This window comes from Borostomias antarcticus (genome assembly GCF_949987555.1).
Source record: "Borostomias antarcticus genome assembly, chromosome: 6".
NCBI lineage: Eukaryota > Metazoa > Chordata > Actinopteri > Stomiiformes > Stomiidae > Borostomias > Borostomias antarcticus.
In genome coordinates, this window is record NC_140239.1 from 22,640,161 (window position 1) to 22,780,116 (window position 139,956).

General features: G+C 47.7%; 8 protein-coding genes across 11 annotated transcripts; 4 read left to right on the forward strand and 4 right to left on the reverse strand.

Annotated features, from left to right (window-relative positions):
* Nucleotides 1-15,374: 15,374 nt before the first annotated feature.
* Nucleotides 15,375-23,951, forward strand: ywhaqa (tyrosine 3-monooxygenase/tryptophan 5-monooxygenase activation protein, theta polypeptide a). 2 transcript variants are annotated; one of them, XM_084439779.1, is made up of 6 exons: nt 15,375-15,486; nt 16,135-16,595; nt 21,133-21,256; nt 22,182-22,345; nt 22,428-22,523; nt 22,732-23,951. In XM_084439779.1, the coding sequence occupies exons 2-6, from the start codon at nt 16,302-16,304 to the stop codon at nt 22,789-22,791; spliced, it is 738 nt and encodes a 245-aa protein (XP_084295905.1). In that variant the 5' UTR covers nt 15,375-15,486; nt 16,135-16,301; the 3' UTR covers nt 22,792-23,951. The 2 variants fall into 2 exon arrangements, with proteins under 2 accessions (XP_084295905.1, XP_084295906.1); XM_084439780.1 differs by having other exon boundaries at nt 15,452-15,552.
* Nucleotides 23,952-24,787: 836 nt separating this feature from the next.
* Nucleotides 24,788-32,649, forward strand: adam17b (ADAM metallopeptidase domain 17b; the record flags this gene model as incomplete). The annotated part of the gene is made up of 18 exons (XM_084439447.1): nt 24,788-25,010; nt 25,323-25,455; nt 25,728-25,861; nt 26,003-26,091; nt 26,242-26,413; nt 28,081-28,211; nt 28,305-28,391; nt 28,480-28,590; nt 28,685-28,829; nt 28,920-29,023; nt 29,555-29,707; nt 29,943-30,142; nt 30,839-30,942; nt 31,170-31,304; nt 31,504-31,634; nt 31,713-31,880; nt 31,961-32,017; nt 32,104-32,649. The coding sequence occupies exons 1-18, from the start codon at nt 24,923-24,925 to the stop codon at nt 32,647-32,649; spliced, it is 2,688 nt and encodes an 895-aa protein (XP_084295573.1). The 5' UTR covers nt 24,788-24,922.
* Nucleotides 32,650-34,116: 1,467 nt separating this feature from the next.
* Nucleotides 34,117-41,262, reverse strand: cpsf3 (cleavage and polyadenylation specific factor 3). Its single transcript, XM_084439333.1, has 18 exons — nt 41,079-41,262; nt 40,647-40,710; nt 40,436-40,533; nt 40,202-40,330; nt 39,885-40,062; nt 39,525-39,614; nt 39,199-39,349; nt 38,844-39,019; nt 38,410-38,568; nt 37,990-38,136; nt 37,453-37,605; nt 37,111-37,219; nt 36,517-36,615; nt 36,251-36,345; nt 36,014-36,101; nt 35,833-35,899; nt 35,336-35,432; nt 34,117-35,141 (listed from the first exon to the last, which is right to left on the reverse strand). Exons 1-18 carry the CDS (start codon nt 41,147-41,149, stop codon nt 35,040-35,042), a joined length of 2,073 nt encoding a protein of 690 aa, XP_084295459.1. The 5' UTR covers nt 41,150-41,262; the 3' UTR covers nt 34,117-35,039.
* Nucleotides 41,263-42,062: 800 nt separating this feature from the next.
* On the reverse strand, nt 42,063-57,096 carry asap2b (ArfGAP with SH3 domain, ankyrin repeat and PH domain 2b; the record flags this gene model as incomplete). Its single annotated transcript, XM_084440069.1, has 25 exons — nt 57,030-57,096; nt 53,760-53,905; nt 53,447-53,521; nt 53,180-53,229; nt 52,194-52,323; nt 51,936-52,021; nt 51,734-51,809; nt 51,386-51,472; nt 50,405-50,508; nt 48,042-48,111; nt 46,977-47,064; nt 46,775-46,823; nt 46,494-46,663; nt 45,904-46,037; nt 45,489-45,583; nt 45,088-45,277; nt 44,915-45,000; nt 44,556-44,671; nt 44,405-44,472; nt 44,174-44,281; nt 43,776-44,034; nt 43,527-43,628; nt 43,039-43,226; nt 42,340-42,455; nt 42,063-42,111 (listed from the first exon to the last, which is right to left on the reverse strand). The coding sequence occupies exons 2-25, from the start codon at nt 53,868-53,870 to the stop codon at nt 42,063-42,065; spliced, it is 2,607 nt and encodes an 868-aa protein (XP_084296195.1). The 5' UTR covers nt 53,871-53,905; nt 57,030-57,096.
* Nucleotides 57,097-60,031: 2,935 nt separating this feature from the next.
* On the reverse strand, nt 60,032-63,363 carry e2f6 (E2F transcription factor 6). Its single transcript, XM_084440406.1, has 8 exons — nt 62,944-63,363; nt 62,784-62,842; nt 62,632-62,684; nt 62,065-62,251; nt 61,265-61,419; nt 61,013-61,125; nt 60,693-60,852; nt 60,032-60,492 (listed from the first exon to the last, which is right to left on the reverse strand). The coding sequence occupies exons 1-8, from the start codon at nt 63,277-63,279 to the stop codon at nt 60,455-60,457; spliced, it is 1,101 nt and encodes a 366-aa protein (XP_084296532.1). The 5' UTR covers nt 63,280-63,363; the 3' UTR covers nt 60,032-60,454.
* A 677-nt stretch (nt 63,364-64,040) lies between these two features.
* mboat2b (membrane bound O-acyltransferase domain containing 2b) lies at nt 64,041-92,856 on the forward strand. Its single transcript, XM_084439285.1, has 13 exons — nt 64,041-64,161; nt 79,226-79,371; nt 80,582-80,659; nt 84,085-84,180; nt 84,642-84,697; nt 86,045-86,099; nt 86,681-86,864; nt 89,133-89,325; nt 90,048-90,151; nt 90,262-90,326; nt 90,735-90,867; nt 91,931-92,082; nt 92,416-92,856. The coding sequence occupies exons 1-13, from the start codon at nt 64,075-64,077 to the stop codon at nt 92,585-92,587; spliced, it is 1,521 nt and encodes a 506-aa protein (XP_084295411.1). The 5' UTR covers nt 64,041-64,074; the 3' UTR covers nt 92,588-92,856.
* Nucleotides 92,857-97,505: 4,649 nt separating this feature from the next.
* Nucleotides 97,506-117,315, forward strand: kidins220b (kinase D-interacting substrate 220b; the record flags this gene model as incomplete). 3 transcript variants are annotated; one of them, XM_084440416.1, is made up of 28 exons in its annotated part: nt 97,506-97,601; nt 97,846-97,944; nt 98,266-98,364; nt 99,639-99,740; nt 99,832-99,930; nt 100,153-100,350; nt 100,493-100,591; nt 100,702-100,800; nt 100,928-101,026; nt 101,166-101,343; nt 101,544-101,708; nt 101,893-102,072; nt 102,408-102,573; nt 102,798-102,949; nt 103,253-103,542; nt 103,662-103,802; nt 103,995-104,232; nt 104,457-104,545; nt 110,721-110,865; nt 111,055-111,217; nt 111,933-112,111; nt 112,261-112,493; nt 113,048-113,173; nt 113,945-113,974; nt 115,069-115,206; nt 115,370-115,468; nt 115,647-115,883; nt 116,101-117,315. In XM_084440416.1, exons 1-28 carry the CDS (start codon nt 97,521-97,523, stop codon nt 117,313-117,315), a joined length of 5,139 nt encoding a protein of 1,712 aa, XP_084296542.1. In that variant the 5' UTR covers nt 97,506-97,520. The 3 variants fall into 3 exon arrangements, with proteins under 3 accessions (XP_084296542.1, XP_084296543.1, XP_084296544.1); XM_084440417.1 differs by having other exon boundaries at nt 98,266-98,361; XM_084440418.1 differs by lacking the exons at nt 113,048-113,173; nt 113,945-113,974.
* Nucleotides 117,316-119,631: 2,316 nt separating this feature from the next.
* id2b (inhibitor of DNA binding 2b) lies at nt 119,632-120,277 on the reverse strand (the record flags this gene model as incomplete). The annotated part of the gene is made up of 2 exons (XM_084440070.1): nt 119,632-119,691; nt 119,927-120,277. 2 exons carry the CDS (start codon nt 120,275-120,277, stop codon nt 119,632-119,634), a joined length of 411 nt encoding a protein of 136 aa, XP_084296196.1.
* Between the last annotated feature and the right edge of the window lie 19,679 nt (nt 120,278-139,956).

Here is a 139,956-nt window from a genome sequence, read left to right on the forward strand (position 1 = left end):
ACCTTGGTGAAGGTCATCACACATACACACTCACACAAACAAACACACACACACACACACACACACACACACACACACACGCACACACACACACACACACGCACACACACACACACACACACACAGTCTCTGCCTCTCAGTGGGCGTAGCTGTAGTGAGTGACGCACGAGAGGTGCATCCAGCACTGAGGAGAATCCTAACATGTTAGTGAACTACTCATACCCTGAATTATTCATCCAACACTCTTTACCAACGAACAGCACTACCCCACACCCGGTGTACTCTCTGGGCAGCTCAATACACACACACACACACACACACACACACACACACACACACACACACACACACACACACACACACACACACACACACACACACACACACAATGCCAAGGTGACAGATGAAAAGGAAATGTCATGTTTTGCATTGATCATTATTATTTCTTCCTCGAGGACAGAGCAGCAGCAGAGGAGGAGGATCGTGGCATCAGCCCCCTGTAGGTGGCACAGCCCTACAGACACGCTAATTGGCTGTAATTAGGGCAGATGATGAGCTGAGAGGCCTAATTTTAGCTTACCCATTTGATTAAGGACACCACACACACACGCAGGAGCACACACAACTTCGCACTTCGCATACACACACATACAATCACACGCGCGCGCGAGCACACACACATACACACACACACACATGCTGAAAGGCTCCAGAGCACAACCCTGATATGACAAGCATAGAGATTTACAACATTGTGTTTTCCTTGTACCTTCCCTTTCCTTTCTCTCTTCCTGTCTCTTCTCCGCTGTCCTCTGGCAAGGCAATATCATCTGATACACCCCCCCTTCTCTCTCTCTCTCTCTCTCTCTCTCTCTCTCTCTCTCTCTCTCTCTCAGCCTAATGGAGGAGAGCAGCTACAGGAGGTGTGGGAGCCGGTGCTGTTTCGGGACACGGCGCATGATGAAGTGTAGATGTGGGGTTCTGCGTGGTGACGGCGCAGCGAGTTCAGTTGAGGGATCTCAGAGTTCCCCGTTTCACCTAGACGTGTATTCTCTTATTACCTCTCTTGAATGGCTGCAGTCGATGAAGCAGCAGGAGCGACTAATGGCATTACTGCTGTAGCATGTTGACATTGAAGAGAAGGTTGAAGCTTGGTTGAACCCTTCGCTGTTCATGTCATTTTGAGGTAATGACAGAGAGGAAGACAGAGAAAGAGACATACAAGCAGACACATAGAGAGAGAGAGGGAGAGCCAGAGGGAGAGATTCCAGTGACACCTTGATGGATTTCCCCCATGCTAAAAAGAGGCCTTCTTGAAGACGAAATCTAATGGCATACATTATTGATGTTCTCCTTTCAAGCCCAGCCTATAGAAGCCAATCCTTAGAATCAATGTCAGTCCAGGCATGTGACACACACGGAATGGGAGGCCATCCTTTCTATTGAGTGTCCTCTTTCATGCTCCATACACACTCAGACCAAGAGCATGCCCACACACACACACACACAAACACACACGCACACACCTTCACCATGAAGAACAACATTATGCTACGCGGCGTCCAGTCAGAGAGTGGAGTTGTGTACTATCTTGTCATGGCTAAATCCTAATGCACTGAAGACGAAAAACCAAATTAGCCCATATCTAATTAGAGCGGTGTGTGTGTGTGTGTGTGTGTGTGTGTGTGTGTGCCTGTGTGTGTGTGTGTGTGTGTGTGTGTGTGTGTGTGTGTGTGTGTGTGTGTGTGTGTGTGTGTGTGAACGAGAGAGAGAAAGGGGAGGGGGACCATGCACTCCTCTAATGGGCTTTTAATTCATGCAGAGTGAATGTGCGAGCTGCAGCAGCAAAACGAATTACCATGATGACTTAGAAATAACAAGTTTCCCCTGCCACAACAAGCCCATCCAGAAGATGAGAAATGAGACTTAAACATTGTCCTCTCACGCACAGGGTCTGCATGGTGGACAAACTCTGCTGGACTCTCCCAACGCTCGCAAAAGTCATTTCAGAAGCAAACAGCTGAATACGGTGGGCTCCAATATTACTGGCACCACTGACAGGCAATGCACAAACAATCATTACAGAGAAACTTCAAAATACTACTGGACCCATTTTCATGAAACTCGGTGGAAGGGTGTTGCATGGTCCAATTTAGAACCCAATATATTTTGGAGTGGATCCGAATCACGGGTCGGGCCCAAGAGCTGCCCAAACACGGCCGGCCACTCACCTCCATTCATTTTTTAGACCAGTTTTACGTACGTTTAATTACGGTTACGTTTAATCTACCAAAATTAAACCAGTTATTCAATTCCACTTATTTAAGTTCATTTAAGTATTAAGGAACTATATTGAGCCATTACATCACTTATTGTTTCACTATGGTATAAAAAACATGCATGCAATATCCCTTTGTTATCCAACACCATGAATAAAACATATGAACTGGCAGTTCAAAAGAGACAGATGGTCAGAGACCTTCATAAATCTGGTAATGGCTATAAGAAGATCCAGAAACTATTGAAAACACCACTGAACACTGTTGGGGCAATTACTGAAAATTTCAAAAGATATGGAACTGTTGACAACCGCATGGGTAGAGGAAGTACCCCCAGGATACTGAGGAGGATGGCGAGAGAAGCAAAAAAATCCCCAAGAATCACTGTGAAAGAATTGCAGGCCTTGATGGCATCAAAAGCACCATCAGATGGCTCTTCCACAACCACAGGCTTTTTTAGAAGGGGTACCAGAAGATAGCCTTTTCTGACCACAAGACACAGAAGCAAGTGCTTGGAGTTTGCTAAACCTCATTTCAATTATCACTGGAAGAAGTTGCGCTGGTCAGATTAGACCAAAATTGAACTTTTTGGTCAGATACAGCATCGGCATGTTTGGCGTCGAAACAGAGATGCATACAAGGAGAGGCATGGTAAAATATGATGGTGGGTCAGTGATGTTTTGGGTCTGTTGTAATTCCAGAGGTCCAGGGGCATTGGTAAAGATTGATGACAAGGAATTACACCAAGTGGCTGACTTGGCTTGGCTGACAATTTGGTTGCCTCCGCCAGAAGGCTGGGACTTGGCCACAGGTGGACTTTCCAACAAGACAATGACCGAAAGCATACCTCAAGATCCACATAGAAATGGTTCTTCTGTGACAACAAAATCAATGTTCTGCAATGGCCATCTCAATTGCCAGACCTAAATCCAATAGAAAACCTGTGGGCTGAGTTGAAGAGGGCGGTTGATAAGCGCAACCCCAAGAATATGAAGGATCTTGAAAGGGCCTGCCTACAGGAATGATCCAAAATCTCCCCAAATGTGTTCCTTAACCTAGTCAAACATTACAGGAAAAGACTCCATGCTTTTATCCTTGCCAGAGGTGGTTGCACTAAGTACTAAATGAAGGGTGGCAATAATTATGAAACCTTGATTTTTAATTCAATATTAAATAATTGTTATGATTTTGGTTAGTTCCATTGAAAGATAAATAAAGTACAGTATTCCATACATGTTGGTATATTCAGTTTCTCTATAAGTATATTCTTTATTTTTTTTATTCATTGTTTGTGCATTGCCAGTCAGGGGTGCCAGTAATTTTGGAGCCCACTGTACATGGGTTTGATAGTGTTTCTGAGTCGAATGTTGTCTTATCTTGATTCGCAGTTGTGAACTGAGAAGTGTCGCACAGGTTTGGCGCCGTTTCTGAATGATGAGATGAGATAACAGGACTTTAATCAGATACCCAGCGTTATTTTACAGCTTAAAGCGTCTGCTAACCAGGGAAGGAGGGAGTGATAGATCGGGGGGGGGGTTCCATATCCTGCCTTCCCTCCTAGAATAGATCATTAACCACTGGTGCTGAGCTCGGGGCCTCTGTGCCTTCCTCTACGACACGTTTATTGTTTTGTCAAAAGTGTCAAAGTGTGAAATCCCTTCCATTCTATTCTGGTCCTTGGCTGATGCTAAAATACCAATTGGATTTTTCTTCCACCTGTCAGAGAGAGAAAGAGAGAGAGAGAGAGAGAGAGAGAGAGATTGAGAGATATTGTTACATTTTTCAGTCTAGCTGCTTCCTCCTCTCCAGCCTTGAGTGTCCTCCTATGACAAATTTCCACATTGTGGACAATAAAGGGAATCTATCTATCTATCTATCTATCTATCTATCTATCTATTTATCTATCTATCTATCTATCTATCTATCTATCTATCTATCTATCTATCTATCTATCTATCTATCTATCTATCTATCTCTCTCTCTCTCTCTCTCTCTCTCTCTCTCTCTCTCTCTCTCTCTCTCTCTCTCTATCTCTTTATCTATCTATCTATCTATCTATCTATCTATCTATCTATCTATCTATCTATCTATCTATCTATCTATCTATCTATCTATCTATCTATCTATCTATCTATCTAAGCCCAGATAACACAGCACAGGCATATAGGCTGCAATGACACTGAAGTTAATAAACAACCACTTCAGGGGTTAATTTTTAAAACACAGTTACCCTGAGAGATGGCAGAACAGAGGAGGCCTGATGAGGAGCCATTTTTACCCTTTACAAGGGTGTTTGAAGCTTTAAAAGTCACTGGCTTGGGAGCTCATCCCAGAACCTTCAGCTAGGCACAGTATAGCACAGTCCAGGAAGAGGTAAAGAGAAAGAAAGAGAGAGAGAGGGAGAGAGAGAGAGAGAGAGAGAGAGAGAGAGAGAGAGAGAGAGACAGATAATCCTGTTTAATTTTATGAGTAGTGCTACACTTGTTTCTGGTTTGGGTAGAATTCTTACATGAGGTTAGGATTCTTTTTTTGTGTGCAGCAGCTGTATTTCTGTTTCAGGAGGGAACTGAGCTTTGTGCATGGTAACCCTGCACAAGGAGGAAAGCTCGTCTTAGCTTTCCGCATAGAATGTGTTGGATTATAAGCAGACTGTCTGTAAGAGGGGCTCCTGTGTTATCGAGGACCAACACTCTACACGTGGCCTTCGCTGTCCATGCCCCCCCAATATTCACTCACTCACTCACTCACTCACTCACTCACTCACTCACTCACTCACTCACTCACTCACTCACTCACTCACTCACTCACTCACTCACTCACTCACTCACTCACCCAAAGTGTGAAAGGAAGTAGAAAGCGAAAAGGTTTTTTTCTGTGACCACTGGTGATGAATAATTGAGGAGTTTTTGTTGAGGCTGTAGTCAAGTCAGGCTCAGCCCAGTATCTACAGTGTCAAGCTGTCTGCACAGCACTCACTTGTGTCTCATGCCATGTAAGCACTTGGCACTAGGAAGAATCCCTTTGATGGCCAGCCTGTCAAGAGACTCAAATTGTGCTAAGGGAGGTCTCCTCAAAACACACAAGTGTTTTGTATAGTGAACAGTATAGTGGGACAGTATAGTGGGAGCTTGTTGTATGTTGGGACTTTAAATTTTCTTTGTGATTCTATTATATTTGAATTTACATTTGCAGTGATAAAGCTCCCTTTTAGCCTCTACTTACAGTAATACAGTGAATAAAAGGTGACACACACCCTTTTATTAGATTCAAGATTCCTTTTATTCGTCACATATAATGTACGGTGTACAATCACAGTGTACAGTTGCTGCCGGCTTCAAGATTATGCTACAGATCAACTCTAATTCTCAATTACAAATGAAGTGCATGGGTGAGCTATGTACATGCTATAGCTATAGTAAATAAAATCCCGGAGGTGTTAGACAGAGTCATTCAGGAGCCGGATGGCTTTTCCTGAGCCTCTCCGTGCTCGCTATGTGAGTGTGGTATCTCTTCCCTGACCGTAGCAGAGAGAACAGTCCATTTCCTGGGTGGGTCTTTCAGGATGCTGTTGGCCTTGGTCTTGCATCTTCTGGTGTAGATGTCCCCGAGGTAGAGGAGTGGCCTCCCCAAGGTACGTTCAGCTAACCATACCACTCTCACCTTGCGGTCCTGAGAGCTGCTATTCCCATACCAGGTGGTGATATTCCCAGTCAGGATGCTTTCGATCATGGATGAGTACAAGCCCCGTTCTGATCTGGTGGGACGCTCTGAATATCCTCAGTTGTCTGAGGTGGTACAGTCTCTGACGAGTTTTCCTCACTGTGTCTATGTGTGCTGCACATGTCAGGTCCTTGGTGATCTGGACGCCAAGGTACTTGAAGCTGTCCACTCTCTCTACAGGGGTCCCGTTGATGATTAGAGGGGTGTAGTTCCTCTCCTGCTTCCTCCCAAAGTCCACCACCATCTCCTTTGTCTTGCTGACGTTCAGCTGGAGATTGTTTTCCTGACAGCACTGGGTCAGGAGCCTCACCACCTCCAGGTAGGTTCTCATTAAAAGGTTCTCATTAAAAGGTCCATCCAAGAAAATGTCTTCAACTTACTCAAAGCTGCCTCCCATCCTTTCAATGATAAAAGAGTCCAGAACACAAGAGCTTTTTTGGCTCCCATTTTTTTCCCTTTATCAGATGCTGAATAGATGGCTGCCTCATCACAGGGAGCTGTGTCTTAAACCGTTGAAAGTTGCAACCTTGCATCAGAGGGCTGTGAGTGGCGACAAAGCCATGCCCCTCCCTCCCTTTCTTTCTTTCTTTCTTTCTTTCTTTCTTTCTTTCTTTCTTTCTTTCTTTCTTTCTTTCTTTCTTTCTCTCTCTCTCTCTCTCTCTCTCTCTCTCAGGGCTAAGAGGGCTGCTGGGCTGTGGCCAAACGCAGCCGAACAACACATCACCGAGCCTGCCGACGCTCTCACGGGACCCAATGAGATTAGCTCCACATTCACGCTCATCTGCGCACAAGTATTTGAGCATGTGTGTGTGTGTGTGTGTGTGTGTATGTGTTTTGAGTTTTCTTTGTGAGAGTTGAATTGAAAGATATTAAACATTGCTCTGGGCACCGACTCAACTGGCCAGATATGCTAGTTATTCATAAAGTGTCGCCTGCTGGTTTCGGTTTTGATGCTTGGGGACAGCGGTTATGTAACATTCTGTCATAGAACAGAGCTCTTTGAGTTGGTCTATGCTGCCTGGCAGGGGTAGAGGATGAAACTATTCCATTGTAGATATAAACTCTGACACCCCGCTGGTCAAATTGTCCCGTCACACACGCCTAGAGAAACTGCTGGAAAGCCACAACTAAGTAGAGTTCAGATATGATTTGTCTGTGAGAGGGCTAGCAAATAAATCACTACAGGATGATAATGTATTCCTCTTAGGAAAATGACAAAAGGGTAGAAAATGTGAGGATTGATATTGATATTGAAAATATATGACGCAGCCTTATACTCCAATTCCACAACAATTCCAAGAAGGTACAACGGTCAGTGGCCTTAATGGTGGCCATAAACATGGCTGCTGAAGGATAACTTATCTGATGGAAGGCCTCGGCCTTGGCTGTATTCTTCCTCTCACCCTGGGGTGACCCAGCCATTCAAGACCCACACCATGTCAACTCAGAAAGCTCTCAACTCCCTTCAGTCTTTGAGCAGGTATACATTTTCAGGCACGGAGTCAGACGCAGACACCATTCATCTTCCTTATAGCATTCCGCTACCAATGGCTCAGCCAGAATAATAATAATTACAGGACCTCAAACTCAAGAGGTCTTTAATCTGCCACATGGCAAGTGACACACACAATTACACACACGTGAGCAGCGACACAGCACACAACACACACACACACACACACACACATGCAACTTCAGGGGTCGCCGATGGAATTTGTGCTCTGCATTTTTCCCATCCAAGCTGTCCTCCTCCAGGGGCAGCCAGGAGCAGTGGGCAGCCTCGTCAGTGGCGCCCGGGGACCAAGTCCAAGTGCTCAGTCCAAGTCCTGGTCAGGGCCAGGATTGCAGAGCATCTGTTCTTCTGCATGTTTTTCATATTGGATTCTTGGGTGGAAACCCTTGCGAACACGGAAAGAACACCACACAGAAGTTTGCATGTATGATGTATCCAATCATACATCACCATCAGAATCATACACTGACCATGGCAGTAGCAATAAGGAGTTGTCTTAGATGGGAAGCATGGTATCTTTTGAGAAAAGTGACCATGCTTCCTACTCTCTAAACATGATTTGCGTTTGACAAACTACCTCTATTTACCCTGGGGAGGCTATCCTCTTTGATGAGCCTCACAGAGAGCTATGCATGGCCTTGGGTACAGCAGTGGAACCTAACAGCTATGTGCACAGCTGGGGAATTGGCAGTGAAGCCTAGTTTTTCTAAACAGTGCTGTCGGCTAATCTTACCCTGCGTGGTGACTCAGACAGTTCTCTTCCATTAGTCAGGCTTGCCATGTTTTATTCATGCACAGTCACTTGGAGGCATTGGTGTGGCACTAGGGAAGGTCTGAGCTAGTAGTATGGCTATGTCTCTGAGATCGTCACAGAGGGAAATATTTAACTGACAATAAATGGAATCGGCACATTGCACATTTATGGGGTAAGGGATGAGTCTCAGTGCTGAGGAGTCCGGAGTTTAATACAAAATGGCCGCTCTGATCACTCGCTTCAATCTGTTTGCACAGCGACAGGTCTTTCTCTTTGATACACAATGTCAGACTGATAAAGCTAATATATGTTGCCATCCGCAGTGTCTAGATTGAGCATCACCCCCCCCCCCCCGTCTGTCTGTCTGCATGCTCGCTGAGCGCCTCTCTGCCATCTCATCCCTGTCTCATTACTCTGCCGCAGTCTCATTCTGATTACCGAGATGCTAGATAGACACATTTCCATAAGACGTCAGACAAATTGTTTTGTGATTCATTTTTTCCCACACACCCTCCCTTTTGATTCCTTTTGATGTGGCTGTGTGATAACTGTGGTTATCATCTTAGTTTGCTAGCATGCAGGGCTCTTATTAAACTCAATTAACCACATGTCTGCTTTGAAAAATATATATCTCACATTACCACAGAAGTCATAAATCCATAGCTGTGTAGATGAACACTTCTGGAATATTCCAAGATAAATAAGTAATGCTCACACATCCAAGATGACACAGTTCTCTCTCTCTCTCTCTCTCTCTCTCTTAGTACACTCAAACACAGGTAATGTACCGTATGACACAATGATCCATCATATCTGCATATGTGGCTTCACTGGCCTCTCCCTCGAGTCTTGACTCACAGTCACATGTTGTGCTGTAACACTGAGGTGAAACAGAGGACAGTCTCAGTGGATACAGTCCTGTGTGCAGTAGATGACAGCATCTCTCAAAGAGGGGCACCTGGTGGTATATGTCTAAAAAGCCCCATTCAAACTGATATGCACCAATGATGATGATGATGGACACGAAGCCATCAGCAAATGGTTTCAGGTGTTTCTCCATGTGTTTCTCAGGAGGTAGAGCAGCCGTCTGGGGATCGGAAGGTCCCCGGTTCGATCCCAGCTCTCCGAAGTGTCCTTGAGCAAGACACTGAACCCCAGATTGCTCCAAATAGTACTTAGCACTGTCACCTCACAGCAAGGAGATCCTGAGCCTATCTGTGTGGAGTTTACATGTTCTCCCTGTGTTCGAAAGGGTTTCCTTCTAAGAACCCAATATGAAAAACATGCAGAATTAGACTTGATCCCCGTGCGCCACTGATGAGGCTGCCCACTGCTCCTTGCTGCCCCAGGAGGAGGACAGCTTGGATGGGAGAAATGCAGAGGATAAATTACACCAGCGACCTAAGTGTTTGTGTGTTGTGTTGCTGTGTGGCTATTAAAACAAACTTCCAAGGTCCAGTAATTATTATTAATCATTACCTTTCTTCCAAGGTCCAGTAATTATGTTGCTACTAGGGTTGCAAATTTCATTAATCGATAACTGTTAACCTTAACAAACGATAGTCGATTAATTGATAAGAACGTCCTGGGCTGGACTGCGATTTGCTCGCTTCATTTTTTTGTCTTCTTCAGCTGTATCGTTGAAATTTCCCAGCATCCCAATTAGCCTTCACTACAGTGAGACCTTAAATCATGATTACATTTCACATAACTCCCATTAATAACATTTGACAAAAAAAAGTTCTGTTCCATTAACAAGAAATTAATTGAGTAACCAAATCTTACTCGAGTAAATTCTTATCAGCAATTAATCGATAGTCGATTAACTGTTAACATCCTTAGTTGCTACCTCTCTGTCAAGCATTAGATAAAAAACCTTTTCTTCAGCTGACCTGGAATCAGGCTTTCCTCTACTCAGTCCATAAACACTAGAAGATATCAGATCTTGGACCAGGGCAATGACTAAGCCTGAGATAGGGCTGAGTGACATCTGCCAGCGTGGGGACAATGTGACACTTCCCCTGCAGCAGCGTGACTCAGCATTTTGACACACTACAGTAATCAGCGGTGTGAAATTGGTTATGCTGAAATGACATTAAATACCCTTAAGCTTGATTAGAACTTGCTCTCTCACAATTTCATTCCTGAAAAAAAGAAGAAAAGAATTGAATTCGAAATTGTTGGGAATCCGTTCCACCACCACTGAGCTCAGCATTAACAGAGCATTGAGGTCTTTGTGCATGCAAATGTGAGAGAAATTGCAACAGAATTAGAATAGAGATCAGAATGTCCGCTCCAAATGCAGAATGGGGCGTGTGATTGGCTCCTATCAAGTCGTTCCTATGATGCTCTCTCAAATGCAGTGTTGTAGAGGAGGAAGAGAGGCGCTCTTTGGCATGCCTGACGGACAGCTCTGCAAGGTGTAGCAGACAGGGAGTGTGTGTGTGAGGGGGGGGGGGGTTGCTGCGCAGACTGTGAGCAAGCCTGAGTAAGCGCTGTTTCCAGGCAGGTTTCAGGAGACGCCCAGAGACTTTTTTCCCATTCTTTTTGAAGGAGTGCATGTTATGTAATACTGCTTGGGGCTGGCAGCTCAGAAATGGTTATGAGCTAGCCTGTGTGATCTACATTGCTGGCAAGGAGTGTGTGTGTGTGTGTGTGTGTGTGTGTGTGTGTGTGTGTGTGTGTGTGTGTGTGTGTGTGTGTGTATGTGTGTGTGTGTGTGTGTGTGTGTGTGTGTGTGTGTGTGTGTGTGTGTGTGTGTGTGTGTGTGTGTGCCCACAACTGGGGAAGGGCCACTCCCTGGATACCACTGAACACACACGCACACACACACCTGACAAAGCAATGACTGTGTCCGTATTTCTGCTGGAAAGCAGAGGGTCGGCAGTGGCTGCTCTTATCTCCTGGCATAGTAAACTCTCTTCTGCTTTCAATTGCTGGACCCTACACACTCTCAGAGAGCTATATCTGCCTTTTATCTCTTCTCTTCTCTCTCTCTGTCTCCCTCTCCTCTCCCCTCCTCCGCCCTCATGAAGCCAGGGATGGTGCTGCATATCTCAAGAGTCTTACAGATAATGTCAACCTGGCTGTGGCTGTACATGACGGCACTGTGCCTCTGACACATGTACCTGTCATTCATTAGAACGGGTTTATCTCTAGGTAATCAGGTGGGTGAGGCTTTGACAAAGCAAATAAATGAAAGGTGGGACAGTCACCCAATAGACAGTGAAGGGTTCTTTTTCGTTCCCGGTGTGTTATGACTCATGCCTTGAACAAAAGGCCATTTCATTAGAGGATTGGCCTCTCACTCGGTTTCTATGAGGCTATGATGGTGTTTGGGAGCTACTGAAAAAGAATGTGAAATCTGAGTTCTCAGTCAGGAAAGTCCATAGAGACACAAAGGTGGATATTTATGTTCTTCTGCCTCTGGCAGTGGGGATGGGATGTCAGAGTAGTGGGACATTCCAGACCTGAATCTGATCTGTTACAGAGGGAAGCACACTGCCCATCTACCTATAAACGGTAGGGACCTCTGTCTGTCTGTCTGTCTGTCTGTCTGTCTGTCTGTCTGTCTGTCTGTCTGTCTGTCTGTCTGTCTGTCTGTCTGTCTGTCTGTCTGTCTGTCTGTCTGTCTGTCTGTCTGTCTGTCTGTCTCTCTGTCTGTCTGTCTGTCTGTCTGACTGACTGACTGACTGACTGACTGACAACCAAGGTGTGCCCTAGAATGCTCCCAGGAGATAGTTACAGATAACCTGCTGTTAGCATTGTAGCTTACTGTAGGAATAAATGTCAAATTACCTATTGAACAGAATATGGTTGATATACATTAGAACTGAATGTTGTAGTTGTTATGTTTGTCCTCCCACTGGATAACAAACAGGGTGTAGATTTATAGGGAAGATGGAAGCTAAGCTAGTTACTGTAGCTACAGAACTTGAGGATAGGGCTATGCTCCACTGTTAGCAATGCTACGGAGTCAAAGCAGTATACCACCATCATAGAACCGGGTGTAATGGCAGGGGCCTTTGTGAATTAATCATTTAGGAATTTGATTTAGTTAACTGTCGGGTATAATACGTAGGCCTACATTGTGGCACCAGCAATTAGAAGAGTTCTCATGACTGTCTGTGTCAAGTGTCTTAAAGAGGCCATGCCATCAAAAATGTATTTTCATGTAGGCTATGGGAAGCTGCATGGAAAAAAGTAATGTTAAGAATGCATGGTTACTATAGTACTAGATTCAATATATATATTTAAACAAGAGAGTATGTCTCAAGTGTCTTAAAGTTATGGGAAATGCCTAATTAATGTCTTTGATAACTATAAATGTAAATAAAATATGATATGAGGCATGTAACAATTATGCCTATGTCTATCTGAAGGGTATTTGATGACTATCATATACTGTATCTTAGTAAATGTTTTCCCTTGTTTTAGAGCCTTAATAAGATAGGATTATAAACCCCTCTTAAACATGACACAGGAAAAGCTTTTGGATTTAGCAGACCTACTGTACATAGCACTATTTCCTCTGTTGTTCTCCACACAGCACAAAACTGCCATATGCTCAGACTTGCCCTGCTGAAGTTCCCCTAACATGGTAATTATACAGCAGGATGAATGACAAGAGCTATCTCACCTTGCTTCAAAGGATTTGTGCACTATTACAGGGAAAATGTTTTAACAGTACGTGACTTCGGCTGATTGACTGAGTGAGTACATGAATATAAAAAAATAAGACAAAAATCGAATCTGCAAACTGGATTCAGATGCCAAATTCTGCTATTTCAAGCCTAAATGATTTGGAATTTCTGCAAAGAGAGTTCCTGGCACATCTACAATAGATCCCTTACTGTCAACAATATGTATTTAGTCATACAATATGTATACTTTATAGCATTTATTAAGTTGATTGATCGTTTTTTCCTTTGGGCTGCAGTGGAGTGGTATAATAATAATAATAATAATAATAATCCTACTACACTGTATCTATATAGTGCCTTTCCAGATGCTCAAAGCGTTACTACATCCTCATCCACAGCCAATACCCACCACCTGGGTGATGCTAAGCTGTCAGTAGGTGCTAAAGTAATCACCACTCATCAGCTACCAAAGCCCTCATCCCAACAGTGTCACTACATGACTGTTTCTAATGATGAAGGTAAATTCCATCTGGAATGATTGTTCCCTAACCATAGGGAGATGCACATTAATTTAGTCTAGTACAAAGCTTCCACTGGCTCTCTTCAATACTCAAATAATATGCAAATAAATTATAATACTGTATCATAAAACTGTTTTTTTTCCATTAATTTGTCAAATAAAAGCAGTAAGGATGTGAATTTCAGATATTGTGACAGCCCAGCCCAGCCCAGCCCAGTGAGATTTAATGCATTAGAGGATACAAAATGGAGAAGGGTCCTGAATAGCTCAGAGATCAGTATCACCTCTCACCAGAACCGAAATAAGATTAGCCACAACTCCGCCCAATGCACAGTGATTAAGCACCTGAAGAGCCCGCTTTTTAAAGCACACACACACAAACACACACACACACACACACACACACACACACACACACACACACACACACACACACAGACAGCTGTTCCCGGTATAATAATATCTGCTTTCACTCACCCCTTTTGATGGCAGAAACCTATCCCACCCCATGTTCACCTCTCATATAACCACTCTCAAGAGATCCACCTTGTCTCTAAAGTGGTCTCATGAAAAGAGAATTTCAGATCCCATGAAGTGAACTCTTAAGAGATTGTTTTATCCCATGAAGTGAACTCTTAAGAGATTGTTTTAAGAGATTGTTTTTTTTAAATTGTCATTCAGCATCAACATATGACATTTCTATTAAAGTAACATGTACTTCACAAGGATGCAATGCCCTTTCATGTGCAGAGCATGTATCTTGGTCATGGGGGATGGGGGGATTCCTACAGTATCTCTGTGTGGCTCAGGCAGGACTGGGGTTTTCCAGGTGGGGGAAGGGGGGGGGGTGAGGACTGGCGTGGCATCTCACAGGGAGAGTCGTGACTTGCCCCAGGCAGCGGAGGGAGGGTGTCTGTGAGTCTAGTTATCTACAGGCACCACAAGGATTGTATGTCTGCAGCTATTACAAGTAAATCAATACAATGACATAACAGCAAGGTCCCAAGGATCCAGATTTGTTTTTGTTCAGTACAAATCAATGAAATAGCTAAATTAATCATTTCCCACTGTGACCATAAGGCTACATTCACATGTTCTCAAAACCAGAATGAATGTGACATCACAAGAAATCACAGGATGTGATCCTCTTGTCTGTGCCAAGTGCAAACTGGGAAAACTGAACTGCAAAAGAAAGCCTGCATGTGCTCTGCTCCACATACCTGGAACAGTCTTCAAAAAGATTTGAATTGGTCTCTCTGCCTGCTTTTAAAGCTTTGATAAGTACAATAATAAATGATTCGGTTGATACGTGTCAATGTCTATTTTGACTGACAACTTTTAATGCTTCTATTTTGGTCAGGTCTCCCTTGTAAAAGAGATTGCTGATCTCAATGGGACTAACCGGGTAAAATAAGGGTTGTATAAAATAAAATAAGACCTCACAAAATGAGAAAAGCCATCACCACCATACTCTCAATTAAAAATTCTGCCAAGAAATGAAATGCAGTGTCCGAAATCCTGTCATCTCTGCCACACCCAGTGTGTGTGTGGGGGGGTGTGTGTGCATGTTCTGCATTTGTGGTGTGTGTGTGTGTGTGTGTGTGTGTGTGTGTGTGTGTGTGTGTGTGTGTGTGTGTGTGTGTGTGTGTGTGTGTGTGTGCGTGTGTGTGTGCATGTGCTGTGTTTGTGTCAAGGTGTGTGTGTGTGTGTGTGTGTGTGTGTGCGCGCGCGTGTGTGTGCGAGCGTGCCTGTGTGTGAGGGATGAGGAGAGAGGAGGGGTTAGATGGGTTAGATATCCATGGCAATGGTGACGTCCTCTCCCTTGCTCTAATCAGGGGAAACCCCGTGCCCGCCAAAGTCTGCCTTCTTTCCCCGCGCTATCGTTCTACTGGTTATCGTTTTGAGTGATAACTCTACGACGCTCTCAATACTGAGTTATCATTGGGCGAAGGCGATATTGGAAACGCCTTTCAGTCAGGGTTGGTTGAAGGCGTGCAGTTTTTCTTTCACCCAGAGCTGAGAGCTTACACGGAGTGGCAGCCCGGAACCACCTCAAGGTTGGAAAGGAAATTAACTGCTTCTTATTCAGCAAGATATATCTGATCAATGACACGTTTGGATGTGTAGGTGATGATATTGAAACTCAAGTTAGGATATGGCTATCCGTTTTGTTGAGAAATCGCTACGTTGTCCTCCTTTCATATGACTGCGCAGCACAACCACCAGCCAGCCAGCAAGAGGGCACGCCAGAGCGAAAGGGGCGTCTCACGGGGTATCCAAGCTAACATTAGCTTGCTAACGTCAATTTGTAGACTAGGCTGTACTAGTCGAAGTTCCCTAAATTGCCGGTTAACGTTAGCTACATACTATGGAAGCTAAATTAGTGTACCGCTACATTATTGTAGTGTGTGGTTTCACTGGCACGACGATAAGCAAATTCGCTTAAACGTTTGGAATTGTAGCTAGCTAACGTTAGAGCTGCCTGGAATTAATGTGGCTAACCTAGCAGGCTAGCTACGATCGGTGGTCAAGCATCATCGTCCTCTGCGGTTGGTTAGTGCTAGCTAGAGAACTGGACGACTTCAGAGCAGTGTTTTATTAGCCTAGGTGTTCAACCAGACGCTCTATAACGTTAGCGTTCTGTAGGTTTTATGACTGTCTCGCTATCTTACGATAACTAATTGTATTTTCCCTTCTTTTTCCAGGTGCTCTGCAAGGATTACGTTACCTAGCCAGTCACTATAACATTAGCTACATCTTCTTGCTCATACGATTAGTTTAACCCCAGGCTTGATTAACGTTACCGGTTGTCTCATTTCCCCCTTGGACTCGAGAGTAAATTGCGAGCAGAGTTTGAACACAACACATAGACATGGATAAAACGGAGCTGATTCAAAAAGCCAAGCTGGCCGAACAGGCAGAGCGTTACGACGACATGGCTTCATCCATGAAAGATGTAACTGAGCAGGGGGCAGAGCTGACCTGCGAGGAGAGGAACCTGCTGTCAGTCGCATACAAGAACGTTGTCGGAGCCCGGCGGTCAGCATGGAGGGTCATCTCCGCCATCGAGCAAAAGACAGAGGGCAGCGACAAAAAGCTTGAGATGGTCAAGGAGTACCGGGAGAAGGTGGAGTCGGAGCTGCGAGACATCTGTAACGATGTTCTGGTGAGTGTTTCGTCAAGGCTGCTCGAATGAGCTGCCCTTGACAATAGCAAGGCTTGCGGATGAGTTTTAATTTAGCCATTTCACCCTGTTTTCTTCCCGGAAAATAGCACGTAGACCACGAGGTGGTAAAATGAGACCATCTCTAGGCCTGGGGAAACAAATCGCAGAGGGGTACTTTGGGGTATAAAAAGTAACGTGATATTCCCAGTTACATGTTATTCTCATTCTTCCATGTTTTCAGTGAGGTGTTGTATTCACGTGATGGTGAGACGATGGGGATGCGGATGTATCCGAGATTGAAAATGTCCTCATCATTTGACTTCCATCATCTAAAGCAGCAACCATTAATTCGTTGTGACATTTTGACAAACAGTGTGGCTGACTGACAGTAAGGGCAGTACATTGTATCAACATGGTGAAGCAGTATGTCCCTCGATTCATGGACTTTGACATTGCAGTCACAGTCGCTGTGATGTCTGTCTGAAACTGCAGAAAGGCTGCACCAATTGATTCTCGGAGTAGTGGTGCAGTGGAATGACCTACCCTCTTCATTCACAGCCCAGAATCAATAGATCTGTTGCAGGCAGGAAGGCTGCACCTTTTTCCCCACCCGTTTGAAAAAAGATCCCTGAATACCTCATTAGGGATTATCAGTCTGTGTCAGTCAGAGAGAGTGATGGTCATCATGGCTAAGAAGCTGTTAACATTAGGGGCTTCGGCTCCAGATAGAAGGAGGTTGTTTAGCGTGAATCTGATTGGCTGCCTGCCGGGGTTTGAGATGCCCGGTTAAATGAGGCAGAACAGTTTGAACAGTTGGTTTTACTGTACCTCACCTAGACTGTACTGCTGCAGCTCTTTTGGACTTGTCTCAGTGCAAGTGACTGTTCTGATCCTGGTCTTTATTGGTGCATTGTACTAATTTGGCCATCCGCCATCTAACTTCATTCCCATTGGCTTTTATTTTTAAGTTCTCCCCCTTCCTCCTGCCACATTGTTGTGAATGAGATCGTTGGTAGATTAGTGGTGACAACTACGACTGTTCATTGGCAGCCTTGGGGGGTGGACCCTGTGGCCTTTGCTGTTCCCACCCACGTCTTGTCACACGGGGGCCTTGTGTTCGCTGGAAGTCCCCTATCTGGCCTGTTTACTCCTGCTGTCTTATCTTCTGTCACTATGTGAAAGTTTACCATTGCACCTGCAGGCTTTGATTGGGTGTGGCCATGGTGACGGCACCTGTCGTTTTGCTCAGATTGGGTACAGTGGCCCCCTAGTGTTCATTATAAACATCCACACATAACCAAGGTAGGTTATATGGGTGGGACGACCAAACTCATCACTGACTCTCAGTCTCTCCCCAGGCTGAACAACAGACTGGATACTGGAAGGTGTTAATCAGTAATGCTGCCTGTATGATACCCTGATGTGCTTTGTGGAAGCGTTGAGTGATACTGGTCTGGTGTCATTCACTGTGCTTGTGCTTACCCTACCGGCTTACTGCGTGACTCGGCGCGTGTTTAGGTTAACTGTATCCTCTATTGTCACCCTGTCCAGCGGCACAATAGCCCTGAGCGGAGGAAGTATGTGTGTATCGTCGCCACGCTATAAATAGGGCAGAGATATTAGTCCTGTTGGTGGATTAAGAGATGTTTGTGCAAAGCTTAGCTGCATTGTTCAACTTATACCCTCTGTGAACAGTGGGACGTCCTGAACATCAGGGCCCCATAGGAAAGGGGTTGGTGGAGCCATTAAAAACCCAGGCCATAGAATCTAATGCACATCCTCCACACTCTCGGAGAGGAAGAGTGCTGCTGAGTGGAAATGGACTACCTCATTACTTAAGCCCCATTTACTGCTGCTAACTCCTGCACACAGTGACAGTTGGTGTGTGTGTGTGTGTGGCGGGGGGGGGGGGGGTTCCCACTGGTTTCCTGTCAAAGGGTGAACTCGTATTTTCATTCACACAATGGCAAGAGGAAGAAGGACGAAGATAAGCAGAATATGCACGTGGGACTGGTATTAGGCACTGGTCTGTGTCCACATATTCAGTTTATCTATTACTTATTTATTTGTATCTGAGTAGTAAAAGAGAGAATAACTATACCAGTGGAAGCTCGTATCTGGAGCACCCTCCATTTAAAGCCGATCAACAGTAATCCAGATGGGGTCCATCTTATGGGGCCCCTTTGATCCGGCCTGTGTTGGGAGTGGCAGTCTGTGCATTTGTAACTGCCTAGCAAGTAAGGCAGGCACACATCTGTATAGCCGATGTGCCTATAGACTCCACCATGAGAGCTGCAGCCCTGACCCTGATGTTCATCCAGGACACAGCGTTGGCTCCCGCTGAGCGCGCTCTCAAGACAGCTGTGTGCTCTTAATTCCACACAGGCCATCTGGTAGACGCCTTGTCAGGTCCCCTTGGGACACTGCGCTCTCTTATTACATTCTCCAGTAAGGTACATGTGTTGGTGCATTGCATTTGTCACATTATCGGATGGTTGGGTTACCGAACATGATTTGTGCGGCCTACAGCAGGCCTTTGAGCCCATAGGAAAAGACAGGATACTGGCTTGCTATTTTCTCAAGCTGATCATTAATGATACCCTCAGATGCGTTGCCCAGCCTTTGGGGTCGCACACATGCAAACCCGTACTGTTGGTATGACCTCTGCCAAGGATGCACTAATGGCTCTCTAGCAGTGATGGTGTTAGTCTATTGTATGTGGCCCTGCATCCTGTCCTTCAGGTGCTTGGGGAGGTCAGTGGCTTGAGCTAGTGGTGCAGAGGGAGAGCCATATTGGCTGAACGCGGGGGGGGGGGGCTGGCTGGCGACAGGACAGCCCCGCCCCGCCCTGGTTCCCGCTCGCATCTGTCTTGTCGGTCTGTCTGAGCATGTGTGTGGTGAGGCGGCAGAAGGTGTACACATTCCTCCTCTCGCGCTCCACAAAGACTTCTGTCTACAGCAGGGGAAAACTGGCCAGGGACAAGACAAAACAGGCAGAGATACGAGAATGTAGCGAAATAAGTGAATGTGGAGTAACTCAATGAGTCCTAGGCTAGTGTGTTGGCTTGTAGAGCTGAGTAAGCAGGCCGTCTCATTTCTGAATGTGTGCTGTTCTATTTTAACCTTTTAAAATGCTCAGTTGGAGCTGAATGGCTGCAGTTTAGAGAGGCGGTGTATGTGTGTGTTTGGGTGTGCACTGTAGTCAAGAGTGCCTCTCTAAGGATGTTTGTGGTGATGTCTTGAAGAGGAAGCTGTGGTCAGCCCTGCCCTGTTCCTGGGTTAGCGGCACTGCTTTCTGAATATGCAGCTTACTCAGTCTAGTGGTGACATTCCCCATTGCACATTCCTACAGTTGTTGTGGTCTAGCTGTTGGTAGGCTGGCAGGTTTAGTTGTTAGTAGTAGCTAGTAGCTACTAATCTGGTATTAACTGCCTTTTGTGATTTTAACTGCTGCCGTAAGGCCCTCTCTTTGGTTGAGTTCCCTGCGGTTCAGCCCACGAGCCAGATTAAGCAGCAGTAATATCGTCACTCTCCTCGCCATGCTGACCTCACTGGAGGCAGGAAGGATGTTAACTGTGAGGCCCACGGCAGCAGCTACACGTGGCGTCTTTGCAGTGCAGTTGAGCAAGTGTCAGCGTGCTAACGCAGGAAGGCAGGAGTACACATTAGTTGTAGCGGCGTTCTGTGTATGTAATTTCCACCACAACCTGTTTATGTGGTGCGTCTGAGACCTGTTTGTGTGGTGCATCAATCTGAGACCGAGGAGTTTGAAACCAAGGTTATATGCTAGATTGTCTAGTGGTGGTTACATTTCACACTAGCCTTGTTACCGCTGTCTTAGATAGTGTCCTTGTCACAGCCAAAGTCTTTTGTTAAGCCTGTATTATTTGGAACCCCATTTTTGAAACCTTCTAAATAGGTCATCTTGCACCTCTGGCCACAAGGAAGGAGTCGATCACATTTATGGGTGGTGCATAATCCAGATTTTTAGGTCCCACCATTCCTCTACTAGCCTGACACTCACTTAATTGCCATTTCGTTTCACTTCATTATTCAGTCTGAACAAGCTTTAATTGCAGCCATTTTGGGCATTGCTAATGAGTCCTCAGCGATTAGTTCATCCCCTAACCAATCACAGCGTTTGACATCATTACATTACATTACATTACATTGCATTCAAAAGACGAGGATTGGCCTTGTTGAGATTCCAACCGAGAAATCACTCTGGACCAGAGCTTTTCCAGACCCTGTATCACGTTTTAGAAAATTAAACTGGGCATGCGATCCAGGGGCTTCAACCAGACTACTCCTCTCCCATTCTCTATTTTCCAAAAGTCATATTTTTTCATCTTTGCTTTCGGTGGTAATAAATAATATTTCCCTGCTGAACCTCTCCCTCTCTTTATCATAGTCTCATATGCTCCTTGTCATCAGAGGGGCTTGTGTTGTTGAACACCTTTATTTCTGTCTCTGTCCCTTTTGAAGCCTGCCTACAAATGAGACAGTCCCTAAGAATTCTCCCCGTTTTCTCCCACAGGGGCTTTTGAGCAAATACCTGGTTGACAATGCCCCCAACTCAGAGAGCAAAGTCTTCTATTTGAAGATGAAGGGAGACTACTACAGATATCTGGCCGAGGTTGCCTCCGGGGATGACAAGAAGGGTGAGTAAGCCTCTGCACTCCTCATGCTCCCAGAACACAAGACTTATACTAGCTTCTCTGTCCTCCCTTTAAAGTAAGCCAGGATGTCAGTAGGAGTGAGCCATCTTGTTTTCCACTGTGGTCCTCAAAGGCGTTTACCAATCGCCTACTCAAGTATGCATCAAACCATCTCAAGAAGCCCATGTTTTTTGGCTACAAGAGAATCTGTTGTATGTTTGTATGGGGCTACATCCAAACGTGCACACTTCAGGGAAGGCAAGGCTGTTGGTTTAATTCAGGCCAAGCGGGTTTGGGCTCTGAACATAGGGATGGGTGTAGGGATGGGTGTATGAATGATTTCTGCCCTGGGGTCCGACTCCCTCCTAGCCCCCCTCTGTCCCAGTGAGTCATCCCCCACTGCTGCCTGGCTGCCCGCCTGCTCTCCGTCTGTCTCCTGCTCCTCCTTCCTGCCCTCCCCCCAGTGTTGAACATAAGACAACTCACGATTAGTTCTGTAATGGTTTCCCCCGTACAGCCCGGGCCTCTGTCCACTGTAGAGGGGCTGAGTTGGGAGGAAGGGAGTATGTGTTCTTGGCACTACAAATAATAAGTTTCCCTTACTGGCCTCTCTGGTCCAGCCGGCAGTTATGTTGATTCATCAAGAAAGTGTCATGACCCTGTTGAGACTATATTCACAAAAGACATTACCTCATGTAGCACCCTGAATCCCTCCCGGAGGAGGTTGCAGTGGTCAGCACTGGTCAGCAGAGGGGGAGGACAGAGACCTGAATTGCCTTACTCTCTGAATCTCCACTTATACTGGGAGGCTACATGACATTACAATGTCTAGTCGCTAATCACTTGCGTCATCTCCATTTCGTTCCAGAGCCTTTGTAAATGTTGAAGTCGACTCTTGATCTAAATGTCTCAATTCGCCCCTCCACAGAAACGATAGCCAACTCTCAGAGCTCCTACCAGGAGGCGTTTGACATTAGCAAGAAGGAGATGCAGCCCACGCACCCCATCCGCCTGGGCCTGGCCCTCAACTTCTCTGTCTTCTTCTACGAGATCCTCAACTCCCCAGACAAAGCCTGTGCCCTGGCCAAGCAGGTGGATGTACACACACACCTCTACCTCTCTGTATTCTTCTCTGGGTTCATATGTGTAAATCAACCATTATGTGTGTTTGCAGGCCTTTGATGATGCCATCGCAGAGCTCGATACGCTGAGCGAAGACTCGTACAAAGACAGCACGCTCATCATGCAGCTGCTTAGAGACAACCTCACAGTGAGTAGTAGAGTACCCTGGGGCCTCACCCTGGGGCGTCCTTGGAATGACATGGGTGAAGTAGAGGCATCACATCCACACACCCACACTCACTCTACATTATTTATTCATGTTTAATATTAAACACACCATTTCCTTATTTGTTTTAAATTATAGAATTTGAGAAATTTGAGGAAATTGACTAAGATGATGTTTCTCTTCTCTCAAGCTATGGACCTCTGACAACGCAGCAGATGAGGCAGAGGCTGGAGAAGGAGGCGATAACTAGAGCACCCCCTGTCCGCCCCCTGTCCTTGACACAGAAAAAGAAAAAAAGACAGAAAAAAAAATCTTTTTACACATCTTCATTCCTTGTTGTTCCACTTGAAATTATTCTAGTAATGAAATCCCATTGTTGCCATGGAGCTGTGTGTGTGGAAATTCAAGTTGTTTTAGTTTTCACCGTTGGCTTTTGGTATGAAGAGAGAAAATTAATTTAAAGTATATCTCCATTCCTGAGTTTGCGTTCGTCCTGGCCTCCCTGATGTGCGGTTTCTGCTGTAGAAAGGTAGTACGAGCTTCACCTAACATCCAACTGTAAGACACGAGAGACTGATAATACAGGAAGTGTGTGCGTGTGTGTGCGTGTGTGTGCGTGCGTGTGTGTGCGTGTGCGCGCTTGCGTGTGTGTGGGCGCATGCATGTGTCTGCAGAAAGCATTTTGCAAGCAGCTAGGGCAGTGTCGGCATATGGTCGGGGAGAGAAAGACTTCACGCCAACCTTAATTTGACAGGAATACTGTTAGGCTTCCATTGTCTCGCTGTGTTGGTCCACCAGGATGTTTGCAAGGTGAATACATCTGTAAACCCATGGTGGATCCTGAAAGCCAACCTAGTGTAGTATTTTAACACTCCTGCCACTTGTTTAGAGCTGCGGGTGCCATGATTGTCAAGCTACGTAGCAAGACCACAAGCATCTCGGTAGAACAGAAGAATCAAGATCTGTCCTTGGTCTCCTGTTGCAAAGTCTCTCCCTGTGGAAGGTCACGGTACACCCCTCCCTATAGACTATAGTTGCGGTATGCTATTCACCTCAATGTGTTACTTAGTAGCATGTCTGACAAGAAAAACGGTGGCACTTTATAAAGACCAAAATAGAAAGATTTAAATTGACAAAAAAAAAGTACATGCATGCCCATTTTTACAATGTACACTGGAATGGGAAACAATATCGCATACACAAAGTCCCACTGTTTTGTTCAATACCTTTCGTTGCAGGTTTGTGCACATGTGAGAGGGTGTTTGGTTAGTTCAGTGATTGTCATTAGAGATTCGGACCACTATTGTGTTTTGCTAATCATTGATTGTAGTCCCCAAAGCCTTGTGAAAATGTTTAATGCCCTATGTAACAGCTATGTAACATGAATAAAAAATGACATTTTATAAACCACATTTTTGTGAGTCTTTTCATGGTCGCACTATTAGTGTGATTATACGAAATGGTTATGTAATAATTCTACTGGTACCAATACCCGTGTAAGATACTGAACACATTTCAGTGCAAATGAAAATGGGGCGTAAGTGACTCCATGTTCTGTAGTTGTAAGAATATCACAGTTCAGTTGCACCATAAAGCCCAGACATAATATTAATAGACCTGTTGAGACTGCTGAATATAGCAGGCTTTAAAACCATCACACCAGTAGCCTGCCTAATATTACCCACCACCTCAGTAACAGAATGTAGACAGTAGGCTACATGTTGCATAGAACCTCACTGTACAAGTCCTGACAGAAGAAGAGGGGGTTTATTGCTTAGGTTTGTAAACGGAGCGTATTGAAACGCCACAATTAATTGAATGGACATGTTTTGACGTTGAGATGAGACATCCAGCTTTAAAATAGAGATGCGCAGATGCCGCTCAGTTTGCAATCCCTTCACGAAAGCTTTATCATTCTTACGTAAGAGCTGATGACTACAAGGCCACACTTTTATCATGTTCCTCCGAACAGGCTAGGCTAACCCATGCAATTCCCAAACTACAAAATACCGAAGAGGATGAACGACAGCGACTTGCGCTGGAAATTTGAAGTATGATGATATGCCCTTTTTACAGTAGCCACACTTCCGTCATTTTACAGATTTTTTTCTACACTTTATACTAGCCTACTTCCGGATGTGCGCTCGCTCTCAACACGCTACATTGGTCGCTCATTACAGAAACACCAAATCAGTTTTAACTCGGCTACTATTCTACACGTTTTGTTACATTGACTCTATCGAATTTGTTACATTGTCGGCTATGTAAACTTTCACAAAAAGCAGTTGTCAAGAGGAGAAAATCGCCCAGAAGAATTAGAGAAAACTATCCAACCGAGGGATACCAGGTTTTTACAATTAAATTCAATAATAAATGTCGACATGAGACTACTCTCTTTATTTTTATTTTCTTTATTTTTAACTGACGGGGAAACAAAACCGCCTACCGATGCTGAAGACCGCGAACATGGTAAACTTGATTTCCGTTAAACTGCAGATTATGAATGACTCTTCAGTTAAAATACACTTACTGCAACATTCTCTACAGCTGCATAGCCTAGCTTCCGTTATTGTAGGCCATATCTATGGTGAGAATAAATAAAACAATTTCCTCAAAGTTAAATAACTAAATTCAGCTGTCATGTTTATAGTTATTTACTTGAACTGAGATCAAACCAGTAAAATCCTTATTGGACCAAAGGCTGGCCTTTTAAACTGGTGAAATACAGTAATTTAATAATAATGTTCCTAATGCCCCTCATGTGATTTCCATCTCTTACAGATGCCCTCAGGTCCATGCTGACAGAATTTGAAGTCTTGTCCCTTGCCAGTCTCCAGACCCACTCTGTCCGAAGGAGGGATATTCAGACACACACCCATGTGGAGAGACTGCTCAGCTTCACAGCCTTGCAGAGGTAGACCACCAACTCAGCTCAAAGACCTATCCACCATTTGGCAATGTAGGCTAGTGTTCCAGACCAGAATCAAGTACTGTTTGCTAATACTGTCAAATACTTTCCCATAAGTGCCAAATGAAACACAACTCAATTACTTTTGAACATTTTCATTGACCAATGTAATTCACCCAGATCAGAGTGTTATACAGTCTTTTCTACTATAGCTGCACTAATTGTTTTAATTCACATGAGCATTGTAGTTGATCTACAAATGTATTGTCTGTTTTCAGGCGTTTCAAGCTTTACCTGAGGACAAACACTGAGCTGTTTACAGAGGACTTCAGGGCTGTGTTTGTGGATGAGCATGGCAGAGAGGAGAGGTACGAGGTCAACAGACAGAACTTCTTCACAGGACACGTCATTGGTAAGACACTACAGGCTGGGCGAAAAAAACAAACAGAAAGTTGTAACTGGGCCTTTAATTGTCTTGTGCTGTATGCCTGCCTACTTATTATAGTCTGCTCTTCCTGTCACAGCAACACTAACCCATTTCTATCCTTCAAAGGAGAGGAGAACTCTCGAGTGCAGGCGCACATTGATGATAATGAATTCTCCGCTCACATCCTCACTGACGAGGCAGAGTACAACATAGAGGTATGTTGTGATTTCATCAAGCAAGAACCATGAGATATTGGTGTACTGACACAGAGAAAAATGTCTGTCCACTTGGCTTTCAAACAAAGCTTTTGTCCTCTCTCTCTCTCTCTTTCTCTCTGTCTGTCACCCCCCCATTCCTCTCCCCAGCCCTTGTGGAGGTTCACAGAGACGCCCCCTGATGGCCGTCTGCTGGTATACCGCTCTGAGGACATCAAGAACATCAGCCGGTTAGGCTCGCCCAAAGTCTGCGGCTATGTGAACACCGACTCCAATGACCTACTGCCCGAAAGCATGAGATCAGCCCTGCTGGAGGAGGAGGGTGGGGAGGGAGAGGGTGAGTCAGAAGCCCTTTTCACATATCTCTGGACAATGTGCGAATCGATCACATCCGCTCATTCTCCAGAGTTGCCCTTTCACACATGTACAGTAGCACACAACAGGAGATTGTCCATCTCAGAAGTGTGCTCACATACTGTAAATATTCCCTTTGGTTTAGGCGAGGGGTAGAGAGTGCAGGAGGCAGGACATGACGCAAATTATATATTTTAAAATTAGGTGAAATCAATGACAACTTATCTTCAAAAAGTTACATTTTCATTTCAAATATGTCTCACATTCTACTGTGGCTACCTTTCAACGGTAGCCGATGTGCTTAAAACTATAAACTGTATTCAAATAACTTCCTCAATATATATTGCAGCATAAATTTAACAACATCAAGGCATACGTAGTGTAGGTGTCTTCTTGGACACTGACGTATGTTTTCCGTTTCGTGCTTGTAACAGCTTGTTATTAAGAACAGAAAACAAGGAGAGACTGAAACATTTTGGTGCCATGGAGAGAGGCTGCGTTCGCTCCACTCGTGGCAGAACAGAGACTTTTTATAATGATGATGCAGACACCCTTGTTGGGCTGTTTGTTCAGTTAAATTCCTTTAACGCGGAATGATCAGGGAATTGGAATGAACCTTCTACAGCCCGGTATTTGATTGTAGGATTCAAGTCAAGCGCTAGGCTATCTCCCCTCTCTCTCCCCCTCCCTGCTCTGACCAGCCAGGCACACACGCACGCACGCACGCACGCACGCACGCACACACACACACACACACACACACACACACACACACACACACACACACACACACACACACACAACCCCTCTCTCCCTTGCTCCTGACATTCCCCTCTCCTTCTCTCCCTCACTCCTCCTCACCTACCACCAGACACATGCTCTATTGTTCACCCTACTTGTTCTGATTCTGATTCTGATTTTCGGCTGTTTGTATTCTTCCGGTGTCGGGCACAGGATAATCAATTCACCCACTCACTCTATGAACTATCTGGACAATGACCTGCCTATTCACGCAGAATGCATATGTGTTACAAGGGAGCTAGGTGGCTAGATTCTGGTGGAACTGATTAGGATTTTAGCGTTCTCTTCCCATAGAGAGCTCCTCTGTTCGATTTTTTTTGTAGGCACTGATCAGTGATTTGAGCAAATTGAATTGTTCATCATATGTCTTACTCGTGTTTGTGAAGTATCTATCCCAGTGCGTTTTTCTGATGTGGTCAGCAGGGTGATGGAAGCTCCGTTTCCCAAATGTAGAAACATTTCTATATCCTGTACCTGAGGACTGGCACACACCACAAATAGTGACTACCTCAACTAGTGAATAAAAGTTTTGAACCAGTGTTTGAATGTATACATTCAGTTAGTTCCACAAGGTCCTCTTACGGCAGGAGCTTGTGGTCTCATGCGTGTCTTATTTCCCTCAGTCAATTTGTTGGCCTTAACCGTCACACTCACAGCAATGTTTTAATTAATTATTCATGGAAGGTTAATTATGAGGCAGCTCTGATGGGAGAGATGTGATGATGACATAATTACAGAGGCTGTGGATGGGGGGGGGGGTTCTCTGTGTATTAACGCTTGTCTCCTCTCCTCCCTCCCTCCCTCCCCTCTCCTCGTCTCTCCTGTCATCCACAGAGCGTGTGGTCAGAGGGAAGCGCCAGGTCCACGACCACAAGAAGAACACGTGTCCCCTGCTCCTGGTGGCCGACCACCGCTTCTTCAAACACATGGGCCGCAGCGAGGAGAGCACCACCCTCAACTACCTGGTGGGGGCAGTGTTCGCAGCGTTGGACCTCTAACATAGCAACAGGGATCTCACTCTATTCATTTCCACCTCTGTCTCTCTGGGCTCGCCACAGATTGAGCTGATCGATCGCGTGGACGACATCTACAGGAACACGTCGTGGGACGAGGAGTTTAAAGGCTACGGTGTCCAGATCCAGCAGGTGAGCATGGCGAGACACCGCTTATATGTCGCAGATCATTGGCTATGGACGGGGGGTCACTCATCAGTCGCCAAACTATCCCATCCAGATCATCATAGAGAAGGGTCCCACCCCCGTGCCAGCTGGAGGCGCCCACTTCAACATGGCGGGGAGCCCAGTGGCGGGTGAGGATGTCTGGGAGGTCAAGACGCTTCTGGAGGTACAGTAAGCTATATGTCCCGTCGTCTTGAGTTTCAACCGACGACCGCATGACGCGGTTAAACCACACTGTTCTTCCTTTCTCACGTTCGCAGCAATTCAGCTTGGACATTGCCAACCATGCGTCCAACGTGTGCCTGGCTCACCTGTTCACCTACCAGGACTTTGAGGGGGGGACCCTGGGGCTGGCGTACGTGGCCCCCTCCAGACAGGGGATCCCTGGGGGGCTCTGCTCCGAGAGTAAGACCCTGTGAGAAACACTTTTTATCTCTGGAGTTTCCCATGATGCATTTCTGGTGACATTTGCCCCCCCCTCCCCTCAACCCCCAGAGTGCCCTCCGCCATCAACCGAGCATAGAGCCAACCAGCCAGCCATCTACCTCAACACCGGGTTAACCAGCACCATGAATTATGGGAAGACTATTCTGACCAAGGTACGTTGCGCAAACTAAAGGGAGCCGGAGAAATGTTTCTTTCAAACAATCATCCTTTCAAGCACCTGTTGGCATAGTTCTGTCTGTAATTTATGAACCAGGCTGCACTAATCTGACCTAGTCTAATCTGACCTAGTCTAATCTGACCTAGTCTTATCTGACCTAGTCTAATCTGACCTAGTCTAATCTGACCTAGTCTAATCTGACCTAGTTTTATCTGACCTAGTCTTGTCTGACCTAGTCTAATCTGACCTAGTCTTATCTGACCTAGTCTTGTCTGATCTAGTCTAATCTGACCTAGTCTTGTCTGATCTAGTCTAATCTGATCTAGTCTAATCTGACCTAGTCTTATCTGACCTAGTCTTGTCTGATCTAGTCTAATCTGACCTAGTCTTGTCTGATCTAGTCTAATCTGATCTAGTCTAATCTGACCTAGTCTTATCTGACCTAGTCTTGTCTGATCTAGTCTAATCTGACCTAGTCTTATCTGACCTAGTCTTGTCTGATCTAGTCTTACCGCGTGTCCCTCAGGAGGCAGACCTGGTGACCACCCACGAGCTGGGGCATAACTTCGGGGCGGAGCACGACCCCGACAACATCCCTAACTGCGCCCCCGGGGAGGACCAGGGAGGGAAATATGTCATGTACCCCATAGCCGTGAGCGGGGACCACGGCAACAACAAGGTACAGCCCTCCGCTCACCTCGCTATGTAGCGCCGCATGCTTTGACAGCACCTTACATACCGCCATTATATGCTACTGAAACGTAAGTAAACTATTACAATTGTGTCGGTGTCAACGACAACGTATTGTCCTCCTCCCTGACCTGTCTAATGTGAAGTGTGACAGCGACCGATCTCATTAATTAGCAGCATCTCTTTATTATAACGTTGCTGTTGTCGCGGTCCGTGTCCCCCAGCTGTTCTCCAACTGCAGCAAGATGTCCATAGTGAAGCGGTTGAGGGCCAAGGCGCCGGGCTGTTTCAGGGAGAAGAACAGCAACGTGTGTGGGAACTCGCGCGTGGAGCAGGGCGAGGAGTGTGACCCGGGGCTGCTGCACATCAACAGCGACCCCTGCTGCACCTCGGGCTGTAAGCTCCGCCCCACGGCCAAGTGCAGGTGGGTCTGGGGGCGGGGCTGACGGGATAGTCGCTGCGGGCTCCAGATATTGTGTGAGGATGCCGTGTTGTTTAAAAGGGGATAGTTTTTTTAAATCTCAAATATTATGTTGAATCGCTGCGCTCCGCATACTACATAATAGGAGTCTGTGGCACTGCTGGTGTTCTGAGGGCGTATCGACTGGTCAAAATTGAAAGAGTGACAGGTCATAGCAGCAAATGAGAGACGCTTACCCAGGTTAGATGGGCGGGGAATATCTATGGGTGGGAAAGCCTGAACGCGAAAGTCGTTACTGATTGGTTTCGCAGGGATTCCTGCGAAACCAATGAATTGCCAGGATTTTAGCACCAGATCTTTGCATGAAGTGTCCCAGACCCATAGAGAGATCTGCAGTGTGCAGTAACGTAGTTAGCGTAGCTTACGTAGCTTATCAGCGAAAGAACTCTCATGGGTCTGGCATTGAGACTAAAAAGAGGATGACTGAATGATGCTGTGGGACCACTACTTGGTTGACATTGCCTTATCATATTGACAAACTATCTCTCTCTCTGTCTCTCTCTCTGTCTGTCTGTCTGTCTCTTACTCCATGTCTGTCTGTCTCTCTATCTGTCTGTCTTTCTGTCTCTCTCTCCCTCTGTCTCTCTCTCCCTCTGTGTCTCTCTCTTTTCCTGTCTCTCTCCATGCCTCTGAGTGTAGTGACAGGAATGATGCGTGTTGTAAGGACTGTCAGTATGAGATCAAGGACAAGGTGTGCCAGGAGCCCATCAATGCCACCTGCAAGGGCAGGTCCTACTGTACAGGTGAGCCCTGCCAACAATGAAGAAGAACCTGAATGATAGAGAACCAATCTTACTCTAACCCATTTTTTCGACCGAGTGGGCCAGCTAACACTTGGGAGCTAACACCATAACAGAATAAGCCATACCTTAAACTAGCTTCCTTCATTATTGTGTGCCTTTTCAGACCAAAATGTCTGATTCCAGGTTCTCTATGTTGTTGTGTGTTGTCTGACGTTTTCCCTGACAAGGAGAGAGCAGTCACTGCCCAGTCCCGGAGAACGCAGCCAACAAGACGGTGTGCCTGGACAACGGCGAGTGTCGGGGCGGAGTGTGCATCCCCTTCTGCGAGGCCATCTTGGACCTGACTTCCTGCGCCTGCAACGGTAACCATCGCTCAGCCACCGCTCTTTGAGTGAACTGTTCCTTTAAATGCATAATTTCTGTCAGTGTCTGAGTGTATTACCACTTAGCCTGCACTTGGCAAGCTCAATAAAGGGAGATTTACATAACCTCAACATTGTGACATTTTTGTGTGTTATTTACTTTTCTTCTCCCGTGTCTCCGTGTTGCGTTCTTTTCCAGACACCAACTCGTCCTGTAAAGTGTGCTGTCGGAGTGCGAGAGGAGTGTGTGCTCCCTACCAAGACAACAAGGAGGACTTTGTCTATCTCCGCAAGGGCAAACCTTGCACCGTGGGCTTCTGTGATGGAGCAGTAAGTCCTATAGTTTCCCTACGTTATCCGGCTTCATGGTTGGATTCAGAAGTAACCAGGATGTGATGGTGTTTTCAGGGGAAGTGTATGAAGCAGGTGCAGGATGTGATCGAGAGGCTGTGGGATTTCATCGACAAGCTGGACATCAACACCTTTGGGAAGTTCCTGGCTGACAACATTGTGGGCTCAGTGGTGGTCTTCTCTCTGTTCTTCTGGGTGCCCCTCAGCATTCTGGTCCACTGTGTGGTAGGTGCCCATACATACTGCCTGACTAAAATGGTTGGTGAATTTGCTATTTATGTCTAACATCTCTTTGTGAATTTTAGGATAAGAAAATCGACAAGCAATATGAACAGACCACCAAATCTCTATTTTTCCCAAGTGTAAGTACTATATATTTTTTGACATTTTACCGTTGTCATGAGGGTATCTAACCTATCTCACTGACAGCCTGTCTGTGTGTCTCTAGAACGTAGAGTTACTGAGCAGCCTGGAGTCGGCCTCTGTGCGCATCTTCAAACCCCCTGCTCCCTCATCCATGCTTCGCTTCCCGGCCTTTGGCCCCCAGCAGACCAGCACTCCCCCAATCCTTGTCCAAGCCCCGCCCACCCATGCCCAAGCCCACGCCCAAGCCCACACCCAAGCCCACGCCCAAGCCCAAGCCCAAGCCCAAGCCCAAGCCCACACCCAAGCCCAAGCCCACACCCATGCCCAAGCCCACGACCAAGCCCACACCCACACCCAAGCTCCATCTCCCGCCACTGCTTTAGCCTCGGCCCCCAGCCCCAGCCAGGCCCCCCTGGACAGCCCCCGTATGGGCACCATCCAGGAGGACCCCAGCTTTGATTCCCACCTGGACGAGGAGGCCCTGGAGGACTTTCCCCTGCCGGGAGGCTCAGTGTCACGCTCCTTCGAGGACCTGACAGACCACCCCCTGGCCGCACGCAGTGACAAGGCCCTGTCCTTCAGACTGCAGAGACAAGCTCACCTCAACAGCAAGGAGACGGAGTGCTGAGAGAGACAGACTGAGAGAGGGAAAGAGAAAGGGAGCGAGAGGGAGGAGGGAGAGAGAAAAAGGATAGAGGAGAAGGAAGAGGAGGAGACTGTGTGAAGTGGAGGTTCACGCAGCACTGGAGAACAGACCACTGAGTTGGACAAGCTGGACTTGTGTAGGATACACTATGTGGGCTGACAGTTACATAATGCTTCATGTGGAGTTCAAGAGCTTTCGCTGCAAATGGGAGAAACTCCTACCTACAGGGTTGAGTAATCAGTAATAAGAGATCAGAGGTTTCTGAGCAGTTTGATATCAGGTTTTAGAAACACCTCCATTGCACACACAATCGTATCAAGAACATATCACCAGCACTATGTAATAGCAGCTTGGTTTAATAAGATTTTAATTTAAATATTTCAGCAATAACACCATCTGACCTGACTTAGTTGGTGACAACATGTTACCTCTGTGGACAGGGGACTAGCACCGTGTCTAACATGAATAAAAAGCACATACCTGGCTTCCTTGTTACAAGTTACAAAACTAGCATTGCGTTTACTCTAATTTTTGGAAGCCATACATGCAGTCAGTATTACAGCGACTCCATGTGCTGAATGTAACTGGGAGGTAATTTGGTCTCAATGCAATATTTCTTGTCTGGAAGCATTTTTGATACCATTTCTAGTCTTTATGACTTAATCATAATCAGAAGATTTTCTACTGTACCTGCTTTTAACAGTCTCACGCAATTAAGAAAATGCTGCAACTCATTCAAGCAGTCCTTTGACCCTACCGATAGTGCCTTATATATGTGTTGTAATAATGTTATTGTATTGATTCTATGATGTAATGTTACTCTCTGCTCTATTATCTGCCATATATTGTGATGTATAAAGTTTTGTGTTGGAACACGTTTGCCTTTGCCACTGTTTAGAGCTATGCAGGGCTCTGCCAGTGTTTGGACATCGTCATGCACTGTGATGTAATAACGTACTGTATTTAATACAGTGTATTGTGATGTATTGTGGTTTGCCGTACATTGTGATGTAATAATGTAGCCTACCCTAATGTGCACTCCCTTTACCTCAGCTGGCTATATTAACCCTAAAGCTCGTCAGGGTATATTGTACTCTATTCTAATGCATTGTCTGGTTGATCACTTGACTTCTCTTATTGCCTCATTTTGAATTTTGGTGATCTATATCTTCCAAGTTTTTCACTTCAGTGACTTACTTGTAAGATGCCTGGCAGTCTTTTTTGGGACGTTAGAATATAACCATCACCAGAACACTGTGTTGCTCTTATGTTTTATAAGCTTTTATGTTGTGTCAAAGAAATTTGTACCTGTGACATTGTTCTGTTTAATTAATTTGACTATTGTTGCATATCTGCATAGCTTTACCTCACTAGGAATACTTAAATAAATAAGCACACTGCGGAGACCTTTGTTACAAATTGATTTTTTAATCAATTAATTTTGCAGATATACAGTACAAAGGCTGCAAGTCCATACTTCAAAATAAATCAATGAACGATGATGATTCCTTTGGAATCAGTGACTTTACACAAACACAAAGATTCACTCTTGGTGGAAAAAGGCAGATAAAACTACAGGGGAAATAAACTGACTGATAAATGTTCTCACAGTCACTATTTGTAAAAGTTTAAACTAAAATAAGTACATATTTATCAAATTCATCCAAGTGCACATACCATAGACAGCAGTGGACCCCACTGTAACCGTGGTGTCCAAGGGACTGCTTTCTGACAGCCAGGCTGTCCCATCAGATTCTGTTCCTCAACACCCCTTAAGGTCCCAAAGCTTTCTGTTGGGCCAACATTGCACTTTAAAATGGTGCACCTACCTAATGGTTCACATACAGCGGTGGTATTCATAGAAAAATCCACTATGATGGGACAGAGTCACTACTATGTTCTGTATGTGTGATACGTCACGGCCATTTTAACTAGAAACAAGTAGGGACTAGGGACTAGGGACAAGGGTCACAAATTAGCCTTAGCTAGAAACCCTATATGCAAAACATCTGTTTCACGTTATTGTAACTTGTTACAATGTTTTCTGCATCGTCCCTGACAAATAAAGAAATAACACAAGAAAGAGAAACGGGCCAACTTCAGTCACAGGATCCGATAAGGTTATAGGTTCTGCCACGAGGTTTGTGGGGGCGTGGCTGTAGTAGCTGCTGCCTCAGAGGGCGAGAGCTCACTGCTGGGGGCTGTGCTGAGGGCGGCGGGGCGGTGGTCAGATGACCGGGTTGAGGGCGGTGGTGATCAGATGACTGGGTTGAGGGCGGTGGTGATCAGATGACTGGGTTGAGGGCGGTGGTGATCAGATGACTGGGTTGAGGGCGGTGGTGATCAGATGACTGGGTTGAGGGCGGTGGTGATCAGATGACTGGGTTGAGGGCGTCGTAGAGGCGCTGGACGGACAGCTCCACCATTTCCCTCAGCGTCTCGTCATCAGCGCTGCCCTCCTCATACTCCACTGTCTACACACACACACAATGGAAGGAACCGTTAAGAGTGGATCGATCACACACACAAGAGAGGGTGTGTGTCTGAGACATTCACAGACTATCAATAGTGAGGGACAGCATCTCTCTCTCTCTCTCACACACGCACGCACGCACGCACGCACACACACACACGCACACACACACACGCACACACACACACAACTCACTCTGGTCTCTGGGTTGATGTATGCCGTATTCCCATCCACGGTCAGTGTTGGGTTCTTCCTGTCCTTGAAGTCCACACAGTCCTCCCCAAACATGTCTCTGTTGACATGAACCACGGTCTGTTAGTACATCATTTAGAAAGCTAACCGAGTCGAAACTTTCAACTCAATCGTCGGTATGAACACCGCCCAGCCTTGCCTGAGGTAGCTGGCTATAGCGCTGTTTATGAGAGCAGGTCAGTTTGGACCCGGCGTGGGTGGAAGCGATACACACGAGCGCTGCAGAAACAACTGGGCCACATGCCGTTAAGACCCCCTACGCTGACCCCATACGCTGACCCCATACCCACTCAAACCGGGTAAAGACATACAGCGCCAGCACATAAGGACCTACCAGGACATCGACACAGACTCAGACACAGTTGCAGACATGGTAGTTGTAGGCAGTGGGCGTTACTGTTAGTTGTGTGAGCCTAGGGGGAATAAGAGGCGTTTCTTACTGCAGCATGATCTCCAGTCTCTGTAGGAAGACGTCCATGTCCACGCCTTCCGGCTTGGGCTCCATAACTGCAGTGGGGAACGAACGAGACCCAACGTCAAGACGGCACCGGGCTAAAGCGAAGAGATATTCTTCATTACAGAAACATTAAAGAGGCCGTGTTGGGTTGCGCCCCGACTGACGTTTCTGGGCCTTGGGGTTGGACTGGACCTCCAGGACCACGGTGGTGACGGCGTCGGCGTACATGTCGTTCAGAGGGTTGGCGACCCACTGCGGCGGTCCCGGCAGAGAGAAACGATTAGTCATCACGCTTCCGTCAGGATGTATGAAATGTGTTGCATGGATAAAAGACGTGCGCGCACACAATAACACGCATGCGCGCCGACGCCCGAGCGAACGCCGGACGGCCGGTTCCTCACCTCCAACACCACCATGCCGGGCTCGTGCACCAGTGTGATGTTCTTGAAGATCCTGACAGTGATTTTATCCACTCCCTCCACCTCCTCCACCTCTCCTACGGTGACAGGAAGGAGCAAGTCAGAGGAGCACGGAGAGCCCAGAAACATGCAGAAACAGGCATCGTCTCAGACTTGCTGCGTGGAACAGTTACTCCCCCCAGGGAAGACTGGGAACAGGGATAGTAGTCAACTGATGCAGGGTGGAGGAGGGGGGGGGGTGTACCCACCGGCCAGGCTGCGTAGTTGGCTGACCAGCAGGGAGATGGGTCCTGAGTACGGGATGGCCTGGGTCTGCTTCACCGTGCTCATGGCCAGCTCTGTGTAGTCTGGAGAGAGAGAGAGAGAGAGAGAGAGAGAGAGAGAGGGGGGGTGAGATAGAGAGAAAGGGAGCAGAAGAGAGAGAGACAGAGAAAGAGATTGAGACATCTAAGAATTGCAGATACAAATGCCTGGTTTCCTGGACACAGATTAGGTACTTGTTTTAGACTAATGTCAATGGAGATTCTTCATTGAACGGGACGATAGATTAGAATCTAATGTCTGGTAAACCAGCCATAAGAATCTCACACACTGGGGGCGCCCGGTAGCTCACGGGGTAAGGCGCGCACCATATGAAGGCTAGTCCTTTGCGCGGCGGACCCAGGTTCGATTCCCGGCTCGGGTCCTGTGCCGCATGTCCTCCCCTCTCTCTCTCCCACATTTCCTGTCTCTCTACACTGTCCTATAACATTAAAGCTGAAAAGCCCTAAAAAATATCTTAAAAAAAGAAGAATCACACACACACACACACACACACACACAGGGTGTACAGTGCCACTCACTGGACAGGTCAGAGGGGGTGAGGATGTGGTAGCTGAAGTTGCGTTTCACCAGGATCCCAGAGACCCGCTGTCCCTGAGCACACTTCTTATCAGCCAGGGAGCCCATCACCTAGAGCACAGGATGACCAGAGGTCAGCTAGTACACACACACGCACGCACACACACGCGCACGCACAGACACGCTCACAGGCATGCACACACACGCTCACAGGCATGCACATACAGTAAAGCCACACACATATTGCTCTATCACGTGCAGTATGAGGGGACTTCAATTGAATCAGAGAACCATTCCCCCAGTAGGTGACTAGCCCTAGAGCGCTGTTGTTGGGGCTCGCTCACCTTGGCCAGTTTCTCTCCCCTGAAGTTGAGCGTTACGGCCTCGGTGTTGCGGGGGTTGTGCACCTCGATGTGGACCTCGTCGTTGTCCTCGTACTCTCTGATCAGAGCTGCCTTCAGACGGGCCATCTCGTTCTGCTCACCGTGGACCAGGATCTGGAGAGACAAGAGGGATACACACACACACACACACACACACACAGACACACACACACACACACCTTAGGGCTGCTGCTTATACACTACTGCAGCCAATGGGACATTTGCTATTTAACACCCAACACTTCAGTGGTTCCAGGAATTCATTCATTCAACCTATCTATCTATCTATCTATCTATCTATCTATCTATCTATCTATCTATCTATCAACCTATCAATCTATCAACCTATCAATCTATCAACCTATCAATCTATCAACCTATCAATCTATCAACCTATCAATCTATCAACCTATCAATCTATCTATCTATCTATCTATCTATCTATCTATCTATCTATCTATCTATCTATCTATCATTTAGGTATTATCATATCTTTACCACATGAGGAGGCTTCAGAGCCCTGATGAACTCGCTGGTCTGCTGGTAGTCTGTATGGGCTGAGAAGGAGATGTAGTCCACGGACATCTTCAGCTGGAGCTTCTGACCCGACATGGTGGTGATCTCCTCAGGCTCAGACATGATGTGCTGGTGAGGAACACAGGCCCAGTCAGGAGGACACCAGGTTTGTAAGAGCTAGGTTGAACCCAAGCCACGTTCTATGGTGGTTGGATAACATAAAGCTAGTGTTCTTGCGATGACTTCAGACAGTTCAGAGAATCAGTCAGAACCCAGGCACATGGAAAACGAGGGAACAAGTGAACAAAATGAATGTCCCGCAACGACGAAGGGACGTCGCAATCGGTATGCTGCGTTGCTTTGGGCTTTTTTTTTTTTACGCGTGGTGGAAACCGCGCCCACCTTGGCGAGGGTGCCCTCCACACAGTAGCCGGCGATGATGACCCCGTTCCTCTTGTCGGTGCACCAGCTCTCAAACAGCTCCCTGGACAGGCCGCTCTGCATCATCCCCGGGGACGCCATCACCACGCTAGGCCCGATGTCGTCGAAGTGGTCCATGCTCTGGAGGGGGAGGGGCCCAACAGGATAAGCATTAGCTGAGGAGAGCCTAGGACTAATTCCAATATCACAAATGGGTGTCTGAGCTTGCGATCAAAGCTACAGAAACAGTGGAGGAATTGCCGTCTGTAATGGCAGGGAACTTCAAAAAGGCCATGGGACGACAGCCAGCACACTGCCGAATTTAAACTGCTGTACAGCTCTATACGGCTCATCGATACCACATCATATCTAAATCAATATTAGTCAGCCACGTTCATCTGAGCAGTGCGGCCTACCTTGAGGTTGCTGATGTGCTTGAAGACAAAGGGGTTGTTGACATTGATGGCCTTGCGGATCTTGTCGTTCATGGCGTTGACGTAGGTCTGGTACACGGCCATGCACTTCTTAGCCAGCGATGACGCGTAGTAGATGGGGATGTCGTGGAGCTCAGGGTGGTTCTGCCAGTACTCATCTGAAGTGCGCGCATACACAGTTATGAACGTACAGACACACACAATACACACACAATACACACACACACAGATTAGAGAGGTTCAATCGTGACTAAACTGGTGTTAAGGAGCATATACATCATGCGTTTCCCTGAGTAGTATGGCGGCGGAGGGAGGAAGAGTGGCGGGCCCATCTCACCCAGGATGAGCAGCAGCTCCTGGGCTCGGCCGAGGGCAAACACGGGGATGAGGCAGCGGCCCTCTCTGTTGACAATGTCGTGGATGGTGTTACAGAACCTGGCCTCCCGCTCCTCCCTCTTCTCGTGGATGTGTGTTCCGTACGTGGACTCCTGGCGACAGACGAGAGCACCAACAGCCGGCCGTGAATGATCGTATCAGAGGAAGTATGTGAGACGCGGCCTAGAGAGTCAGTGTGAGTGGGCGCCGTGTCACTGAGCGGCCCCCCTTTGTTGTGGCTAGGTGTCCGGTGTCTGCAGTGTGCTGCGTGTTTCCTATGGAGCTCACAGTGATGAGGATGTCAGGTTTGACACTGGGGATCTCTGCGGCCATCAGATGTCTGTCCTCCTGGCGAGAGAAGTCTCCTGTGTACAGCAGCTATGTGGAGACAGAGACAAGCAGCAAACCTGTTAGCGGATTTTATCTCTCAGGGGGTCATACACAGACCTGGTGTAGAGATGGAAAGCACACAGCTGCCACCTACTGGCCAGAATAAATAACACATTGAATTCTTCAATAACAGGCTCTCTTAACAGATTTTCTTTGTCAAATAATACACTCTTCACAAATGTCCTTTTTGTGACACTAAGCAAAGACAAATCACATGAAAGCAGCATTAGTCTGTACTTCTCAAAGCCCAGCACTCACCTTCACTCCGGCTATCTCTATCATAAACATGGCGGCGCCCAGGACGTGGCCAGCATGGTAGCACCAGAACTTGATTCCCGCCACCTCCTTCACCTCGTGGAAGTTGATGGTCTCGATCTTGTCCATGCTCTCTTCCAGGTCCGTCTCCGTGTACAGCATGTCATCTGCTGAGATGTTACTGGGAACAGAGGCGTGAAGACTCGATGAGGCCGCCAGGCTCGTGACAGCAGCACCATGCAATACTCTTGATGAGCGGCCATCTTTGCATTATACAGCCTCTACGAGACTTGGTGATGGTTTCCAAAAACATCACCTACCTGACTTTGACGTAGTCAGACAGCAGCCAGCGATAAATGGCTTTGGTGGCGTGAGTCATGAAGGTCCTTCCTTTGAAGCTGGTCTTCTGGAGGAACCAAGGCAGGGCGCCACAGTGGTCCAAGTGAAAACTGGGGAGATGATAAAATGGTGAGTTTGGAGCATTCAGTTTAAAAGTCCCGCCCTCGACCACTCTGATTGGCCAGGATCCACACACCAGGGGAAACGAAACTCACTGGCTGATGAGAAGCAAGTCGATCTCAGCAGGATCTATCAGATCAATGTAGGGAAGGGCGTCCATCCCCTCCAAACCTGGATGGATTCCACAGTCCAGCTGTAGAGAGTCATCAGGTTACTTGTAGGCTAACGTTACACCTCATTCATCCAACCTCAACCAATACAATGTTATATGCTTGATGATGACAGATAAAATAACTATTTCATTACCATGATTTTTCGTCCCTTGAACTCGAGAATGATGCATGAGCGTCCCACCTCCTGCCCAGCTCCACTGGGAGAAAAAGCCATAGGTCAACCACATTATTTTGATGATAATTGTTAGCTAGCCATGACTACCTGCTAGTTCTATTTGCACTGTTCTTTTAACCAACTAGCTAGGTGATCTGTAAAGTATATCTGTAAATATACAGTGGATAGCTAACGTTATTGTCTAGCTAGCCACATTGGGGCGCGTACTAACGTTATTTCTTTTACATTGATATACAAGTATAAAAGACGTAGCTAGTACGCGTATCACTGTGGGGCTATTAGCTGACTAACGCCAGTGCACATCTATGTAGCTAGAATAGGCTAAGATGTGCATCCACTTTGCTAGCTAGCTAACGTGCTACTAGCTATACCAACTACGTTACACCTTACAGAGGCTTGATGAGCAGCTGGTCGCTCTCCTCGGCTGGTACCGTCACATCAGCTTTACGCTTTGCAGCCATGTTTCTCTAAATAGAAACAAAGAAATGGAATAAATACGATTAACTAGCTACAATAGATCATCGTTATTGTCTCCAAAAGGTTGCCTTAAAACTCGCCGCGCACGCAACCGACACTTCCGGATCCGGTCCAGCGTTAAACAGTGTCCGTGATTTGGGCAACAACCAATGTTTGCATGGTTCCGCATGATTGTCTCAACCTGCTGTTCGTTTGACACTAGCCTATTAGAGACTGGTTTAAAACACATTTATCACTCCATAATCACAACACACATTAAGTATTATAAGTAGTTTCATATGTTTTAATGGCATTTATTGAAGGGTACATTTCTTTTGATATTCGTGGTTCAAATGTCACAGCTATATTAATATACATTAATTATACAGAGTTACCCTGCAACCCTTTTAGCCAGCATCATAATCATCAGCATAATTCGATATTCATAAAATACTTTCCTACCACGATGATCACATGTTCCTCAAACACGTCTCCTGAATTACACATCTTGAATTAAACATCTTGCTCCGTGGCTTGCTCTGTGGCTTGTTTTTAAACACAACAGTCAGTGTAAAAGTCTAAACTGATAGACAACTGATAGACAACTGATAGACTTGAGTGTCCAATTTAACCATATTCATTGGGTTTTAGTCCCAGTAGCACAAAAAAATACAGACATTCTTCAGCACTGTAGATGTTTCTGGCGGCAGGTCACCTTATCCTCCTCTTTGGCCAAGAATGGATGCATGAGTAATATCACATACTATACATATTCCACATTACTTTCACTTGCAGACATACAAAATGAGTATGTAGTACAGCCCAGAGCCATGACCATATCTAAAACTGAGGTTGAGAACCCATGATAGCTTTGGTCGCACTCTCTTTCGCCTCAGTCTGTGAACACGTGCACAAATGTCACCGGAAAGACTCCTTGTCTGGTTGGTTCCCCCTCAATATGTCCCACCTGGAACACACACAAGAAGACACAAGTCAGTAAAATGAAACCAAGGGGAAAACCTAGGATAGGGGACAGTATGCCTCTCTCTACACAGCTGTCATCTAATCTATGTCAGGTCAGATCAATGGTTTCCACTGAATAGGAGGAAGGAATGTTGCATTACTGGAGAGTTGGATTGGGGCCTGTGTTTCGGTGGCAGCTAACGTGCGTGTTTGAGGTGTGGTACCTACCCACCACTCCTGGTCCTCCGCTCCATCTACCACGATCACCTCCCCTTCTTTGAAGGTCAGCTCGTCTGGGTTGTCTGCTAAGCAGTTGTAGATGGCCTTCACCCTCTTGGGCCTCTGTTTCTGAGATATGGGTCAAAAATCAAAGCACCAGATACAAAAGGTTAACTGACGAATATCAACGAACCAATCTTGGATCAAATCATGGCATAGTATGACTGTAAAAGACTGTAGTGTTTGGATGAGATGAGAGCCTACAGGGTGGTTGGTGCGGGGCTTGGGAGCAGGGGGAGGCGTCAGACCAGGGGTTTGAGGAGATCCAGGTGAAGGCAAACTCTTGGCTGCTCAGAGAGGAAGAAAAGATAGTAAATGATGATATAAGTAGCACATTAAATATTATGCAATGATAGACATAATTCTGTGTGTGTGTGTGTGTGCGTGTGTGCGTGCGTGCGTGCGTGGTACCTGGTCTATCTACTGATCCAGTCCGAACAGGAGGCCTTTTCGGGATATTTTTATTTGACCTGAAACAAGGCAAGATGAGACATCAGATAAGCCTCTTCACCTATCCTCCAGTACTGAAGCGGACTTGTGGCATCTTAAGACACCTACGATGTCCCAGTTCTCTTGTCGGGTCTTACCCTGTGGGTGATGTGGGTGATGTGGGCCCTTTGGGTCCTTTGGATCTGGGAAGGTGGGCTGGTACCGGGGGTGGCTGGGTGGGTTTGAACGGGGGTGGGGGTGGGACTGCTGGTGCCGGGGGGATTGGGGCTGCAGAAGGTCCAGGTAATGTCGGAGGTAGCGGCGGTAGTGGCGCGGTTCTGCCCGACTGGCTCTTCGGTTCCATCAGACTGGTCCTCCTGTTGACAGGCGGGGGCGGGGCCTGGGGAAGCACTGTGGGGCCCAGTGGGAGGGATGTCAGCTCAAAGCCATACATCACTGGTTATAGTGGCAATAGTACAGACAGAGGAAAGGCAGGACTGTGCTAAATGCTAAATGATCTGTGCCACACTCTAGACCTGGAGATCAAAATACAATTTGAATTCATGAACAAAACAATTATCTGTGCTTGATTGATCTTGCTGGGCTCAATCTAACCAATGGGCTAGTCCCAAACATTCAAACCCCGCCCACCTGACACTCAAGGCAGACTCAAGCAAACACCCAGAAGTCTCAGAGGTGTTCTCTACTCACCATACATGGAGCTGTTTCTCTCTGGGGTGAGCGGGGTCGGGGGGTCGGAGGAGGACCGCTGTCTGCCCACCGGCTCCTTAGCGCCCTGCTTGTACTTAGGACCTGTATGGGCGGTGCACGCGGTCAAAGTCTCGCCATCCCAATGTTTAAAGCTACGGATCAGCGCCGCGGCGTACAGCGAGCGATGGCGGCGGAGAAACACACAGCGGCGTTTTTCCGCTGAGAGCGCCGGTCAGACGTATACCGCACCTTTGCTCGGGTTCCTGGGGGGCAGGGAGGGCGCGGGGAGGGGCGGCGCAGGCGACATGGCGACCCCAGGGAGCGGGGGGCCGAGGTCCAGGATGGTGCCGTAGGTCTCGTTGCTGAGCAGGCTGGGCGCCTGCGCCCTCTGTTTGTCCCTGGCCAGGTTGGCGGCGTCGCGGGCTATGGACGCCAGGTTGGGCTGCATGGGACCGGCGCCCGGCACGAAGCAGCTGACCGGACGCTCCTCTCGCCGCTGGGGGATGGGCTAGGGGCGGGACACACGCGGCCAGACGGTCAACAGTAGACAGTGTAGGCTCATGGATAGGACGGTGGGATCCCATGAATGCATGAGTGGGTGTGACGGCTGGAGGTGGACTAGCTCAGGTTCAGGTCAGTCAGCTCACCTTGTCCTCCATCTCGTCCTCGCTCTCGTCCAGGTCATCGTGCCGGAGCCGCCACTCGTACTCCACGTGCACGTGGACATTAAACTTCCCCGTCTGAGCCTGGTTCAGCTGGTGAACACACACACACACGCACGCACACCATTTACTTCCCCTCACAGGAACGCTGACACTTTATTCGTGATAGAATTATCATCCACATCGTCCACGGATCCCATTGAAGCCTTCACTCACCAGTTCCTCACACTGTGTATGGCGAAGGCGCTTGGCAATGTCCAGCGGCGTTTCTCCTGCCTCATTTGCTGCAAACAGAAACCAACGCGGGGTTTTAATGGGACTGCTGGCCCTTCCCACCTACTCAACCCAGTGACTCTGGGGGACTTACCGATGCTGACGGTGGCTCGACCCCTCAACAGGAGTTTGAGACACTCGCTGTTGTCCGTCAGGCAGCAGTAGTGCAGAGCGGTGCTTCCTTTGGCGGTCTGCTTGTCCAGATTCGGACTGTGTGTTTTGATAACAAGCAGGCACCATTAGTGGTGATGAGCAATTTGCCATGAGATATACATTTCTGCTTGTGTCCCAGTTGAACATATTTTAGCAGCAAATGTAACACTTGTAATGAGAAATACAGTTCTGCTTGTGATAGAGGAATTCCCTTTTCACATTTTGACATTCAAGAGCTGACATTTGCTTCTGCTTTCATGACATATAATGCAGAATCTCCTCTCATTGAGGCCTTGTTACCTGTTCTGGGCCAGGAAGTCCACAATATGGAGGGAGTTCCTGTCCACCATCCGGACTGCGAGGTGTAGCGCCGTCTCACCAGGTTCCTGAGAAAACAGAGAGAACAAAGATTATCAACAGATCACATAAAAGAGAATGAAACTCATCGGTTGAGGACAAAAATAGTGTCTCACATGCTCATTGGCTATGGGGATGGTCTCCATCAGGTCCACCCCTTCTGCGTAGACCTGGATGAGGGAGAGGATGTCACGCGCCCTCACTGCCTCACACAGGCCGCGTAGCCGTGACGCCGTGTCCGCGCACTTCTTCTGAACGAAGCGCTTCTCTGTGTACTTAGCTGTGATGTAATCCTTCCTCGTCTGCCTGCAGGAGAGAAAAGGAGACGTTGCCATATAAGATATCCCAGACATTCTATCTATACAGATATTTCAATGAATATGTCCCATGGGGAGACGTGAAAATAATATGGAGTGCTGTTGCAGTGATGGAGTTCTGGGGTTGAGGAGGACAGACGTGGTGTGTGAGTGTGTGTGTGTGTGTGGGGGGGGGGAAGGGGGGTTGCCCTGTCACTCACATGTCACTGGAGGGGTTGGGTTTGGTCACTTCCTGCGCAGACAGGTCCGCCTCCATAATCTCATTGAAGCCGGCGTTTCCCACGTTCTTAGCCAGCTGGGGGAAAGCGCAGGACCAATCATGTCAACGTGGCGTCTATTTCATCCTATCACTTCTGATAGGGTAATGCAGCAGTCATACAGCCACTGAGCATGCGCTACATCCACAAGACCTGCTATATCCACAATACCTGGGTCAAACAGGATTTGAAATCTACTTGAGTGTGCCTGGAGTGTCAGGGGGTGGAGATTTCATGTTTTGGGACCAGCCCGTTCGGTTTATTGAGTCAGGCAGCACCAATCAAACAATGGATCAGATTTTTTTTTTTTAAGAAAAAAAGTTCGTATTTTTCAACCCAGGTGTGGTGCTGTGTTTACCAGGAGCTCTGAGGTTCCCAGGACGTCCAGAGTGAGGGACTGTATCCTGGAGTAGTGGACGCCCATCTCCCTGTGGATCCCCGAGCACTCGATACAGATCAGCACTCCCAGGTTAGTGGACAGCCAGGTGGGCCCTGGGGATGGGGGGAAGACATTATCAGTCGAGTGACTAAACGGGCTTCCCAGGCCTTGTGAGCAGATGTAGCCACCGAGGGAGGCTGAAGCCGAAACGTCCGGCTGGATTAAAGCAATCATGTTGATGTTTTGAATAAAAAGAGATGAACATTTATCCAGAATGCAGGTCGTATTGAACTTTATTGGAGTCTCCTTGCTATGGAGTGACCCTGCACCGGATTAAACTAAAGAAAACTTTTTTTTGTGGGTGGGCACATTGGTTCTTAAACCTTGTAAGTAGATTGACTTGACCATGACTGAGGAAAGTTACAGCGTGAAGTTCATTCACACCGCTTCGTCTTTGAGGAACTAGTCCGACGGGGCATCATGACAAACAGCCTAAGAATGCCGAGCTCTTTCGGTCCGGCGTGTGACGCGCAAAACGCAGAACATTCTTCTTCTTCTTCGCCACTCACCTGGCGCCCTGCAGTCGCAGCAACCGTCATTCCCGCTCATCCTCTTCACCTCTCCCACGATGGCCTTGGTCAGCTCCTGGACGATGTTGTTCTCCCCCCCCTCATCCTGGTTCCCTTTGAAGGCGTTGTTCAGGGCCTCCTCCTTGCTGTTCTGGAGGACCGAGATCCAGCTGGAGAGACACAAAGGGGACGCTGCTGAGATCGGGGAGCGTGCTGCGTAACATCGACGCCAGGGGTTCAAAGGTCACAGGGGACACACAGACCAACTGAATGACACTCACATTTGACACTCTGCCTCCTCCTCCGCTTGGAAGTGATAGGTTCTGTCATCTGTTAAACAAACAGAGAACAAGCACAGTTAGAAAACCAAGCGCAGAGATCAGAAGCAGTGAGCCGAGAGACTGCTGGGAGCTGTAGTCTGAGTTACTGCTCGGAAGATCAACCCGCCTGAATCACACCATAATGCCAGAACTACCAACTTACGAGAGAAAAGGTCAAAGCTCTTTTTCTCGTCCGGGTTGACCTTCACCTGACAGGTCAGAAGGTTGAGTTTAGCCGGGGGCCTGTTAGCCTATTAGAGAGGGGCAGAGAGGAGTGTGAGAAAAGACGAGGGGCCACAGATTGACTAATAAATTAGAATATTGAAAAAGGACAAAAAACTTGCACTGTCAACTTTCTCCATACACAAAACCAGTTGACTGATATTACTGTAAATTGGCAGGGACATAGATATACAGTAGTGGAACAGAAAGAGAATGTTCAAAATCACCAAGAGGACGATCATCACCATCACCATCCTCACACATAGTTTTGCAATTCTGCCATAGAAGATATATGGACATTTAAAGGCATTTAAAAGATAACTCTCGACATCCAAACGAAAGCCTGGTATAGCTGCTTAAAGAGGCTAGCTACAGTGAGGCTGGAGGTCTCTGCAGTTCATGGATTCAACTAGGAGGTTTCAAGGCAAGAGTGTCCAACCACCCTTTTGGGGTTAGGTTTAACACTGCGTGTAAACTGAAGTTCATGCACGCCATGACCATTGTGAGGTTTTATGTGTTCAACAAAAGCTCATGCGCTGTGATTATGGCAAGAAAGGTTAACAAGGTCGGAAACAGGAAGCGAGTAGTACAATTTTCATCCAGTTCTGAGTTGAGAAAGAATACATGGGCATAAACAACAATCTGGCTTTTTGTTCGCCAGACGTTCAGACATTCTCATGCAGGGTATTTGATGAAACGAGGTCTGATTCAAAGGGCTGTGAATCGTCCCACCCTTCTCTCTGTCATCCTCTTTCTTATGCTCTTCCTTCGCTTCCTCGTCCTCTTTCTCTGCCTCCACGTGCTCTGTCCTGACAGGCTGTCTGGCTCTTCGTGTAAAAACTTCAAAATCACAAAAATAAAAAATAGAATTGCGCTTTGTCCAGAGCTTACGCATCCAATTCATGGAGGAGACATGCGCCAGAGACCTTCATGCAGCACACTCAGGAGCAAAGCTTTCGCTTTCCATGCAAGGCAACCAACAGGAGAAGATGGTGGAGTCTCTTACTGTTCCGTGGGAGATGGTGAGAAAGCCATTCTTCACTGAGCACTTCCTCTTCTGCCACACTTTCCTCAGGCTGAAGCAGAGAGAACAGCACATTAACAACGAGTCTGTCTCAGGAAAACAGAGAGCTTATGTCAAACCGCTTACAGGGGATCCAGATAGAACCTTTTACAGGTTCAATAGAACCCCTTTGGGTTCCATATACTGTACAGTTGAGCTTTTGCTTCCATATAGAACACTGCAAAAGGTGGGATTTGAAACCAATAATGGTTCTTCAGGAGGTTCACCTAGGGAGAAATGGTTCTACATAGCGTTCTCTCTTCTTCTGAGACTATGGCCTGGATTACACTACTGCGCTTTTCGGTGTTTTCACTGAAAAAGACCTAAGTGTGCGCCTAGCAATTACACTACCATGTCCAAAACGAAGCTCAGACCCGGAGGCCTTGGGATACAGCTGGAGCTATGTTTTGGTGCTCAAAATCCGGAGCTGTGTGCTAGTGTTATAGGCAGATCTGGAGGCTTTCGAAAAAAAAAACTATAGGAATAGGCCTACACTGTAACACTGTGTTCACAAGTTTCAGCTATATACTGTAGTAACTTAGTGGATAACAGGAACAAACAAGCAAGCAAAAAAACAGCCAAGCGGATAATAACATCGGATGAACTTAAACTGTATTCAATGTTTACAAGTTCCCCCCAAAAAGTGGACACTTCAAATCATAACCCAAACAAGAGTAGACACTTCAGATAATAATATTATCTACTTTAGATACATTACACTATTACTATTATCTAGACACATACACTATTACATTAAAAACACCAACATGTTTCAGCATGAAGCCTTTCTCAAGGTGTGCTGGACAAGAGCTCTTGAAAAAGGCTTCATGCCGAAACATGTTGGTGTTTTTAATGTTCATATAGGCCAATGAATTAAAGGCTTTTTATAACTTTATCTAATCCATCCTGAGTGCCTGGATTTTTCCATTTTCAAGTCTACATTCCCCTCCATGAGCACCGGTGGTTAGAGGGATACCAGCAGCGCTCCAGTCACCATTCTCTTTTCAATAATATTATCTAGTTCAAAGAAAAGTAACTGGCAAAAAGTTAAAAAGCCTTTATTGAGATATGGCGCTATACGCGTGGGTAGGCTCCCCAGCTTTTGTGTTCCCGACCAAATAGCATCTTCATCGCAACTGTCTGAACTTTGGAGCACTCCTGCCATTTTCTTTTTGAATAATATTCTCTATTCAATAATCTAATTCAGTCCAAATGTTCCAATATATAGTCATTTTAATCAGTTCATTGTAAGTCCTTCATCCACTCCCTCACATTATAACTCCATATTATGATGAGACTTGAATATGACGAGACAAATTGAATGGGTTTATGTAAGCAATCCTGACGCAGAAGTTTGTGCTTGTGAATAAATATTAGGGTCTGTGAATATTTTTATTGTAACATCACCATCAAGAGATGAATAGGCCTGCTATTTTAAATCTCACCGCAGATATAATATGGGCAAACATGATTTAGGATAGATAATAGGCCTACAAACGGAGATGTCTGTTTTTGCAAAAGAACTCTCAAATATGTTGTAGCCAACAGTTTAATCTGGAATAATATTATGAAATCGGATCTGTGATCATTGAACAATAGGCTAGGAATTGTTTTGTTTGTGTATGAGTCAATGATCAAAAAAATGGATTTTGTTGAGCTGGTCATTTTAAAAGAAGTTCACAAGCCAAAAATGTGTGGGCACCTCTGAGCTACATAAATAAATAATATGGTGAAGAGTAGTAATAGGCTATAATATTGTTATCACAGCAGGGCAGATTTATATTATAATTAGAGATTGAAATAAAAGTAGGCTATCTTTTTGGATTTATCACAAAAAAATGATTATTTTAAAAGCAGGGAATGCACACCAGACATGGAAGACAAACAGGAATTGAAATGTATTTGTTGGTGACTGTTGGCATTGGTTGGATGGCTGGACAGCTGCATTTCAAACTCACAACATTCTAGACTATGCTAATAGCCAAGAAAAATATACCCTTGATTGCTATAGCTCAAACTCGTAAACCACCTGTTTGATATGCACTTTAATGTTGGTGTGATATGCCTTTTCGGGCGTGTTGGTGTGATAAGAGATTTGAACAGATCTTTATGTGCAGTTTCGCGTGTAATCGCAGATCATTTTCCCTTTTCGAAAATGTAGCCATGAACAAACACAGTAGTGTAATCGAGGCCTATTAGCTGACTGAAACCCGCAACAAAAGCAGCGAGTTCATGTCAATATGTGAAGAGATGAGGCCATGTTCTATCTCTTTGTATTGTATTTCTAAGGCTCTATGACCACTCACCCCTCGCTCTTCTTGTAGAGCATGCCATTGTGCTCTGTGCCATAGGCCTTGTTGCCCTGGAGCTGGTGGAGACTGTATCCTGCATTTTGTTTGGCCTGAGAGTCCTGATTTAACACACACACACACACATTACACACACATTACACACACACACACACACACACACACACACACACACACACACACACACACACACACACACACACACACACTATCCCCATGAGAACAGAGTGAATGTGCAGAATGTTCAAAGCAAGTGTTTTCAACCTCTTTACTTGACCTCAATCATACTTCAGAAATCTCATTGATTTGGCATTGTGGATTTTGCCACAGCTTTATTTTGCTGTATTAAAATGATGTATATTTGAGGAATTGCTAAGCCATGAGATTTGCATTGGGGCCTTGTGCAGAGTAAACAGTGCATTCTGAAGAGATTATGGAGCTCAGTGCCAAACCAGGCTGCAGGGGCCAGCAGGGCTTGACATTCTGCAGACCTGAAGCTGTTTTTGCACCTTTAAAACCCCACCGAGAAAGATTTAACAATATGACCATGAGTGGAGACAGGTACTATTACAATATATGACCTGGCTGAACTAAACTGAAACTGAAAGGACCTTACTGTTGCATTATGAGGTAACTTCCTCTATGCTACCATGCTAACTTCAAAATGCTAACGCTCCTCTATGCTAACTTCAACATGCTAATGCTCCTCTATGCTAAATTCAACATGCTATAGCTCCTCTATGCTAACTTCAACATGGTAACGCTCCTCTATGCTAACTTCAACATGCTAATGCTCCTCTATGCTAAATTCAACACGCTAACGCTCCTCTATGCTAACTTCAACATGCTAATGCTCCTCTATGCTAAATTCAACACGCTAACGCTCCTCTATGCTAACTTCAACATGCTAATGCTCCTCTATGCTAAATTCAACATGCTAATGCTCCTCTATGCTAACTTCAACATGCTGACGCTCACCTCCTTCTGCTCGGACTGTAGAGAGGACTTGAGGTTGTCCCTGAGCTGAGTCAGCTGTTTCCTCTCCCCATCTTGGGCCTGTTTAATCTGGAGACAGGGAGAGGGAGAAGCAACAGAGAAGTGAGGGACAGTGGAGGAGAGGGGAAGAAGACCCAGGGGAAGGCCGTCGCATACCAACTTGCACTTCAGTACCAAAACAATCACAAATAGCTGATATAAATCATTCCATCTTTACATAAAGCAGTAGTTTGGACACAAGAACATTCTAAGATAGCTAGCTTTGAGAACTCTCGAATAAGCACTGAGTGAAAAGGGAGTGAATATATAAAACGTGTAAAAGGCCCTCACTGAGGTCAAGCCTGTAGCCAGTTTCTCTATGGAGGGTTTCAGACTCTCCACTGTTTTCAGCCCGTCCTGGAAGAAGCTGGAAAAGGGATCAAACACACACAATACAAGGGTATTAAAAGAGCCACAGAAGGCTAAGAATATCATCTCAAGGAAAACTGTTCCAGCAAAGACAAATTAGAGAGGGAGTGTGAAATCCACATACTTGCATTGGGCGTGGAAGTACTTGATGAGGTTCTGGAGAAAGTCCACCCCCTTCTTGACTTTGATTTCATTCACTTTAAGAAGATACTGGGAACAGAGCACAGAAGATTAGTTTAGGCTACTTTTAGATCAGTGATCAAGGAAGATGAGATAAGGACAGGCAGTAGTGAACAGAACTACTGACACCAAAAAGGTATATTTCTTTAAATATCTAATACTGTCTCTCCTGTGGTCTGGAGGAAGAGGTGCACCTTCTCACCTCGCACATCTGCAGCTGAAACAGGCGCCTCTCCTTCTCCATCTCCTCGGCGATCTCTCCTCCGCTGAACTCCGTCCGGATCATCCCATGCTGCCGGGCGTGCTCCTTCTTCTCCTTCTCTATTTTAGTCCTGCGACGGGCGGGCGGGCGGGCGGGCGGGGAGGGCCACAAAAAAAGATCAGCGGCCATGATGGAGCACAGACAGATCTGTTTCACTACAGGTGTTTATACAAGCCACTGGCACTCTGTGTCCCATCAAGACAAAATGACCAGCCTCTGTTCAGTGAACTGGTATAAGTAACTTCTTAAATAAGCTTAAAAACCACCATGCCTCTTGTGATGAGCACGAGAGAGCAGACGCACATCTTAAACACTGTCGCTTGTCCTTACACAGGTACTCAATACGAATCTCACACAAGTTACAATAGTGTAACCAGTGGTGTAGTGGAGGGCATATGGAGGTCTACGGAGTGTACCCACTTCTTTATCCATGGACCCACAGTATACCAACTTCTTTAAAACCACGAATGTAAAAACTGTAATATTTCTGCTACAGTATACCCATTTCTTTAGTTAGAGTATACCCACTTCTTTAATCACCACTACACCCCTACGTGTAATTACTTTAGTATTTATATACTGTACACACAGGAGAACTGGTCTTTCATTGTGAAACTCTGTGAAGTTGTTAAATGGTCCCATTCTCTCTCATTATGGTCTGTCTCTGTCTGCCACATCAGCTGTTTTATGAATAGCCCTGACCTTCTAACAGCTACTGTTGTTCTGTCTTTCTATTGACTGTTGAGATGAACAGACCAACACAAACAAGTTTGGCCGTGCTATTCTAACAGGTAGGCTACGCATTTCAGAAACAACTCCCTCCAGACTGCATGCTTTCCTGTTGTTTGCGCCACAATCACTAACTTAAGTCGTGTATCGGGTGGTCCAGTTTTGAAACTCAATAAAGCCCATAAAGTGCCTCTTACAGTTTTGTTTCGTAATCCTTCCATGCTTTATCGAAAGGCTTTTTCAGATCCTGTGGAAGTGAAACAAGACACACAATTACAATTAAAATATTACAGGAACTTTCACTTACAAAGTATTTAGAATATTTGTAAATATTAGGGACAAGGACACTCAGGACGTTTTTGACTGTACATATTCTTTAACAGGTGGGGATGGACATGACCATAGCCCACTATCTATGTCAAGGTACCATTGAACAGGATGTAAACACACTTAGAAACACCTACCCCTTTAACCCCTTTCAGATCTCCCTTCAGCAGGCTGTCCAAGGGGAAGGTGATGATGTTGTTCATGTTCTGCAACTGCAAAGACCAAGGTGGGCAGAGAGTATGGTGTTGAGACAGTCCTATAAACCTCAGCACAACCTAGCCATACAAATTCACACAAATTCGCACATGAAGAAGGCTTGAAACGCTCACAAGCCGCGCTAAATGAAAGTGCATGCACAGTCAAAATACAGTAGACCCAATTAAAATATTGTTCACTGGGTAATGTGTAGTGTGACTGGCTGGACAAGGGCGATGGGATTTTCAGGCTCACCAGGTTCTTGAAGAGGGCTGTGAGCTCCTTGGTGAACACGGCAAAGTTGAGGAACGACGTGCCGACGGCAGGGTCTTCCCTGTTGAGACAGCTCTCGCCAAACCTCTCCATGGACTGGATGTACTGCTCTTCATTTTCAACGTGAGCTGAGACACAAACAAGCACATGGGTCACTCTGTGACAGACACACACACACACACAGACTCTCATGGCGTTACGTTACGTTATTTCATGTTATGTTACTGTATGTTAGAAATGTTCGAGGAATGCATGGACAAAGGATTCACTGCATAGTTTTCAGTTTCAGTCAGATGGCTCTTATGAGGCAATGCCTCCCCACAGAGGAACTCGCCCTGTAAGACAGGAAACTCTCGGATGAGGTGTGTGTTTTACACCAGATTGTAGTTTATGCCCATGCATCTTTCTCAACTCAGAACAGGATGAAAATTGTTCTACTCACTTCCTGTTTCTGACCTTTGCAATTTTCTTGCCATAATCACAGCGCATGAGCTCTTGTTGAACACATAAAGCCTCACAATGGTCATGACATTCTCACATGGCGTGCATCGATTTCAGTTTACACACAGTGCTCAACCTAAACCCAAGTGGTGATAGATTCCAACAAACAACCACACTTGACTAGAGAGACTCCTAATCTGTATCAAAACCGCTTCTGGATTATGACTAGGCCCAACTGCACCCTGGTAAATGCAGTTCAGTGTTCTGAGGCTGGGTAGGGAGGCCAGCAGTGGAGGATCAGGGCCTGGGTCTGAGTGGATAGATGCATATGCATACACACAGGCAGGAAGCTCCCGATTCCCACTCAATAAGATCCTCAGGCCTGCTGGGACAGGTGTGTGGAATGAGAGAAATGTAGAGGGTAGCTCTCTTTCTTTCTCTCTCTCTCTCTCTGCCTCTTTGATGTTCCACCTCACCTACCTCGGCACACAGCTCATCTACTGACTGCGACGCGTGTCTGACTGTGGCAGTTCATGACTTAAAGTTAAAGGTTAAAGTCCCACTGATTGTCACACACCTGAGTGTGTGAAATTGTTCTCCGCATTTGACGGGAATCATTTGGTGATCTAAAAGGAGTTAAGTAGGAGCTACTTAAAGGAGTAGTAAAGGGAAAATCATGTTTAGCCCTGTTTTAAGGTTACTTATCATCATATACAATGGTTCAGATCGAATTGTTGACAAAACTAGCACTTTTGAGAAAGTTGATAATTGCTCTACCACCGTTTAGGTCATACAATGGATGTGGTTGGGCACCGTGAAAAATCATTCAAAAACATGTTCAACTCTTGATTTCAACGACAAGAAACTCACCGAGGGGTTAATTGGTGTCCGTTGGTGTTCTGACATCAAATTCGCCGCAAAGTATGAATCCTGTAGGGTTTTATTGATCATTTTATGAAATCCATTGACTTGTATTGACGCGACCGTTGTAGACGTGTAGATCAATCCGCAGAGGGGATTCAGGAAGCGGAACTACTTACGGTAGCTATTGTTATTGTTTATGTTGCTAGGCTACCTTGTTTGCAGAAGTTTACACACGTATGTGCTGCGACTAAATAGTTCTATGCTAAATATTTTAAAAAGATGAACAGATGAACTAGAATCTTACTTTATGGCGAATTATATGTCAGAACGCCAACTAACACCTCGGTGAGTTTCTTGTCTTTGAAATTGAGAGTTTAACATGTTTTTTGAATGATTTTTCACAGTGCCCACCCACATCCATTGTATGACCAAAACGGTGGTAAAGCAATTATCAGACTTTCTCAAAAGTGCTAGTTTTGTGAACTTTTTGATCTGAACCATTGTATATGATCATAAGTAACCTTAAAATAGGGATAAACATGATTTTCCCCTTTACTACTCCTTTAAAGGAGTACTTAGGGCTGGGTATCGGTACTCGATACCTTGTAGTACTGGATCGAAACAAACCGATACCAAGTAGCATCGAAACATCTTCAGTCAAACCAGTACTTCATTCGATCCTTTTTGTATTGAGATCTACGAAAAAAAGACGTTGTAATATGGTCCAATCACCGCAAGTGTTCTTCAATTTAATGCGACGCGTGATTGGCCAGCTACAATCCCTCTGGTGAAATCGACTGCAACCAAAACGCTCAAAGGTATGGTTATAATACACGCCTATGGCGTATGGTAAAAATAAATGCATAAAAATGCGGATTTCACCCATTACCTACCTAGCTAGCATTAGCAACCCTACTGTAATGCATTGCTTAGTGCATTGGTTACTTAGTGGTAGTTTTAACTTCTGTAGCAGCTAAATGTGTTTAGGCTAACGTTATTAACTAATGTTATGCTTAATGTTAAGACCCCCTTAGGCCTACTACCACCACAACTGCTACTGCTGATGTTGCCACCCCCAGCAGCAGCCTTGACACACCGTTCACATTAGCTGCAAGGTCATGGATGACTTAAAAAATGTGTAGTCACTGTCAGTAGTTATATTGTAATAAATTCAGCTTGATACTCTTTTAAACACTTTCAAAATGTATTCTTGCAAAAATTATTTGAATGTGGGAGTATTGATGGCATTTTACACAACTGAATGCTTCCATTCACATGATGGTTATGGAATGGAAAAAATGCAAAAAAGAAATTCAAAGTATCGATTGAAGTATTCAATTGGTATCGGTATCACTTATTTTTGAAATGATACCCAACCCTAGGAGTACTTTGGTATTTAGCATCATAAGCCCTGTTATAAGGTTATGTATGATCATATACAACAATCAATATAAGATTTTTGACAGACTTTGCACTCTTGAAATATTAACTGTTCATATCACAAGCTAAGTAGTACACAATGGATCTCTATGGGCACATATATGCTCATAGAGAACCATCAGCTAACCATAGAATGAATCTCTATGGCCCATAGAGTTCCATTTTGTACTAGTACTTAGCTGTGCCATGAGCAATGGCATGAGCAAAAAATAATATCAAGAGCGCAAAGTCTGTCAAAAATCTTATATGGACCGTTGTATATATGATCATAAATAGCCTTATAACGGGGCTTATGATGATTATGATGATCAATACCAAACTACCCGTTTAAACAGATTGGGTGGGACCTGCTACGGTGCAGTGTAGAGCGTGTACTGTATGAGTATGCATACAGTAAACCCTTACAGTAAACCTATCAACCGGTGTGACTAGTATGAGTTAATGGTAACACACCAAGACCACATAGCTCAAGAGCACGTCAAGACTGACAAACGCTTGAGAACTTACCCAAACCAGAGTTGTTTATGGCCTTGACAGACTTCTTGATCTTGTGCAGTACCCCTCTGTCTAGATCGAGAGCCTGTGGTAGAAGGATCACACAGGCACCAAACCAGTGAGGCAGGAGAGCGATAACACACACACACACACACACACACACACACACACACACACACACACACACACACACACATTTAGTCACTCTGTGAATTCCCCGGGGATTAGTGACAGAGGGAATGGCCAGCCCAGTCCTAATGTTTACACAGCAGCTACACTGGCACTATGCCAAAGTCCACGCCTGCTAAACCATGAGGCCTAATGATGATAGTAACAGCCACTCTCTACAACAACACGGGCACAAAACTAGCAAGGCTACACAAAAAAGGAAATGGTTTGTGGGAAAACCATAATGTATATTGAAGTGGCTAATCGCAGGTTTAGGCCGCCCCCATGTGAAACTCTCTGCTGATATAGTAGCAGTCACTAACCACACTCAGACATGAGCTCATAAGCGTTGAGAGGACCCCTCTCATGGCCTTAATGCAGGTCTCTGACAAAGCTGCAGACAGACCTGGTGAGTCTGCTCGTTTCTCAATAGCGTGACTAACGTGTCCAAACTCACACTCAGGGGCCACAGGCAGACAGACACTGACAGACTCACCGGCAGGCAGACACTGACAGTCTCACAAGCAGGCAGACAGGCAGACAGACAGACATTCATAGCCTCAGAGGCAGGCAGACACTGACAGCCTCACAGGCAGACAGACACTGACAGTCTCACAGGCAGACAGAAAGCCTCACAGGCAGGCAGGCAGGCAGGGACAGTCTCACAGGCAAACGGACACTCGTGCAGGGAGGTAGAGAAGCAGACGGGCTGAGACAGGCTGGGCAGTCACATGGATAAGGCAGGCGTGGTGGTTGAGGGCATAGCTTTGGCTCAGGGAGGGGACACACACACACACTGTTCTGTCTGGAACGTATTCCTGCTACGTCTGTTTGATGTTGGTTGTGTTTGTAGGATTCTGCTGCAAACCCAATTATGCCCATGAGGGATAATAGTCTACATGCATGCGAGAGAGACAACGAGAGAGAGAGAGAGAGAGAGAGAGAGAGAGAGAGAGAGAGAGAGAGAAAATACAGAGAATGAGAGAGATCGAATGAGAGAGACAGACACAGGGAACACTAGGACAGGAGCAGACAAGTGCAGTCCCAGCCCAGGCCCCAGGGATTCTCCCAGGATGCAACAGTACTATATCATGTAGGCCAGCGCTTTGTTCTTCTGAGGTAGAGAGAGACAGAGGGAGAGAAAAAGAAAGATATCCTCCCTCAGAGAGTTTTGTAGTCTTCTCCAAAGGGGTAGGCTTGCTACAGTATAGCATGACACTAGCTAGCTTCACATGGATACCTGTATCAACAACCTCTCACAGACCAGCTGAACCAGAAAAGGTAGTGCTGCCAGTCAACCTGGAGGAGCCTGCACCATTGTTGCAGCATGTATGTGCATTCTGCTCTCAGTGTATTCTGAAGGAGACACACAGACTCTCTTTCAGTTTAGACCACTGCTGTTTGTTTTGACTTGGTGCGATGAGCTGAATGTGAAACTCGTCACATGTGTTACAGTCACCCAACTGTCCTCATGACTCTTTATCTACAACACTGCACTTAGAATGAGTAGCTTTTTACTTCCCTGGGACGGTGTGTGTGTGTGTGTGTGTGTGTGTGAGAGAGAGAGAGAGAGAGAGAGAGAGAGAGAGAGAGAGAGAGAGAGAGAGAGGGGGGGGGGGGACAGCAACATTCAGTGATTCAAAATACTGTCCTAATGCCTGCAATATCCTAAAAAGTGACATATGTAGTTAGGCTAACTGCTTAGAATGAGTCAAATGATCATTTATTGTTATAGATAGCACCAGCCTACGTTGGTTCAAATGAGTTTACTGGCCAACAGAAACCACAGGTTTAATCAGGGTCTTGTGAGCACCGGGGCATGGGCGAGGTTCACAGCTAGCTTAAGGTGAAAAAAAAGGCTTGGATTTCGCAAAGAGGAAGCAGTGTTTCGTTCCCCTTTTACAGACTTGTCCTCAATTCGATGGTAGGCTACGTGAAAAGTGGTCGTTTCTTTCCATATTCATGGACATATTTTGACACTGGTCTTACCTCTTCTAATGCTGCCACGGCGTTCCGACAATGGGACATCCGAGTGGTGAAGTTTGAGGTTGTGGGCGCTTTGTAATCTTCGTTTGTTTCAGCCACAAATTCGGGAACAGTGATCAGGTCCGGCATAATTCACTGTAGATGTGTTTCTGACAATTAAATAGCCTAATATGTGTTCCTGTTCCTTATAGAAAAGAGCGTGTCTCTACGCAGTAATGTTATGTAAATGATTGATGATCCAAAGAGGTAGTTGTCGTTCCAATTATGCCATTTCTGGATCAGCGTAGGTCCACATAAAGTCATCAGGAGTGCGGAGTGCGGAATTATCTTTGAGTCCACCTCAAAGAGTAAATCCCAAATTCCATTATTCCACGGTTATTTTGCGCCGGGGCAGCGTTCACAGGAACAAAGGAAAAATCCGAAACTTTGTTCCACTGGTTTGACATAGGCTACACCAAAGCTCACAATAACCTGCTGAATGCAGTGTTTTACAGTTGAGCGTCAACCTGTGGATAAGGGGGCAGGACAATATGTAAATCGAATAGTTTTGACCAATAGGAATAGCCTATGTGAATTTACCTTTGCTCAGCTCTCCACAGCGCACCAGCATAGCTTATGACTAGGGTATGACATTTATGATTGGGTATGTCCCTCCCATGTTGCTTCAGTCATGTAATAAACATGGCACCAAGAGCTGTTGCGATGAGTAAGCTATGTGGTGTTACATATAAACACATTAGGCAACTGTAATTAGTTGATCAGTGTGTTTAATCATATGAAAACTAGTCACAAAAAATAGAACACCAAGATGAACAATGTTACATCCACAGTACAGGAAATACATCAACATGAGTATAAAAAAGCATTCTGACAAAAGAAATATGAAACAAGAAACAATACGTCAACATATGACAATCCAAAATACACGTCTGTACATGATAAACATATAACTTTCTCATTTTAAATGGATATGATGCTTGTCTAAAAATGATTCTCAAACACACTATTACAGTAATGCATTGCACCCACCAATAATTCACTTCTGTTAACTCAAAATAAAACATATAAAAATAAAGCTTGTGAGTCTATGACTTTCATGAATTGTCATGTTCATTTTTACAACCAAGTCGGAACCTCCTCTATAAACTCTATAATCATTTACAGTTCCCCATTCAAAACTCAATGGACAAATAAGGTATCTTTCAAGTGTGGAGTCTGTGAAATTCCAAACAGTGAGACAAGAGTGTTCCATGAGGCCAGTACAACAGCTGCTCTGCCACTGACTAGGCACTCTGGACAGCCGTCTGAGGACCTGGAGCATCTACAGGACAAACACCAAACAGGGTCAAAGGTCAATTTAGATTATCCATCTTTTGACTTACAGTGCCCTCTGCTGCAAGTATTGGAAACGACACTTTGTATTTCACTTATTATCAAAGTTAAATTTGATCTACTTGAAGCTACAGTATGCAAGGAGAATCTGAGGCGTTAGCCTGACTGAAAAGTGTGTGTCTGTGTTACCTGTGTTGAGGGGCATGGTCTTAATCCTGCTCTCTCCCAGAGTGACGAAGGCCCCAGTGGGGCCGCTTCCGGGGCCCTGCGTGTCCTCCAGCTCCTCCACCTCGCAGGTCAGGACTTTGATCGGACCTTTCCCTCCTTTGAGGTGCATCTGGATGTTATCCTGGAAACCAAAGCCATTGATTAGCCAATTGATCAGATTCTCAAAGAGCAAACATTTAGCTAATTGTGCTTAATTCAGCTCCATTCATGCATTTTGAATGAGGAGCAGGTTAGTAAACCAGGGTCCAGACTGACACCCCTCCCCCCACTCAAAGACTTACCTCCTTGGGCGTGGGCACCTCCAGTTTGGTCTCCTCTGGAGCCCTGATGGCTATGACCGTCTGGTCCTGGAACACCTCCAGACCACAGATGTCCTCATGAGTGACGTATGCTGATGTACAGAAGTTAAAGAAGGCTCCACATTCGGACACATATGACTTGGGTTCATGACTGCGGTAGGCAAATGTTAGCATAACTTAAGGGGCTGTACTTTTTCCAGGAAAGGCCTGTAAACAACACACCCCGAAAAGGATATTCAGTGTTTTCCGTGTTGTCGGTCATGTCAAAGAGTTGCTGGGCGCAGGTCTTGATCAGCTCATCAAGACTCTCCTCCACAACCTTCAGGTTGCCCAGCTCCCTCTGCAGTCTCTGCTTCAAGGAGTTAGGTAACCAGGTTTGGGAGTACCCTCTGGGAAGAGAGGAGGAGAGCAACCTTACTGCAAATCGCTCTCTCGGTTTCTATGTACTGCACTGTGGTGCATCGTGGTATGAAATGCGCAAAGGTTTTATTTGTTTTGATATATCCCATGCCCAGTCACGAACAAATCTATTTGACAACTGACATTAATGCCGGGCTCACACTACAGGATTTAAAAAATCCTAACTGATTTATAAATCAGGTTGCATCACGCACATAAGGAGAATCTTAACAGATATTTTTTCTCACGAATCTCAAACAAACATGCGCTACACGATTCGAAAACAATGGCTCACCACACACTACAGGATATTATCGTGCCCGAGGGAGCAACAAACTTGCCGTCTTGCTTGTAAAGTTGTGACATAATTATCCAAATGTCAAATGTTTGATATTATTGGGGCTGCCCCGATGGGTCTGCGAGCTGATCGGGAGGTATAGGTTTGGATCTGTAAACCCCTCATATTACAAGATAACCCGGGCCGAACAGTGGTACCAACCAACGTTCCAGACCAGATTTCTCCTCCGATTGTCGGGAGGGGTAAATCGCGGATAAATTAGACCACAAATCCTGTAGTATGAGTCCGGCATTAGAGTAGAGAGGAGAGGGAAGAGCTGAGTGTGAGCTGTACTCACATCCATTTGATCTTATTGGCTGATTGCTTCTTGACTACGTGGATGCCTTGTAGCACGCTGGTGATGTCATACACCCTTCGCTTGCGTGCTTGGAGGCGCAGCGTTACTTCGTTGAGGTCAATCACGCCGTCGGGGGCTGCGTGCAAGGCCTCGAGGAAGCCCTTGGTCAGCAAACCCAGGGATAGATCTAGGGAAGTACCACAGTCACACAAGTCAAAAACAGGGCAGCAGGTGGCCCTGTGGTTGGAGCATCTGACCAGTGACCAAAAGGATTATCTCAACCAATGTGTGAATACAAACAGTACAGTACACACAGGGTGATCGTTCTTGGATGATTACAGCTGTAGAGGTACCCTTTATGATGACACAGCATGTGACTCCTACTTTAATATGAATTTACCCAGGAGGAGACTACACGAGGACAGGGCTCATTGTAGGTAAATACATTTTATTTATATAGCATTTCCCACAGAAAGAACTCACGTCCAAAGTGCTTCACACAGGTTTAAATGCATAGAAATAATCTCTTAACTCTACATCATAATAAAATGTGGCCTTCATGCCTACCTTTTCTTGGAATGGAATTCTTGCTCTGGATTTTCTCTCCCTCGTTAAAGAAACTACAGCAAAACCACATTAGACCACATGAGATCATACGTGCATTAATCAACATAACATTAGACCAGTGATTAGAAGAAAGTGGGGGTGGGCTATCTTACCTAGATTCTGATTCAGTCCCTGGTTGACTATCAGCTTCTTCAATTTCAGAATCGTCAATCTGTAACTCAAAATATGAAACGTTAACTAACGTGGGCGACGCACTATTAAACACAGGTATTATTACCATCGATTGACAGTGACTGACAAAACGTAGCCTACCCCAGGATGGTCCGCAGCATCCGCGCACTCCCCTTCAGAAGAGTCCGCGCCCCATGGGCTGATTATACCCAACGGCCCGTCGAGGTATGGTGGCATTATCGGAATGGCATCCTCGCTTATTCCGCGGGTTGTGATGTCCTCTTTCAGAAAGTGGTCTTCGCAAATAATGTGCTCTTCCGCAGACTCCTCTTTCTCGCTTTCTCTCAAGGCGGCAAGCCACACTTTTACTCGCGCCGGATCCTTGGGAAAATTGAAGAATTTTTTGGAAGGTCGATTAGAAAAGGCCCCTTTATTATCGAGTCGATTAGGACACCCCGAGACCACGCATTTCACCATGGTCGAATTAATCAAATTGTTTTCTGACAGAATCTAGCTACATTCGAGCGTTAGTTGAACACAACTCACGCTTGTTTGTTTATCAACGATTCAGGTTCGTCAGACAGGAAGAGTCAATATTATGATCCGGAAGTCGGCGCGTCACGACAGTTCAGCCTATGAGATTCGTAAAAAATCAATGAAAGGCGGGTCCCTTGGGGCCGCCGCCCCCTCCCTCCTCGCGCAGACCGGGGTTCAGCCTTCAGCACGGATGTCTGTTGCTGCCCCCTACAGCACCGGCGACCGGCGACCAACGCCGTAATTACGAAGCGACAGCATCATACGTTCACTCAGTTTATGCGATGGCGAAGGAGTAAGGTATCTGCGCTGGGACGTTTGCGCGTATTTCTTTTTTCCACAACACAATCTCTCCTTGTTGTTTTTATTTGAATTTCCATGTTGATGTATTAGTCTGAAGAGAATGGAAGAAGTACTTGCTACAAATATTTTTGGCAAGAAATGATACATTTCGTTTAAGCGGCAGTGTACCTACCTACCTATTTTATTTAAAGGCCGTGTTTACTTTCTCAGCTCTGGCTGAAGCCAGAATGTGTCGCATTCCTGCCTGCCCAAATGGTGGTTGATTTGGAGAGTCTTTGCGCCAGTACGGTGCTGTAGCGCAACCGACAGCCAGTAGTGGCCAGCAGCAAACAGCAGCAGCTACAGCGGTGGATGAGGAGGAGAGATTTGGGGCGAATCTGGGACCCGCTGTCAGAGGGGAAGGAGAGTACAGGACTCTCTAACGCCGACTGAATCATGGCTACTGAAACAATATCCCCGGCATGTACAGGGTCCAGTTTGCTGCAACCCATTAGTGAAATCATCAATCTGCCTTTGGACCAGGTAATTATATTTGTTATAATCATTGACGATTGTATTTGTAGGCTAGCATTCCGTCGCATAGAAATCGCATCAAGAAGACCAGCATGGGTTGATCCACAGTGAAATAACGGAAATTTTATTTGACATTTTCCGCCGTAGAAACTGAAATGGGATAAGATAACATCGATTCAATCGAGTGTGTCTATTGTTATTATTATTATTCTGCAGAAACGGGCTTGAACGAAATTCATTGACGAAATCAGATCACTCAGAGCCTTTGAACAGCATAGCCTATTCGATTCATAAAATTATTTTCGCAAAACCTGATGTCGCGTCCTTATCTGAACAAAATGAAGGCAAGGCTACTAGACTACAGTTTTCTTCCACCAGAACCTGATACCTGATACAATCTACAGTTGTCTAACCTACATAAAACGAGGAAATTTGATTTTACGTAATAGCCTAGCCCGGTATTTTCAACATTTTTGATTAGTGACCAAAAAACCTAGGATATTTATAAGAGTAATGATCAGACATCTAAAACCACATTTATATTGTCTTACAAGGGCCTGGCAGCACAAACTGAAGAAAATGTATTCTGCCTGTCTATTGTCTCCCAGACAGATGACTGTGGATGACATAACCAAGCGCCGTGATATTACATGTGATATATTACCTTAATCCTAGGCATCAGACAAGTTGTTGCTCAAATTGTTCTTGATTATCTTATAACCTTACTAGAATACTGAGGGCATGCTTTTTCAAGTTTTGTCAGGCCTTACATCATTTTCAGGGGGCTCATCCATAGTTCATGCATAAAACCCCAACAATCTCGATAAGTGCTCTAATGAACTAGGTGAAGGATGGAGGCTCTGTTGCTAAGTAAGGCCACATCTCACATCACATCTGTGGGATTGGCACTCTGCCTGCTATTGGCCTGCATCATCTGCTCCCTCTGATAAATCTTGTAATACATTTTTTGAGAATGAAAAAATGTTCTCCAGCCAGCTTGTCACTTTGGAAACCTACCACTTAAGATCAAGGTGGTTATTTGATCATCTTTATTAACGAGTCAGCATAAGGATGACATACTAGTCCCATATTTCCGTCTTTAATCCGAAACATATTTCGTCAAGTATGTTTTTATGTCAAGGTGTACATGAGCAAACACAAGACTTTGTTGATGATTAAATCTGACCCACTTGTCTGTGTTACTTAAAGATGACTAGCAATACTTGGGGAGAGGGAAGGATATGGAGACTATGTACATGAAGTTGTAGCAGTCCCCTCTTTCTCCTTCTCTCCCAACCTAATTACTCAACTTTGCAGCTTCAGATTGCAGTAAATGCTCCCTTTACCTGACCTGCAGTATTAATGAGTGAAACGTAAACACATCTTTGGCTGAACGACTATTTCTCATTACACCCCAACAAGTGGAGAGGTATCAGGTGTTTGTATTTCATTAGTCAATATTTACATTGGTGGTGCATACTTTACTTCAATCTTGTATTGCGTTTCCCCAAGGTATTTCTCCACTAACCATCTCTCATAGTTTTTTTACCCCACTGTTTTGTCAGTTGTCTCTGATGGCAGACGTTGTGTTTTACTGTTAGAAGGGGCCTTGTTTCATCCAGACTGTAATCTGAGTGGCTCTACTTCCACCACCACTGCCCTGTCTCTCCCATAGACACTGTAGAGGGAGACCTATCACTCACTGGTACGAGTGTGAAGGAGAATGAGTGCCCTATAGGTGGTGAGGCTGAGAGAGAATGAGTGCCCTATAGGTGGTGAGGCTGAGATCTACTCCATATGGATCAGTTCACCCTCTCTGCTCATGACCCTCATCCTATCCCAGCACATAGTTGGATCCCCCATCATCCAGACCGAGTCTGCATGGCCTTTGTTGTTGCATTGTTCTCAAGGGTAGAGACTCTGTCCTCTGTTCTCTTACAGCCAATTGAATCCTTATAGTCCCCTGTAGCACATGTGATGGCATACGGTACATGCCTAGCTTCATTGTTGTGGAGGCATGGAAAGAAACCCTACAGAAGAATTCTTAACTACCCCCGCAGTGCTTTTCCTCAATGACGTCAGAGTTACTGTCCTCACAAAGGCCTGAGATGCCTGTGGTTTGGAGTCCCCCCCCCCCCCCCCGTAACAATCATACTAACTTGCACAGTCCTGTCTTTGCACTGTCCCATCTAGTCCTTGCACCCTGTCTAATGTTGTGTACCCATCAGTGTTATGCACCAACTGACCAGAACAAATTCCTAGTATGTATAAAACCTACCTGGCAATAAAACAGATTTTGACATCCCTGTTTTTCTTAAAACTTGTTGTGCTAGCAGTGCTGCATTCCAAAGAATGACATACAGTAGCCCCATATTTCTGCTGTGACAAAAACTATCCATATCTCTGGTTATTGGGAAGCGAGGTAGTGTGACATTTGTCCGAGAAATACCACACCAGTGTACGAGTCAGTTAGCGGTGCATGGGATACAGCAAGACACCTATATCCAGTCCTATTTTGTCTCTGTAAAGTGCTTCTTCATAGGGGATTAACAGCATGCCCTAGTGATGTTACCGTGGAAACGGCCTGCCAAGCTAGAAAACAAAGGAGAACGGACCAAAGAAGGCTTGCCGAGAAATCTTTCTGTGGCTTAGAGGTGATCTTTCCTAAGCTAGATTCAGTTTGGATACCTGCCTGGCTGCCCCCTTCTGTGCTCCGGAGCCACCCTGTCATGTAAGCTGATTAAGTGTTGGGAATTTGTCCAGGGAATTTGTCCAGGGGAAGGGGGTATCTGCAGCTCACGTTGTAATTCTTACTGTGGGCCAGTGGTAAAGGACTCCTGTGATATCAAATGGGGTAATAATATTTCTGCCTGCCAGTTCCTAAAGAAACACACTCTCCTGACTGCCTGGCCGTCCGGGAATCCTCTCTGCCACTTCAGATGAGATTCTGAAGATGAGCTGTACTGTGCTCATGGTACAGTGTATTCTCACCATACACACTGGTTGTTGGTAATTAGTGACTGCAGCACACTGACTAACGCCTATTGGTGTTCCTCAAGAAACAGAATAAAGTAGGGCTCAATTATTGCCTGTTTCATATGGCCTTTGGCACCCAAAGCTGTGGTTTGATGGCCCTGCAGTTTCCATGGCAGAAGTCTTATTACCTTTAACTAAGGGCAGTAGCAGGGTTGGTGGCTTTCACATCTACATCCTGAGCCCTGTCGACAATAGCAATGAATGTTTTAGCACGTTAATGACCTCAGGCTTATTGAGTGAGCTGTGGTTGATATTACATTGCAGTATGTGTGAAATCATAAATTCAGGTGTTCCTCAACAATGCATGTGTGCTAAGCTATCAAACAGGGTGCTCTGCAAATGGCAACATGTGCAAAGATTTGGTTGGGGAGGATCTGAGACTGGCACAGTTAGTGACCTTTACAGGACAACAGAGTTGTAACCAACCAACCGAAGACCCAAACATGTTGCTAATAATGCTGTCGATGCATTGTACTGCACACAATCATTCTCTCATTCCTCTCTCATTGAAACGGATGGGAATTCTTTAGTGTGTGGTATGAGTTTCTGAATACTCCAGCAATGATGATCATTGTTCTACATACATCAAACATCCTAAACTTCCTCAGTTGGTTGTAATGTACTTTCCAAGGAGCCTCAGGTCCTTTGATGTAGAGCAATATTTGTATAGTCTATTTATTGCACCTTTTGTACTTTGTGTTGATGTCTCTTGAATGTGGTAGGTGTAGGTGCAATTTCCCCAAAATGGGTTAAAGTACCTACCTACCTACCTACCTTTCCTACCTACCCACCTATCTACATACCTACTACATACTTACCTACCTAATTTGTGCCTTATGTTCTATTGAGGCTACAGTGGCCATGGATCTTGTAGTTCCTTGGCAGTGTTGTAGGCAGATGGCTCTACCTTGTTGTCTCCCTGGGGTCTGCTAAAATGGGGGATTCTCATGGGTCTAGTGGTTGGACTGCTGAGTGGGCCTTTTCAGAGGGAGGTCTCCCCAGGGATAGCTGTGTGTGACACACACAGCTGATTCCTGGCCTAATGACTACAGTGACCATAATCCCTTGGGGTATTGTAGCAGATCATTTAGGAGAGGGACACTGGCCCAAGTAGTGTTCCTGTAGTCTTCTCAGAGTGCTAGGGCCCCTATTTGTCATGCAAACTATAAGGCTGCTTTTTTACTATATAGCAGTGAATAACATTCTGATGCTGATTCGTGGTCAGGCTACATAATTTTATCCTTAAAATGGCCATGTTTGTTTGGACATCTGAAATGGCTTTCCTCCATTTACACTAGGATCATTGTGTTTCTTTTTCTGGTTAAATTAGAACAAAATCACTATGTGCAGTAGAACAGGAGGCTGGTGCTATGGGAGGTCTTTTATGTGGCGAAGCTAATTAATTTAACAAACCTCTTGGGGTTGAGAATCTCTATGATGTAGAGAGTGACCTCATTACTCAGCATTTTTCACTAGTGAAGGAGAGATCTCGCAGGCAGCGTCTACCCTGTGCTCAGTGGGGCTTTACTAGAATATTCAGAATGGATAGTTAAAATACTCTATTTAGCATAGGCCTACATTACATTGGATTTTGTTGGGAGCGTTTTCCTTAAGTACTACTCTGTGGTGCATGCTTTCTGAGTGTACTTGACTGTTTTATCAAACACCCTTCCTTCCTTCTGTGTTTGGGTTGTCTTCTTGGTAAGCAGCCAGAGATCATTCTGGAACATGATGGGAAATTCCCCAAGTTCCTGTTTATGAATAATCCTAATGTTTCTGTTTAGAGAGTCTGTTTAGAGTATCGGGTAGCCACGTTGGGGAGTACAAATAAACAGAGACTCAATTTAGACCTTCTAAGATGGCGTCTGTAGCATTACAGAATCAGGATACTGTTCCCTACTGTATGAGATGACTCCTAAATATTGCATGAGTGAGTTAGCCTGGAAGCCAGACTCATCGTGAAAAATGTAGTTTCACTACATTTTTAAAACTACTTTTTTTCTGCGATGAGTCTGGCTTCCAGGCTATGAGTGAGTCTCACTAAAGAGAAACCATTAAGATTCATAACATAATTGCCTGTCTGCTCAGTGCTGCTGCCTCTTAGGCTGGGGCCATATGTTTAGGGCCAGAGCTGCTGTAGCTGCTGAGCATATAACCAGAGGATGCTGTACTTCAGGAGGGACTGATTCTCTGTCTCACTCAGACTGTCACCTAGGACCTGTCACCTAGGACCTGTCACCTAGGACCTGTCCCCTAGGACCTGTCACCTAGGACCTGTCCGGGAACTCAGTCGGTGTAACTCTTGCCAGGCTGTCGTTGCAAACAAGAATTTGTTTTTCATTGGCCTGCCATGTAAAATGAAATAGGATTGCAGGGTTGATTTTGAGTTAGGCTATACGGGGCCACGCCAGTGTCCCTCACATACAGTTTGTCATTTCTGGTCAGGATGTTGTGGTGAGGGTAACTGCGCTGTCGACCCATCTCAAGCAAATGTGAAACATTTGCTACAACCTCTCCTTTTAAAAATGATGACGAGCATTATAGGCCCACATAGCCTACAGTAGATGCCAAATCGTATTGCTGCAATGCTAAATTCAAGCCAGATCAAACCGCTATAGCTTACCATGCTATTACTTAGGGTAAGTGTATGACTGTCTGCCGCTGTAGAAAGATGCTATATGATGAGTGTACGTGGAGCAGCATAGCGGTGTCTTACTGCCCAGATAAATAATGGAGTCTCTAATGTGTATTGCACTGAGAGAGCACTTAGTGTTCATGGGAGATTTAATAATCTGAGTGCAACTATTGTGCTACTGCTGTGTAATTCTGCTTGCATGCCAAGGGCAGATGTTTCGCTGGGCATGGGGGTTATTAAGAGGGGCTGGCAGGGCCACCCTCCCTGGTACTGCTGACTAGTGGTCAACCTCCATTAGTCTAGCGTGGACTGAGCTTGTGCTGGCCTGTCTGCAGTCCCAGGCAGGATCTGTTCGATAGGAGTCTCAGGGGGCAGGGATCAGGATTTGGGACCTGGGAAATGGAGTCAGTGAAAACAGGAAACCAGAAGGACTGTCATCAGCCACTGAAGTAAAACTATGACCTTTTGTGTTTGGGTGCAGAATGGGTGTGATTTTCATGTTTGTGTGCAGTGACTATGACATAATTTTCCTCCATATTGGATTTTCTGCCATTTTGAATCTTGTGAAAAACACTTAAAATGTATCTCCTCCTAGGAATTTTTAGCAATCTCCACGAAACTCGGTATGCACAATCTCTAGACCAATGGCTACAAAATTCTTACAGGGATTTTGTATTTTCAAAAGCCGCCAGTTACAGCCAATCGAAAACGTCAGCGAAGCCGCCAAAAAGGAAGTGGTATTTTATATCAGAAATTTTTTGAGTTATCAAAACAGTCCTGTGATCCCTATCACCAAGTGTCATGTTGACACTTTGAACACTGTAGCGCCACCAATGTGTCAACTTTGAGCCATAAGGCCAATTTTAAAAAATCAGGTACCGAGTTCAAGCTTCTATGACGTCATTTTCCACCATATTGCATTTTCTTCAATTTTGCATTTTGTGAAAAACGCTTAAAATGTATCTTCTCCTAGGAAGACCAATGTCTACAGGGATTTTTGATCTTTGAAAGTGTTTGCACACAACATCCAGTCGCATTCGGTGGTGAAGCCACCAAAAAGGAAGTGTGTTCAAATCTCAGTAACGTTTTGATATATCAAAACCCCATTTGGCACACTCATTGTCGACGCTCCCTTGGTCACTGTAACCAAGCCCATGTCAACACCTTAAACTCTCTAGTGCCACCAACGTGTGAAAGTTGGAAGTGCGTTCATGCTGAACCGTATGCCCGATTTTCAAAACTTCGGTGGGGATTCGAATGCGGCTATGGCGTGTTTCACTTGCTGCCTTTGATGCGATGGTCGCGCTTGCCCCCCATAGTGCTGCTTGCAGCTATATTTATAGTTCTTTACATACAATACAGTTTGTTAGGTATTGTTTTTTTGTAAAGCCCAGTTTTTGTTTTTATTTCAGTTAACTAAAATGTTTTTTCACACCTAGTCTTCGTTTTTTAGTTAGTTATTGTTAACTAAATAACCTTGATGTGGGCTTGTGAGGCCACTGTTTTCTCGTGTCTCTCAATAGTCGCAAAATAATGACTCATCTTGCAGCATGGGAGAATTGTTGAGGGTCACAGCTCAATAGTGATAAGATGAACTGTGTCTGTGTGGGAAAAGACATAATTTCTTCGTACTGTATAAACCGTTAGCAATAGCATATGCAGTGACAAGGCTCAGATTGTAAAAACATGGCCTCCGTTCAGGCCCTCAACTTCCACTTAGCTTTGGGATGGCAGGCTGTCTCCTAGCAACAAGCTTCTCAAGGAGCCTTAGCATTAGCAGGGCCAGTGAACCTTTAGCAACTTCCTCATTTGAGGAAAATGTGTTTGTCCTCCGGTTCTCTCTCTCCCTCTCTTCTCCCCAGCGCTTTACTTTCAGGTCACACTTCATCTCACAGTCTAGTGACTACGAAAATCCACCGAATGATGATCTGACTGAGTTACACGCCACGTCAAGATTCTATGTGAATGTCATTGGAAGGTCATTCCACTGCACAAGTGAATGTTTTCACCCATAGCTCAGTTACAGCCAAGTAAGAGAGAGAGAAGCTGGTGTGTTGAGGAAACTCGGTGGAGAGGGGGAGGAGCCAGAGGACAAGGGAGTAGGGGGGTGATGTATGGGTCTCCCCATTCTGTCATCCACTCCCAGTGCTGCCTCATCTTTGCCTTATGCAGTATTTTTCCACAACATCTCTGACATAACGTGTACGCATCTTTTTGGCTGAGGGGCAGAGCCTATCAGGTCCTAGAATTGCAAATGTCTTATTGCCACAAACTCGCTCTGGGGCTATTTGTTAGCAAAGCATGCACTGACTGCTGACTACTGTAGGAGCTTCTTAACCCCAGAAGATGGCAGTAATGCAACGCTTTAATCTAAGCTGCCATTAAACCCCACAGAAGAAGAAGACGGCTGACTATGCATGCCTGGCTGACAGTTTGAGAGGCGAGCTATCTAGCTGCTTAATATCAGCCGGTCCACAACTGATGGCTAAGTAAAGTTAGCTAGCTGGCTGGTAAACCAATGTAAGCTAGCTATGTATAACGATTTGATTTGATTAATTGGAGAGGCTAGCTATCTATATAAGCTAACATGATGTTAATATAGCCCAGCTGCCTGTTCCGAAAAGTGAAAGTGCATTATCTGATTCTGAGCTATTTAGGTAGCTAAGTTAGTGCTAGCTAGCTTGCTTTCAAACTAGCACTGGCAAGCATCTCTCAATTGTGCATAACTGGTAACAATGTGGCCCCTCACTTAAGTTGGCAGTGCCAAGCTGACTGGGACTTGGTGGGAAGTACAGCAGCTAGCTGGCTATTTTCATTTGTGTAGAAGCTAGCTAGGTAATAAGTGGCTGTTTTCATGAAGTGCAACACAGCGCCAATAAGGTTAGCTAGCTAGCTAGTGCTTGTGAATCAACCAACATTTTCAAAGGTACTTAATAATTATTTGATTTTGCCTAAATAGATATGTTGCTATCCCCAGGGTTGTCAGTAACCCAGTTTGGGTATCTCCTGGGCCTTTCTGTGTGGAGTTTGCATGTTTTCCCCGTGTACGCAAGGGTATCTCCCATAAGAACGAATATGAAAAAATTGCAGAAAAACAGATTGCTGACGCTGTTCGTCCCTGACGAAGACGGACAGGAGCACTTGGATTGGTCCTCGGGCGCGGCTCATGCACACCTACTGTCTCCTCCCAGCTGCCTTTGGGGGAAAGACAGTGGGATGGGTTAAGAGCAGAAGAATATTTTAATCGGTGACCCTAATGCAGGTAATGAAATTTGGCCAGAACTAAGCCACGCTGGCCAGAACTAAGCCTAAGCCACGCTGTCCTGGCGAGGATACCTTCGCGAATGTGATGGAATAGCCGTATCTGTACCGAGTGCATACTGTTGATATTCCATTCTCCTCACACAACCGGAAGTTCAAACTCTCTGAAACTGGGAAAAATCGAGGATCTGTTCTAAGCAGTGTTTTATTTGCGACTTGTCCATTCTACAGACGGATGGATGGAGGGATGGAGGGATGGAGGGATGGATGGATGGATGGATGGATGGATGGATGGATGGACGGACGGACGGACGGACGGACGGACGGACGGACGGACGGACGGGTGGATGGATGGATGGATGGATGGATGGATGGATGGACGGACGGACGGACGGAGGGACGGATGGATGGACGGATGGATGTTCTGTGCGTAAGGTACTTGTTAACATACATAGGTGAAATTCCAGTCCAGCACCTCTCTCTCTCATTCCCTCTTATCCTCTCCTCCTGTCCTCTCCTTAAAGAAAAGCTGCCCCATTGGTCTCTCAAGCAGAAAATCGGATTAGTCCTCCATCAGTGACTGGAGGCTCTCACACGTCCAGTTTGTTGTCCTCGGCTAGACTCGGACACGACCCAGTGTTGTGTGTGTTGTCTATCCTGACCGGCAGAGTTCAGCTGGCACTGACGACATTGGGACGCCTCTGGTTCCTTACACCATGACTCTGCCTGCAGTTGGAGTGCTGTTAGCCTAGCTTAGCCTAGCTTAGCCTAGGCTCGCCTCAGCAGTAATGGGCAACATCAAGGAGCATCAATTAAAGACGACGCCGCAGAGCTTGGGTGTCTGGACGCAGCACATTGGAGAGGTGGTGAAGAGGCGGTGTGCTGCACAGCAGTGGGCCGCGATGAGATATTAATGAGGTAGACAAATTCAGGGCAGGATCTATCTCTCCTAAGTAGGTCCGCCCATAACATACGAGTGTGTATAACTTTCAGTCACACACACTTTCCTTTCACTGCTCGTCTGAAAATGCGTCAATCTTCCAGAGCTTGAGTGGATGGAGTTTGAGTTAATTGGTCATGAAAGGGAACTTGGGTGCGCCGGTCTACCGGTGGTCTCCTCGCTGTTCTTCATGGATGAACGCTGTGGGTTTTAGGTGTGCGTGTAGCTTTCTTATTAACAACAGACAATGCTATCTATCAAAACAGAGGGCCTTGTACCATGTCTTAGGCCAGACTTGCCTATCGGATGCGAAACCATTGGAAAAGTATCCGCTACACTCATGTTGTTGTAGATACACTCCAGTCTACTGCTTGTATCATCTCTTTCTGACCATTAGACTAGAGTCTTACAAGAGCCTCGATTGATGTCTTTGTATGCACCGAGCCACACAGAGAGGGGGAGAGAACAGGGAAATGAACAGAGAAGGGAAAGGCAATCAGCTTAGTTAAACAATACCACTGTCAGCTGTCCTCTCAACAGCCCTGCCAAGGCCCACTATTTAGAGCTGCAACCTCTAAAGGCTTCCGGGGATCGACCAGGCTGTCAGCGAGCCAGGACAGGCCAGCCCGCAGCCCTCCAGACACCTGGGCCAGGGACTTACTGGAGAAGAGGCCCCCAAGGAACCAGGACCTCTCGAGGACCTACTTGGTATTCAGGCTCGGCCAAAGTAGTCGGGGAATAACAATTGATCACTCTGATTGGAATTTTGAAAGAGGAAGCGTTTCGTCATCAAAAATGTCACCCGGCCTGATTCAGCCCTTACTGATATCGTTCAACGGTCGTCTTTGGCCCTGATAGATATATGCAATTATGTAGTCCCTATCTCCCTTTCATGAGACTATTAAAATGTGTGGGTTTTTCATTTGCTTATGCAATGAGCGTGACTTATCATCAGTGAGGCCAGCCTTTTCTTTGCCGTCAGCCTTTCTTCACATCCAGCATTCATTTTCCCATTTGAATAGCGTGACCACTGTTTAACCTTTGCTGGGATGAGGTGAACGGCCCCATCAAACACAGACACAATTACCGTGGACTTAAACTGACACAGCTAGGATATGAATCAGTTGGTCCATCAGTTTGAATTTAACTAAATTCTACAGTATTCTTTTAATTCTCTGCCCTTTGATGTGTGGACTAAAGTGTAAGTGAGATTGTGGTTGGAGAGGGTTCGGCCTGGGAGAATTTAGTCCCTCTATGGAATTAAATGTTGCATTTATGGATGAGTGCCGGGGCTGTTGTTTATTTGCAAGGGTGAGTGTGTTTGCGGTCTCTGTGTGTGTGCACTTGCCTACAGTATGTGTGTGCATGTGTGTTTGCGCAGTCTGCTCGCAGAGGCTGTCACAAGCCGATTGTTATGCATCACGGCGCTCTGGAGAACTTAGCCTAGTGAGGATTGAAATGCAGCCATTATACAGCATCCTGAATCTTGGAGATTACAATCATGAATGCTTTAGCACTGATGCCAGAATATTAAAGTTGTCCCTCCCCAACCTGAGATTCACACGGTAGCCCTAAGCATTGTGACTGTGTATGACTGTGTGGCGCCAAACACAGGCTGTCCAAACAGAGCTGAGAAGATACGGCTTTGAAGGCTCCCTCCCTGCTGTCAGAGAGCGTAGCAGGGATCCAGAACATGGACGTCATTTGTGGCCTCCTTGCCAGCTACAGCAGAGGATAGGAATATGAATATGGTGAATGACTTCTTATTTAGGCCTACCTTATTATACCTTCTTATTATCTGGCCTAATGCTGACTACACTTACAAGTTGAGGAGGGAATGCAGCTGTTGTTCATCGACAAAGCCAGGCCATTGAAAACCCGCTAACGAGAGAAACGTGTCTAGCGCGCGTTTCCTTCATTTTCAGTTAAGCTGCCATGCGTGTTCACAGGGTTTTTACACGGGTCTCCTTTTCTCAGCTTTGGCTTGTTACTTCAGACTTGCCGTGTGCCAGCAGATGGCTGCTTACATAAAACGCCCGGAGAATAAACCGAGTCGGCCTGTTGAACACGGCAGCTTCCTACCCCGATGACCCCGCCGACCCCCGTTAGTCTCCCCTGTGCACTGCACCACCCATCTATGCACAACAGCTGCCCAAAGTATGCCCAGAGCATGATGTCACAACCTCCTCCCACACTGTGCGACCCGCGGTACAGTAAACCGTTTGGTTTTCTTCTCCTCTTACTAGCTAGCGACGATGCGCGCTCTTCAGCGTGGAGTCGGTGCGCTTGGCTGTCGGCCGTGCGGGCCTGCATGCCTGCCCCGTAGCCGGAGCAGGGGCTGTTGTAGTGAGGCGGAGTCACTCATGCATGTACTCCGAGTGTTTATGTAACTCTGCCCTGAGCCGAGCGTGAAACAGACAGCTTACTGTGGCTGTGGTGGGGCTTTGCTCTCGAAGGGCAGGGTTGGGTTACGTACAGACGGGATGGGACAGAGACAGGGTTTTATGTGTCACCTGTCAGCTGTGATACCCTGTCTGGCAGCTTGATTCAGTCATAAATAAGACTGTATTGAGATGACTCGAGCATGAGTCTTGGGATATGAAGTCTTTATACCTTTATTGTGTAGCGATGGGGGGCATGTGGGCCTCAACACCCGTGTGTGTGTTAGGTTGAGGGAAGTAGGGGCTTCCCGGAGCACCATAGAAATGGAAATAGAAAAGGATCTTCCACTTGTCTGATGGTCTGGATGGGACACACACACACACACACACACACACAGCTGTTTTGGCATTCTGTGTTTCCCTGGGTGGGGTCCTGCATTCTGTTGAACTACTGTCCACAGATGCTTCAGTAAGCTGACTACAAGAACTCACACAGTCGTCTTAACATGGAGCCAGTTTGTTGTAACACATGATTTGATACAAATGTAGCCCAGTCAGACACCCCTGTCAATTTATCAACAAACACCCAGCCAGATACACAGTAAAGTAACTATAACTGAGGGGAATATCAACTAAAAAACAGCTTGTGGAGTAAGAGATCAGATGCATTAACATGAAGATGTTGAGTGCGGCTGGCTGTGTCATTTGACCAGCTTAGCGATGGGACTTAAGGGTTCGGTTAAGGGCCATGGGTTATGCATGGTGCTGTTCATCTCACAGTCTGAAAGAGAAAGCAAGCCGGGCTTAACGTCACTCACTGGCGCTTTCGCTGGGAGTAATCTATCTAATGGATGCAGGGCTTTCAGAGTGCCACTCTCACTATCATAGTTCTATAAATAGTTGTTTGGGCCTCATTTTAGTCATCAGATCGACAGACTTGCCCACATCCATCAGTTGCTTAGAGACGAGTATTTACTTACCGTAGGACAAAGCTCAGCTTGTAGTAGACACAGATACAGTAAGTGAATAGCCACTTGTCAAGGCATGAATTCATGCAGGGTCATTTGAGTTTTACTTTCAGATTTGGATTTGCCAACTGCTTTGTCTTTTTGGTCGTAAAGCATTTATTTTACACAAAGTGTTCTCATAAGGTTTTTTATTATAGAGACACTAGACAAATAAAATGGAATACTTAAGTCAGCAATGCATACAGGAGAGAGAATGGCAAGTTTGAGTGCCTCATCTCCTATTCACATTTTCCACCCGTTTATACCTACCCACCTCAAGAGGAAGCGTTCAACCGGAGTTACTTGATGGAGCATGGACCTGAAGAAGGCTACAGCTTTCGCTTGTGTCATACAGAATGGCCTTGTTGAATAACACGTGACCACCTCTCTCTCTCTCTCTCTCTCTCTCTCTCTCTCTCTCTCTCTGCTCAGAAGCGTGACAGCGAGAGTACAGTTTGATTGATGGGTCTTTGTGGCAGTGATACAGTCCAAATCCTGTATGCAGACTGCCGATGTGTATCTCTACCTCGCACCCACACACCCACAGGTCAGAGGGACAGAAGAGAAAGAGATGAGAGAAAAAGAAACTAGAAAGTCTGAGGCAGAGAGAGAGGAGAGGCTGAGGAAGTCGAGGATGGCAAAAAAAAAAAGAAAAGAGGGCCCCGTTTCTCCTGCGTGACGAATTCCCTGATCTGAGACGCCGGACGTGATATCGCTCCCAACACTCACTGTTTCACAGTCACACTTGACTAAACCCCATTAACCTAATCTGAAAATTTGATTCTCATTACTCTCTATGGCAACGGGATGAGTTGGACTGATCAGTTGTGAGAAGATGATGATTTATGTCAAACAGTGTATGGTATTAAAATGCTGTTGGACCCTCCAGACTGGCATCTCGTGTTTGCTTTAATCTGTGCCTGTGGTGTTTGACATTAGCTACAGTAGGCTTACATTAGTCTTTAGTGGAGGTTTGGATAGAGTGACTGCCGCCCTCTCTCAGCCCTGCTAGGCAGCACATCCAATCGCCCGGGCCTGTGGGCGTCGCAACGCGCTGCCAAGAATCGCCCGTGATGCCATTTCCGAGGAGAGCCATTTGACGGATGTCCGCCATGTCCTTAAAGGAGGGCCAGCTCCTTTGTGCGGTGTCCCTCGGGCCCCGCGGTGGGTGGACAGGCTGGTGAGGGATGCTGCAGAGAGAGAGAGAGACCGTTCTGAGAAAGAGAGAGAGAGAGAGAGAGAGAAAGGAAGATCCCCCTGTTTGTATTCGTCATTGTTCAAATCTCAGGGCTCTTGGGCTCATTTTTGCGTGTGTGTTTCTGTGGGTTCGCGCTGCATCATTTTGTTAGGGTTAGGGTTAAAAAAGAGTCTAAAAGTGCCCCTTCAGTCCAGGCTGTGTGTTACCGTGGCCCCACCAGCCCTTTGATTGTTGTTTTGACCAGGCTGAGGAGAGGCTGATCTATCTGGGTCACAGGGTATTCTGGGTAATGGAGCACCTCTGGGTCCCTGGTGTTGAGTCATATCTCATCCTGTTTGTCACAGGGGCATTCTGGGACTCCATTGCAATTGTCTCGTGCCTGTGACTCAGACCAAACTGTTCCACTGAATTTGATTCTGTAGATGGAGATTGCTTATCGTATCTTTGGATGGCGAACTGAGGAGATCTGAGTTCTACAGTAAAGAGACCACATCCTACCACCATTTGAGACCACATCCTATGAATGAATAACAGTATTTTTTCTCTCTCTCTCTTCCTCTCCCATCTCTGTCTCTCTCTCTCCCTCTCTCTTTCTCTGCCCCTCCCCCCACCCAGGTGAACTTCGTGGTGTGCCAGCTGTTTGCCCTGCTTACCGCCTTCTGGTTCCGCCTCTATCTCCATCCCAGCAAGACCAGCCCGTTCGTCCGACATGTGGTGGCGACGCTGCTGGGCTTCTACTTTGCCCTGTTCTGCTTCGGCTGGTGAGTCCCGTCCACACCACCGCCGGGGAGCTCGGGTTCCATGCCCCGCCGGGCGCCGGGCAAAACGGGTCGATGAATGAGTGGGATACCGATACCCCCCCCACACACACACACTTAACGCCACCGTGTTACTCATAAGCTGGGCCTGTGTCGTTTCTGCATGTTTGGAGGCGTTTTGGTGTGTGTACCGAGCTACAACTGGACAGGCTCTGTGTGTGTGTGTGTGTGTGTGTGTGTGTGTGTGTGTGTGTGTGTGTGTGTGTGTGTGTTTCCGTGTGTGTGTGTGTGTTTCCGTGTGTGTGTGTGTTTCCGTGTGTGTGTTTCCGTGTGTGTTTCCGTGTGTGTGTTTCCGTGTGTGTGTTTCCGTGTGCTCTGATACTATCAGTGGCGAAGGACAAGCTAGCAAGCAAGCACACATGCATGCGCACACACACACACACACACACACACACACACACACACACACACACACACACACACACACACACACTCAAGTCCCCTTCACTGTTAGAACCTTTATGGGTTTTATTTGACAGTAGCCAAAACTGGGAGGGGACCTCTGAACCCCCCTCTAACTGAATTCATGGGTGTCGAGGGAGCACATGCCAATATTTGTGAGCCAATGCATGTATCACCAGGCCAATATGGTGGACTCTCTGCTAGATCTCTCGGGGCTCAATCAATGTTTATCAGCACTGAAAAAAATATTTTGCTCATTAGCAGATTGCCGTTCAGGTCTATGGATCGTGCTGTTGTAAAGGAGAGCTGCCAGGGCCATTCCTTGCCGCTGTAACTTCAGGCCCGATTAGACCGGGTGTATCCACGCGCTCCGTAACCGTCGTTAGCAGTGCGTCTGTGCCACTGTGTTCTGTTTGTTTTGTGTCAAATGAAGCTCATGTCCAGGGTTGATGCCAGGGACAACGGGTTCTTTCTGTATGGCAGACTGCGCACATTGGCCATCAATGAATACGATACATGCACGCACACACACACACACACACTGAAGAGACTATAAACTGGCACTTTTACTGAGGCAGGGGGTGGGGGGATGGTGGAGAAAGAGGAGTCATTTGAGGCAGGATAGAGAGAGACCTTCATCTCAGCCACAGGGCAGGCTGGTCGTTAAAGGTCAATGTGGGATTGACCCTTCTGTGATTGCATTTACTGACAACTGATTACAAACCCCCCCCACCCGCCGCTTGTCTTATAGGTACGCACTCCACTTCCTGGTCCAGAGTGGACTCACCTACGGCATCATGATCCTGACTGGAGTGGAACATATGCACAAGTAAGTGTGTGTGTGTGTGTGTGTGTACTGGACTGTATGTGTTCTGTATAATCGTATGCACGAGCTGCTGCACATACAGTCACTCCCCAAGCTGCGCGGGCAGCTTAGCAAGTGAGCGTAATACGAGGTGTGTTCCAGAAAGCCGAGGTGTCCGAGCGATGCGCAGAAGACTGACCGCGGACGTCCTGCTGGACCCCCTCCAGCGACCGCTGCCGGACCAATAACGTTAAAAAGCCCCGAGGGGAGAGCGTAAATCAAGAGAGAAGTAAAGAGCAGCTCCTCTAGCCTCACAACCAGCGTACCTCCATTAGTCTCTCCTCGGTTGCCGGGCCAGAGAAAGAGAGAGGGGAGAGAGAGAGAGAGAGAGAGAGGGAGCATCACACATTAGCCCCCTGCTTCCCGCTTCACGCCGGCAATTCTGCAGCGCGCCATTTTCCCATCAGCCCTCTCTCAGACATCACTGTGGGAGACCTCTAGGCCGCAGCCTGCTTTATTTCTCATATTTATATCCCCTCCGCACACGGCCGGGTCACCCGAACAAATTGCCTCTGCTTCCCCCGGAATGTAATAAAGTAATTGGAGCACTAAAAGTGTGATTAATCATACGGGCTCTGCTACGCGCGGAGGAGCGGCCTGGCGCGTGTTCCGCCATTATCTGTGGCGCCGGCGCGCCGCGCTGAGCAGCTTAGCACCGGACGACCTGGAATACTAAACAGAGCCGTCCATGCCGAAGGGCTCGGCGGTAGCGACGGGGTCCACTCCTGTCTTTCTGAATGGCCAGGCTCCGCCATGAGCCGACCCGGAGATAACGATGATTGGGCGAGGGGGAGTATTTCCTTCCTGTTGCCTGCCGGTGGTGGCCATCCCTGCGTCTCATTCTCATCATTGTCGTCATAAAATCTTCCAATCGTTTCTTCTTTTTTTTTCTCTTCCCTTTTCCGGCTCTCCCGCGTCTGTTTCGCTTGGCCCTGAGAATCGCCAGGCAGCAGCTAGTCGGCACGAAGGCCTCCAGCTCCAGCCCGACTGTGACCCTCTCTGCTAAGCCCAGCCGGGGTCATCTCTGTGTGGGCTAGCAGACTGGAGGCTGAGGCACCATCTGGAGGCCATGCAGGAACGAGTTAGTCTCCCGAGTAGATGCCACTGATCCTCAGTTCGAAAGGAGGTTGAACAGGGAAGGTTGAACAGGGCTGCGTTTCATGTCTCTTCCTGTTTTTACCCTCCTCTCCACAGTTGTGTTGTAAGACTGCATGACTCACCACTCTCCTCTCGGCCATCTGCCAAAACGAAGGCAGGACAACACAAAGCTTATTTCCACTCCCTTAGTTCCCTCCTGAAATGGGATTGATCTCTAAACCAAAGCACGTACGCCTCTGGTATTGATGTATATATGTACTTTTTTTTTTGACTCTTTGATTATCTCTGGTTTGCTCTGTCAGCAAGGAGAGGAGATACGTGTGTGTGTGTGTGTGTGTGTGCGTGCGTGCGTGCGTGCGTGCGTGCGTGCGTGCGGCTGCGTGGTCAAGCAGCCCAGGGGAGGTTAGGTATGTTCACAGCCCCCCCCCCCCCCATCTCTCCTTCCCCTTATAGTCTACAGCGGTGCATGCGTCATCAGCGAAGGGTGTGAAGACACACACCTCCCCTGACAATCATAGGCTTGCGTGCACACACACACAACACACACACACACACACACACACACATACAGGCTGTGCTGTACAGAGACAGGCAGAGCTATAACTGGCTTCTACGTGACGGCAGGCTGACTAGGTGTAGCAGAGCAACTGTGTCTCCACTGTGGGCTCGAACAGCGAGGGGGGACAGGAATGGAGAGGAACCGAGAGAGGAGAGTGGAGAGCGATACGTGCCAAGGACGTGCTCGGCGCTAAAGCCAAGCGCTAAGCTAGCGAACACAGAGCCCCTGCGCTGCTCAATAATGAGAAAGCAGGTGTGTACCGGCTGAGACGCAAGCTGAACCTACAGTACTGCTAGGATACCGCCTCTCAACAGCCCTGTCTCCATGGAGACGTCTTTCTCTCTCTCTCTTGTTCTCTCTCTCTGTCTCTGTGTCTCTCACTCACTCACTCTCTCGTTCTCTCTCTGTCTCTCTGTCTGTGTGTGTGTGTGTGTCTCTCTCTCTCTCTCTCTCTCTGTTTTCTTACCTCAAAAGAAATATCACAAAGAAATCCAGCCCTCTTCATAACCGGCCTGGCATTGTTAAACATGTATTTATTTAATCAGTTGAAGGACGATGGAGAGGAGGGTTGTGGGAAGAAATGAATCATCCAATCCTGAGATGAATCCAATCTTCTCTAATAATCAAAAAGAGAACTTCATTATCCCTTATTTATTTTACGTGCACAGAGAGAGAGAAAGTACAGTTCCAGTCAGAGATATTAATACAATCTTACAAACAATACAATACCAATACATACTTTGACATATGCGGTAATCGTCACTTTCTGGCTCGGCTCGCATACGTAACCGCTGGCGTGCTTTGTGTATCTGAATGGGAGTGACCTCCAGCGTGGTCGGCGTGCGTGTCCCTCTGCATGAGAGAGGCTGAGCCTCGGGCTGCGGCCTCAGGCTGACCAGGGCCTCGCTGTGGGGCGCTCAGCTCCTTTCTCCCACTGATCATCACACCCATCAGCAGGCTGCCTCACAACAAAGAATGTCAAGCTGGTTCTGAGAATCTCAGCCCGTGGGGTTAGGCATGCATAACCAGCAGCACAGATCAAGGAGTCCTCCACAAGAGGCTGTATCACGGAGAGAGCAGACCGCACTGGAGGATACAGATGGAATAGACAAGCATAACCAATAACATTTCTTTCATTTCCAGACTGCAGACACAGTATTATTACATAGGGAGTGTCTTTTGTGTGCATTTGTGTGTGTGTGTGTGTATGTGGTGTGAGAGTGGGTGTGTGATGTGGTTTTCTATGTGTCTATGTCTGTGTTTTGTCATTTTGTACCTATGTGCTGTGTGTATTGATGCTTACAGTATGTGGGTGTTTTTTGTTTTTTTGTCTTTTTTGTGATTGTGCTGCCTGCTCTGGTTTGTTGGTCAGCGTGAGTTGTTTTTTAAATGTGCTTTATGAATACATTTGACTTGACTTGTGTGTGTGCGTGTGTGTGTGTGTATCCCCTCTCTATGTGTATCCCCCCTCTATGAGCAGGCCAGTGGTGGGCTTCATCACCCATGTTTATGGGTTGGCTGGTTCAGTACCAGCACTGTGTAGCTTCTATCCACCTCAGATCGTCATGGAAATAATCACAGCTACTGTACATATAATTTCCTGTTTTAGTCTGTGATTAATGAAAAGGCAGGCAAATGAGCTGCCATGCCACATAGTGTACACACTTACTTACAGCAACTGTACTTTGAGGGAATGAGAAAATATTGTTACTGTGTTTTTCTGTCCCTTCAGATACTGCCTGGTGGTGGCCCTGGGGTATCTCAGTTTCTGCCAGATCACGCGTGTTTATGTGTTTGACTATGGCATGTACTCAGCCGACTTCACAGGGTAAGAGTCTGCCTCTCTCTCACTCTCTTTCTGAGTCTGAATCAATACATTTATTGCCATTGTAGTTTTTCAACATACTAGGAAGTCCTTTTCGGGCATGGTACATAACATGGGGACAACATTGGACAGGGTGCAGGGACGAGACGAGACAGTGGAAAGACAGGACAGTGCAAAAAGCAAGTACAAAATACGAGTGCAAAATAAGATAAAAAAACAATATCCTATCTTATTTTGCACGCATATTTTGTACTTGCTCTGACTCTTTCTTTCGTTCGCTCTTTCTGCCATTCTTTCTTTCTCACTCTGTTTTTGAGTGATTGGGTGTTGAGTGTTTCTGACTGATTTAGCTTTGCTGCTTCTGTGTTGCCTGTGATGAAACCTCCCTCTCAGAACCCCTCTTCTCTCTCCTCTCTTCTCTGAAACTCTCTTTACTCGTTCTTTACTTCCTTTCACTCTCACAGGCCTATGATGGTTATAACACAGAAAATCACCAGTCTGGCATTTGAAATTCACGATGGTAAGTTCCCTCTCAAAAGAATTGTGTCTGAATAATGTGAGTTGTGTACTTCTCCTTTTATATCAAATCAAAAGAAAAATGCATCCACAGTATCTGGGGAGCTACTGTAACTGAAACTCAATTTCAAAAGAAGATTCCAATTTCAGTTTCGTGCTCTTATAAGCATACTATCTAAAAAAGGTGGTACAGTAAGTAAAGAAAAATGTGGAAAAGTCTTAATAATATCCGTAGACACAGATTTAAGACGCCTAGCCGGGTTTGGGCGAACTCAGCGCTGGGAACGCAGGTGTGCATGGAGAGGCGACTGCCAAAAGGCCACTGGAACAAATTAAAGAAATGGAAGATTGATGATGAAGCAGATGAAATCAGAGTGGCTGACTGCCTGTGGAGGATGAGGGATGAGCCCTGTCATCCATGGCTCCTGACTCCCGGCTGCAGGTCTTCACCTTCTCGGGTCCCCAGTGCCCCTCTCTGTCCCTCCTCTCTCTTTTCTCTCTCTCTCTGATTCTCTCTCTCTCTCTCTCTCCCACATTCTCCCACATTAGACTGGCACATTAACGCAGACCTCTCCCCTCCCATGAACGCCTACTGATGGTGTAAATGTGTGCCATTTCATGGGTTTGAACCTCATGTAAAATTAATGAAGTCCCACTTTTTAAGCCCGGTGTAGTGTTCTGGATGTGTTCCGTGTATTGTGGTGTAAGGGTTACTCTGCTGCAGTTCTAGTACCAGCTGTAGGCGAGTGTGTGTGGATGTAGTGTTTCTGTTGGCCCTTGCTCCATCAGGCATTAACTGTAATGCGAGCTGATTAGCTGGCTAATCTTGTTATCAGTATAATGGCTCCAGTAAACAACACAGAGTTTTTCAGACTGTTCCTCCAGTCGCTTCATGCGGAGGGAGAGCGCGAAAAGACAAAACCGCCACAAGGCAGGAGACGAGACGGGTCCATGAGACAGCGGGCAGAAGTGAAAGTGAGTTTACTAACCCTGAGATTCAATTCAATTCAATCTCAAGGTTAGCAAACTCACAGTTTTCACTAAACCCGCTTTCTGCAATACCCCCCTGGGTAATATAGCTCATGCATTCTCTAAAGATTGTCTGAGTCCACCTTCACGGGCAGAGTGAGAGACATCAGGTCGCTGACTAACCTGGGTGTATATTCATGAACCGTGGAAGCCAAGACACGTTTCCATTTTTACCCTTTGATGCTTGAATACACACACACACACACTCACCCACAGATGTAGCATGCCTGGACACAGTCCTACTGCATTAATATCAACTCAAGCTCAGACTAGGTCTCTCTTATCCATACAGTATGTTTACACTTTTCTTTTCTCCAAACAGGAATGGCTCGCAAAGAGGATCAGCTGACTCCAGGCCAGAAGTTTTTGGCTATAAGGTATGTTTTCCAGGAATGTTTTGAGTTGCGGTTCAGCAAGAAATAACCTGTTCTGCTGTCAGATGCTTTCTACTGTAGACAGACCAATTTTATATTTATCTATTCTCATATAGAACTTGTCCGAGGAGTCATGTTTTTATATCAAAAGACTCAATGTAGCCATTTCTACTGAGTCAACGAGTCTGTGCAGTACTCCGTTGGTACTGTAGTCTTGCATTGCCAGACCTAACTCCATACACGCTGTGCCAGTGCTGGAGAAAGGTCTGGCTGGACTCATTACCATTCGGGGATGGGGGGAAATACACTGTATTTCTGTAAACCAATCAGTTGTCTTCGGCAGAGCAGTTGCTAAGTTGTTGTTGTTTCACATAGTCTTAATTGAATCTGATATATGGGCAGGGCACGCCCTGCCGCCCAATCAGATTAAATTCCTTTGCCACCGATTGGGCAGTAATAAACGAATGACGAGGCTTATTCCCAAAACCTCCATCCGTTGAGTCAGACTAGTAGTAATGTCGCTCTTCCGACTGTGTGCTGACCCCCTTCCTCTCTCTCTCTCTCTCTCTCTGCCACCCTGGCAGGCGCATGCCCAGTCTGCTGGAGTACTTCAGCTACAACTGTAACTTCATGGGCATCCTGGCGGGCCCCACCTGTTCCTATAACGACTACATTGCCTTTATTGAGGGCACACCCTGTCGCCATAGGGACAAGGAGACCAATGGGAAGGCCAACAGGAGGCACAAACCGAGCGACCCCTCTCCAAATGTAAGACACGCCTCCATAAAGCATCATATTGATTTGCTAAACAATGTGAGGTTTAAAGTAAAACCCTTCAACGTAACTTTGGTGTAACTTTTGGCATGCTTGACTTTTGACTAATTCCTTTAAATTGATTGGTACTCCACTAGTATGTGATATACCGTGTCTTTGTATTCTTGTATTAAGCACATTGATGCAAAAGTAAAACTTTGAAGAATCCACCTCAATCGTCTCTGACGAAGAAATACAAGTTTTGGAACGTGACCAAATGATTAATCCCACGTCTTTCAAGGCTGCTATTGTCTGTGAAATGAATGCACTGCTGTGGTAGAATACAGTATTTGTTCCTCATCATTCACTACTCAGAGAATAAACACAGGACTGTCCGTTCTTTCATACACTGCCTCTGTGTATGAAATGCGCTATATAAATACATTTAGATTTTATCTGATTTGTCCGCCTCATGAAGCTCTCAGTGAAACATGCCAGATGTGAGACTTTATGGAGACAGAACTGCAGTAATGAGTGTGAATATGATTTAAGATTGAAGGGAATGGCATGTAAAAAAAAACTTACAAGTTGTCATTTGACAAACAATTAGGAAATGGAGAAAAATATGTGAGAACACCAGGGTTGCAATACACTCTCAGTATACAGTACTGAGCAAAGGTTTTAGACAGGTGTGAAGAAATGCTCTAAAGTAAGAATGCTTTCAAGAATATAATTTGTAATTGTTTATTTTTCTCGATTTACAAAATGCAAAATGAGCGAACAGAAGAAAAATCTAAATCTAATCAATATTTGGTGTGACTACCCTTTGCCTTCAAACCAGCTTCAATTCTTATAGGTACACTTGCACAAAGTCAGTGGTTTTGTAGGACTATAGTCAGGTGTATGATTAACCAATTATACCAACAGGTACTAATGATAATTTCATATGTAGGTTGAAACACAGCCATTAACTGAAACAGAAGCAGCTGTGTAGGATGCTTAAAACTGGGCGAGGGACAGACAAACCCACAACAAGACACAAGTTAATACTGCATCAGCACGGTCTCTCCCAGGCAAAGATTTCAAAGCAGACTGGGGTTTCAAGATGTGCTGTCCAAGCTCTTTTAAAGAAGCACAAAGACACGGACAATGTTGAGGACCGTAGACGCAGTGGTCAGCCAAGGAAACTTAATGCAGCAGATGAAAGACACATCATGCCTACTTCCCTTCAAAATCGGAAGATGTCCAGCAGTGCCATCAGCTCAAAACTGGCAGAAACCAGTGGGGCCCAAGTACACCCATCTATTGTACGGAGAAGTCTGGCCAGAGGTGGTCTTCGTGGAAGAATTGCAGCCAAAAAGCCATACCTCTGACGTGGAAACAAGGCCAAGCGACTCAACTACGCATGAAAACATAGGAACTGGGGTGCAGAAAAATAGCTCCAGGGTCTTCTGGACTGAGGAATCCAAATTTGAAATATGTGGCTGTAGCAACAGTGAATCATAGTGGAGGTTCCATGCAAGGGTGGGCCTGCATTTCTGCAATTAGAGTTGAGGATTTGGTCCGGATTAATGGTGTCCTCAATGCTGAGAAATACAGGCAGGGGCGGCGCATGAACTTGGCATACAAGGCAATTGCCTAGGGCGCCGAGGCACTAGGGGCGCACAAATCTCCGCTAGCGCCCAGGCAGATACATATCCATCATGCAATACCATCAGGGAGGCGTCTGATTGGCCCCAAAATTATTCTGCAGCAGGCCAACGACCCCAAACATACAGCCAATGTCATTAAGAACTATCTTCAGCTTCAGAAGAGTCCTGGAAGTGATGGTATGGCCCCCACAGAGCCCTGATCTCAACATCACAGAGTCTGTCTGGGATTACATGAAGAGAAAGAAGGATTTGAGGCAGCCTACATCCACAGAAGATCCGTGGTTAGTTCTCCAAGATGTTTGGAATAACCTACCTGCCGAGTTCCTTCAAAAACTGTCTGCAAGTGTACCTAGAAGAACTGTCTGCTGTTTTGAAGGCAAAGGGTGATCACAACAAATATTCATTTGATTTAGATTTCTCTTGTTCATTCACTTTGCATTTTGTTAATTGATACAAATAAACTATTAACACTTCTATTTTTGGAAGCCTTTTTACAGCATTTTTTCACACCTGCCTTAAACCTTTGCACAGTACTGTATATTAATAAATGACTGTATAGAAGTCAAAAGGGTTTGTCGTGCTACTGTATGTGAGTGACCCCGGCGCTCCTGTGACCATTCTTTCTCCTCAGACGGATGTCGTCCGCAAGCTGGCTACCTGCCTCCTCTCTCTCATGGTCTTCCTCTCCGTCTGTAAAGTGTTCCCCGTGGAACGGAACATCGACGACGACTTTATCGCCAACACGCCCTTCTACGCTCAGGTGGTCTACCTGTATCTGTCCATGCTGACCACCAGGCCCAAGTACTACTTTGTGTGGACGCTGGGTGGGTATTCGTTCTCTTCCATTGGCCCTTTCCCTTTGGAAAACCACACCGTATCGACAATGTACTGTAGCCTGTATAGTCCAATTTCATCTGTTGATTGAACCTGAAACATAATTCTTAGCTGCAGCTTTGAAGACGTGACGGTTGTATGAGGATTCACGTCAGATTTAATCTATTTTCACCTGGAGTGTTGTGTGTGTGCTCAGTTTTAACGAGCTGGTGCTAGTATTGAATAGAGGTAGCACAGCTAGGCTCCTTGTGCTTTTCAGGGCCTGCAGTACACACTCGAGAGAAACCATGAATTAATCATGGGTTTCTGCAGCACTGTGTGTTTCATCGTGTGTGTGCGTGTGTGTGTGTGTGTGCGCGTGTGTGTGTGTGTGATAATAACGGAGGCAGAGGTACGACTCAGCGCTTTGCTCTCTCAGACAGACCTGTGTTCAGCTTCATTGTGTAGTTGCACAGGAACACCCGAGGATGAATATCACAGGGCTGTTCTCAATGGAGTGATCCACTTCCTTATGCACCTGTAGTGTCCTTGACTAATATAATGAACTCAGAGTATCAAACTCATAGTATCAACATCTTTGAATGATTCTGACATGATTCATTCCGGCTTTGATAAGTGCTGCTATGGACAATGGATTGAAAGCGGTGCCTACGGTGGTGTCGGTACACGGACCTGACGTTGCTCTCTCCTTGTGTGTTTTGATTTCAAACAGCGGACGCCATCAACAACGCAGCAGGGTTCGGCTTCAATGGCTACAACAATGACGGCTCGCCTCGCTGGGATCTCATCTCCAATCTGAGGATCATGGACATAGAGGTGCAACCCCCCCCCCTCCCCTCTGTTCTCTGGTCGGGAGTTCACACTTGATCACTTCATGATATTTGATGAAATGTATGTTTTTTTTTTTAAATCTCTTTGTATTTCAGTTTGCCACCAGCTTCAAGGTGTTTCTCGACAACTGGAATATACAGACAGCACATTGGCTCAAAAGGTGAAGAGACAAGGAAAGCTTCCCCTGTATTTCCTCAGTTGTAAATGAGTTGTAATTGGCTGTATCAGCACCAGCTTACAGCCACGATGCTCTTAGTTAACTATTGTGATGAAATGTAATTACATTACCGATGCCATGCATACGCTTATTTAATGCACCACGGCATGTCCCAAATATTCCGTGGACACGCCCCAACCCAGGAAGTAGAGAGGATGTCTGGCTACTTTGTAACAGTGCGCCATCTAGTGGTGTAACTCACAGCCGGTGCCTTTGTTCTTTCAATCTCAGGGGCTGGAATCTAGAATGAAAGTGAGAGTTTCTTAGTGTAGTCATTGTAACTGTGCCGGTCGACTGTTAGCTGGTTGAGCGGCGCTGTCGTGTGTGACGCCGTGCGTCCTGCTCCCGCAGGGTGTGCTATGAGCGCTGTCCCTACAACCCCACGGCCGCCACCTTCATCCTGTCAGCCATGTGGCACGGGGCCTACCCAGGGTACTACCTCACCTTCCTCACCGGCATAGTGGTCACACTGGCCGCACGAGCAGTGAGTAGAGCGTCTTTATCGCGCACGCACACATATGCACACACACACAGGCTATCATCATGGTCACACTGGCCGCACGTGCAGTGAGTAGAGCCTTTTTATCACACACACACACACAATACGCTCATGCACCATACAACAGACGCACACACAAACACACACAGAGGCTATCATCGTGGTCACACTGGCCGCATGAGCAGTGAGTATCACGAAAACACGCATACAAACGCATACGCACACACACACACACAATACATACAGGCATGCACCATACAACAGACACACACACAAGCACACACAGAGGCTATCATCGTGATCGCACTGGCCTTGCAAGCAGTGAATAAAGCCTTTTATCACACGCACACACGTGCAGACAGGCATGCGCACACAGACACACACACACACACACAAACGCTAACATTTCACACTGCCTCTCGTACAAGCCGACGTCGCTGACCCCGACTCTGCCCTCTTTACTTGATACATTTCGCACTCAGTCTGTCTGGCAGCGGCGCAGCGATGCACAGATCAGAAGTGATGCACTGCACCACTAAACTAAATGACTTCTTTCCAAGGCAACCGCTGTAGTTTATTAATATCGCCAGAGCCAAGTTTCCATTCCTGTTAGAAAGGATACGAAGCATCTGCATTACGTTCTTCGAGGTTCTGCGAGGTGAGTCGCTGGTAGCGAGACGGAAAGCCCGGGTCGGAACGCGGCCCATTTGTTAGTGTCCAGAACAGCTGCTCACCTGGGCAGATAACGGGCTCGCCAGACGGATGGAGGCCGGGCCAGAAGGGGGCTAATGGACCGTTCACTCAGTCACTGTGAAGCTCACTGAGGCGGGGCAGGGCTGATAGATGAGCAATCCCCAAGTCCAATTTGGAAACGTATTACTTGACTCTTAGATATGGGGGACTGTGAACTCTGGGAGTTCCACCGAATTAAGGGCAGGGGAGATTTAAAAGTACAGTGGGTTGTGTTTCATTGCTTCTCATGTGCTCTGGTGCATCACTGAACACCCTCCCCCAAAAAAACATGTATTTCCTGTCTGGTTGTTTGCAGGTGAGGCACAACGTGAGGCCATACTTTCTGGGATCGCCGTCACACAAGCAGGTGTATGATGTCATCACGTGGGCGGCTACGCAGATAGCCATATGCTACACTGTGGTGCCTTTTGTGCTGCTCTCTGTCGGAACCTCGATGAAGTTTTACAGGTGAGTGACCAGACGAAGGGAGTGTGTTCTCAGACTCTGCACTCTGGAGTTCAATTTTAATGACTTTAGATTCTGTCGTTGCTGGAACTAGAATCTGACCAAAATCGTTGTGGGTTTTTGGGGATCTCAAATACTGCCTGTAGACGCCCATTGCTTTAAAAAAAAAAAATGAATGCAAAGCAGAAAGAAAAGGAATGGGAAGGGAAAAGTAATTTGCTGAGTAATCACATAACTCCTCAACTTATGCACCTGCGAAAGAAACTGTGGATGGGTGAATTTTGTACAGCTCTTTTGTACTCAGGTTAGAGCACTCTACCCCCTCCTCTCCCCTAGCTCCTGGTACTTCAGTGTGCACATCGGCTGTGTGCTGCTGGCCGTAGCTCTGCCCGTCAAGCCCAGACACCTGCGCCTGAAGGAGCAGCAGAAAGGCCTGCATCAGGCCCCCGCCCTCAGCCACCTGGAGGCCACGGACAGCAACTGCAACCAGAAGGCCAAGACCACATGAGCCGGATGGGCCTGTGCTCCCCAGAGACTGACACAGAGCAGGGAGACTGTCCAACACTGTATTACATCCACTTATAAAGACAGAGAGAGAGCAGACTCAACCAACACACCATGGCAAAGGAACTGTCCTCTGTCTGTGTTTTAACAGTGGGATTCCCATTCAGTCACATGGCACTGACAGAGAGCAGCGTGGAGAAGGGAGAATGAGGGATTGCGTAATCACGGCCGGTGGCCGCGGTTGCTAGGACGGGTCCTGATGAAATGCCAGTATTGTACTGTATATGGAAAGTATGCAAACTTGCCTTATACCCTCTGTCCAGCCAGTTTTTCAGCTTCTGTGTGTCCTGCCGTCACGGGGATCTCTCATGGGCTGTGTTTTGTCACTGCAGGTGAGTAAGCTTGGTTTTAGGACCCGGGGTGTCAGAAGGGAGCGCCCCCCTGGCGGCAGATTACCCGGTGTATTAGTGTGTTTTAGTCCTTCTGTTCAGCCAGGCACAGGAATATGAGGGGGAAATATGGATGGATGAAAAAGGAAAAACGACGCCAACGTCCTCAGAGAGGTCTTCTTTTAGCTCTCGTCCAATAGGATTCTCATTCTTCAGACTACGGACTGTTTGCTTTTACTCTGTGACGTAATAGACTCACTCCAACGCCACTTATGTATTCTTTGACTGTCATTGTGTTGTTATCAATATATAACGGGTTTGACGCAATCACATTCTGAAAAATAACTGATTGGAAAAATTGCAGGAAGATTGAAAGTGCCAATGATAATTCAACTCTGTCACCTTAGTTCATTGCAGGCTGCTTTACAGGACACACATCCTACTCTTTTTGAAATGTGTGAGCTGTGATGGGAGATAGTATTGTATTTCCATTTGTAGAGGTCAATTTTGTCATTTCATGTACTTGTTATTTATGTAATTCCAATGGACGTGGTATAGTGGACTGGTGTGGAAAGATCAGGCAGAAACGTGGTTAAGCTGAAGGAGAGAGGGGTGATATCGTATGACCAGCTATTTCCACACTGTTCTGATTCCACTTTTATTAAGGGCGGTGTTGAAAATATCCACATTTCAAGGAATGCTCAGCCAGCCTCGTCGACCCTCAGCCAACCCTGCTACTTGTTCATGTGGATGACGTGGATGGTTTGTTTTTGTATATTATGTGATTAAAAGATGGATCTTTTGCAACTTTACATAGTCAGTGTGTTATTTTGATTTCTTTTCAGACACTGCAGGTACAAATATAGATCTGTGTCTTTGGCCTGCGTTTCCGTCTGCTGGCAGGTACAGTAAGCTGCAGGAAATCTGAGCTCACAAACAGGTAACCTTGGCTTTATGACTAGCCAACTGTAAGTCTGCAGGCGTGTAACCCGGGGTTATAGGCAGTGATTATTCAGATTTAAGATGAATGATATTAATGGTGCAGTCCAAGCCTACATCAGCAAAACAGCTCAGTACCTGCCCTTTAAGCCTACTCTAACTCTCCTCATGAAAAGTTTAGCACTTTGACCTGCCATGATAACAGAATTATTAGGCTCATAAAAAGGTTATCAGCTTGTTTCTGTCACGGGGCAGTGTAAATATAGCATATAGTGGGGTTGAAATACAGGAACCAGATAGCCCAAACTGGGTGAACTGGTTTTTTGCTTCCATACGGAATGTGTCTGGACCCCTCCATTGCTTTCTGTAAAGCGAATTGTGTTTCCTCAGTGTAAATAAAGTTTGATTTAAATTGATTCAAACCCAATTATCCTACCTACTGTGCCTGTGATAGTGTATGCCTACAGATTATCATCAGCTCAATAATTTGAATTAGTAGGCTATCATTTGCTTAATTCACATAAAGGCTGGCCCAGAATTTGCACGAGCCTATCGCGTCCCAGGTTGTGGGCGGGCCGAGCAGCTGACTGACAGGGAGGAAGAAGCCACCCTGCGCTGCTGGATTTTTCTGGTCCACTAAAATGGCTGTTGTCTGGGATGGGGAATAGCCTTTCATCCGGTGGTCGATAAAAACATAGCCTACTTGACCAAGAAAGAGACGAATACGCGGACAGATTCCTATTTGTTTTTCAATTTAAGGTGAGTTAATATTCAGATTTCCCACAATGATCACTGTATTCCGCTTTGATCAGTGTATTCCAGTGATCGATGCCAGCTGATTGACAGAACTCGCTGACATTCCATTATTGTTCAGGCAAACGTGAACGGTAACGTTACCTGTAGCCTTATAAAATGATGGGCATTTAACGTGTTATCTCCGTCGTCGGCAATAGGCCTATTCTTTGACAGTTTCAATATCGGATTAACGTTAGCCTATCTCTAGTGTTGTTGATGTTGGGGAAGGAAATCAGCACACCACAAATAGTATCGGTAATAACTGTGTCAAGGTTATAACAGTAGCACATAGCCATCTACAACCCTCCATGGTGTTGCCTGTATGAATAAACCAAGGAGCATTGAAAAAACGCAATAATAACAACACAGTGGGGAGCAAAAATTAGTAGGGAATTTTTAAATCATCATGCTTTCATCATTATGATGATGCTGGTGGTGATCACTGTTGGTACGGTATGGTGTCAGGGAGCAATGAATAAAGCTAGATGAATGAAAGATCTGGGAGAACTGAAATATAATTTATTTTATTTATTTGTTTATTGATGTCTTACCGTATAGTTCAGTGATGCTGACCTGTTTCATTCAGACCTGTTTGAGAATGTGCCAGAGGCTGATGGTATAGGCTACCTTGCTCTCATGCATAATTCAAGATGAATATCAGCAGCCCTGGGAATTGGAAAGGTTGTTATAGCCATAGCGTCAGTGGACAAAAACACAACATTTAGAGCCATAATTCCATGAACTAATGACACGTGTGTGACAGGCATGTGGCAGGCTATAAGGGAGCACAAAACGACGTGTACGACGTGTACGACGGTACAGTATACTCTACCGTGTTGCCTCCATTTTCTCTTTGTGGCTGTCAGCTGTTAGATTTTTTTTGCAATAGGCGGTAAGGTGTTTGTCTGTCTGCCAGCCTGGCTGGATTTAGGCCCATTCGTTGCTGTCATATCACAGCATGGGCTTTTGTTTTTGAAACATGAACTCAAGTCACTCCCACATCCATTTTAAGGTCACTGGTTGAATTTTAGAAAGCCAAAATCTCAGTACAGGAACCGCTTGCCTGTTACTGTATCATGCTATTCATTATATACTCAGTCCGAAGTGTTTGGGAAGGATATGTTGTTTTATAGTTAAGCTAGGGTAGGCTATAGCACATTGTGATGGATTCTGAGAGAACTGAAATATATTTTCTCCATTTTGTTAACAGTTTATTGAGTTCTTACCTTATACTGTAGTTCACTGATGCTGGCCTGTTTTATTCAGACAATGATGATAATGTGATATGATATATGTAGCCTCGTTGCTAGACACACCAATGACAGCAATACTGTCCACCCCATATGTAATTGTAGTAGGAATAAATAAATGTTACTCAACCAAAAAAGAGTATTCTAAAAAAAATAGTCCAATATTACGCTGTAATAACCCCCTTTTTAGTGACCTTTAATTTCTAAAAGCTATATCTGGAGGTTGATATTTTAAAACAAGTGTGAAGTGTTTTGGTGACTCTGGGGAAATAGAGATAGAACAGAGCACATAACTATCTAACCTTGACAGGCGGAAAGTGGGTGAACTCACTCCTGTCCGCACACATGACACATCACATCAGACGTCAAAGAGGAACGCCAGGAGATGTCAGCGGCTACTCAGTCTGCTGTCTTTGGTGACCAGATTTACTCCCTGGCAAGAGTTCAAATAGATGCTTGGCTTATTAAAAGACATACTGTTGGCTCAGCTGGCATCCAGGCCAGTTACCCCCTTGCAATGCACACCACATCATGTCACTGGCTCTCAAAATGTTTGTAGTCTAATTTTGTCTCAAGACTCAAGATCTGCTTATTGCCATGTATATGGTTCACACATATTAGGAATTTTACTAGGGTTAAGGCACACGCTGTTGTAGATGACGCAATAGTGCAACAAAATGCAATGCAATGTACAAATTATGATATGCATTTAAAAATAACATTAAAATAAAGGGGGAGGCATAACTTCAGTATGTGTACTATATACAGAACAGGGTGTGGTGAGTGTACGGTATGTACAGTGTGTGTGCAGAGTGTAGTGTGGTGGGTGAGCGGTGTTATGTACAGTGAGTGCAGTGTGTGTGTGTGTGTCGTCAAGTTATGTGGAACAATCAGGGGTTGTGTGCAAGTGGTGTAGGGGGTATATAGAGTCAGCGTGGGGGGTGGCGTTGCGGGAGACACAAGCCTTGTTTATGAGTGTAATGACCGTGGGAAAGAAGCTGTTTTGGGCGTTTGCTCTCTGTATTGGACATGGCAGTGGCACACGAGACCCAAGTCTCATGATATCCTCTCTCTTATTAGACAACAACTCTGCAAAACCAATGCTGGACTTCGGAGGGCATGACGTAGTGCCACTTTTGGCTCCAAAGTCTATGGCCCAAGTGTACTTCCATACTAACCTCCTTCCTCCTCCTCCATCTCTTCCTCCCTGTCTTCCCCAGGCGTGGCGGGGTTGAGGAGCAGCTGCAGCCATGGACACCACCACCTCCATCAAGATGACCACCCTGGCCATCCAGAACCTCTTCAGCTACGTGGAGGAGGAGAACCTGGCCGCTCTCAAGGCCCACCTGGACAAGTTCAGGGAGGTGGACGGCAGGAGTGACGTGAGTGTTCTCAGTAGAGAGCAGCACAGCGGCACCGTGGAAGCTAATACTCCTGTAGTACTGGAGATACTATTTGGGGATGTTTTTTTTGTTTCACCATATTGGGTTTCTAGCCGGTTTTGCTTATAGCATCTCCCTCCACCCCCCTCTCCTCTCACTACCAGAATGGCCAGACGCCCCTGATGCTGGCCGCAGAGCAGGGCAGTCTGGAGATAGCTCAGGAGCTCATCCGTAGAGGGGCTAACGTCAACCTGGACGATGTGGTGAGTCTAACTCTGGCTCATTAGACTCTCTTTCTCTCTCTCTCTCTCTCTCTCTCTCTCTCTCCACGGATTTGCTCTCTCCACGAACTTCAAGGACTACTGTGAATGCACTCAGTACATAATGGTGCGCCATTGTGAAGAATTTCCTAGAGGGGCCGCTGGCAGTTGCCATGGTAACAGCGGCCGGTGTCCTGCGGGTATCCATGGTGACAGCTCTTTCTGCTCCCCCTCCCCCTTTCCCCAGGACTGCTGGTCAGCTCTGATCTCCGCTGCCAAGGAGGGCCATGTGGAGGTGGTGAAGGAGTTGCTGGAGAACAGTGCTTACATAGAGCACAGGGACATGGTGAGACATGCCCTCAGTCCAGCCCAAACTGCTCATTACCCCAGTGAAAGTGCTTTTCATTATGCCGCTCCTGCCCAATGTAAACACAACCTGGAGACGCTGGTCAAGAGGGGAGACTTTGCGTTAGATTTTGACGTGTCAGATCTGCAAAGCTCCAGGAAGTAGGAAGTTGCAAAACCAACCCAATGCCTTTGTTTAAAATGGTCTTATCTTAACCCGAATCCATGCAGGCCAAATCCTGAATGGGCCGCTGGCATGCAAACAGTAGAGTGTTTTCAGTATGAACAGTCTCATGTGGTGTGTGTGTTTGGTGTGGCGCAGGGTGGCTGGACGGCCCTCATGTGGGCGGCCTATAAGGGACGCGAGGAGGTGACCCAGGTGCTCCTGGACAGTGGAGCCAACCCCAACACTACTGGACAGGTGTGCACCATGCTGGATCTCATTATTTTACAACCCCCCCCCCAAAAAAAACAAAAAACAAACAGACATTGGTCCTCATTCCTGAACATTTTCTTAAGTGTCTTCTTAAATGTCTTCTTATGAACTTCGTAAGACCAACCCTAAGAAAGATCCCCGCCGGATTCATGAACGGGTGGAAATGTGTTCCTAAACCACCAAAGTGTTCTCAGCTGTGCTCCCCTTCTTAAGTTGAATGTGTGTTCTCGTACACCTGAATTTGCATACATAAACGCCCGACAGCTCCTTACTACAGGGTCGTGTGCACACAAAATCCCCAGACAGCGCGGAAAAAGTTGAGACGTTCCCAATTGACATGCTTGATGTTCAAGGTCACGTGCAAATTCAACGTTTTATTCGTCACATGCAACATAGCCTACCAGTAAAATGAGCAGTGAGATGTTTCTCCGCTGGCTCTTATAACGTGCACACTAAGCTTAAGAAAGGTGAAACAAACCAATACAAAATAACAAAAGAAAACAAGATGGTATATATGGGCTTTTAATACAATATGCAAAATATATAGCCTACATGAAAGGGATAGGATGTGCTGAGAGCAGATTGAAATGTAGCCTACAGTTTAGTTAAATGCATGAGTAGGCTACTTATGGATCTTGATAGGCCCTATATCTATATTATGTAGGACCATATGATATATTTTAGTTATGGATATTCACATTTTTACAGTATTTACAGAATGTAGATGTGTCCATTCTGACGACTATGGAATATAAGGTGCTGTTGTGCTGAGTCTGAGTATAGCGACTGAGTTTAGTGCTTATTTATTAATTCACTGCCATTTGCGTGTGTTTGTGTAGTGCTTTTATTTATTTTAGGACACCACGATGCCTTCATGAATGTGAAACGTAATTGGAAATTATACAAATATCCTCGTATTTATGAATAAGATTATTATTCAAGCCTAGGATGTCTGTAGACTTGATGTGAACGCAATCACCTCGGATTTCTCATAAATTCAGCCCTTGCGAACGGGCGCACTCCAATCTGGCCTACCTACGACTGCATTTCCGCGTTCTTAAATCCTGTTCTTAGATAAGAACAAATCCGAGATAAGATACCATTCAGGAATGCCAGAATTCGTAAGTGGAGTTAAGAAGAAATTTCTTCTCAACTTCTTTTTGAACTGCGTTCAGGAATGAGGTCCAATGTTCCTATTTGCGTTCTTTATTTCTCCATTGATTAAACTGAGTGCCTTTCACCCTCTCCGTCGTCCTCAGCAATACAGCGTGTACCCCATCATTTGGGCAGCGGGCAGGGGACACGCGGAGATCGTCAAAGTCCTGCTGGAGAGCGGCGCTAAGGTTAACTGCTCCGACAAGGTGAGCCAAGTCACCGCGGAAGGCCGTGCGTGGTTTACTGCCATGTGGATGACCTTGTGTGTGTATGTGTGTGTGTGTGTCTCGCCCTCAGTATGGCACCACTCCGCTGATCTGGGCGGCCAGGAAGGGCCACTTTGACTGCCTGATGCACCTGCTGGAGAACGGAGCTGACGTTGACCAGGAGGGGGCGGTATGTCGGCAGCGCCGCTCTGTGACTCCAAACATCAGAGTCTGGCAACCCAGCTTGGCTACTTAACTTAACTTTGAACGAAAGTATCGAAATACTTTTTTCCCCCCCTTGTTCTTCTCATACAACCCCCCCCGCCCTTCTGTTACACCAAATGTCCTTGTTCCCGCCATATCCCTCCCTCTCTGACGCTCATTCTCTCTCCTCCTCCCCCGTCTGGCGTAGAACTCCATGACTGCTCTCATAGTGGCCGTGAAGGGCGGCTTCACCGAGGTGGTGAAGGAGCTTCTGAAGAGGAACCCCAACGTGAACATGACCGACAAGGACGGCAACACCGCGCTGATGATCGCCGCCAAGGAGGGCTACACCGAGATCGTCCAGGATCTGCTGGACGCCGGCACCTACGTCAACATCCCCGACAGGGTGGGCGCGCTCGCAGACATGCGCGTGCACACGCACTTGCGCACGCACGCACACACACACACACACACACACACACACACATACAGGTTTTGGGGTTTGGCCTGTATGAGATGTTGACGTGTGTGTGTGTGTGTGTGTCCAGAGTGGAGACACGGTGCTGATCGGGGCAGTGAGGGGAGGCCACGTGGAGATCGTGAGAGCTCTGCTCCAGAAATACGCCGACATCGACATCCGAGGACAGGTGAGGACTCGCCGCCTGACAGACGCACATCAGAGACGCAGCGCTTTGCTGAACGGCGCCGGTGAATACTTAGCACCGGGCTCTCTCTAAAACCACGCTCTCTCGCGCAGGAGAACAAGACAGCCCTGTACTGGGCCGTGGAGAAAGGCAACGCCAACATGGTGAGGGATATCCTCCAGTGCAACCCCGACACAGAGACCTGTACCAAGGTAAGAGACGTTCTACTATCTACTCTCTTTACTAAACGCTATTTACTACTATCCTGTCCTTACTAGACAGTACATTCCTCAGTAAAACGTGTCCCACCCATGCTAACCGTGTCCTCATGCCCTCCAGGACGCAGAGACCCCTCTTATCAAGGCCACGAAGATGAGGAACATCGACATAGTGGAGCTGCTGCTGGATAAGGGAGCCAAGGTGTCGGCCGTGGACAAGGTACACCTTTTGTAATCTGTGCCTGTCCACAGATTAGATAGATAGATACTGTAGATAGATACTGTAGATAGATAGATAGATAGATAGATAGATAGATAGATAGATAGACCACAAGGCCTCACTCGTCTTCTTTTTCCAGAGGGGAGACACGCCTCTCCACATCGCCATTCGTGGGCGGAGCCGCAGGCTGGCAGAGCTCCTCCTCCGCAACCCAAAAGATGGCCGCCTGCTGTACCGGCCCAACAAGGCCGGGGAGACGCCCTACAACATCGACTGCAGCCACCAGAAGAGCATTCTCACACAGATCTTTGGAGCTCGTACGTGGGCCTCTATTCAGTTAGGGCTCGTAGTCTCAAGACAAAAAGCTCTTCCCAGTACAGTTACCGGCAGAGAGTGTTTTCATTCAAAATTTGTATCTGATGAACATGGTCGCTTGAAATATCATTGGCTCCATCTTTTTGTGTGTTCTGACCTCCTTCCGTGTGTGTGTGTGTGTGTGTGTGTGTGTGTGTCCCAGGCCACCTGTCCCCTACTGAGTCTGATGGAGACATGCTGGGGTATGACCTGTACAGCAGTGCACTGGCGGACATTTTGAGTGAGCCCACCATGCAGCCGCCTATCTGCGTGGGCCTGTACGCCCAGTGGGGCAGCGGAAAGTCCTTCCTGCTCAAGAAACTGGAGGGTGAGGCACGCAGTTTACGACACATCAACTAACTAGTGATTGACAGTCTTCTACACAACTATAGTGATGCTATACACATACACAAATTGTTTGAGATTTCAGAGAGAGACACCAGTCCATTTTGAACAACACTGGCTAGGTTTATTATTTAACCCTCACCCTACCCCTCCTCCACTCTCTTTAGATGAGATGAAGACGTTTGCTGGCCAGCAGGTGGAGCCATTGTTCCAGTTTTCCTGGCTGGTGGTGTTCCTGTCTTTGCTGCTGTGTGGCAGCGTGGCGCTGGTCCTCGGATTCACTGTCGACCCCAAGCTGGCCATGGCCGTCTCCCTCAGCCTTCTCGCTCTGCTCTACGTCTTCTTTGGTGAGACCATCTCTCTGTGCTCTTTATAGTCTCCTCTGCTCTTGTCTCTTGAGTTGAAAGCCTATTCCATAATAATGCTCTAGAGGGCGCTATGACATGTATATATATATTATTGCGCACCAGCAACAAAGTTTAGGCTGTTATGAATAAAAAAAGATATATTCTGCATGACTGTGTGGGTGAATATGCAGTACGTTTCATAAACATATAATCACTAACTATATAATCTAACTGTATAATCACTAACTACGTATGAGGACTAACATTAAGTATAAGCACTAACTGTAAGTCATTCTTAAATTGGAGGGAATTTCTGTGCCTGTGCCCCTGAGCAGTGCTGGTATACTTCGGAGGGCGTCGTGAGGGCGAGAGCTGGAACTGGGCGTGGGTGATCAGCACCCGCCTGGCGCGCCACATTGGCTACCTGGAGCTGCTGCTCAAACTGATGTTCGTCAACCCTCCTGACCTGCCAGAGCAGACCACACGTGCTCTCCCGGTTAGGTAAGACTGCTTCAAACAACCTAATCACAAAATATTAAAAGCAAAATAACCTGTAGTATGACCTACATTTATCAATTTTAGCAATATCCTGTGCCATCTATTTGAAACATTGCACTTTTTCATAGTCTATTCACTACTATCTGATGTCTTGAATTGCCCCCTCCCCCGGAAATGAATAAAGTTTTTTGAATTCAATTGAAATTCCTCCTGCTCTGTCCCTACAGATTCCTGTTCACTGACTACAATCGTCTGTCCAGTGTGGGAGGGGAGACGTCCATGGCCGAGATGATCGCCACGCTCTCAGACGCCTGTGAGAGGGAGTTCGGCTTCATGGCCACCAGACTCTTCAGGGTCTTCAAGACCGAGGAGACACAAGGTGACCGGCTAACAATGCTAGGATCTGTCAAACCTGTCAATAGCAAACATGCCAAAGCATTGCTACCGTTAGGATCAAACTATCCATGTAGTCGCTGCTTTTGCTTTCGTCTGAAATTGGCCATCATTCAAAAGTCGGCCCACATCTATCTGAATCATAATGCGTGTATAAAACGGCGGTGCTCAGCCAAAGGTGTGTACAGTAGCGACGTGCCGAGTAGCCAGCTAACGTGAAGCTGACACGCCACACAGAGTGAAGCGGAAGCGGACGTCGTCCGTTGAAACCTTTTTTTTTTACTCTCAGGTAAAAAGAAGTGGAAGAAGACGTGCTGCATCCCGTCCTTCGTCATCTTCCTCTTCATCCTGACCTGCCTCGTCACGGGGATGGCCCTGCTGGCCGTCTTCAGGGTGGACGGGGCCAACCAGACGGTCAACGCCGTGCTGGTCGCCATGGCCAGCGTGGTGGGGCTGGCGCTGCTGCTCAACTGCCGCACCTGGTGGCAGGTGACCGACTCGGTCCTGAACTCGCAGAGGAAGCGGCTGCACAGCGCCGCCAACAGGATGCACAAGCTGAAGAGCGAGGGCTTCATGAAGGTCAGGAGAGACGCGGCAGGGAATTCCCGTCGGCACGCGCGCTCACACACATACGCACACACACACGCGCTGAATTCCGTCGATTCACCCGCTCTGTCCGATCTTCCGTCCTTCCCCAGGTGCTGAAGCACGAGGTGGAGCTGATGGCGAGGATGGCCAAGTCCATCGATGGGTTCACCCAGAACCAGACCCGCCTCGCCGTCATCATTGATGGCCTGGACTCCTGTGAGCAGGACAAGGTCCTCCAGATGCTGGATACGGTGAGACACACAGGTTTAACACACACACACACACACACACACAGGTTTACAATATAAAGAACATTCGGGGGAAGAATACGACGAACCAACAGTTGAAATCAAACGGGTCACGATGGGTCTGTATGTGTCGGATGTGGCGTGCTCTGCCCTCGCCTCCGCCCGCCCCTCTACCCTGCCCTGTCCCCCCCGCAGGTGAGGGTCCTGTTCTCCAAGGGCCCCTTCATCTCCATCTTCGCCAGCGACCCGCACATCATCATCAAGGCCATCAACCAGAACCTGAACAGCGTGCTGCGCGACTCCAACATCAACGGTCACGACTACATGAGGAACATCGTCCACCTGCCCGTCTTCCTCAACAGCAGGGGCCTCAGCAGCGCCAGGAAGATGTGTGCTGCAGCGCCCGCCAACGGAGACACCGGCAACGCCGATGGTAAGCGCGCACACACACACACACACACACACACACACACACACACACACACACACACACACACACACACACACACACACACACAGAGTCAGAGTCACAAACCTACACACTACCTCCTGCCCGCCATAAACACCTCAAACGTAGCTGTGCAGTGATAGACGGTACGGTAAAAGGTATAAGGTAAAAGGTATACCCCGTGTGTTGTGTGTTGATCTGATCTACAGGCTGGCACGAGGAACTGGACAGGAAGCTGTCACAGCACAGCCTGGGGGAACTGACCAAATTCGGAAGCAAGACAACGCTGAACCGCAGGGTGAGACCCTGGACGAGCGAGTGTGTGTGTGCGTGTGTGTGCGTGTGTCTGTGTGGGTAGGCATGCATACATGTGAATCTGACCTTAGAAGATCAATTCGTCGTCAGTACACACAGCTGGGGGTGTTACGGCGGCACCACCGCGCGCATTCCCCTCCGCTCCTCCGAGCTTGCCGGTGGCCCGACGCAACGTGCGTCGGTCCGGCTCTACCCCGCGGCGTTCGGGGTCTCCCGAATTCCCGCCTCCTGAGAGTATTCCTGAGACGCCCAGCACCTCAGCACGCGCACAGCGCGCGCTCCAACGCCACAGGTGAAGGCAATCGTGGTGATTAGTGAACGCGCTTACGGCTGAGTGCTGCGCACCGGGTCCCAATCATCATCATCGCCTGCCTACAAGAACCCTGGTTTTCTCCATGCTCATCGCCAGAACTTCCCATAGAATTCCTGTGGCAAGTACCCTAGCCAGCGTAGCCTACCTTGTTGATTGCTGTCCGTATCTCTGTTTTTGCTTATCCATTTTTTCTCGTTCCGTTTTACTTTCCCTCCAGACCCAGTGTGCAGTGCTCGGCTTGCCTGCTATCACCACCCCTGGACTGAAACACGGATTCCCTGACCCCCCTTCTGGATATGGACTTTGACTACGGATTACGGATATTGGACATTGTTTGCTGATCGCCTGACCCCTGCCTGTTTATCGTTTTTGACCTTGCCTGCTGGACTTATTAATTTATTATTAAACCGCCCTTTGGGCTTTGCATTTTTCTCTGCCTCCGGTGTCGTGCGTTTGGGTCCAAATCCAACCCAGTCATAACAGAAGATCTGGCCAGTATGGACCCAGCCGACACTGGAGAGCAGTGGACCCAGCCCCAGCGTGAACCTCACCTAGCTAACCCCAAGCCATATGATGGGACCTTCTCTGAGTGTAGGGGCTTCCTCATGCAGTGTGGATACATTTTCCAACATCAACCCAGCATGTATTGGTCTGACGCTGCACGGGTGGGCTACATTGCTACACTCACCACTGGGGAGGCTCTGAAGTGGGTCCAGGCAGCCCTGGGTCCGGGCAGTCACCTCCGCGATGACTATGCTGCTTTTGAGGCCGAGTTTAGGCTAGTTTTTGATCATGCGGCTGATGGTCAGGACGTTAATGCCCGTCTCACCACCATCCAGCAGGGTGGCCGCTCCGTGGCTGCCTACGCTACCGAGTTCCGCACCCTGGCTATGGGTAGCGGGTGGAACGACGTCGGTCTGCGCAGCGAGTTCCGACGAGGCCTGAGCGAGACTCTCAAGGACGCGCTGGTCAGGGACCGCCCCACCTCCCTTAACCAACTCATCTTTCTCGCTATGGAAATCGACGAACGCAACCAGGAGAGGAAGCGTGAGAAGGCGCTGCGTCATCCCGCCCCCTCTGGTCGCTCTCCGGGCAACTCCTCCACCGTTCCACTTACCCTGACCATGCCTGCTCTCACCAGCGAAGAGCCCATGCAAGTGGGTAGGGCTCGCCTCACGGCTGTTGAGAAGGACCGAAGGAGGGCACTGGGATTATGTCTCTACTGTGGAGCTAAGGGCCATCTGAGGGACAACTGTCCCACTCTGCCAAGAAGAGTAGGCTCACCAGCCAGGAGGGGATTTCTGGTGAGCCGTGTTACCCATTCCCCACCATCTGTCAGCCCTGCCCGGTTCGAAGTTACCCTCGCCTGGCACGGGCAGACGCTTACCATCGGTGCGCTCATTGACTCTGGGGCTGATGACAACTTTGTGGATGCGCACCTTGCCGCCTCAGCGGCTTTCCCCCTCGCCGCCCTGGAAACCCCTCTCACCGTCTCGGCCTTGGATGGACACGACCTAGGCCCCCTCACACACCGGACCGAGCCACTGACCATGACAATTTCCGGAAATCACGTGGAGGAGATCCGGTTCTACATTCTTGAGACCCCCCGGGCTCCTCTCATTCTGGGCCGACCATGGCTGGAGCTCCATGTGCCGCATGTCAGCTACGGCCCCGGCCGCATTCTGAGCTGGAGCACGGCCTGTTACGCGCGGTGCCTCCGTGCTGCTCAGACTCCCTCCCTGTCGTCTCGGCCGCCCCCTGCTCCCCCCGACCTCTCCACCGTGCCAGAGTTTTACCACGACCTGGGAGAGGCCTTCAGCAAGGAGCGCGCCCGCACCCTTCCCCCGCACCGGCCCTACGACTGCGGCATTGAGCTCCGCCCCGGCGCCCAGCTCCCAGTTAGTCGCCTGTACAACCTCTCCCTCCCTGAGAAGGCGGCTATGGACAGCTACATCTCTGAGTGTCTGGCTGAGGGCCTCATCCGACCCACTCTCTCCCCGGTGGCGGCGGGGTTCTTCTTCGTGAAGAAGAAGGGTGGGGACCTCAGGCCATGCATTGACTACCGGGAGCTGAACGCCATCACCATCAGGAACACGTACCCTCTCCCCCTCATGAGTTCCAACTTCGAACCCCTCCTGGAGGCCACCATCTTCACGAAATTGGACCTCCGGAACGCCTACCACCTGGTTCGAATCCATGAGGGGGATGAGTGGAAGACCGCGTTCAAAACTCCCCGAGGCCATTACGAATACCTAGTCATGCCGTTTGGCCTCACCAACGCCCCCTCCGTGTTCCAGGCTATGATGAATGACATCCTCCGGGACATGCTGGATATCTTTGTTGTGCTCTACCTCGACGACATCCTGGTGTTCTCCAGGAGCGCTGAGGAACACGTCCAGCACGTCCGCCTTGTCATCCAGCGTCTCCTGGAGAACCGCCTCTTCATCAAGGCCGAGAAGTGCACCTTCCACACTCCCTCTGTGGAGTTCCTGGGACTTATTGTGGAAGGTGGACAAACTCGGCCTGATCCCAAGAAGATCCAGGCTGTCGTCGAGTGGAGCCAACCCACCACCCGTAAGCAGCTGCAGTCCTTCCTTGGCTTCGCCAACTTCTACCGGCGATTCATACGGGACTACAGCCGGGTGGCCGCTCCCCTCACTGCCCTCACCTCCTCTCTGCGTCCTTATACCTGGACACCTGCAGCCAGTGCCGCCTTCACCGACCTCAAGAGGCGGTTCACCTCCGCGCCGGTCCTGCTTCATCCCGACCCCTCGAGGCCCTTCACCGTGGAGGTGGACGCTTCAGACACGGGTCTCGGCGGGGTTCTCTCACAACAGTCAGCGGCCGACCAGAAGATGCATCCCTGCGCCTTCTTCTCCCGCCGCTTCACACCTGCAGAGGAGAACTACGACATCGGCAACAGGGAGCTGCTGGCTGTTGTGGAGGCCTTCCAGGAGTGGCGGCACTGGCTAGAGGGCGCGGAGCACCCCGTCACCGTCTGGTCGGACCACAAGAACCTGACCTACCTCAGGTCGGCCAGGCGGCTGACCTCCCGTCAGGCGCGCTGGGCCCTGTACCTCGGACGGTTTAATTTCCACATCACTTACCGTCCGGGGTCCAAGAACACCAAGGCTGACGCACTGTCTCGGCTTTATGCGGCAGGGGAGGATCTTACCACTCCGGACACTATTCTTCCCGCCTCCCGGGTGATCGGGGTGGTCACCATGAACGTCGAGGCAGTGGTCAGGAGGGCCCAGCGCACCCAACCCGACCCCCGGACTGGCCCGCCCAACCGGCTGTTCGTCCCGGCTGCCGTCCGGACCCGTGTCCTCCAGTGGGGACATGCGAGCCGGTTTGCCTGCCACCCGGGTTCCCACCGTACGCTGTCTTTCCTACGCCGGCGGTTCTGGTGGCCCACCATGGCAGCGGACGTCAGAGAGTTCGTCTCCGCCTGCACCACCTGCGTCCGCAGCAAGGCATCCCACCAGCCGCCGGCTGGCCTGTTGCGACCCCTTCCTGTGCCCAGTCGTCCGTGGTCACACATCGCTCTGGACTTCGTGACCGGTCTCCCTCCCTCCCGGGGAAACACCACCATCCTCACCATTGTGGACCGGTTTTCGAAGTCTGTGCGCCTCGTGGCCCTACCCAAGCTCCCCACCTCGATGGAGACGGCGGAGCTGCTGACTGAGCACGTCTTTCGGCTCTACGGTCTGCCCCAGGATGTGGTGTCTGACCGTGGACCCCAGTTCACGTCTCAGGTATGGAGGGCATTCTGTGCGGGGATTGGGGCCACGGTCAGTCTCTCTTCTGGTTACCATCCACAGACCAACGGCCAGGCGGAGAGAGCCAACCAGAGCCTGGAGTCAGCCCTCCGGTGCATGTCCTCCCTTCACGCTTCCTCCTGGAGTAAGGACCTGCCCTGGGTCGAGTACTCACTGAACGCCATGGTCAGCGAGTCCACCGGCATGTCACCCTTCGAGTGCTCCCTGGGGTTCCAACCTCCCCTGTTCCTGCTCCAGGAGGCCGAGGCGTCGGTGCCGTCAGTCCAGGCTCATCTCCGCCGGTGCCAGGGGGTCTGGTCCGCAGTGCGGTCCGCCCTGCTCCGCGCTACGGCGCGCGCCTCCCGCGGTGCCAACCGGCGGCGTGTCCCGGCCCCGGTGTACCAGGTCGGTCAACGGGTTTACCTCTCCACTGCTGACCTGCCCCTCCACGTCTCCTCCAGGAAGCTGGCGTCGTGGTTCATCGGGCCCTACCTCATCGACCGGGTCGTCAACCCCGCCGCTGTCCGGTTGGTTCTCCCCGCCTCCCTTCGCCGGGTCCATCCGGTTTTCCATGTGTCTCGGGTCAAGCCCGTCGTCACCAGCGCCCTCGTGCCACCGGCTCCCGCGCCGCCCCCTCCGCAGCTGGTGGATGGCCACCCTCAGTGGGCGGTGAGGCGGCTGCTGAAGGTCCGCCGCCAGGGCCGCGGGTTCCAATACCTGGTCGACTGGGTGGGGTATGGCCCGGAGGAACGGAGCTGGGTTCCTCGGTCCCAGATCATGACCCCTGTTCTCCTCCGCGACTTCTACCGGGCCCATCCTGATGCCCCCGGTCGGTCGCCAGGTGGCTCCCGCTTGGGGGGGGGTCCTGTTACGGCGGCACCACCGCGCGCATTCCCCTCCGCTCCTCCGAGCTTGCCGGTGGCCCGACGCAACGTGCGTCGGTCCGGCTCTACCCCGCGGCGTTCGGGGTCTCCCGAATTCCCGCCTCCTGAGAGTATTCCTGAGACGCCCAGCACCTCAGCACGCGCACAGCGCGCGCTCCAACGCCACAGGTGAAGGCAATCGTGGTGATTAGTGAACGCGCTTACGGCTGAGTGCTGCGCACCGGGTCCCAATCATCATCATCGCCTGCCTACAAGAACCCTGGTTTTCTCCATGCTCATCGCCAGAACTTCCCATAGAATTCCTGTGGCAAGTACCCTAGCCAGCGTAGCCTACCTTGTTGATTGCTGTCCGTATCTCTGTTTTTGCTTATCCATTTTTTCTCGTTCCGTTTTACTTTCCCTCCAGACCCAGTGTGCAGTGCTCGGCTTGCCTGCTATCACCACCCCTGGACTGAAACACGGATTCCCTGACCCCCCTTCTGGATATGGACTTTGACTACGGATTACGGATATTGGACATTGTTTGCTGATCGCCTGACCCCTGCCTGTTTATCGTTTTTGACCTTGCCTGCTGGACTTATTAATTTATTATTAAACCGCCCTTTGGGCTTTGCATTTTTCTCTGCCTCCGGTGTCGTGCGTTTGGGTCCAAATCCAACCCAGTCATAACAGGGGGGCTCGGCCTTGTCTCAGAAAAAAGGCCACAGATTTATCGAACAGTCTGCCGTTGATATGATCTTACAGTAAATAATTGCGTGTCCAGAAAAAGCACGAAAGTGGCTTCAAAGCCAACCTCTGTATCCAAGCTCCTGACAACTTTGTCTTTGTAATGCCCAGAGATGCCAGCATGTGCTTATTTGAACTTAAATCAAGTAAAGTGTTTCTCCCCTGATAGAACGCGTCACATGATGAGCAGTTTGTTTTTCGGCGGGTACAGATACAGTTTCTCTAATGAACCCCCCCAACCTTAATTTAACCCCCCACGCCGCGCTGCTCGCACCCTAATCAGAACCAGGTGCTCGGCATACAAACAACGGGGGCGAATTAGGGACCCAATTCGTCAGCATTACCCATTTTTCCAAATTTCCTCCACATACTTCGAGACATTTTCACCGCAGTGACAGAGTTGAACTGCTGCTGTTCTATACTGTAGTATATCCCTCCTCACACACACAGATCAGCTTTCTCTGTTTTCTCCAGGACACGTACAGACGCAGGCAGATGCAGAGGACTGTCACCAGGCAGATGTCCTTCGACCTGACCAAGCTGCTGGTGACAGAGGACTGGTTCAGTGACATCAGCCCCCAAACCATGAGGAGGCTGCTCAACATTGTCTCTGTCACAGGTGAGGTCCGCACACACACACACACACACACACACACGCACACGCACACACACACGCACACGCACACACACACACACACACACACATTACTGTGGACCCTATATCCAGAGGGGTGTGTTTGTGTTTGGAGAACATATTTCTCAGGAGACTCACACATGCCGTCTCGTCCATTTGTCCGCTATCTAACAGGTCGCCTTCTGAGGGCCAATCAGATCAGCTTTAACTGGGACCGGCTGGCGTCGTGGATCAACCTGACAGAGCAGTGGCCCTACAGGACGTCCTGGCTCATCCTCCTCCTGGAGGAGACGGACGGCATACCGGACCAGGCCACGCTCAAGACCATCTACGAGAGGTGCCGTCTTGTTCTCCTGAAAACCAGGCCAAGGCTATCAGTCATTACTGCATTATGCAGAAGCACTCTGTTATGTGCTGTCTGAGTGGGCTTTCCACTGGGCTGGAACGAATGAACTGTCCTACAACTGTGGCAGCGCTTTTTTTTTTTGTGCTAATCCACTGAGAGGTCATTTCAACCTTCAAACTAATGAAGTGTTCGGATTTAAGAGGGTCTGATGTGATGAAGCAACGAGATTACTCGCGGGGCTGTTAGGATTAGTTTAATTAGTTTGAGTCATTATGGTCAAGTTCAATTGGTCATATTTTTGTAATTTCCTTGCAATTAATGTACTTGTCAAAGGCTTTCTACCTGTAAAGGACATTTCAAGATTAAAAAAGAATAAAAAGGATGTCCTCAAAAAGCAATTAGATATTTTTTAATAATGATATGTCTGCCGTTGGACAATGCAAAATGTATTTTTCTCTTTGAATATTTAATGCCATTCAATAGGCTCTTAACCATGAAGCTAATAGCACCCTAATGCAAGGAAAATGTAATTTTGCCAAACCAGCTTTTTCACAAAAAGAACATTTGAGCAGTCCTGTGGGTGACTTCCAACAAATGTCCAGTAACAAAAAACCTTATACTTTCTAACTTTGGGAGAGATGGAGTCAGCCTCTAGATAATGTTTTAGTGTGGTAAAGTTTTTGTTCCTCCTGTTGTGGTGCATCAGGATCTCCAAGAACATCCCCACCACCAAAGACGTGGAGCCCCTCCTGGAGATCGACGGCGACGTGCGCAGCTTCGAGGTCTTCCTGTCCTCTCGCACGCCGGTCCTCAACGCGCGCGACATCAAAACCTTCCTCCCCTGCACCGTCAACCTGGACCCCAAACTCCGGGAGATCATCGCAGGTCAGAACGTTGATCACGTGTACCCCGGCCTGTGAGAGGCGCACGCCGTTACGTGACAGCCCGCCTTGTTACCGGGAGACAGAGTGACGTCCGGTCACTCGGGGGGTTTTTACTGACCGATCGTTTTTGTCGGGATCTCTCTCTGGCAGACGTGCGCGCCGCAAGGGAGCAGAACATGAACATGGGAGGGGTGACCTATCCCACGCTGCCCCTGCAGGAGGCCGCCCCCCGGCCCACCTCAGTCTACAGCCAGCCGTCCGGCGCCGTCTCGCCCACCGCTTCCTTCAACGGGCCCTTCAACCCCCCGGGGGTGGGGTCCCCTCAGCCGCACAGCAGCTACTACAGCGGCCTGGTGGGCTCCCAGCACCCCTTCTACAACAGGGTGAGTCCCAACCCCCCCCACCCCACGCCACGCCTCCTCCGCGCAGAAGACTTAACGAGCTCTGAGAAACGCCCCGCTTTTGTACTGACGGTTTGTCTTCTGAGAGAGTCTTCTGAGAGAGTTCACTTTTAGATGGCCTCGTTTCTGGTAAGAGATCCTCGGAAGCCTCCGGAAGCCGCCGGGAGACCTCCACATGACCCTGTCCCACATTCCACACCATTGCACCACCACCGCATCTTGAATTGATTTGCCCCCTGTCCATTCCACTTTGCAGCTTTTCTTTCGGTGCGATGTGTTTTTGCATTTACTGTGTTGCTACATTTGGATGTTTTCATTTGAATGTCGGTGAGCCACGTGGTTTGCGCGTGTGTGTGCGGGGACCCCGGTGCGCGTGCAACATGCCACGCGTGCCGCGACTGTGTTTCCTTATGATCTTTATCTGTGTACGTCTCTTCATCTGACACCTCATTGTGACACTGGTTCATGTTCAAGGGTTGCCATGTATTTTCATTTTTATCCCCCCACATTTGTTTCCTTTCCCCCCGTCCCTCCAGCCGTATTTCCCTCACCATGTTTACCAGCTGCCACGCCAGTACGTGGGCAGCTCCTACCCACCTCTTGCACCTCCTCCTCGCCCACTCACTAAGAGTGGGTACGCCAGGGATCTCGGCAGTGGACTCGTAAGTACAGAAACGCACCTAGAATGGTTTCAGGGTTCGCTTTAATGTTATAAGGTGGAATCGGCTCTTTTCGTTACATTCAATACAGTCCAGTCAGACGACAGAACCCGTTGTTGGAATAGAGCCGTGTGGGTCAATGACTTGTTTTGTTAATTCACTCTCAAGGAGACAAAAATTTTTCTCTCTCTCTCTCTCTCTCTCTCTCTCTCTCACACACACACACACACACACACAGATCAACTGTCCACACTGACCACACATTCCCTCTGTGTGTGTAGTGGAGGCCCTCTTTGACCTGGTCTGAGTGAAACCAGCTCCTGCACTCCCACTCTTCTTCCTCTTGACTCACACCCCCCGACCCCAGTACACACACACACACACACACAAACACAGACACGCACGCACACACGCACGCACACACACACACAGACACACACACACACACACATAGACACACACACACACACACACACACACATAGACACACACAAAGACACGCACACACACACACACACACAAACACACAGACACACATACTCACAGTGAACACATGCTCCCTATCATTCTTTGTTGACCGTCCATGGCATGTCCAGTATGTCTTCCTAGGGTTTTCTCCTTCACGATGGTTCGTCTGTTTCCCCTGATTTTTTCGGAGCTGAAGACTCGATACACACCTGTATGCAGCTCCCTCACCTCTCCTTCTGTGTCTCTCCGTCTCTCTCTCTCTCTCTCTTTCTCTCGCTCTCTCTCTCTCTCTCTCTCTCCGGGCAGTTTAAGGTACCATCTTTGAAAAAGAAGCAGGTACTGAACCCTTCGGACTTTGGCCCTCACGCTGGCTAACTTCCTTCGCGCTAATGCTGCCCTCCCACGCTGAGAAACTAACCCCTCTTTCTGAAGTGTCCTGACTACTACGGATCCCAGCATGCATCTTGGGACACCTAGCCGTCGCTCTCTCTAGATCTGCTACAAGGCCTCGGAAAAGTGAAAACCTGTGAACTGCTCGACAGCAAAATACTCGAGTCACACGTGCGGTGACTGTAGCGCTGGCTTTTTGAGCATTTCAACTGGTTGCTTTTGTTGGGACCTTAAAGTCAGAGCCCTCTCCTTCTACCAGACCCTTTCTCCCCCCCCCCCCACCTCCTCAGAGTCCTCCTCTGCATACATAATACAGTCTCTAGTTGACAGTCCTTCCACTCAGACTGCACCTTGTAAAGCTAAAGCTAACAGTTGTTCCATTCCTTTGCTCTCTGTTTGAATTAAATAACGATAAATAATCCTGGTTTCTGGGTTACATTGACGTATGTGTCAGTAGTGAGTAGAACTAACGCATTAGAGATACCATTTATTTCCTCACAGATTGCGTCCCTTTGGCTCATCCACTGACGTTTTCTCGGGCCTGAGTCCGCGACAGCCCCGATTAACTCTGACAACCTTGCGCCGTCGTCATCGTCACCCTAGAGTAGCTTCACTCCTCTCATGTCATCCACGCCAGCCTCAACGTCGGCTCCGATGGCATCGGAATGAACTAGATTAGCCTTGACGATATGTTCTAATACATAGGAATGATTTATGTTATGTTTTTATGTCTCCCCCCTGTTGCACTGTACTACATTTGCAGGTTTGAAGTGCATTTTAGCATGGAGATTCAAATTTTCCAATACATAGCGTATCTACTTCAACAAGAGAACTCATGCTACAGTATGTTCAAATTTGAACTTGGAAGGGACAATTAGAAATTATACAAGTATAATATTGAATACAACAAATGTTCTCTGAGGTCATCTGGATCTCGTCAGTGAAGGTGTGTGTGTGTGTTGTGTGTGTGTGTGTTGCGTGGGTGTGTGTGTGTGTGTTGCGTGGGTGTGTGTGTGTGTGTGTGTGTGTGTGTGTGACAGGGCTCCGCCTCCGTGGTGTCTGGCACCCCGGCCATCTTCCTCAGTTCCATGACCACGGACGCGGTGTGTGAGCGCGTCAGACACATGGAGGGCATCGACCAGAGCATGGTGGCGCAGTACACTGCCACCATCAAGAAGGTGAGCTCAACGGGATCTGCTTGTGTGTGTGTATGTGTGTGTGTGTGTGTGTGTGTGTGAGGGAGAGAGTGTGTGTATGCACTGTAGTTCTTCACTAGGCATCTTAAAAATACACGCCGCACATGTCTCTTTTCTACCAACTCTCCATGTCTTCCTCGCTCAGGCTAACGTCAACGGCAGAGTTCTGACCCAGTGCAACATTGACGAGCTCAAGAAGGAGATGAACATGAACTTTGGGGACTGGCAGCTCTTCCGGGCAACAGTGAGTACAACGTTGGCCTGGTCTTGTCTGAGCAGAAACCCTCTAATCTCCAGCCTCTATCCTCTGCCACGTACCGTGTACTTTACTGAATCTCTAATGACTGACATTACTCTCGCTGCAATCAGCCTAATAGCGCTCGCTGTGTCTGACGCTGCGTCGTGCCCCTGGCGTCCTCTAGGTCCTGGACATGCGTCACGCGGAGAGCCAGGTGCTGCACGAGGAGGCGCCCAGCGAGCAGGGCAGCAGCATGGTCGGCCACGGGGGGGAGAGCGGGCGCCGCGCCTCTGCCCCGCCCCACGCCGGAGCGGCCAACGCGGACGCCTCGCCCATGTACAGCTTCAACCTGAGCTTCGAGGAGCTGAGCAACGTGGGCCTGGACGAGCAGCCCCGGCTCGCTAGCAACCCGCCCTGGATGGTGAGGACCTCGGCGGGCACGCCGTTAGCGTAGGCGCTGAGGCGGTGGGGTTAGCGACGAGTAGCGATAAATGAGGCTATTTTGGCCTCTGTGGCGAACCGCCGAGCAAGTCGTCCCCCCTCCTTCCCCGTAATGTGTTTTGTGTGTTCTGAGGTACCAAATATGGCGTCACGTTCCGTGTTCTCTACCCCCCCCCCCCTCTCTCTCTCCCCCACAGGGCGCCACCCACCGCACCCCCAGCATGTCAAGCCTCAACTCCCAGGAGTCGTCCAACGACATCTGCAAGCTGACCGACAAGCAGCAGTCCGAGTACCGCAACGCCTACCAGGAGTATATCGCCCAGATGGCCACGCTGGAGGTGGGCGGCGGCAACGGCGAGAAGCCCGTCCAGCCCCACCCGGGCCAGTTCATGCACTCCGGCTCCGAGGACAAGGCCAGGGAGGGCGGCGGCGAGCAAGACGGCCGCAAGTCCCACGCGAAGAGAGGGGCGACCGGCAAGCCGGCGGCAGCGCCGGCGGACGCCCCGGACTTCGCCCCCAACGCCGACGCCCTGGACCCCATCACGGAGGAGGACGAGAGGCAGGACCACGCATCCGCCAAGTCGCTGGCGTCCCGCAGGACCTCGGCGGAGAGGGGCCTCTTCCAGGGCGCGGCCGACCTGAAGATGAAGGCGGCGGGCGGGCTGCGCTACCAGAAGCTGGTCAACGACGACGAGGAGTCGGAGGAGTCGGACAGCGCGCCCCTGGCAAGGGAAGACGGGAGGAAGGCGGAGCCCAAAGCTCTGGGAGGGGCCCTGAAGGGGAAGGACTACCTGTCGGATGCCATGCTGGACAAGAAGGACTCGTCGGACTCGGGGGTGCGGTCCAACGAGAGCTCGCCCAACCACTCGCTGCAGGACGAGGAGGCCGACCTGTCCCAGCTGGAGAGGGCCAATCTCATCGAGTTGGACGAGGAGAGCGTGGCCAGGAAGAGGGGCCTCCCCAGCAGCCTGAGCGGTCTCCAGGACCCGGCCGTTGTCCGCATGTCCATCTGCTCCGAGGACCAGTGCAGCCTGCTGGCCAGCAGCCCCGAGGAGAGCTGGCCCTCGTCCAAGGGCTACAACCTCAACCGCACGGTCAGCAACACCACCCTCAACAACAACAACGCCGCCAACGCCCAGCAAGGGAACCGGCCGCGGCCGCCGGCGGAGGGCTCCGCCTCCAACACCGCCACCTCCACCCCCACCTCCTCCTCCGCCGGCGACGTCATCGTCTCCCCGGGCAGCGCCGCCACCACCACCTCCTCCTCCTCCTCCACCCGCCCCGCCATGCACAACGAGAACGTGAGGGTGGTGCACCTGAAGAGGGGGCCCAACCCCGGGGACCCCCCGGAGATCTGCGCCGTGTCCTCCGACACCGTCACCTTCGGGGAGGAGTGCGAGAGCATCCTGTGACCCCCCCCCCCCCCGCCGACCTGAGAGCACTCCGTCGCTAGACATTCGGTTAGCGGCTAGTCTGACCCTGCATGCGTAGTGAAGTAGCTAGCTGAAGGTTATAGGTAGCGCAAAATGTTCCTCGCCCCGAGTTTTGCACGTTGCGTTGCACGTTTGCAAGTTTCGTTGCGTTTTGTCCCTAGCCGTCATGCTGTTCTGTTGTGAAGATATTGTATCTTGCCGTTCCGTTATGAAATTGAAGATAACTATGGTACCTGACAAACACCTGTGAATCGTGCTGCTTTAGAACAAGCCCGTGCTTGAAACAGTATTAACATTAGCTCTTGGCTGCATATTTACAGTGTTTCAATGGGCCTGTGAGTCGGTGCAATATGAGTAAAATAGAAGTAGACAGGTGTGGGTTGTAGAGTCATTATAATTCAGTATTTGAATAAGTGAGCCAAACAAACAAACAAAACTGTTGTAGTAGGACCAGTAGTTTGTGTCATGTGTCACAGCTGTGTGTTTAAATGGAAGAGCCAGCTTAACTGCACTGCCATTGCTATACAGTAGCTCAGCCACGGGGCCCCTCTGAAGTTTAACCTCGGATAAACAAATGCTAACACATCTTTCGAGGAAAATGTGGGAGGTCGTCGAGATTGAAACGTGACTGTCCTGTAATACTGATTTAGTTTACTACTTTAGATCAAACTGACGAGCATCTTCAGAGAAGCTCAGACTGTCAGGCTATGAAGTGAAATGTACTGTATGTTGTACTGTAATTGGTGACTTACTGTTCTAGTTCAAACTAATCTTATTTATTACATGTTGTGATCGCCTGCCCAACCCCTGAACACCGCGCGTTTAGATTGGTATTGCATGAATGTCTCTAGTCTGCATGCATAAATTAGTTCCAATATCCGTATGTTTCTAGAGTGCTCTCGGCTGTACTGCATGCACTGTGTTGGTGTAGGTGTAACTGTTGAACATCATTTATTTCAAAAAGAACTGGGGCCTATGAAACTAAACAACTTGTCACCTGACTGAAAAATAAACTCTAAATGTTTATGATCATATATAGGTCTAGCCTCTTCTGTGTCCTCATCTATCCTTAACACCAGTCACTTAACACAAGACCTGTGCCATAGATGTTTGTACTTGTATTGCTGAGCTTTTGCCTGTTCTCAATCCAGAGCACAGGGCGTATACTCACTGACCAGGAGATGGCGGACTCTCCAAACTCAAGGCCTAAAGTAGTATCCATCTAGGTATAATCCACCTTCCACCCATTACTCTGTATAGATAGTAAAAATTCAGACAGGTGGTCCACATACTGTAGATGCCTGAATTACAGTGATTTCTCTCCGTAGACTGTTGCTGGAAGTAAGAATTGCCTACACCATTCATCCTTTGTCACCATAATTGGAGTCATATACCTTCTCATAATCATATTAGGAATTTAATTTATTGTATAAAAGTGCAATTTACAACATATTTTTCAAAAACGCAACACAATAAAATGCATGATTATATTCTCTCTGCCACAAATATGCTACTATACAGGCATGATTTATGTCTACACTTTTTTTCCTTTTTTTTTTTTTTTTTAACAGCACCACAGTCTGCCAGAACAGTGAACATACTGTATAGGTTTCTTGTTTTCCTTTCCCCACTTTCACAAGAAAAAACTAAGTCCTCTCTGGTGAAATATCTCGTTTCAATACTGTCTTTTCAGTCAGTTCCTGTGGTCCCAGTGTCAGAAAGACACATTTCTTCGGTTGAACGAAAAGATAATCAGGCCAGTGGACAAAATCGATGCTTTAAAACAACACCACATAACTCCTTTTAGAAGGGATAAAAATAAAGTGAAGAGAAAGTCCTGCAGCCAGTGAAGGGAACATGAGGTCTTGTTTTGAACACCTGCAAGAGATTGAGAGGAGAAGGTCATATTTAGAGAGGACAGAGATCTGGACAGACTGGCGCCTGAGAGGAAGCCACAGCTCTTTTTTCTACTAAAACCAAACATTGAAATACTGGGCAAATCCCACGCTGGATCGCCAGACGGAGGCGTTGGAGGGGCAGGCAACATTCTGACAACCTCTAAAGTAGGCTACTATGGGGAACAGACCTTCTGCCTAACTGGCGGCTGTTCCCCTCTCCTTGCGGAGCAGCACGGTTATCAAAACTTACAGTACATCCACAATAATGTAGGTCAACTGGGGATATAATGATGTGCATATGAAAAACAGTTTTGCAGGTTGTATGATGCAAATATGAGTTGTCAAATGAAAATCAAGGATGGAGTCACTGCTGTGTAGGTCGGGCACACTTACAAAGTCAGCGCAGAAGCGTGCTGCTGTCCACATCTGCGTCTGTGTCTTTGGGCAGGTCATCTGACTGCAAAATATAGACACGCGGGCACACACAACACACATTTATCACTCCGTAAATATATCTGCTCAGTTCCACATACATTGCTCTGCGTGCAGTGCCCTACAGTAGCCTAGCCTTTGTCTTAGTGGATCATACATTGCTTTGGCAATTGTCACGCATGGAGATTTTAAAAAGAAATAAAGTATTTATTACATATGTTTGTAACTACAACGGGGCCCATCCTATGATTCCAACTTACCTCAAAGGTGAGGATGCTGTCTGAGGTGACAGTGGTCTGGGGATTCCTGGACGCCGTCTGTCCCAGCCGCTGCTGATGTTGGCAGCTTACAAAGGATGGGCTGGAGTCAAGTGCAATTTGAAGGTCCAAGATATAGTCTATCACATGCTGCAGAATCTCCATTTTACTGACATTCTTGTTCTGAGGGAGACTGGGGACGAGTTCCTTCAGCGTGGAATAGCAGTCGTTCATATTGTATAGTAAGCTCAGCGGATCGTCCATCGGGCTCTTGCTCCGAGATATCCCAAGGATGTGTTCCGATGAGTTCGACATGTTGTTCCTCATGGACCGCACTGGGCTTATAGCTTTCATGTTGACTGCTGTGAGCGATGAATTGCGCATCAGATACGTTATATCGTAGCACACCTCTACTCGCTAAACAACAGAAACGATGCGCACGCTGTCAATTCTTCTTTATAGCACTGGTGGACAGGGCTCGTCGCGTACAGGCTCAACTCAATGTGGATTGGCCTTCGTATCACGCCAATCACTTTTCAAAGCAACGACATTGGTTAAGCGGGGGTGGATTCTAAATCCCTCCCCTATCTTCCGCATTCTTGGAGTCATTCAAGCAAGTCATGAGAAAGTGCGCACCTTGAGATACACTTTCTCACCTGAGCTCTATGATCATGATGAGGGTTTACGGCTTCTGTTGCCTAATTACCAATAAGCCCAAGGAGAGCCTGTCAACTATGTCAATGTTATGCGTGGAATATGCCGCTGAGTCATACCTCACGAACCCGAGACATTCATTAAACACTAAAGTTCCAGGCCAGCTCGGGTGAGAACTGGCACTTCACGATCAGTGGGCTAGGCTATTAGTTTCGACTCTGTGCCCAGTCAGTGCGCACTGCGCAGCTCCCTCGTTTCCCACACCACCGAGCTCGAACTCAATCGGGCTATGGCTTGGCACCACAGGGCACACACACTGCAGCAACCGAGAGAGTTCGTTCGCCGCAAGCTCCCACTTCCACCGCCTCCCTGGCGCCAGCCCCGTGACGACATCCATTCACAGCAGCTCAGAGCCAGTCGGTTCGGCGCCGCTCAGGCGGCTGCTATGACGACGGGAGCTGTCAGTCAGCGCCGGTTCTCAGCTGACTTCTCCGATTGGGAGTGAACTCCTCGCGGTGCCTCACTCACTGCCCCAAGCCACACACCTGCACTGGTTTGTATTTCCACACGCACGCACGCACACCCACACACACCCACGCGCGCACACATGCACGCACGCGCACACACACGCACGCACACACACACACACACACACACACACACACGAGAGCGCCTGTCTCATATTTGTTTCACTGTAGATGCACATTTCTTGAGGGCAAATTATGCCACATGCTTCCAGTTGTTTTCTGCCACATTAGCCATGCACAACCATAAAGTACTTTTCAGGGCTATTTAGGCAAATGGAGTTGACATGTAGGCTAAGTCCTTCCGATACTCAGTTTAAATGGAACCATTGATCAGCAGCTGCAGACAAGATAAATATTGAAGTGGGTCAGTCCTTCCTTGTCCATGCAAGTCTACCTTAGGAATCCCTGGCTCTTTGTGGAAGACACTGGTTCCACAACTCTATTTTTGTTCAAACATTAGCTGCTGAATATTACTATAGGCTATCTGCTATCCCCTCTCCTGTGGACGATGCAAATAATCACAAGGACAGTGATGTTTGCATGTTGAAGTTGGGAGACGCCTGGCAGTTGTGTGAAAAACATCTTTCTAGCATTTATACTCTGGGGTGAATATATTCAGTGGACCTTCTCATGGTCAGAAACAGGCACCCTTCATGGAAAGACCAAAGTCTGTATTTAAACTTCTGTGACCGCTTACCAACATAGAACTGTCACATTCTCTCAAAGTCTAGTCCCATAATTATCAATATCCCACATTATGCAACAGGGTTATCATTACAGGATTCACACATTCGATCTTGGGAGTTTTCCTGAGGAAAACGTCATTAAGGCAGAACCACCATTGCTTCTTCAATCCCTCTCATGCATTGGGCCTTGCCTAACCTTTCCTGCAGCGCTTGTAAAAGGCTATAGCAGCTCGCATCTGGTTGGATTTCCAGTGAATTCCCACCAGTGCCAACATCTTTTTATCTGTCTCTTCTTCTTTGACTTAAGTATTTGCTTTGTGGGAAGAATGTCAGCATCAGTTACAACCCATGAAGGACAGGAGACATGTTTGACTTCCTGTTTTCCCAAGAGTCTCCTTTCCAATCCAATGAATGACTCCCATGGTGATCAGCATTGGCAGGCTCGATCACAATGTTGAAGGCTTCTGGCTGCCTCCTAATGCTCGTGATCTGAATCTGATATCACTGCCTCACCACTTCTGTTCTGGTGTGCCTGCATTCAGGCGTCAAGGTCCATTTCCACCCACGAGGCAGATCCTTTAAGGACAGTTTGTTCGGGAAGGGTGAGATGATCATATAGATATTCTCAGTCGAACTCTGCTGTTCCATCACGCTGGTTGTCTATGTGTTTGCCTACACAGTCTTGGCCATTTTAGTGCTTCTGGTTCACATTGTTGCTGTGACCCCGGGGGTCAATGATTGTCCAGATACCATTCAGGTGCAGGGACTGAGGAGAGGGAGACAGACATGGGAAGGACAGAGTTGTTCCTCTGGACTCAACAAACAGTTTGTGAAATCCTATGGCAGCCTTTTGGACGTTCAGTAGCAATTCAATGTAGACACTCACACCCATGTCTGTCTTTATAACAGGGGCCTGTACAGAGACGAGATCAAGTCACTATGAAAGACAGTCTGACTTGTTTAGTCTTGGGCATCTGGGGCAATAGTCTTGAATCTCTACCTACATTAAAGGGATTTCTCCACGGGGTATAACGGTAAAAAAGGATGCTCTTTTGTTTCTAGTAATTTATAATGTTGTTGATGGTGTTGCCTCAGGGCGTCTTTCTGTCTCTCTGTCTCTGTCTCTGTCTCTGTCTCTGTCTCTGTCTCTCTCTCTCTCTCTCTCTCTCTCTCTCTCTCTCTCTCCCCAAGTTGAGATGCCTCAGGCATGACTTCATAGGACAGGTGCTATTTGCACTGCTGTCTCAAGGTCTTGCTGAAACTTCAAAGTGGAGATGGGAAAGATTACCAACATAAAAGGTTAGACTTGGCGTCTCTGTTTGGCCGGGACCCCAGCCTGCACTCTGGTGAGCAAATGACGGCTGTGTGATGAGATAGAGGCCCCGTTTGCTCAAATGGTCCTTGTGGAAATACACACCCACATGTCAGAGACAGTGTCACACACCTAGTGGAGATAATCTGAAGGGCCCTGTCCAGCCTCTCAGCTTTTTTACAGCATGACCGCATCATTTGGAAAGAGAAGTGTGTTTTGTTAACGAACTGAACGCTGATGTTACACACACACACACACACACACATATTTGCATCTCAGGAAGTGGAGGTCCACAGGACGCAGCAGGTGTGTTTGGATGTTTTTCGCCCGTTTTACCCAAGGCTATGGAAGAGACCCCCCCCCCCATCTCAAATAGATCATGAACAATGAGACGCTTCTGAAAGCAAGTCATTCAGGCAGCTCAGTCAGGAAATGCATCAGTCCGAAAACTAATATTGCATAGAATCCTCCGTCTTTTTATCTCATCTCTTTTTCATTTCTGGCAGTTCCTCTCTGTGGTGTGTGAATACAGGTCAGTGGAGCGCATGGTGTGTGCGTGCGTGAGAGAGAGTGTGTGTGTGTGTGTGTGTGTGTGTACTGGGCCTGTGCTGGCGGGGCCAGGCAGGCGAGGCAGGCCAGGTGAGGGGCGGCTAAGCGCGGGTCAGTGAGCGGAGTGCTGAGGAGAGACCCAGAGGGAGAACACCTGCCGGCCGACTCCCCTCCCGCTCCACCTGCCTCAGCTGCTCCGCTGGCAGGCGCCAGGCGGACATCTGCCCACCTCTGGGTAATGGAGCTGTCACTAATGCGGGCCGTTTACGCCTAGCGGTGCGCTCGTTTAGCTAGCAGCCCCCCCGCCCCCTTCCGCCCCCGCCCCCCCCCAGAGCTCTGTTTTTAAGAACCGCAGGACCGCAGTAACGATGTCCAAAGTTTTAACACTGTCTCCTCGTAGTGCATCGGTGCATCTCTGATCCAAAAACGACCGTTTTCTCAACAAGGAGCGTCAAATACGGCACCCTGTCAACCCAAATGAGTAATGGAACTGGGATAGAAATGGTACAGTAGCTATATTAATAAGCTACTGTAGGTTGTTGGACGAGAGACGTTGTAGCGTGTTAGTGGCTGCTGAGATGGACTAACCCTCTCGTTCCCTGTTTAAATCCAGTTTATTGGGTCACACAATGGTTGCTTTGATGTGGGCCGAGCCGGGGATAAGGTGCCGTGTTTGCGGATCCCATGTGGAGGTGACCCCAGCCTGGCCACCGTCCACACGGCCGGGGACAACGGCAGCGTTCAGGGTCACCGGCCGGCCAGAGACAGAGCCGAGCCGCTGGGGGAGGGGGGGGGGGAACCCCGCCCTCCGTACCCATCCTCTGCCCTGTGAACTGTCCTGCTGTGACCCCATGGGCCATGTCCTCTTCTCCAGAGAGTCCCTCTCTCTCTCTCTCTCTCTCTCTCTCTCTCTCTCTCTCTCTCTCCTCCTTCTGTCCCTGCTCTGTCATGTCTCCATCATCATCAGTCATCAGGGGGTGGCAGCGCTCGTTCAGACACAGGACCGCTCTGTTCCGAGCGTCGTGGCATTCGCAGGGGGAGGTGAGGGCGCGGACGGCCGTCAACCTTGAACGACTGAACCTGCGTGTGTACAGACGCACAGTCAGTTCATGGAAGTCACTGAGCTGTTGTTGTGCAGTCACATGACTGTAGAGAGCGCAGCTCCGCAGCCCAGCGATAGCAGAGCGCGAGGCTCCGTGGGAGAACTGGAATTCTGTCAGGCTGGTGAGAGGCTCTGTATGGGACCCGCCTGGCGGGGGTGGGCTCTGGAAGGATTATGGGCGGAGCTGCAATTAGTGTCAAACTCCACAGGAAGTGTAGCGGCGCTCTGACATCCCAGTAATCATTTCAGCAGCTGGAAACAATAAAAGCTAATATTGAGCTGCTCAGCCACTGGTTTGGCTCACTGTGCATAATAATCCATAACGCTCTACGCTCAACCCCCCACCCCCCCATTCTCGTTTGAGCCACTGTTCGAGTAATGAAAAATAAAATAAAACAATGCGGCCCAATAAACAATGCGGTTTATTATGTAAACCGCTGCAGGAGACAGTTTGACGGGGCCTTGTGGCTTGTGTTGCGCCATTGCTGTGTCCCATCTTCCATATCATCTTGGCTTGATTATAGTTTTTTTCTTCCTGATCTGGCGTCTAGCCACTATGCTGCAGCAATTACCATATTATACAGCACTCCATGAAACATGCAATTTACTCATTACCTTTGCAGTCACATTTTTATTACCTAGTGCATCTTTTACCAGCCTCCCTAGCCCCTACTGCACTGTCTCCTCCTGGTCGGCTGCTTGTATTGAATCTCTCATAAAACACTGCGAGAAGCACGCAATATTTCTCCACCTGTTTCTTATGATGATAATCAACTCTCATCATCTCGCAAAATCCGAAGATTAACTGTGGCAACTACAAACCTGTCATTCTACATAAACACATTCCTTTCTCTTACATTCCTTGCCTGTTTTTTTATATTTTTTTAAGTATGTCTACTGTACCATCCAGACTGAACAGCGTCAGTAGCTTCTAATCTACAATATATCCATTGAATATTGTAAAGCTGTTTACTGTTAGACACGTACTCGCACAGCAGTGCACAGTACTGTTCTGTAGGCAGTCAGACAAGTAGGAAGAGACTCTCAAAGCAAAACGGAGGACTGTAACTGCATACTATAGATGTGTATCTAGCAGTATGGGAGGCAGTCCTCCAGTATTTACACCAGCAGATACTGTACAGTATGTAGAGTAGCCTACAGTCAGAGAGGAGAACCAGACACTGTCCTCACTGTGATTTATGAGCTGGTCACGCTGCTATTCATCAACGCTGCTTTTAGTGTTCAGATGAGTCCAGCTCAGAGCTGTCTCACTCTGCAGAGTGGGAGAACGGTTATTACTGAAGACTCAGAGCTGTCTGCGCGTTGTTTTGATGAACGGTGTCCTTATCTGGGGCTGTATGGTATAGTTCAGAGGGGGAAATTTACAGCAGTATTTCTCCGCACTGAATTTTTTTGTGAACTATTGAACCGAGAGACTAACATAACAGAAATGATAGGAACATGCCCTAAAATACCATGTCCTACAATGTTCTGGTGGGTTAACATTGCACTTAATTAGCTCAAGCACTCTCTAGTTCCCATTTCAATATGAATGTGTATAATCAAAATTGTGGTTGTCCTTCAGTAAAGGGGTGTGACCCTTTATACACTGTGAAAGAGGGAGGAAAAAGAGTGTGTGTTTCTGACAATGGCCGCCCTGGCCTGGGGTGTGGAGGAGAGGCTGCTAGCTCTCTGAAGAGCTCTCAGCCCTGATGAAAACCTCTCATCACCACTGATTAGTAGTCAAAAGGGACGGCCTTTATATTAACAAAGTAATAACCCAATAACCTCAGAGTAGGATAGTTGTCCAAAAAGCGTAAACGTCTCAGACTACATGTATGATAACAGACGGCTTTACTGAACAGTTGCAACGTCAGTCCACTGCAGTGGCATTTCCCCCCCACAAGTTCATGTGCCATGGAAGCTCTGTGATAAGGGGGAGTTCTCCTTTTGTTTTTATTTCCAAGACGAGATATCCCCCACCCGGGCGGGCGTGGCGGGGTATCCACTTCCCGGGGTGAGGACCTCCGTGTCCGTGCCACCACGCAGGCTCGGGGGCGGCCTCCGTAAGGATATCCCAGCAGGATCAAATGAATCCCGCCAGAACGGATTTTATCAGGCTCTGGTGGCTTGGATACACAGTTCTCACTCTGTGTCGTACTGTAGCATGTAGGAATTTGTATATCTTTCGCCGCTAGAGTTGAAAGCGCGACGTTGACTTTGCTGACTGTTGTCCAGCTAGATCTCAGGAAAAGGACATTGATTCTCCACTCCCTCAGAAGACTTTACACCCAGAGCGTGTGTGACATTATTCAGGCAGTTCCCTTTCCGCTGCCAAAACCTATCACGGCGGGCCCGCTCTTTGTCTCCACTGTCTCAGATAGATAGCTTCTTGCACGCTGCTGTGCTTCTCCTAGTTCCACGTGTGCTGACTATGCGCGCTATCTCGGCCTCGGCCATCTCTGGATCTTCTCACCACAGAGTGCGTCCTTCCTGATGTGTTTCTTAGGGCGTTACAAAGTCAGGAAGTGGAAGTGGATAGAATGAGGATTTTCCTGTTGTTTTATATGGTTCAAGGAGCCTGTTCCTTTAAGATCCTGCTCATTCTCTCTCTCTCTCTCTCTCTCTCTCTCTCTCTCGTGGCTCAACAGTGGTCCAAGAAGCTGCATAATCATGAATGCTTGGGCACTGCTGGCTGTAATAATAAGCACCTATATTAACAGACTGAATGGTGTCTAGACAGTTTAATTAAGGATGGATCTAAAATGGCCCCGTCATTAGAGCTCTGCCGGAAGACCAGAACAGTCGCTGCATTGTTAGGTCAGGTGATCTCTCCTTGGCTCTTATCATGCTGCCCATCTGACTGTCTCCCAGAGCCAGTCAAAACGGCTCATTTATCCACTACCTTACTTGTGCCATTGGGTCTGGAAAGATGAGATACATCTTCCTCTGTGTCTGTGTTTCTCATAAAAGGCCTGCAAACCCACATAATGGTTGCTATACTGTAGTGCTGTATTGCATTGTATTGGTTCTGCTCTTACGTTTACAGTATTAACATTATTTTAATGAAAAATAATTTGGTATCTTCTGTGTTGTGCCTCAGGGAGATAGTCATGAGACTAGAGAGCCGACTGTCCTAAGAGAAGGTCAGATCGTGGACACGCCATTACATTTTTCACTTTAAAAGAGAGCAAAATATGAGTAGTTTCCCTCTGACAGATGTAGTGCGCGCTGTGTTGACTTGAATATCCCCAGGGCTGGGGAGAAGAACGAGTTCAGCCTCTGTCATTCTGATCCTCCTGAGTAATGGCCGACCACACTCCTCCCTCGGTCGCGTCAGCCCCGTCCATTATGGGACCGTTGGTGAACGTTTGCAGACAGAGCAATTTTACTCTGCAATTTTTGCTCTATATTCCACGGGGAGAGAGAGAGCGAGAGACACTTCTATTATCGCGTCCCACTACCTCCGCCGTGGCACTTACCTGGGCTCCTGCAGGATAAGATGCAGTGAGGGAGGAGCGCATCTTGATTGGTTGGGGGAGGGGGTGTTGGTACGAGGGGGATGGGGCTGAGAATGAGATGGAGTGCTCCGGTGCCGGGGATGTGATTAGAGGGAAATAGGTGGGAGTCTTATTGGGGGAGCCTCGGTCATGCTGTCTCCAGGGAAATAGGGGGAGCGAAGGAAGAAGAATGGATTCTAATCCAACGGGAGGAAGGATAGACACGCCTAGAGAGGCAACCAGCAGTGAGGGTGGGGTGCTGAGGATTTCTAATAGTCTACGCAGCGTTACAGACAGACACGCAGTCCACAGCATAACACAACGCAGGACTACAAATCCCATCACGACGATCAGGACGTGGGTGTTCAGCTGCTTTTGTCAACCGCAAAACCGTCAGCTGCGCCCAGCGGCGTTGAGGATCCTGGAATCCTGGGCTGTGGGGACGGGAGAGCAGCTAGGTAGCTCAGCCCCATTAATTATCCCATGCACTGACGTTTTGACAAATGGCCTGGTGCCACAGTGGCCCTCACAACATTGACTTGACCCGGCAGCGCGGGGCTCCGCTGACTCTCAGAGCACCTCCAGGTAAATGGGTCTGCATCCTGACAATCTCTCCATTAGATGAGGATGAATTATGGACCTGCCGAAACAGAGCAGATGAGGGTAACGCCGTCGTCTTTTGACGATCCCCGTTGTTTCATAAGAGTGAATCCGAGAGAAAGCATCATCAAGTCAAGCTCGATTTGGCAGGAATAGCCGCGATTGCTCTCAGAAATCAAACGACGTAATCTATTAATAATATATTGTAGTATTGTTCAATTGTACGTTCAACCATATAAACATGTCTGTTTCTTAAATTGTGTACCTGTGTTGACAAGGTTGCTACGTTTTATCTCGTTATCCTCCATTTGGCTGGTGACCTGAGTGTGAGGATAAGATTTTCCAGGCAGATAGCCGAAGCACTTCCACCCGGTCCCAGCAGGGCAGTACCACTGACAGCCCTGGCTATGGCCGCCGTGAAATATGATGGCCGTATGACTGGGTTTAAAATGCAATGAGTCAGGCCCACGTGAGAATGGGCTGTTCTGGAGCTTCGGCAGGGGAACTCTTTCAGCCTGGAGAAGCTCTGTCTGGACATGAGCAGAAACCATTGCTAATATGGTGCTTATTCTTAATGGAGTTGAAGAGCTTCTTTTAACCACCATGGCAGAATCTACTTATTTTTAAGAGGTTTGAAGAATAAACTACCATCTCCTCTTTTGTCTTTGGCCACAAAGCAATAGAAATCCAAGGATAAGTGCTTTTGTATTCAGCAACTGCTTCATTAAATAAAGAATCTTAGATGCACGAAGAACTCCTTGTAATGGCAAACGTGGATTTTGATAGTGACAGGCATTCATAAGGAAACATAATTGACATTGATTAAAAGAGGCCAAGGGAAAAAGCAGAAATTGCTGGAGGTAAATGAAGGACAAATGAATAATGAATAAGGACAAATTCTATTCCACTCAAATCCTATTTCAGGGATGCAATTACAGCGAGACCCTGAGTGCTGAATGAGGTCAATTAGTGGGCTGAGATCTGACGAGCTCTGCTCTATAGCAACATTGATCCATAGAGAGGAATGGTAGTGGGGATAGACTGGGCTGATGAGATAGGACTCTGTCAGACCAACCAAGGCCAAACACTGAAACAGCTTTCATACCATAAATTCAGTCCTTCACAGATTTCAAAAGAAAACAACGTAATACATTCTATTAAGATAGTAGGCTCACCTATGGATTAGGTCCTCTAGAAATAAAGTTAATGTTAATTAGCTCTATTACTGTTCTGCTAAAATATGATAATTCATGCTTTTAGTAAATATATTGCTAATTGGTTAAAAGAGAGACATTAGACACAGAAAGCTTTTCTCTGGTAATTCAGAACTGACATTTTCAATTTCATTACAATACACTAATATGGAGCATTCAGATTGACGCATTGAATTTGTGCCTGATTCCCATTAATCCTGGTTGTGGAGGACACTCCATTTGCTCACTGTAGGGGAACATGCTCTGCATTTAAAAAGCATCTCTGCAATATCATTATGGGTAACAGATGAGTTTTCAACACCCAACCACATCTAAGTTGCTTCCACTGTTGTTTTCCACTGCTTGTGCACGACCCCTGGCTTCGGGAGATAATGCATTGTGCTCAGATAGGCAGTGGTGTTCAATTATAAAAATGCACTCTACAACCAAATGAATGAATCAGACAATTAACAACACAAACACACAAAAATAATTCAAACCCACAAATGTGGTAGACAGTGAGGGGAGGGGAGTGGGGGGTCTGAAAATGTCAGAGTTTCCCAGAGGAAAAGTGCCATCAGTCATACTGGTGAGAAAAGGCGTCTGTGGGGCCCTAAGGAGCTGTGTTCTTCTCACCATCAGCTCGAAAATGTGATATGACAAGTGAGGGCCTCCATTGGGCTTCTGCACACTACCTTGCGAAGAGAGGCGCAGCGCGGAGGAGGGGGGGAGGAAGACGTCTGAGTCTCTTACAATAATTGAGACGAGTTGGAAGAAAGAAACAGAAAGCAAACCTCTTCTGAATGTGGAGGGTGAAGTTATTGTGATGAAGAGATCATACTGTACGCAGCAACAGCAGCATACAACAACAACAACAACAACATCCAACACAACGCTGGGGACTCTCTCCAGAGCAAGTCTTCCACACTCTTGTACTCGGAATATTCAATGAACCATGGGAAATCGTATTGTGTCAGGAGTGAACGTCAAATTTATCAAGATAACTGCCACTCTTTTAGGTGTCAAGGGGTTTCCTTTTGAATCCGTTGCCAAGCATGACTCCACTGTTGCAGTATGTGCCGTGGGATATAGCACACGTATACAGCACACTGTACAATAGCCTATGTGGCCTGACTGTCTACCCATAAACGGGCCACATTTGCAAGACAAACAACAAGGCTGTTTAAAGCCGGCAACCAGAATGCAGTCTCTGTTATGCCCACACAATAAGAAAATCCTGACCTTTGTGACACAAAACATCACCTCTCCACACATCACAAAATGGTCCCCAGGATTTGAATACGCCCTCAGAGGCCTGTGGCTGTGGGAACGCAATGGGAACAACTGTATCCAGAGTGCCCTTGAGGCTGTGGTGTTTTGCATGCGTACGTACTGGTTTCCCATAGCGGTGCTTGCTAGCTGGAAGGGCGGACTGATCGGGCGCAGGATAAGATGCAAAGTCTCTGAGGGAGTTGATCCCGGCGTGACCGTCGTGGCGCAGGTGCCGCAGGCTCTGCAGTGACATGTCACCGCTCTTTTGCCTGAAGTCATTGTTCACGAGGGCGGGTTCACCTGTGCGCCCGGACGCCCCCGAGGGGAGCGCGGAAACGGACACTTACAGGACCCCCAGTACTGCTGGCGGCAGTAATGGTGTGTCAGAGCACAGTGGCTTCACTCCAAACCAGACCAGGCCGGCGTGGCTTAGGCTGATGGGTTACAGTATCACATACCGCTGTTCTTTTGATAGTCCTGGCCAAATTCCATTGCCTTTAGGTGGTGAAGTAAGTGGACCAAGACACTGTGGCTTATCTGGACATCTACACATATGTGATTGAGTCAGCAGGTAGCGTTAGGCTAGGCACCCTGTCCTCGTTAGGCTAAGCACCCTGTCCTCGTTAGGCTAAGCACCCTGTCCTCGTTAGGCTAAGCATCTTGTCCTCGTTAGCCACTCCATTGTCATCTTCACAAGAAACAAATATTGGTATATGGATAATAAGTGAGGCTGAGCATTGATGGTCAGAATTGAAGTCATGAGATGAATCTGTTTTTTTGTGTAGGTTGAACTTACTGGCATGTTGTTAGGGTGTTTGTGCCACCGTTGGGTAGCAAAGATGCTGCAACGAGGTGGGGCACTCTTGTGCATCGCTACAGAACCTGTGAATTGGTTTGAGGCGATGGTTTCACTCACTGTCTTGTGGCCACTTCTCAGACATAGCTGTGTTTCCGTTCTTGACACAGAAGTGGGGGTGGGATTGGGCTAAGACAGGCTGCGAGAGAGAACAGCAGATGGAGAGACACTAGGGAGGAGAGAGAGAGACAACACCGTATAGCATGCATGTATTCCCACCCCACCCCTCCTCACCCTTTGATTGTAGACACACTATCAGATGTTTGGTTCAAATGAGTATGGAGCAGTTGCTGCTGTATTGAAAGGCAGACAGTGTGCATGCCGTCATATTGGTCATATTAGTCATATTGGTCATATTAATTGGTCATATTGGTCAAGTCAGAGGTAATGTGGTGGGAGAATGCAGAAGTGTTCATTGACTCCAGTGTTAAAACTTCACTATAAAAATACCTCTTCAAGAACCGAAATAGTGAAAAAATAGAAATGGTGCTCAGAGAGCACAGACCTCCACCCATTAATGCATTTCGTGGCTCTGTGTGGTGCACGTGTGTGCGAGCAGGACATGTTTGTTATTGCTGCATTCGTTAGGTCTTTAACTCTAGAAGCTTTATGCCAGTTCAAACCCCGTGTCTCCATGACCTTCCCATCTCGAGATATGGCCATTTCAATCCCCCCTACTGACAATGAATTCTTCGCTCCCCAAGTCCAAAAAATGAATGGAGGTCAATGGCCCGCTATGTTTGGGTGGCTGGCTCGTGGACCCACCTCGTGATATGGATCCACTCCAAAATGTAATGGTTAGTTGACCCATGCTACACCCCTCCACCGAGTTCCATGAAAATCAGTCTGGTAGTTTTAGGTCTAAAAAATGAATGGAGGTGAATGGCCGGCCATGTTTGGGTGGCTCGTGGACCCTCCCCGTGCTTTGGATCCGCTCCAAAATTTTATGGATCCTAAATTGGTCCATGCTACACCACTCCACTGAGTTTCATCAACATCGGTCTGGTAGTTTTTGCGTCCAAAAATGAATGGCGGTGAATGAACAGATATGTTTAGGTGGCTCGTAGACCCACCTTGTGATTCGGAACCACTCCAAAATTGAATGGGTTTTAAGTTGGCCCATGCTGCCACGTCTGTGTACGAAGAATAAGTACTCAGTGAAGAGTCAGCAGTATAAGTACTCACTGAGTACTCAGTATAAGTACTCAGTGAACAGTCAGCACATGCATGCTTAACAAATAGCCCCAGAGCGAGTGACAATAATACATCGCCAATTCAAGGGATTGCTATGTAAAGAGTGCCCTGTACAGAATGCTAAGTACAACCATTTTATCCCTGTTGGGGAAGACTCTGCAAAAATGTTCTTGATTCTTTTCAGGTGATATAGAACATTTAAATAGAACGTTGCTTACAGGTAGACTCCTGCAAAATGTGCAATTTCGAATCCGTACGTTTCTGTTTGACCAGAAAAGATTTCAATTGGTAACTTTTCTCTAAGGGTTCCCTAAGGCTACATTGGTCTGATTGAGTAGATATTGCTGGGCACGTTTGGAGTGTAATGGTCATTATGAGAAATGCCAGCTATTACACAGTGCAAAAGGTTAATGGTAATATGTGTTTGTCTTGGTTCTGTTTGCTGTGCCATTCTTCTCAATGGTTTAGCTGTAGAGATATCATAGTTAACCTTGTGCCACAAAATTAACTAATACCCCATTATAGATAATGGGTAACTGATGGAATGCAAAATGAGAGACTCTGACTTTGAGGGTCTGAAAGGTTGTCTTGATTGTTTTTTGATTTATATGGATATCAATGAAAGCCCATCTGTTGTGATATTGTGTTCTTTGTCCTCTGCAGTAATAGTGAATCTCTCTTTAAAACGACTTCTTGCTAAGACATGCTGGACTTAATGAATAATGAGAGAGAGGCGAAGAAAAAAACAAAACCAGCAAGCAGCCTCAGATTGGTTTTCATACGAGGTGTGGCACCAGTCTCAACATGGACGCCCTCCCTACCCGTTTGGCCAGCGACGGCTCACATTTAACAGCCGTGCTACAGCAGGGCTCTGTCTGTCTGCGTCTCGGTCTGTCTGTCTGCCTGCCATTACCCTGTGCCGTGTTAAGGCTGCCTCCTCGGGGACTAGGGCTGTTGCTCCTCTAATTATGCCACATGTTAATAGGTAGGGACCCGTGAAGAATAACTCTGCCGCAGATGTAATTAGTTTGGCTCCTTTGGAAGAATAAAAAAATCAATCAGATCACATGGATTGTGCTGAGGAGAGGGTGGGTTCTGCGTCTCTGGGCTTTTGGGAGGGTTCCGTTGGAAGCGAGAGCGACGGTGTTACTGCGGTTCACGTCGGCATGAAAAATTTTGCATTTCTGATGAATGATCAGAGTTTAGAGGTCAGTCTAACCTTGATGCCAGTTGAGCTCGAGCTGTGATGATTTCATCCAGGGAGGGGAGAGGGAGAGTGAGTGAAAGAGAAAGAAAGAGAGAAAGACTGAAGTGGTAGAGAGAGAGAGAGAGATAGGTGGGGGAGAGAGACAGAGAAAGAGAGAGGTGGGAGTCGTGCACCTCGGTGGCCTCGTCTCTCCTCCAGATGCTGGCTAGACTGTCTGGAGCCTCTCCTCTGGCACGGGGGGGGGGGGGGTCTGTGGGGCCTCCAGGTGTGAAGCCTCACTCTGATCCCCCCACACAGGCTCCTACAGCGTGGGCCTTATCCAAACACCCTGGGCCCCCTGGGCGACAGACGTGCCCCCCCCCCCCCACACACACTCCCTCCATCCCCACCACCCCCTCCCCGTCCGGGTCCATGTGTGGCCCACCCACACCAACCAGCCGTGGGCCTGGCCAGAGATGAACTTAGCAGCGCAAAGCCCAGGCAGCGGCCTCCCCTCAGAGAGACGGCCGCCTGCCGTGGATAAAGCGCCCGGGTCCTCTCCCCCTGCCCGCCCGGCTGCTAGACACTGCTCAGATTGTGTCTGATTGGGTTATACGCCGTGTCGACCCAGTTGTTATTCATGTAATGTAATCTCTGGCAGCGCGGTCATAAAGCATTTCATACTTGTCATGTTTCAACTCCAAGGGTGGTTTTGGGTCAGTGCGTCATCAGGGAGCGTTGCGAGGGGAGGGTGCTCAGAAAACGGGAGCCTAATTTGCTAAAGTGCCATTTCCTGCAGCTTACTGTGGAGTCGCTTTCCATTAGTGTAACTACAACATAAATATGTCTCTTCTTTTCTCATAAAAACACTTTGGCACAAGGCCTCCTTTTCACAGTCGGCTGGATTTGCCTGCGACGTCGGCGTTATTCCATGGCACAACCTGAAGAGTTTTTTCTTGAGGTGACAGAGACCAATGTTTGTTGTGAAGCCTTTTCTACCACAAAGTAAATGTTTGGCAAAGGAGACGGACAGTGTGTTTGCTTTCACTGTGAGCTCATCACAAATTGACAGCACTATTGGGAAAATACCCATGAAAACACCTCATAAAATATCTAGAGGACTGACTTCACTGACAGGATAAAATATGACCCTTCCCTTTCTGGATTTCATTTGAGATAAGGTCATGGCATTCCCCTCATATTGGAATGACTCAGTTGTGGAATAGCTATGGTGCATCAGTGGTTGGTGCAGAGAAAAAACACAGGTTCATGTAAGACGAGTCCGTTCCAGTGGTAGCCTAATGATGGCGCTCTAGTTCCCGAGCCAGTCTGGGTACCCTGGCGTACCGTCTTTACAGCGTGGATGCATGTGGGAACTCTTTCCTCAGCTCCATGTGTTTATACAAGCACTTATAGAGAGGGAGAGTAATGATTGTGATATTTCACTATTTCCCCCAGCCAGAATCCAAATTATTTCCAGCAGTGGCCGCAACAAGCCTGTCTGTGGAGCCAGTGGGATCCAGCCTGTTGAGGCCTATGATTGGCCTGTGGCTTCTGAGCACCACAGTTCTCAACAACTTAACTGAAGACATCGGAAAAAAACACAGCACAAAATAAAGTAAACAAATGAAAACAAACAGCACATTTTCATAGAATTGCCCGTATCGTACCAAACGACCAAAAGCACTGTATGTGTTCAATGCTCCACCATGTGACATAATTGTAAATAGGGCATTCGGTGGTTTTGAAGTCTTAAGACACATTGAAGTCCTCCATTTTCATCTCGAACTGATTTGATAATGTTTTCAAACGTATCGTTGGGCACGTGTTTTGTGTGATGATGTCATTTCATCATGGAGAGGACAAAGAGGTTGCAGGCATGTTTACAGCAGCACTAAAGAATACGACAACACTAGTGAGGCTGACCGTGGACGCCGTGAGCTCGAAGTAAATCACGTCTCAAGTGCAGCTGTCCCGTAGCTATGCCAAGACGAGCGCGTGCCGTGCTTTGAGTATCCTCGTTTGTCCGTTGGAAGACGGCGTGGCAGGGCGGCAGAGAGGAGAGGTGCTGGTAGTGTAGCAGTGGCAGGCGGCTGGGCTGCAGATCAAACAGGCTGGGAGGGAGGGAGGGCAGATGTTGCAGCTGGATGGCGGGGCGGCAGGCCCCCCCGGGGGGCGAGTGAGCGAGCGGCCCCGGCCCAGGAGAGCGCCGCGCCGGGCCCCGGACAGGCCTGCGGATCCGCGGTCGGCCCTCCGGCTGCCTCTCTCGGCCCCAGGGGGCCCCTGCCCCTCGCGCAGGTAGCCAGCCAATCTCGCTTGGGGGACGCAGGGATAAAAGGCAGCCGCGCAGATGTCCGTCCCCTGCTGGGGTTCACTGGCCCAGCCATGAAATGTCATGTTCAGCATCTGGTGTGAAGCCCACCCCCCCTCCTCTCCGCGTCCTCCCCAAAACACAGTTGAAAAGACTTTGCTGGTAAAAACACATATACACTAGCATACTGTACCCAAGTATATTGAGGGACACAAAGGTGTGCAAGTGGAAATCTATTAACCCTTCCAGCTGATGACTGACCATGGCTTGCCATCACTAGGATGGGAGTTACAAACAGGAAAACAAGTGCATTTTACCACAGAAATGAAATGGCCTCGCTTGAGTGAGTGAGTGGGTGAGTGACTGGAGTGAATGAGTGAGTGAGTGGTGTGGAAGTGAAGGAGTCGGAGTGGAGTTTTCTGCGCTGTGTAGGTCGTAGAGGAGAACCGGAGCTCATCATTAGGGTGGCAGCTGCTCAGGCCAGATTCTGCGCCGTCTCACCCACAGGGAGAGAGAGACGGCATCTGTCTGCCTTTCCCCCACGGACACCAACCCTCCTACTGTACCCAGCCTGGCCAATCCAGCCTGAAATGGTAACAAGGTCACCTCCACCAGCCACCCCCCCCCCAGTCCACCAGCCCCCTCTCCCCCCCCCCCACCCATCCACCCCTCAGCCTAGTAGCACTATTATCTGGAACTCATATCTGTTGCTACAAAAAAAAGCAGCGCGCAAGCGGCGAGAAGTGAGTTCATTTTGCGGCAAGTGTGCGTTTGAAACGACGGAGAATAGCTTCTGAATACGCCGGGGACGAGAAAGACACTTGTCCTTTTGCAGATTAGTTTTGTTTTTCTGTCGCAGTCTCGTCTCCGTGTGTGTTGTACGTACCGATGTTGTACCTCTCCTCCCTCCAGCTTAAACGTTATAGTTTGGGGGCGGTTTGTCTTTGAGGCGTCTCTCTTATCTATGTCGGTGTGCAGCTATGCCGCTCTCGAGCAGACAGCATCAGAGATGAGAAGCGTGTCTCTGTGAGTCTCTCCCCTGAGTCCCCATCTGTTAGTGCCACAGTGGCACCAGCCTGCATTCAGAAGAGAGACAGCTGGACGCTGGAACAAAACTCTTTCATGTTCATTTCATGAGAGGTAGAATAATAAACATCTCCCACATTTCCAACAGAAAAAAATCAATTGCTTGTCGAGTAACATATTTGAGGTTTATTTTGGGGGAAAGTGGGACGTTTGGAACTCCATACAGCGAACGAACCGTTTTGATACTATTTGAAACTTGGGACTTGAATGTGCAGTAATGACATACGAGGCGGCGGCTCAGAGCGGCTGGTGTGTAGGGGCCGTGCCCACTGCCTGGTCTGCAGTCACAGAGACGCCCGGCGCGGCCCTGGCAACGTGCGGACGGCGAGCGGCCCAGAGCGGGCGTCCCGGGGAGGTTCGAGGGGATGGCAGATGAAGGGACCAGCGAGGCTGCATGGCTCCATCTGGAGCCGGCCTTGGTAATTATGGGTAAGAGAAGCGCCCTCAGCATGGCGCCATCTGCCAGGGGGAGACGGCCGGAGGAGGAGGAGGGGGTGGGGGGCCGGGGCTCTGAGGGACCCGGGCCCGGGCTCTGACAGGAGGACCAGCACCTGCCTCTGGGCCGCTGGGCCGGGCCCTCTGAATAGCATCTCGGACCAGGAGCCAGTCAACCAGAAACACTGGCCACCAGCCGTCTGGTGTCCATACATGCAATATGTGTCTGAGAGTAGACCTGGCCCGTTCACCGCCTTTCCTCTGCTCTGGATGCACAGCTCACGTTGTCGAGTTATTAACAGCCATGTTTACTTATACTGTACCTGCCTGTTCATGTGAATGTGCGACGTGTTTAGCACCTGGTGAGGTGAAGTTAGATAAACAGTATTTATTATGGTGAGGAATGATGAGGAATAAGAAATCAGGAATTGAAGGACAAATTCACTGTCAGGATTACAATGGGCGTGCCTACATAGCATTAGAGAAGCTCTATAGTATGTTTATATGTTGTGGGAGTGGGAGTCTCAACTTGTGAAAGAGGCTGTTGTGTTGTCATTCTGCTGCAGTCATTTGTTTCCTCAATACCAACCCTCCCTCCCTCCGTTCTCTGGGTTTAGTCAGTGTTTCAACAGATTGGCAGAATACAAAATGCACCGAGGGGCTCTGAAGTGGAGATAAAATGCCCTGCTTTGATCCCCGCTCACTTTGTTGCGCCCCCCTCCTCTTCTCGCACATGTGACTGTCACAGTGCATGACAGTCAAGCGCCAGGTTGAAGCCTAGCCTACCTCTGGCTGCTTGAACTCCAGCCAGCTCTGTCGCCCACTGCCCAGCACTCACCTCCGATTCCCGGTCTCTGTTGACCAGCTCTCTCCTGCTGTGCGTCGATAGTTTAATGGGTGACTCCCTTCACGTAGGCCTCCAGTGTAATCTAGATGAAAGTGGAAATGTTTTCTGTGGGCAGCTTTACAGAATAAAGACAGAAAACCTGGTTGAGAAACGATTCACCCTAACTGACAGAAAGGGTTTCACGTCAACAATTGGAAAAACGTAGACCTCCATGAAACACAATGTTAGCATGCCCCCATGTGGCAACGTCGCAGTATTTCATCTCCCTGCTCTGAATTTATAGGGAAGGATCCAGTCAATACATTGGAATTGAGACGCAATGAGAACTTCAGCCCCGTGCGTGTTAGCCATCTATAGTTAGACCCAGCATGCGACGCAGCCTCCGTGTCTCCTCTGTGCAGCCGTGTGGGCCTGTGCTCCTGTGCGCTGTGTGGCCCGGCCCTGGCCAGATGGCTGAGGTGGAGAGGCACATGAATTGATTAGGTTTGGTGGTGAACTGTTGCAGTGAGCGGCAGCTGCCCACCTGCCCCTGCGGGTCCTCGTGCCAGGCCATGCGTGGTCCTGCGCCGCTGCGCCAGATGCTGCTACCCCGTGCCCGTGCCCAGTTTAGACCACACGCACCAGATGTTGCCTCCCTCTCGTCACCCCTTGTCTTGGGTGAGCCTGTTTGAATCAAGAGGAAGAGGCTGCTTGTTGTGTGTCTTCTCTGCAAATGACATGCAC

Excerpts from the sequence above, each read along its gene's own strand:
- mboat2b (XM_084439285.1), top strand. The coding sequence starts at position 64,075 with ATGGCTACTGAAACAATATCCCCGGCATGTACAGGGTCCAGTTTGCTG. Across the intron at positions 89,326-90,047 it reads CTACTTTGTGTGGACGCTGG|CGGACGCCATCAACAACGCA; the intron begins GTGGGTATTCGT and ends GATTTCAAACAG. Across the intron at positions 90,868-91,930 it reads TCACACTGGCCGCACGAGCA|GTGAGGCACAACGTGAGGCC; the intron begins GTGAGTAGAGCG and ends GGTTGTTTGCAG.
- ywhaqa (XM_084439779.1), top strand. The coding sequence starts at position 16,302 with ATGGATAAAACGGAGCTGATTCAAAAAGCCAAGCTGGCCGAACAGGCA. Across the intron at positions 16,596-21,132 it reads ACATCTGTAACGATGTTCTG|GGGCTTTTGAGCAAATACCT; the intron begins GTGAGTGTTTCG and ends TTTCTCCCACAG. Across the intron at positions 22,524-22,731 it reads TGCTTAGAGACAACCTCACA|CTATGGACCTCTGACAACGC; the intron begins GTGAGTAGTAGA and ends TCTTCTCTCAAG.
- e2f6 (XM_084440406.1), bottom strand. The coding sequence starts at position 63,279 with ATGGTGAAATGCGTGGTCTCGGGGTGTCCTAATCGACTCGATAATAAA. Across the intron at positions 62,685-62,783 it reads GGGACTGAATCAGAATCTAG|TTTCTTTAACGAGGGAGAGA; the intron begins GTAAGATAGCCC and ends GTTTTGCTGTAG. Across the intron at positions 60,853-61,012 it reads AGGTGCCCACGCCCAAGGAG|GATAACATCCAGATGCACCT; the intron begins GTAAGTCTTTGA and ends TTTGGTTTCCAG.
- cpsf3 (XM_084439333.1), bottom strand. The coding sequence starts at position 41,149 with ATGGCTGCAAAGCGTAAAGCTGATGTGACGGTACCAGCCGAGGAGAGC. Across the intron at positions 40,711-41,078 it reads CAGCTGCTCATCAAGCCTCT|TGGAGCTGGGCAGGAGGTGG; the intron begins GTAAGGTGTAAC and ends TTTTTCTCCCAG. Across the intron at positions 39,020-39,198 it reads GGAGCTGCTGCTCATCCTGG|ATGAGTACTGGCAGAACCAC; the intron begins GTGAGATGGGCC and ends CGCGCACTTCAG.